The sequence below is a fragment of the Aotus nancymaae genome, unplaced genomic scaffold, assembly GCF_030222135.1.
Source record: "Aotus nancymaae isolate 86718 unplaced genomic scaffold, 86718_ANA_hifiasm-v0.15.2.pri h1tg000067l, whole genome shotgun sequence".
NCBI lineage: Eukaryota > Metazoa > Chordata > Mammalia > Primates > Aotidae > Aotus > Aotus nancymaae.
The window spans coordinates 12714312-12858490 of record NW_026988482.1 but is presented as its reverse complement, the minus strand read 5'-3'; the positions used below and the strand labels follow the sequence as shown (position 1 = coordinate 12858490).

General features: G+C 36.2%; 1 protein-coding gene across 1 annotated transcript; it reads left to right on the top strand.

The window, feature by feature from the left end:
* The first annotated feature begins 140778 nt into the window (after positions 1-140778).
* Positions 140779-141096, top strand: LOC105714849 (large ribosomal subunit protein eL36-like). Its single transcript, XM_064366773.1, has one exon. The coding sequence runs from the start codon at positions 140779-140781 to the stop codon at positions 141094-141096; it is 318 nt and encodes a 105-aa protein (XP_064222843.1).
* The last annotated feature ends 3083 nt before the right edge of the window (positions 141097-144179 follow it).

Here is a 144179-nt window from a genome sequence, read left to right as displayed (position 1 = left end):
CAAAGCTGCCCTGGGCTGCATGTGGCCTGCATGCCGCAGGTTGGAGAAGCCCAAGTGGTTAGGAGGAAACACTAGGTACTATACATACATTTCAATAGAGAAATAGAGACACTAAAGCTTCATAATAATTCACAGAAGATATAAACATTACTGATATGATTCTATCCTTATGAGGTCTTCACTCATACGATTATTGCCTCTGATATAACTGTAAACCAATTAAGCACCAATTATTTCTATCTTCTTTTGTGTTATGAATTTTGGCAAATAAACTTCTAAAAGGAAAATAGCAATGAGATCATACTATCATTGGAGTGTTTACAACAGAGAAACTTTTGAAAACCAAGAAGTCTGGATAGTATGTGTATTATTAGGTTGGTGTGGAAGTAATTGCAGGTTTTACCATTACTTTAAAAAAAAATGGCAAAAACTTCAATTACCTTTGCACCAGCCTAATAGTTCCTTCTCAGGCTTCTATGAAGAAATACTTGAAATTGGGTAATTTATAAAGGAAAAAGGTTTAATTGACTCACAGTTCCACGTGGCTGAGAATGCTTCAGGAAACGTAATCACGGTGGAAGGCGAAGCAGACGAATCCTTCTTCACAAGGTAGCAAGAGAGACAGAAGTGCTGAGAAAAGGAAAAAAAGTCCCTTATAAAACCATCAGATCTCATGAGAACTCACTCACTATCATGAGAATACCATGAAGGTAACTGGCTCCATGATTCAATTAACTCCCACCAGGTGCCTGCTATGACATGTGGGGATTATGAGAACTACAATTCAAGATGAGATTTAGATCGGGATACAGGGCCAAACCATATCATTCCACCCCTGGCACCTCCCAAATCTCAGGTCTTCACATTTCAAAATACAATTATGCCCTTCCAAAAGTACCCCAAAAACTTAACTCATTCTAGCACTAACTCAAAAGTCCAAGTTTAAAATTTTATCTGAAACAAGGCAAGTCCTTTCCACCTATGAGCCTATAAAATCAAAAGCAAGCTAGTTACTTCCTAGATGCTATGGGGGTATAGGCATTGGGCAAATGCACCCATTCCAAATGGGAGAAATTGGCCAAATCAAAGGGGCTACAGGGCCCATGAAAGTCTGAAATCCAACAATTAAATCTTAAAGCTCTGAAAAATCTCCTTTGACTCCATGTCTCACATCCAGGTCACACTGATGCAAGAGGTGGGCTCCCACAGCCTTAGGCAGCTCCACCACTGTGGCTTTGCAGGGTACAGCCCCCCTTCCAACTGCTTTCATAGGCTGGCATTGAGTGCCTGTGGCTTTTCCAGATGCATTAATGAAAGCTGTTGGTGGACCTACCATTCTGGGCTCTGGAGGATAATGGCCCTCTTCTCACAGTTCATCAGGTAACCCCCCAGTGGGGACTCTATGTGGGTGCTCTGACCTCACATTTCCCTTCTGCACTGTCCTAGCAGAGGTTATCCATGAGTGCTTCTCCCCTGCAGCAGACTTCTGCCTGGGCATCCAGGCATTTCCCTACATTCTCTGATATATAGGTGGAGGTTCCCTAACCTCAGTTCTTGAGTTCTGTGCACCCACAGGCTAAACACCATGTAGGAACTGCCAAGGCTTGGGCTTGGAACCTCTGAAGCCATGGCCCAAGCTGTACCTTGACCCCTTTTAGCCACAGCGAGAGTAGCTGGGATGCAGGGCACCAAGTCCATAGGCTGCACACAGCAGAAGGGCCCTGAGACAGACCCACAAAACCGTTTTTTCCTCTTAGGTTTCTGGGTCTGTGACGGGAGGGGCTGACACAAAGGTATCTGACATACCCTAGGGACATCTTCCCATTGTCTTGGTGATTAACACTCAGTTCCTCATTACTTATACAAATTTCTGCAGCAGGCTTGGGCTTGAATTTCTCCCCCCAAAATGGGTTTTTCTTTGCTACCGCATTGTCAGGTCACAAATTTTCCAAACTTTTATGCTCTGCTTCCTCCTGAATGACTTGCCACTCAGAAATTTCTTCCATCAGATATTCTAAATTATCTCTCTCAAGTTCGAAGCTCCACAGGTCTCTAGGACAGGGGCAAAATACTGTCAATCTCTTTGCTAAAGCATAGTATAAATCATCTCTATTCCAGTTCCCAACAAATTCTCCATCTGAGACCCCTTCAACCTGGACCTTATTGTTTATTTCACTACTGGCATTTTTTGTCAAAGCCATTCAACAAGTCTTTAGGAAGTTTCAAACTTTCCCATACCTTCCTGTCTTCTGAGCTCTCCAAATCTCTAGGAAGTTCCAAACTTTCCGACATTTTTCTGTCTTCTTCTGATCTTTCAAAACTATGCCAACCTCTGCTTGTTACCCAGTTCCAAAGTCACTTCCACATTTTCAGGTGTCCTTACAGCAGCACCCTACTACCTCAGTACCAATTTACTGTATTAGTTCCTTTTAACACTGGTATGCAGAAACACCCAAGAGTGGGTAATTTATAAAGAAAAGAGGTTTAATTGATTCACAGTTCCATATGTCTGGGAAGGGCTCAGAAAGCTTCCAATCATGGCAGAAGCAACAGCAAACACATCCTTCTTCACAAGGTGGCAGGAGAGTGCTAAACAAAGAGGGAAAAGTCCCTTATAGAAAACCATCAGATTTCATGAGAACTCATTCACCATCATGAGAATAGCATGGGGATAACTGCTCCCATGAATCATTATCTCCCACCAGGTCCCTCCCATGGGGAGGATTATGTGGCGATTATGGGAACTATCATTCAAGATAACATCTGAGTGGAGAAACAGCCAAACCATATCAATATTCTAAAAGTAAAAAATTATTTTATGAACACATTTAATAATCTAGAATTCAGAATATTTCATAAAAATGGTAAAAGTAACTATGGTCAACCCATAAACAGAAGGAGGACTTGCAAAAAGCAGTAGCTGTGTAGTAGGAGCAGCTGAAAGAGGAGGAAAATCCTCATACTTGGTTTCTAGCTGGTTTATCTCAGTACGTGGGTGCTAGCAAAAAATGAATAGCGACTTCCAAAGGGCAAAGCTGCAAGCAGTGTACCTGCTTATTTACTTCGTATTAAATGAAAATTTAATCTTAGAGTGAGAAAAAAATATATATATGTTCATGGGCATATTGGCCAATGAATGGTCTGGTCATCTGGTTAGAAACCCAGAAGGAAAAGGACTGGGTCAGCGACAAGGAATTCAGAGGTAAAAGCATGTAAGTAGACTTAACAGAGAAAGAAAAGTGAGTAAAATGTTTAGACCACCTGTTAACACCCACCATGAAAGAATCACCAAATAATCAAGTAGACAAAATCACTTGCCAGTTGCCATTAAATCAAAATTGGTCATTAGCCACCGTAGAACTGGTATGGTGGTTACAATGATATAGGAGCCACAGTGGCAGAGACAGAGGCTACACATTGATCTAACAGCATGGACTCATAAGACATACCTAGCTACATCTGCCTCTAAGAATTCAGCATGTCTGCAACAGAGACCAACATTGAACCCCTGATATAACAAAATTCCTCTAGGAGCTCAAGTGGCTATTTGGAAATAAAGCCCAGAAAAATTCAGTAGTTTTCCATTTTAGGGACCCAGTGATCCAAGGCATGTCATGCTATTTCTTCCAAGGTGAAGGACAAATTCCTGTATCTGGCCACTAAGAGAAACATGCAACAACTAATGACCTTTAGATTTTGGAATCACAATGCATCTTGTTTGGAAATGCTCTTTATTCTATGATAAATGACTAATCCAAAAAGCTGCCTGCTTTGAGTAACGCTCAGAACAGGAGAAAGACCTGTAGTAGGTCCAGGTTAATCAAGTCTGAGTCTGCCACAGTATAGATTTAGGTTTTTGGCCACAAGCCACATCATCTTCTATGGACAACTATTCTCCTTTTAAATATAGCTTTAAATAGCTTTTGTCTTACTAGTGGGCTTACCAGAGACAGATACTTACTATGGATCAATTTACTACCATATAATCTGTGATGTGCATCATCTGGGTATTTTTCTGACCTACCAAGTCATAAAGTTGAGTATGCATAGTGGCATTCCATCACCAAACAGAAGTAACCTATAAGATGGGATTAAATAAGTCTCATGGATAAATGGCAGAGATTGCCATTGCTCATACTCAGCTGAGGGCCTGCATAAGTGTGTGACCAATTGCATGGGGAAAGAGGACATGCTGAGTTCTTGATTATAGCTTCTTTCAGACTGGGCATCAAGTCTAGTGTGGAAAGGTACTTTCCCCAATGAGGCCTGCCAGATAAAGTCTTTGTAATTGCTTACAGATATTAGGACTGAAAGCTAACACAGCACTTTGGCCTGGACCTGAAGTCCTCAATGTTCATTTAAAGTTCCTCCACATCTTTTCTTGGCTTTATACTTTATTTCTCTTTTATCATTAAGTAATATTCCACTACATGGATATACCAGGGATTTTTTGAAAATTGTTCATTCACCTTTTAAAGAACATCATGGTTGCTTTCAGTTTTTAGAAACTGCAAATGCAGCTGTTTTAAACATTCATGTGCAGGTTTTTGCACACACAGAAAGACAATTGCTGGATCATGTTAAGATGATGTTTATACAACTGCCAAACTAACTGGGTGCAGTGGCTCATACCTGTAATCCCAGCACTTTGGGAGCCCAAGGCAGGAGGATCACTTGAGATCACTAGCTTAAGACCAATCTGGGGAACATATTGACATCCCATCTCTACATAAAAATAAAATAAAATAATTATCTGGATGTGGTGGTGAGCATGTGTAGTCCTGGCTGTTCAAGAGACCAAGATGAGAGGACTGCTTGAGCCCAGGAGTTTGAAGTTACAGTGATCTGTGATCACATCACTGTGCTCCTACTTGAGCTGGAGCTCATATCTAACAGAGTGAGACCCTGTCCCATAAAAATAAAAATTAATAACCTGCCAAAATCTCTTTCAAAGTGGCTGGGATTCTGCATTCCCACCAACAATGAATGAGTTCTTGTTGCTGCACATCTTTGCAAAGGTGGTGGTCATGTTTTCAATTTTAGCCATTTAAAAAGATGTGCAGCAGTCACTGATTTAATTTGCAGTTCCGTAATGCCACATAATATTTAGCATCTTTTTAATACACTAATTTTTCATATATATAGCCTCTTTAGTGAGATGTCTTCTTAGACCTTTGGCCCATTTTTATCAGTATTTTAAGAATTTTTGCATATTTTGGGTACCAGGCCTTTATCAGATATGTATTTTGCAAGATTTTCTTTCAGGTTGTGGCTTGTCTTTTCTTCTAACAGTGTTTTTTGCAAAATTGAAATCTAACATATCAATTTTTTTTATGGATTGTTCTTTTGGTGTTGTATCTAAAAATATATCTCAAAATTCAAAGTTACCTAGATTTTCATTTGTGTTATCTTCCAGAAGCATTGTAATTTTATAGTTTACATTTGGTTCTGAGATCTACTTTGAATAAATTTTTGTAAAAGGTGTAAGGTTGGGGTCAAGATTCTTTTTCTTCCTTCATTGAAAGTCCAATTGTTTCAGCACTACTTATTGGAAAGACTGTTCTTTCTTCATTAAATTGCCTTTATTAGTTTGTCAAAGATCAGTTGATTATATTCATGTGATCTATATCTGGACTCTGTGGTTTTTCTCCACTGATCTATTTGTCTGTTCTTTCACCAACACCACATTGTCTTGATTAATATAGCTTTATATTTAAGTCTGTAAGTCAGGTGGTAGCAATCCTCTGACTTTGTTTTCCTTCTTTAGTATTGTGTTTTCTATCTGAGTCTTTTGCCTTTAGAATCAGTTTTACAACATCCACAAAATGATATGCTGAGATTTTGAATGCAATTATTTTGAATTCATAGATCAAATTCAGAATAGTAGGCATGATACTGAGCAACAGACATGATTTTGCACTTTGCCCAGAAGCTGGGATACAGATTTACATGGAATAGATAGGTGGTGGCTAATAGTTTGGGGCTGATGGTCAGAAACTCGGAAGAAGTAAAATGGGGAAACTGGTGAAAAGATCTGAGAAAGAAGTATGTAGATGGACCTTTCAAATAGTCACAGATTTTGAAGACATTTGTACCCATGTGTTCTCATCAAAAAACAACTTCTGAAGTAGAAGGTAATAAGATGGATATAATTACCCATTCTGTTGACATCTGTCAACCTCTTTTCTTATCTAACCTGTTTATTATGAGCCCAAGGACTCGTGATAAAATGGCTGTCTTGACAAAGATGAAAGTTTTGCATGGGCTTAGCAATACAGACTTGTACTCATCAAGGCTAATCTAGCTTCAGCCACAACTATGTGTGCCATATGACAACAGTAGAAACCAATTCTTAGCCTCCAATGTGTGACCAGTACCCAGGAAATCAGCCACTCACCTGGTGTCAGATTAATTACATGGGACTACTTCCATCAAGAAATGTGCAAACTTTTGTTCTCACTGGAATACACACTTACTCTGGAATGTGTCTTCCCTGCCCACAATGTTTCTGCCAAAGCTATCATCTGTAGACTCAGGGAATCCCTTATATACAATCATGTTTTTCCATACAGCATTGATTGTAACCAAAAAAGTCACCCAGTAGCAAGTAAAGTGAGACAATCAACCCATGGCCACACAATTTCCTAGTGCTGTTAAATTTCCCTTTATCCTAAAGTGGCTGGCATAATAGAACACTGGAATGACCTTTTGAAGACTCAACTTTGTGTGCCAGATACAGGACACTAGTTTAAAGGCTTGGAGCAAACTTCTCCAAGTTGTAGTATATGGCTTAACTTGGAAACAAATATAGATGTTGTTCTCCCATATCCTGGAATGATGAGTCTAGGGTAGAGATGTGAGTGGGTGTGCTCACCAGTACCTTTGTGAGGCACTAGCAAGATTTGGCTCTCCTGTCACTGCAACTTTCAACTCCACTTGTCTACAAATCAGTTTTCAAAGGAAAGAAGCTTCATCAAAGGACATAGTAATGCTTTGACCAAGACACATGGCAGTGACTTCCATAAAGTGGAAGGAGAGAAAGTCATCTGGCCAATTTATGCTCCTCATCCCAGGGAATCTAGAAGGGAAAAGGGGATTGCTGTATCTTCTGGGGCAATTGATCCTGACTATGAAAGGGGGACTGGGTTGCTGCTACACAGTGAGAGTAAGAAGGAAAATATCTGGAATGCAGACAATCCCCTATATTTCTTCTTATTACTCATATGACCTTGTAACTAAAGTCAACAACCCAATATAGGAGAAAATATTAATGGTCCAGAATTTCTAGGAATGAAGGTTTTGTCATTCCATAAGGCAGGGAACTAAGACTAACCAAGATTCTTGCTAGAGACAAATAGTATATAACATAGATAGTGGGAAAAAGCACCAGCTTATAACTAGCCATGTGATGGGTTGCAGGCCTAGAGACTGTAACAGTTACATGCATCTATTTCTATTAATATGCATACATTTAAGCATATATCAACTAGTTTTTCATTTTCTCCTCTCCCACTTCTCTATCATCTGACATAAATATGTTAATGGTATTTAACTTTCTATTTCAGTATTTAAATTATAAAATATCAAAGGGGGAATATGACTCAGAAGAGGAATAAATACCACTCAAAAATAGATAAAAGGATTTTGCATCCTCTGTTGTGGAGAAGGTTGTCTATTTCAGTATTCAAGAAGAATAACTGCATTATGTTTGGCAAAGGGGTGATTTTTCTGTTGCCTTTATTTGGAAATTAATTTAACAGTATTTGAAAAAATATGTATGTGGATGCCAAATAGGCAAGGAGCGGCCTGTTGCAGATTTGTATCGGGTCATCTTAATTAAGCTGGAGTTATATTTCCCTGATTTTCTCTTCCTATATTGTTCTGGCTCAGTGTGGGCCACAAGAGACTATTTGCATGAGTTTTAGAAAGCAAAAGAGCCATAGAAGCGATATTATTTCATGCTCCAAAGGTCAAGACAATAAAAGTGGACACCGCTGCAGCTCTCACACATTGTTATGGATCTGCAGACTCACTCTGTGGGGTGGGTCAGCAGCCGGTTCACAGCTCCTCTAGCTCCTGGAAGTTGATTGCCCTTCTGCAGACCCCGCCTCTTGGGTCAGGCGACATTCAGCAGCATCAGCTGGAGGTTTAGAGGCAGTGTGAGACTAACACATGTTCTAGTTTGTTCCTTTCTCCAGGTTTCAATATTTCCTTGCACATCTTTACTTAAAAATCTCTTTCCTTCCTGACTGCTTTTCCTTCAGCCCCAGCCCAGATGCGGAAACTGCCACTTTATACAGACTGATTAACCAATTCTTGTAATTGTATGGGGTCAATTTCTTATATATAATAAACATGTTGTTTGATGTCACTCTTAGCAGTTGTTTCTTTGAATGAACCATAAGTTCTACACCTATCTTTGCAAATATCTGCTACTGCTCTCTCTCTCTCTCTCTCTCTCTGTTCCTCTCCCTATCTCATTTGATGTGTATAAAATGATTTATTTATGTTTCAATTTGCATTTCTTGGGTTACTAGTAGACCAAACATCACTGAAGTTCACTGAAGCCCTGTTTTAAAATTTACTTATTCTTATAAAAATTCCTGCCTTTTTCTTCTTTGTATAAAGATCTTTCTTAAATATTTTAGATTCGTATTTCATATTGCTTTACATGTTGAAATCTCTTCTCCTTGATTTTTAGCTTTGCTCCTGATGTCCTATAATGAGAAAATGTTCTTAATTCAAATGTGCTTTTTACCCTTTGGTTAATACTTTTGAGATTTTAAAGATGTTTTATCTCCCATCTGAAAGTCAAAAGTATATTCTCCTATTACTCTTAGAGTTTTGCCTCTAATGTTACCACCTAAACAACTCTTTCTCCCACTGTTTAGAGGTTCCACCCATTTCTAAGTCTTTAATTGTGTCTGATTGGAATCTTTGTCAGTATCCGTGTCAGGGTCACATTGTTTTTATTATGATTACTTATAGATATATAGTAATATCTGACAGGGTAAGTAACGCCTTTTTGAAGAACACTGTAGGTTTTAGTAAATTTATGTTGCATTTTAAAGACTTGCTCTTCTCTTATTCTACTTTGTCTGATATTAAAGCTATAGCTGTAAATTTAGACTTCATAAGTATGCAACATAACTTTTCCATTCATATTTTTTTCAACTTTCTTAGTTAGGTTTATTCATCTGATAATCTCTGTTCATCAGTGGGCTTAACTCATTTACATTTCAGTAAAATTCACTTCTGCCATCTTTTAAAAACATTTCATAGGCACATAGCAGATGTATATATTGATAGGGTACGTGACATTTTTTGATGTAAAATAAACACATCATGGAGAACAGGATATCTAATCCCTGAAAACTTTATACTTTGAGATACAAACAATCCAATTGTACTCAAGTTATTTTAAAAGACACAATTAAGTTATTGTTGACTGTAGTCACCCTATTGTGCTATCAAATAACAGGTCTTAATCATTCTTTCCATTTTCTGTACCCATTAACCATCCCCACCCCCTCCACAGCCCCCCTTGCTACTCTTCCCAGCCTCTAGTAACCATCCTTCTACTCTCTAAGTCCCTGAGTTCAATTGATTTGATTTTTGGTTCCCACAAATATATATAGCCTATATATATACATATAGGCTAAATAGTCCTTCATTGTGTATATGTATCACATCTCTTAAATGCATTCATCTGTTGATCAATGCTTAGGTTGTTTCCAAATCTTAGCTATTATGAAAAGTACTGCAACAAACATAGATATGCAGATACCTTTTCAATATACTGATTTCCTTTCTTTTGGGTATATACTCAGCAGTGGGATTACAGAATCATATGGTAACTCAACATTTAATTTTTTTTTTTTTTTTTTTTTTTTTTTTTTGAGTAAACTCCAAACTGGTCTCCATAGTGGCTGTATTAGTTTACATTTACACCAACGGTTTACAAGGGGTCTTTTTTCTCCACATCCTCACCAGCATTTGGTATTGCCTGTCTTCTGGATATAAGCCATTTTAAGTGGATGCAATGATATCTCATTACAGTTATGATTTGCATTTCTCTGATAGTCAGTGATGTGGAACACCTTTTCATACGTCTGTTTTCCATTTGTATGCCGCCACCGCCTCCTCCTCCTCCTCGTCCTTCTCCTTCTCCTCCTCCTCCTCGTCCTCTTCCTCCCCCTCCTCTTTCTTCTTCTTCTACAAATAGTTTCACTCTTGTTTTCTAGGCTGGAGTGCAACGGTAACATCTCAGCTCACTGCAACCTCTGCCTCCTGGGTTCAAGTGATTCTTCTGCCTCAGCCTCCCAAGTAGCTGGAATTACAAGCATGAGTCACCACGCCTGGCTAATTGTATTTTTAGTAGAGACGGGTTTCACCATGTAGGTCTCAAACTCCTTACCTCAGGTGATCCTCCTGCCTCAGCCTCGCATTGCTGGGATTACAGGAATGAGCCACTACACCCACCACATTTCTATGTCTTCTTTTGAGAAGTTTCTTTTTAAGTCACTTGCACACCTTTTTGTCAGATTATTCGATTTTTTCCTGTACAGTTGTTTGAGCTCCTTATATATTCTGGTCATTAGTACCTTGTTAGGTGATTAGTTTGCAAATATTTTCTCCCATTCTTTGGGTTGTCTCTTCATTTTGTGATTGTATCTTTTGCTGTGCAGAAGATTTTTAACTTTATGTGATCCTATTTGTCCATTCTTCGCTTTGCTTGCCTGTGCTTGTGGGGTATTGCTCATGAAGTCTTTGCCCAAACCAATGTCCTGGATAGTTTCCCCAATGTTTTCTTACAGTAGTTTCATAGTTTTAGATCTTAGATTTAAGTCTTTATGTCATTTTGATGTGATTTTTATATATGATGAGAGATAGGGGTCTAGTTTCATTCTTCTGCATTGGGATATCTAGTTTTCCCGGAACCATTTATTGAGGACTGTCTTTTTTCCAGTGTATGTCCTTGTCACCTTTGTGAAAAATGAGTTCTGTGTTGGTGTATGGATTTGTTTCTGAGTTATCCTTTTTCTATTTCTGTGAAAAATGTCATTGGCATTTTGATAGGAATTGCATTGAATGCATAGATTGTTTTGAGTACTATGGACATTTTAAGAAAACTGATTCTTCTAATTTATGAACATGACCTGTTTTTCTATTTTTTTAGTGTCCTCTTCAATTTCTTTTAGCAATGTTTTGTAGTTTTCAATAGAGAGTTCTTTCTGTTCTTTAGCTAAACTAATTTCTAGGCATTTAATTTCACGTGTGGGTATTATAAATAAGATTACTTTTCTTTTTTTTTTCTTCTTCACATTGTTCACTGTTGGCATATAGAAATGCTAATGATTTTTGTATTTTGATTTTATATCCTGCAACTTTATCAGTTCTGGTTTCTTGCAAAGTCTTTACGTTTTCCAAATGTAAGACTATATCTGCGAAGAAGAATAATTTTAATTATTTCTTTCCAATTTAGATGCTGATATGGTTCGGCTCTGTGTCCCCACACAAATCTCATGTCAAATTGTATTTTTTGATGTTGAAGGAGGTACCCACTGGGAGGTGATTGGATCATGGGGTAGATTTCCCCCTTGCTGTTCTTGTGATAGTGAATGAGTTCTCACAAGATCTCATTGTTTAAAAGTGTGTAGAACTTCACCTTTCACTATCTTCCTCCTGATTTGGCCACGTGAAGACTTGTTTTGCTTCCCCTTCACCTTCCGCAATAATTGTAAGTTTTCTGAGCCCCTCACCTCCAGTTATCTGAGAGTCAGTTAAACTCTTTTCTTTATAAATTACCCAGTCTATAGTAGTTCTTTATAACAGTGCAAGAACAAACTGATACAGATGCTTTTTATATCTTTGTCTTGTATGCTTGCTCTAGCAGGACTTCCAGTACTATGGAGAATAACAGTGCTGACACTGGGATTCCTTTTCATGTTTCAGATCTGAGGGAAAAGGTCTTCCATTTTCCCCCATTCAATATGACACTAGCTGTGAGTCTGTCATATAAGGCCTTTATTATGTTGAGGTATGTATCTTCCATTCCAAGTTTTTTTTAGGGTTTTTACATGAAGGATGTTGAATTATATCAAATGCTTTTTCTGCATCAATTGAAATGATCATATGGTTTTTATCATTCATTCTGTTAATATTATGTATCACACTGTTTGATTTGTGAATGTTAAACAATCCCTGCATCACATGGATAAATTCCACTTGGTCATGATGAATGAACTTTCTAATGTGTTGCTGAACTCAGTTTGCTATATTTTGTTGAGAATTTTTGCATCAATATTCATCAGAGATATTGGCCTGTAGTTTCTTTTTTTGATGTGTCTTTGTCTAGTTTTGTATCAGGATAATACTGGGTAATATGGGCCTTCTGGTGGGAGTTTATAAATATTCCCTCCTATTCTATTTTTCATAATAATTTGAATAGGATTTGTATTAGTTCATCTTTAAATGTTTAGTAGAACTCAGCAGTGAAGCCATCACATCACAGGTTTTTCTTTACAGGGAGATATTTTATTACAGCTTCAATCTCATTACTTATTGTTGGTCTGTTTGGGTATTGGATATCTTCTTGGTACAATTTTGGCAGATTGTATATATCTAGGAATTTGTTCATTTCATCTAGATTTTCCAATGTATTGGCATATAGTTGCTCACAGTAGTCACTAATGATTCCTTGGATTTCTGCAGTATCAGTTGTAATGCCTGTTTTTCATTTCTGACTTATTTACCAGAGCTAAAGAAAGTCCCTCTCTTTAGCTATAATAATATCATCTTTATCATCTTTTTTCCTTAGTGTAACTAAAGATTTCTCAATTTTTTAACTTTTCAGAAAACCAACTTGGAAAGTCTTTATTTATCCTTCATGTTTGGAGGATCTTTTCACTAGATTTATCATTCTAGGGTAAAAGATTTTTCCTCCAGCTTTTTAAATATGTCATGCCACTTTCTCCTGGCCTGTAAGACTTCTACTTAAAAATTGGCTGCCCAACATACTGGAGTTCCAGTGTATGCTATTTGTTTATTTTCTCTTCCTGCTTTTAGGATTCTTTATCCTTTACCTTTGAAAGTTTGACTATTAAATTCCTTGAGATAGTCTTCTTTGGATGTAATCTGCTTGGTGTCTGTAACCTTCTTGTAGGTTGTAGAACAACTTATATATTGATATCTTGCTCTAGACTTGGAAAGTTCTCTGTTATCCCTTTGAATATACTTTATATCCCTATCTCTTTTTCTACCTTCTTGTTAAGGCCAATAATTCATGGATTTGTCCTTTTGAGACTATATTCTAAGTCCTGTAGGCATGCTTTATTGTTTTTTATTCTTTTTCTTTTGAGTCCTCTGTTTATTTTCAAATAGTCTGTCTTCAGGCTCACAAGATTTTTCTGCTGCTTGGTCTGTTCTTCTATTTAAAAACTCTGATGCATTCATCAGTATGCCAATTGCATTTTCAGCTCCAGAATTTCTGCTTGATTCCTTTTTATTATTTCAATCTCTTTCTTAAATTTATCTGAATAGAATTCTGAATTCTTTCTTTGTCTTATCTTTAATTTCATTGAGTTTCCCCAACACATTTATTTTGAATTCTGCATCTGAAAGGTCATATATCTCTGTTTCTCCAAGATTGGTCCCTGGTGGCTTATTTAGTCTATTTGCTGAGGTCATATATTTTTGGATGGTGTTGATGCTAGTAGATATTCTTCAGGGAATGGGCATTGAACGGTTAGGTATTCATTGTAGTCTTCATTCTCTGGGCTTATTAGAAGCTTTCCTTCTTGGGAAGGCGTGCCAGATATTTGAAAGGATTTGAGCATTGTGATCTAAGCTGTTTCTGCTTTAGTGGGTATCCCAAGCCCAGCAACACTGTGGTTCTTGCTGATTTGTAGAGATATCACCATGACTGTATTGGACAAGATCTGGAAGAATTCTCTGGACTACCAGGCAAAGACTCTTGTTCTCTTCCCTTACTTTTTCCAAATGTTCGGAGTCTCTGTCTCTGTCCTGAGCCACCTAAAACTGAGAGTAGAATGACTCAGGCAGCTCTGTAGCTACCACTACTATGACTGTGCTGATTCAGACCTGGGTCTCCCCCAATGCCTGCTGTAACCACGCCCTGGCTACTGCTTTCATTTGCTCAAGGCCCTTGGACCTCTATGATCAGCAGGTGGCAAAGCCATCCAGGCCTGTGTCCTTCCCTTCAGTGAGGCAATGTCCCTCAGGCCCTAGGTGGGTCCAGAAGTATCACTGGAGAATGAAGAGCTAGAGTCAAAAATTTTAAAATTCTAGCTGGTGTTCTATTGTACTGTGGCTAAGCTGGCACTCAAACCACAAGATGCAGTCCTTCCCACTCCTTCCTCCCTTTCCAAAGGCAAAGGAGCCTCAACCCATAGCCACCACCACCTCTGGCCACTAGCAGTACTGCCAGACTACCACCAATGTTCCCTTAAGGCACCAGAACTCTTAAATCAGGTTGTGATGAATGTTGCCTGGGCTAGAATTCACACTTCAGGGCAGTGGGCTTCTCTCTGGCCCAGAGAAGATCTAGAAATGCTGTCCAAGTCTCAAGTCCTGAAATCAGAGACCCCAAGAACTCACTTGGTACTCTGCCCTTCTGTGGCCCTCCTGGCACCTAAGGTGCAAGACAAATCTCCCTTGAAGAGAAAAGGCTACGGTCTCTAAGGAAGAAGCAATTCTGCCTCCAGACTGCCTTCAGACTAGAGCTGCAATAGCAACTCTTCCCTGGGTCCCTAGATCACTGTCCTGCCCTGTAGGTTTTAGACTTAGTAGCCCCATAATTGCATGAGTTAATATCTTAACATAAATTATCCTGTTATAAAGACACATGCACATGTGTGTTTATTACAGCACTTTTTACAATAGCAAAGATTTGGAACCAACCCAAATGCCCATCAGTGATAGACTGGATAAAGTAAATGTGGCATACATAAACCATGGAATACTACACAGCCATGGAAAAATAATAAGTTCATGTCCTTTGCAGGGACGTGGATGAAGCTGGAAGCCATCATTCTCAGCAAACTAACACAGGAACAGAAACCAAATACCGCATGTTCTCACTCATAAACGGGAGTTGAAAATGAGAACACATGGACACAGGGAGAGGAACATTACATACCAGGGCCAGTTGGGGACAAGGGGAAGAAAAGCATTAAGACAAATACCTAATGTATGTGAGGCTTAAAAACTAGACGATGGGGTGATAGGTGTGGCAAACCACCATGGCATATGTATACCTATATAACAAACCTGCACATTCTGCACATGTATACCAGAACTTTTGTGTCATGTATCTCAGAACAATTGTCTCAATGACATTACCAATGACAAAAATGATAAATAATGCTTTATAAAGGTAAAACATAGGTCCAATTATATGAAAGCCATATAAGACTGCCCAATTTCTTGTTGTCTTCTCAAATTTTGGAGAAAAATGTAAAAAAATTATGTGTAAGAAAAATGTAAAATAATTTGTCTTCTCAAATTTTGGGGAAAATGTAAAAAATTTTGGGGAAAAATGTAAAAAAATAAATTAAAACAAAATGTCAAAATGTCAAATTAAAAAAATAGTGTATGAAGTACAAATATAGAGTAATGAGATAGATTATTTAATTCATAAATAGAAGAAACAACTGTGTGGTTCAAAGAGTATGTGAGGAACAGAGATTTTATATAGTCAGTTGGAAAAATTATACTGAAATTACTTTGCTAAGTTAGACTCCTGTAGGGCAGTAAAATCATATTTTTTAAAGTTATCTTTTCTATAGGACAGAACTTATTTGTATCTCTACCTTTAAAAAAAATCACAAAATACAAGTTAGCAGGTAATTTATCCAAATCTTGGTCCTAATAAAAGGGACAGGCCTCTAGATAGATAAACAATTCCTAGAAAGGCTTATTAGACAGTACTCCAGTATTGAAATAAAATGACATGCAATCATCATTTGCCTTCTTTCCAAATTTTGGCTAATGTTTTTCAACAAATATAAAATTTTGTATAGTCATATAAATCAGTCACATTCTCCTTCTCTTTATCATTTCCCATTATTTGACATTTTTATGCACATAATTCAAGCATAGACAGTATGAATCTCAAAACAGTGAATACAGCTACTAGTTTGTACCTTACAAATCTTAGCAGCTCGACAGAGGGCTTTTTTCTAAACTGTATATTCTGATCTCATTAAAAGATGTTTGTGAATTAGGCTACTATGAGCAACTATATGCCAATCAACTAAAAAATCTAGAAGAAATGGAAAAATTCCTAGATACATACACTTTACTAAGATTGAATCAGGAAGATACCCAAAACCTGAACAGATCAATAACAAGTAATGAGATAGAACTTGTAATAAAAAGTCTTCCAGTAAAGAAATGCCCAGGACATGATGGCTTCACTGCTGAATTCTACCAAACATTTAAAGAACACCAATCTTACTCAAACTGTTCCAAAAAATAGAGTAGAAGGAAATATTTCCAAACTTATGCTATGAGACAAGTATTACCCTAATACTAAAACCAGACAAAGACACATCAAAATTAGAAAACTAGGGGCCGATATCTCTGATGAATATTGATACAAAAATCCTCAACAAAATGCTAGCAAACCAAATTCAATAATACATTAGAAAGTTCATTTATAATAACAAAGTGGGATTTATCCATGTGATACAAAGATTGTTCAACATACACAAATCAATCAATGTGATACATTATATCAACAGAATGAAGGATTAAAACCATATGATCATTTCAATAAATGTTGAAAAAGCATTTGATAAAATTAACATATCTTTATGATAACCCTCAAAAAACAGGGGATGGAAGAAACATACCTCAACATAATAAAAGCTTTATATAACAGATTAACAGCTAGTATCATACTGAATTGGAAAAAAATGAAGGCCTTTCTTTTAAGATCTGGAACATGACTAGGATGCCCACTGTCACTACTGTCATTTAACATAGCACTGGAAGTCCTAGTGAGAGCAATCAGACAAGAGAAATATGTAAAGGACATCCAAATTGGAAAGAAATAAGTCAAATTATCTGTGTTTGCTAATGATATAATCTTGTATTTGGAAAAACCTAAAGACTCCACAAGAAAACTATTAGAACTGATAAATTCAGCAAGGGTACAGGATAGAAAATCAATATACAAAAATCAGCTGCATTGTTGCTGATGTGAACAGTGTGAAGAACAAATCAAGAAAGTAACCTCATTTACAGTACACACACATAAAATTAAATACCTAGGAATTAATTATATTTAACCTAAGAGATGAAAGATCTCTATATTGAAAAACTACACAGCATTCATGAAAGGTATTGAAGAGGACACCAAAAAATAGAAACATATCCCATGTTCATGAATTGGAAGATTCAGTATTGTTAAAATGTCCTTACTATCCAAAGCAATCTACAAATTCAATGCAATTATTCCTATCAAAATACTAATGACATTCTTCACAGAAATAGAAGAAACAATGCTAAAATTTATATGGAACCACAAAAGACCCACTATAGCAAAGCTATTCAAAGCAAAAGAAGAAAACTGGAGGAATCTCATTACCTGGTTTCAAATTATACTACAGAATGATAGTAACAAAAACAGCATGGTACTGGCATAAAAACAGACACATAGACCAATGGAGCAGAAGGATAACTCAGAATCAAATCTGCATACCTATAGTGAACTCATTTTTGACACAGTTGCCAATAACATACACTGGGGAAGAGACAGTTTCTTCAATAAATGGTGTTGGGAAACCTGGATATCCATATGCAAAAGATGAAACTAGATTCCTATCTCTAGCCATATATAAAAATCAAATCAAAATGGATTAAAGACTTCAATTTAAGACCTCAAACGATGAAACTATGACAAGAAAATATCAAGGACTCTCCAGGACATTAGTTTTGGCAAAGACTTCTTGAGAAATACTCCTCAAGCACAGGCAACCAAAGCAAAAAATGAACAAGTGAGATTACAAGTTAAAAAGATTGTGCACAGATGAAACAATCCACTAAGTAAACAATGGGAGAAAATATTTGCAAATTACCCATGTGACAAAGGATTAATAACCAGAACATATAAAGAGCTCAAACAACTATATAGGAAAAAAATCTAATAATCTGATCAAAAGTTGGCAAGGATTTGAATAGACGTTATTCAAAAGAAAACATACAAATGGAAAACAGGCATATGAAAAGGTGCTCAATGTCACTGATCATCAGAGAAATGCAAATCGAAACTACAATGGGATATCATCTCACCCCAGTTAAAATGGCTTATATCCAAAAGACAGTAACAAATGTAGCCAGGATGTGGAGAAAAAGGAACCCTTATTAACTGTTGGTGGGAATGAAATTAGTACAATCACTATGGACAATGGTTTGAAGTTTCCTCAAATAACTAAAAATTGAATTACCATAATATCCAGCAATCCTACTGCTGAGTATATACCCAGAAGAAAGGAAATCTGTATATCAAAGAGATATCTGCACCCTTGTGTTTGTTGAAGCACTGTTTACAATAGCTAATATTTGGAAGAAACCTAAGTGTCCATCAAAAGATGAATGCATAAAGAAAATGTAGTACATATACACAATAGAGTACTATTCAGCCATAAAAAAGAATGAAATCCAATCACTTGCGACAAAATGGATGGAATTGGAGGTCATTATGTTAAGTGAAATTAGCCAGGCACAGAAAAACAAACATTACATGTTCTCACTTATTTGTGGGATCTAATAGTTAAATCAATTGAACCCATGGACATAATAGAAGATGGTTACCTGAGGCTGGGAAGGGTAGTGGGGGGATGGGGGGGAGGTGGGGATGGTTAATATATACAAAATAATAGTTAGAAAGAATGAATAAGACATACTATTTGATAGGACAATAGGATGACTATGGTCAGTAATAACTTGATTGTACATTTTAGAATAACGTAAAGAGTATAACTGGATTGTTTGGAACTCAAAGGGAAAATTCTTTAGGGGATGGACACCCCATTCTCCATGATGTGCTTTTTTTCACATTGCATGGTTATATCAAAACATCTCATACCTACTATGTGGGTACATACCTACTATGTGCCCACATAGTATTTGTGTTTATGTACCTACTATGTACCCATAGATTTTTTTAAATTTTGTTTTAAAAATTAAGAAAATAGATATCTGTGGACTAAACATTTTTTTCACTCTCACTCTAATGCTCACTCTTATTTTTTTCCTGAAACTCAGGGCCATAATCCTTGTATAATTTTTGTACTCTTAAGGTAAGTTTTTATTTTTCCCATATTTAGTCAATTTATCTTCTCAAGTATCTTACTAAAAATGTTTTATCTTATTTTCCCTAATATTGCCCCTTTAAAATAAAATGCACAAAAATTTCATTTGCATATTTAATATTTACTTATGATAAGATACAAATCCAATTCTTTTGGATGTCCATTATTATTAAATGAAAAATTGTCCTCTTTTATGCAATGTTAAATAAATGATTATGATAATGATGATGTTGGTGATAATGATGATGATTAACCTCAGCAGGGCACTCAAAGTTTACTGATGCTTTTACTTTCCCTGTTTGATTTAATTCAAATTAGTCTTCCCTAAAATGCTTATAGGTAGACTAGGCAAACAGGCGATCTTCCTTATAAGGAAGTAACACTGGGGCTTACAGAGCAAGTGATTTCATTACGTTTCTAATACACTCTAGAACTACTAATTAAACTCCGATTTCTCTGAATCCAAATTTCCATTATTTTTCCAGTGTGGCATTGTGTGACAGTACTTTTTGAACTGCAAACCTCTATACAAATATACAGGGTTATCACTACTCTGTTTATTATTTCTGTCCCTTTATTCTCCCTCTGTACTACAGTGCACCTTCATTCATCCAGCAGAAAGGAATTAGGTAAGACATATTTGCATGGGTGAAGCCTGTACAAGGTTAAAACTGAAGCTTCTCTTCTAATTGTTAATCAAATGAATTGGACATTCCAATTTGTAAAACCATTACAGAAAATGCAAAGTCTGATGCTTTTCCCAATATTCTGTAGTGTAGGAAGTCAATGTTTTTAGCAGATGACTCAGCAGAATGCTCTCTGGAAAGACCCTTATGAAACAAGGCTGTTTCCACAGAACAGCATATTCCTCTTTAAAAGATTTGTGGTGGATTATATAATTTCTGAGTAATTTAATAGACTATATAAAGGATAAATATAAGTGACTTTTGACTATATATGCATATAACTATATATATAGTTGTATATATAGACTATATACATAGTCTATGTATTAGCTATAGCTTTTGACTATATATATATGTACAATATATATATGTTAAAAACAAGTAAATGAAAAGCAAAGCCATTCTGAATTGCAGTCAGCATGGTAATCATTGCCATCTTTAATTGAGGGAAGAATTTTGACTCTGATCTAACCTGTTTTCCAAACACTGTGTTCTATATCCCATCTTTAGTTTGGCATTTACTGCTGGGATTACCATAGGCAACCAGCTGTTCTCTATTATAAAGAACGAAGCCAAGACTCAATTGGAAACAATCTAAGGCTAAAATTCTGCCCTTTAAGAATAAGTGAGAATCAAAGAATTAAAAAGACTTAAAAGAGTTGCTGTGAATCAATAAAATAGACAGTTTTGAATGAGTAACTGGGTTTTGATCTTCCTTAAGACTGTATTTAAATTACATTTAATAAAAAACTATGCATTTACATTTATAAAAGTTAGTATTGTGTTTAGACATATAAAAAGTATGTGGTTTTTTTAAAGGAAAATTAAATTCCTGATTTTTCAGGTTTTAAAGTATGGTGTGAACACAATCCAGTTATAGCAAACACATTTCTTACTTCCAAATTATGCTTTGGCTGTCTCACATTTTGTTTTTACTCACTTTCTTCTCTCAACCTCAGTATTCTTACTTAACTTTTTATTGTGACACTGACAACTTTGAGCCTATTAGCAAAACTATAATCCCTAACCTTGGGACAAATGGATAAACATATAAAATTATATAATCACTTTATGAGTCCCTGGAATCCTATCTTTTGAGTTCAGCTGAAGAACCTTTACTGCACCTGTAATGTTCTTTTATCCTTTGCCTGTTAAACTCCAATTCAGTTTTCAAGATTTAAGTTGAATATGCCACTCCCTAAATAGTCTTCTCTATTTCTATCCCTCCATATAAGTTGACAATTATTATTCCCTCTAATATGCTTACACCTCCATTAGAACCATTTATTCACTTTCCTTACCTTCCTTCATTCAACATTTGTTAAATAGGCATCATAAAACTAAAATTAATAGAACAATCTCAGCCCTCAAAGAATTCTCACCTCACTAATGAAACTCATAGTTTATCAAACTACGTGTTTGATGTGATCATGTGTGATCATGTGAGGTAAGTGCTAATATATGGTACAGGAAATGCAATGAGAGTACAATGAAAAGGATATTCAACATTTCTCATAAAAATAATAAATCTGATTTATAGATAGTTTTTCAATATACCAAAAACGCTGCAACAACTAATCCTCATTTAATATTCACAATGTTGCCAGTTGTGTTATTAATAACAAATTACACTTTACAGTGGCTAAATTCATCATTAATGAACCTGGGATTCAAAGCAATGTCTTCTAACACCAAAACCAATACTTCTCCCATACTATGCTATTTTTCTAGGCTGCTTTAAGTTGCCTTACTCATGCGCCCCTCTTCCTACTACATTGTAAGTTCCTTAGGTTAGGATACCACATTTAAAAATTTTTGTATTATCTCTCTCTGTCTCTTTCTCAATTCCCACCAAAAAAACTACCATGCATATGGTTGATGCTCAGTAATATTTTTATTGAGGTTCCGTATTGTGTATGTCCCAAAGCACTTGACTAATCCCTAGTTGGGAAAATGGCATGAAATATTTTATGAAGCTCCTGTAATACGGTAGGCACTAAACTAGAAAATTAACATATATTATCTCATTTCACTACAATAACTTGAAAAGTAAAGATTTTGATTTTCATTGTAAATAGGGGACCTAACACTGAAAAAGCTAAGTAAACATGCTTAAAGGCATAACATTTATAAATAGCTATGTTAGGTAATATATTCCAGCTTAAAATCACTTCGTGGATGTTTTCTATGATTCAGTGTTTAACCAGGTTGATTTCTGGTTTTGAGGAATAATGTAAATATTAGCTAATGAATAATAAAGAATTGGGGTTAAATTTATCCAACAAGTCATTCAACATACATATACTGAAAAATACCACGTGCCAGGCACTATTCAAGAAAATGTGGATATAGCAATGAGTAAAATGACATAGTCCTTGCCCTTAAAGTGTTTCCATTCTAATTAAGAGAGCAAATAATAAGCAAACCTATAAGTAAATATGTGTGCCACATGGTGACAATCAATGCAATGCATACAGGGGAAATGGGATGTGAAACCTAGAAAGTGTGGAGGGGAGATGTTATCATGGAACATTCATCATCAGATGAGATTTGAGTGAAACCAAAAGTGAAGAAAATCACCCATATGTTCATACAAAGAAAAGTGTTCCAGGAAGAGGAAACACCTGCTCACACTCTGAATTGCAAAGAGCCCAAGGTTGCTAGAGCAGAAGGAAAAGTAACAGATGATATGGACCAAGGATAGGGCTAAAAACGCCCGAGAACCTTATAGACCATTTTGAGGGCTCTATTTTTCATGTTTTTTTTGTTTGTTTGTTTGTTTTTCAACTTTTCATAGGCTGAAATTAAATATTCTGCTTTTATCCTGAATCAAATGTAAGATACATTGTTGTAATTAAATTCAGAAGTCACGGGTTTTCCTCATTGTTAAACAATGAGAGAATTTAACAAGGTGCTATATATAAACATTAAACTGAGCTGTTTTGTAGACAGCAGAAATTTATTTCTCATAATTTTGGAGGCCAGAAGCCCAAGATCAGGATGCCATATGGTCAGGTCCTCATGAGTACTCTCTTCCTGGCTTGCAGGTGACACTTTCATCCTGTGTCCTCACGTGGCAGAGACGCTGAGGTCTTCAGTATCTCTTATTATAAGAACACTAATGTCATCATGAGAGCCATGCCTGGCCAATGAAAGAAATTGTTTCAAGAAAAGTGTGACCAATTGTTTCAAATGTTTGTATATATCAAATTTTATAAAGATCATTGCATTACTAACAGATGTATTAGCAATGAACATGACAAGAGCAGTTTCACTGTAAGGAAAATGAAAGGCTTATATGAATGGCTTCAAGAGATAACATAAGGAGAGAGAATGGAGATAGTGACTTTATCACATGCAATTTTTGACCTTCAGGCTACTGTAGTGCTAAGTGACTAGAAAGCACATTAAGATATGATAGAGGCTGGGAGCGGTGGCTCACACCTGTAATCCCAGCACTTTGGAAGGCCGAGGCGGGTGGATCACAAGCTCAATAGATCGAGACCATCCTGGTCAACATGGTGAAACCCCGTCTCTACTGAAAATACAAAAAAATTAGCTGGGCATGGTGGCGTGTGCCTGTAATCCCAGCTACTCAGGAGGCTGAGGCAGGAGAATTGCCTGAAGCCAGGAGGCGGAGGTTGCGGTGAGCCGAGATCGCGCCATCTATGACTTAAAATAGAACTCATTGTCATGCCCCCCCCACACACAACTTGATTTGAAACTCATTCTACTTATAATTAAAGGTCGTCAGTTCACTGTAAGTCATTATGTTACATTCTAGACTTACAGACATAAATCAAATAACTGAAAGAAAATAGACACTTAAAAACTAAAGCCAGCTAGAAACTTTTTCACATAGTCCACCTCAAGCGTTTACCAAGATACCATCCTGGACTCTGGAGTAGAAATATTTTATTTTACTTGATACGTAATGCTAAAAGTCTTGAGTATTTGGTTTTCCAGCTCATAAAGGATTAGAAACGGAATATTTGACTGAAGTTTCTAATAACAGAATAAATAAAATGCGATAATTTGATAGTAAAAGCGGCAAGATAATTGAAAAATTAAGTGGTAGATGTAAGGAATCAAACAGTAGGAAAATTAGGCCCATTGGGAAGAGGGAAAAACTAGTCTATATTCCTTAGAGTGGCATGAAATTAATACTACCAAAGTCATCAGCTACTATGCCAACTCTCAAGGAATCAGAGTATAGAAAATGGCATTTTCCATGTTAAATAATTTTATATTCAAATGTATTGGCTGGCATTTTTTTCCTTCTTCTTGCGTTTCTTTTTAATGTCACTTAGATAAACTTAAGCTACCTACAAAATTGTTTGAAACTTATATTCCAACTGCCTTGAATACTTGAAGAATTAGTGTATTGCTCTTAATAATATAATTACTATTTATGATTTTTAAAAGAATTCATTGTCATGTCCCCTCACCCTGCCACACACTACAGTCACATAATGTAGATATTCACTTTTGCTTTTGATCGCTTATTTTTTACTGCAAATTCTAACAGGAGGTAATTTGTTTTCACTAAAGTAAAATATATCAGCAGGAGATGTTTCTTGGAGTTTAAAATAAAGTGAGTCAAAGGGATAGAATCTATTTTTCCTTTTTTTAGTTAATTTTATCAAAACCTTCAATCTCAAAATACCTCTCAAGATGAGTATCCCAGAAATAGTCACTCCAGTGAGGATTCTATGTGCAAGTCATTTGTTAAAGAAGCAATTCTAGAAATCAAAACAGCATGGTACTGGTACCAAAACAGAGATATAGACCAATGGAACAGAACAGAGGCCTCAGAGGCAACACAACAAATCTACAACCATCCGATCTTTGACAAACCTGACAAAAACAAGCAATTGGGAAAGGATTCCCTGTTTAATAAGTGGTGTTGGGAAAACTGGCTAGCCATGTGCAGAAAGCAGAAACTGGACCCCTTCCTGACACCTTACACTAAAATTAACTCCAGATGGATTAAAGACTTAAACATAAGACCTAACACCATAAAAACCCTAGAAGAAAATCTAGACAAAACCATTCAGGACATAGGCGTAGACAAGGACTTCATGACCAAAACACCAAAAGCATTGGCAACAAAAGCCAAAATAGACAAATGGGGCCTAATCAAACTCCACAGCTTCTGCACGGCAAAAGAAACAGTCATTAGAGTGAATCAGCAACCAACAGAATGGGAAAAAATTTTTGCAGCTTACCCATCTGACAAAGGGCTGATATCCAGAATTTACAAAGAACTAAAACAGATTTACAAGAAAAAAACAAACAAGCCCATTCAAAAGTGGGCGAAGGATATGAACAGATACTTTACAAAAGAAGACATACATGAGGCCAACAAACATATGAAAAAATGCTCATCATCACTGGTCATTAGAGAAATGCAAATCAAAACTACATTGAGATACCATCTCATGCCAGTTAGAATGGCGATCATTAAAAAATCTGGAGACAACAGATGCTGGAGAGGATATGGAGAAATAGGAACACTTTTACACTGTTGGTGGGAATGTAAATTAGTGCAACCATTGTGGAAGACAGTGTGGCGATTCCTCAAGGACCTAGAAATTCCATTTGACCCAGCAATCCCATTACTGGGTATATATAGCCAAAGGATTATAAATCGTTCTACTATAAGGACACATGCACACGAATGTTCATTGCAACACAGTTTACAATAGTAAAGACCTGGAACCAACCCAAATGCCCATCGGTGATAGACTGAACAGGGAAAATGTGGCACATATACACCATGGAATATTATGCAGCCATCAAAAATGATGAGTTCGCGTCCTTTGTAGGGACATGGATGAACCTGGAAACCATCATTCTCAGCAAAATGACACAAGAACACAAAATCAAACACCGCATGTTCTCACTCATAGGCAGGTGTTGAACAATGAGAACACATGGACACAGGAGGGGAGCACTACACACTGGGGTCTGTTGGGGGAAACAGGGGAGGGACAGCGGGGGGTGGCGAGTTGGGGAGAGATAGCATGGGGAGAAATGCCACATATAGGTGAAGGGGAGGAAGGCAGCAAATCACACTGCCACATATGCACCTATGCAACAATCTTGCATGTTCTTCATATGTACCCCAAAACCTAAAATGCAATTAAAAAAAAAAGCAGCAGCAATTCCAGAAACAAATGAGTAAGGGAGTTGGGCATGAAATACAAAGAAAAGGTAGGATCCAGCAAGAATGCAATTTTAGCCAAAGTACCTACCTCAACTTCTTCCCACTCAAGATATCAGGAAAATAAATTATCCTCTAATGTTTTTCCCAGTTCAACACCAGGAAGCTAAACTTCTCTACTCTCACACTAGTTATTCTGTATGTCATCTGATATGAACATTCATTTACAGGCATTTAGAGCTTCATGCAAAGAGAAAAGAAAGTACAAAGACATGCAGGTACTGGGGCAAGCATGTATGAACCTGGTAAAAGGACTGGAGCAGGTCTCGGCAGAGCACCAAGTGTCCACTAATGTAAACCACAGATCTATCTTTAGTTGCTCTCATTTTCACTGCTCCAAAATCTTATTGTTCGTAAGATAGTGTCAGTTTTACCTCTGAAATGTCTTTGCTTTTTAAATTCCCACTGCCAGTGTTGTGGTTTGGAATCTTTTTGCCTCTAACCTGAGTAACTACAGCTGTCTATCATTTTTAGAGTAGCCTGTCATTTTAGAGATAGGTCTACCTGTTTCCAAATTGCTCTTTCCCTAATCACTCATCTCTTTTGCATTAACATAGATGAATGATTTCCATAAAGACTAATTACAGTTACTTCTCTCTATAAAACATAGTTTGTGGGATTTATTTAATCAAAAATTTTTATTTCTCACCATAGCTGATAGAATGAAGTCCAACTGCCTTGTGAGTCCATGGAAGGTTTTCTAAAATCTAGACTCAACTTACCTTTCTGGTGCAGCATATCACCCTACCAACTGAGCTGCCTATATGTAAACCATTCCCAAGACTCTTCATTCTCTGAAGAAGCCTATGAACAATTATTATCTCCAAGGCTTTATTCATTCTATTTGGTCTCTTTGGTACATTCCCACTTCTACCTTCATCTCTGTGCATTCAAGTTTCACCTATTTTTCATGGTTCAAATGAAATTCCTCTGTGATCCCTTGGTGAATCTCTAGTCAGGACTAACTACTTCCCTCCCCACTGTTTGTATTCCTACAGTATATTATGTCTACACCTCTAATGATATGTTCTTCTTTAGTTTATAGCATTGTTATATGTAAATCTATTTTACAAACTGAATTCTTTAAGACAGGTATTATGAGTTATTTGCCATAAATCCCTAGCTCCTACAAAGCATTGCCTGACACATAGTGAACTCTAATAAATAAGTGCAGCATTAAATAAATAAAATATGCTTCCAATAGTTTGTGTATATGGATATTATATGCACTCGAAATAAATGATAGTAAGGGAAAAATAAATGTAGGAAACATATCAACTACAGAAAAAGTATATATTTAAATTATGTATATAGACATTACTTCCTTTGGTTAAGATAAATTAATGCACGATTTATGGTTATTTCATATGCATGTTCTCCTAAACTTAACATTATAATATAGATTGTCATATGTTGAATCAGATGTTCTCATAGAAGCAATTTTCCATTTTTGTTGTTATTGTTGTTGTTGTTGTTGGCAAATATCCTGAAAAATCATTCTTTCACTCGGTTTTTTTGTTGGTAAAGATCTCATCTTGGGTTATTTTACTCATGTGAGTAAAGCCTTATTCCAGGAAAAATATGTATTCAGCAATCAGAAATAGAAAAAGAATCAACTCCTTTTGGAAGCTATACACAACTGTTAAATAGGAAGGTGTTTTAGCTTATATTTGATGTTCATTGTTTAAGACCATGGAACCAATGTTTTGAGTATATATTCACTAATTAATGTAAGTAGACAGATATATATATAAACATATTGATACATAGGTTAAATTCCTTATGGATACTATGTGTGATAGAATTTTAATGTCTTTGGATGTCTACTTAGATTGAAAATAGGAAAACAGAAAATTCCACATGCTCTGTCATAAATGTGGCTTCTACCTGAACCATATTCCTTCAGAGCGCCTGCCCCCTGGCCCGCCACCTTCACAAAGTCCTTCTACAGACAGTACTCCACAAGCTGATGGCTTTTCATCTAAAGGGTTCTCTGGCCACGAGAATATGCTCAGATAGATATCTGCTGGAGATTTAATGCCCACAGACTAACCCAAGTCATTGAGAGCTAGAAGTTGGTGAGGGATAGAGTTTAAATATTTGTTCCTGCCAAAATCTCATGTTGAATTGTAATCCCCAGTGTTGGAGGTGGGGCCTTGTGGGGGGTGTTTGGTCATGCAGGTGGATCCCTAATGACTTGGTGCTGTCTTCATGATAGTGAGTTCTTACAAGATCTGGTTGTTTAAAAGTGTGTGGCACCTCCCCTCCCCTCTTTCTTGCTCCTGCTCTGGCCATGTGATGTTTCTGCTTCTACTTTGCCTTCTGCCATGATTGAAGCCTCCTTGAGGCTTCAACCAAAGCTGAGCATATGCCAGCACCATGCCTCCTGTAAAGCCTGAAGAACTGTTATCCAGTGTCAGGTATTTCTTTATAGCAATGCAAGAATGGCCTAATAGAGTGGGCAAATACTGCAGAATATTTGCCCTTCATTGGAAGAGTCCTGACATACGTTTTTACATTCAATATCTTGTGTGTCACTGAGAAAATAAGGCTAGGTCAACCATCATGGTAACTGATGCATGACTGCATTCTTTGTTGTCTTTCCTGCCTTTTTGGACTAATCTCCACTTTCTTTTAGTGCTTCCTGGGATCACTTGCACATAAGCTACTTTTACCCAAATCCTTGTCTCAAAGTCAGCTTTTAAGGGAATCAATACTTAGACAAGTTTCTATAAAATAATACATTTTCTAATGTGGGTAACATATTTTTGAGTTTAGTTTTTGGTCTTAAATATGTTTTCCATATATGTTATTTATTTTTGAAGAGTAGCTATTTTATTCACAAAGTAAATTTCAATGTGTATATAAATTATTATATTTTGCCAAACTGAGCTACACACACACACACACACCCCAAACATACACACATACTCAAGTATACATTATATACTTGAATTTAACTTTGAACTAAATTAATAACTTGTTTTATTGATATTTATCTTTCTTTTCATCTTCAGGCTCATAGAAACAACTTTCTTATATTATATACTTTATTATTTTCTGTTTCTTTCTTTTGGATGAAAACATCAAAGCTCTCCTTATAATCACATTTCTTGCAATTTGCTATATTAGTTATCATTTGTAGCTTGAAAGGCATATTTAAGTAGAAAATGTCTCATAATTTTTTGGCTTCTTGTTGCTCAATTTCATTAAACTCAAACCATATTTTCTATATGCTCTTTTGATATTTAGTATAGCATCCTCACTGAATCAGGTATGTGACATCATTTTATCCAAATATAACTATTGTTATTAGATTATCCTCTAATTGTAATGGTTGACCTTTCCCTAAATCTATTTATACAAAATTTGTAATCACGCACAGAGAGAAAAATGTAGAGGAATATAAAGAAGTGGTTTGAGTCTTAAATGTTTGAATGTTAGACTATTCGATAAAAGTAATTTCTAATAAAAAAACTAATAGATTGTTTTGCAGCTTCTTCTATTTCAGCTTAAACTTTTTTTCTGGTAATTTTAGAATTTCAGATTAAGATTACACTGAGTATTGACAGAATTCATTTACTTTTTTTAAATAAAGGAAAAAAATTGCTGTTAAAAATGCATTCAGTTCTTTTCAGTCTTTCTAAATCATTTCTACAGATCAACTCATTTTTATTTTTCCCTTGAAGTTTTGAAATAGATATAAAATCCAATTGGGAGATTCCTTGAAACACATGTTCTGACACATCCACAACTACCCATGCATTCACTAGTTTCATTCTACATATATTGAGCAAATTTATATACAGCTCCTTTTAGCCATGTAAAGAATAATGAAATGTGATTCCTGCTCCTACATAGGTTATAATCCCTTAATGATAAACTGGCACATGAAAAGTTAGTCTAAGTACTGCTATGTACAAACAAAAGAACCTGAAAATGAAATAAAATACTAATAATTCTTTTTAACTGGGAAAGAGATAAGAACTCACAAAAGAATAGGTGCTTGTGATAGCACTAGAAAATCAACAGAATTTTATAAAGTAGAGTGACTAAGGGGGGCATTCTAAGGAGATAAAAGCAGAAGCCAAGACAGGGAGGTGAAAGGAGACAGCCCGAAAGAAGGGTGAGTAATTTGATGTGGTTTGGGCATGGTTATTTAAATGGAAAGAAGAAATGCAGGAGTAGATATGACCAAGTGTTGTGTGATATAACATTGGAGATCTTAGAGGACTTTAATTTTAGAATCAATCCATCAAAGTCAGACTACTTACTGAACAGCCTAAATACTTTTCCAGAATGTGAGACAGTTGCAGTAATTCTTGAGATTGCTGGAATGATGTGAGATATTACGAATGGGGTGGATGAGATACAGAACGTGGCTGAGCTTGTTTGCTAGCTGAAATTAACTCTTCTATTTTTTGGAGAGAATATGGCAGAACACAGATTTATCCAACATCATTAAAGTTAGTTAAAATCACTTGTTGCAAAATAATTACAGACCTATAGTTGCTCTGTTTGCCTCCTTTGAGTGACCTTTGAGCAACATATATATATACACACACACACACACACACATGTTCATCTCTGCACACATATGCGCAGAGATGAACATATATATATATTTATATGTGTGTGTGTGTGTGTGTGTGTGTGTATATATATATTTGCCAAAATTCATAATATTGGTTACATTTAGACACGGTCTACTTCATCTTATGATAAGTGATGTAAACTGATTTATTCAATAAAGAGATAGAAAATATCTTTTTTTATTTTCAATTTTTAGAAAAGATAATCAAGAAAAAAGATATCCAACAGTTCAGTTAGTTCACAGCAGGTACTTGTTTGATGCTGACTAGGGAACTCAAGTGTGTCCTGCCCCAAATTCTAATATTAGAAAGTATGTCATGACACTCAAAAATGTTGACATCACTCTAGTTAATATCAAGGACTAAAGCATAATTTACTCATTACTTGAGACATCCAACAAAGGTTAAGAGGCAAAGAAAAAAAGGTTCATCAACTAGTATATCACATGTAGTACTGTCATAATTATTTCCCAGTTGTTTTTCCCTACTATATATATTAAAGTATGAGCACTTTACTGAGATTATCTGAGTTCAAATTTCACAAGCATATCCAAATTCTCAGTGGCCTAACACAGGAACAGTGCATTTCTTACTCCAATAATAGTCTAATGCTGGTAGGCAGAGGGTTGGGAAATCTCTTCTCTATCTTTATTTAGGGACTTAGACTCATTTCATTTATTAACTTTTTTCCATCCCTTGGATTTTTGAGTTCTCCACTGAATGCTTTTCAATAAGCCAGGAGATGATGGATGAGATAGAGTACACAAAGTATCTCAAGAGAATAGTTTCAAGAGCTTTAGGCCAGACCTAGAAGTGGATATATGACTTCCACACGTGTTCCAATGGCCAGAAATCCATTGCATAATTCCACCTAACTGCAGATAAATCAGAAATGTAGTCTAGCCATGAGCCAAGGAGAGAAAAAGGTAATGGGATTTGGTTAACTCGTTGTATCATCTTTGTTTTAAGTGAGACGTGGCCGCTGTCATAGAATGCTGAGATCTCGAATATTGCGAATAAGACAAAATTTACTCGATACTGGTCAGAAAGTAGTGTTAAGTTACAGCTAGCCTTCTTTAAGGGAGATGGGATGCTGCAAAGCCAGAAAGATAAACTCAGATTATTGCCTGAGAAAATCTACCAGGGGAGAGAGAAACATACAAAAGCACAACATACACAGTGAAAAGTTGAATAGACTGAAGGGTCTTATTGAAAAAAAAAAAAAAGGCTGGAAAGGCTAGAATGTAAAAAAAAGAATTAGATTTAATATATTGGATTTTCAATATAAAATTATAAACAATGGGAAGATGACTGAATAGGAACAGCTCCGGAGTACAGTTCTCAGTGAGACAGATGCAGAAGGTGAGTGATCCCTGCATTTCCAACTGAGGTACCAGGTTCATGTTAATGGGACTGGCTGGACAGTGGGCGTAGCCCAAGGAGGGCAAACTGAGGCAGGGTGGGGCACTGCCTCACCCAAGAAGGGCAAGGGGCTGGAGGACCCCCCCACACACAAGGAAGGCCACTGGGGACTCTTCTGGACACTCCAGCACTCTGGCTCAGATACTGCACTTTTCCCATGGTCTTTACAGCCCACAGACCAGGAGATTCCCGCCAGTGTCAACAACACCAGCTCTGCAGGTTTCCAGCACAAAACTGGGTGGTCCTTTTAGCCAGTGCCACGAGTGTCCAGCACAAAACTAGGAGGCTGTTTTAGCCCACACAGGGAATACCTACAAGACAGAACCACCCATTCCCCTGAAAAAAAGGGGGGCTGAAGGCAGGGAGCCAAGTGATCTGGCTCAGCAGGTTCCACCACCACAAAGACCAGTAAACTGAAACCCACTGGCTTGAGATTTGCATAGCCGGCACAGCAGTTCGAGCTGAACCTGGGACTGTCAAACTCGGTGGGGGTAGGGGGTGTCCACCATTACTGAGGCAGTTCTAACCTTGCTTGTGTAAACCAAATTGCAAGGAAGTTTACATAGCAGCAGGGTGGAGCCCATGGCAGCTCAGCAACCCCTCTGCAGGCAGACTGTAGCTGGACTCCCTCCTTGCTAAGAAAGGCATCTCTGGAAAATGGCAGCAGCCCATCAAGAACTTATAAATAAAGCCCCACCTTCCCAGGACAGAATACCTGGGAAAAGGGGCGGTTGTGAGTTCCACTGCAGCAGACTTAAATGTCCCTGCCCAGCAGCTCTGAATAGAACAATGGAGCTCCCAGCACAGCACTTGAGCTCTGATAAGGAACAGTGTGCCTTGTCAAGTGGCTCCCTGATCCCATATATCCAAAGAGGCACCTGACACAGGAGAGCCTTGGCTGATATCTGACAGGTACCCTTCTGGGGTGAAGCTACCGTAGGAAGAAACAGGCAGCAATCCTTGCTGTTCTGCAGTCTCTGCAGATGATTCGCAGGCAAGCAGGGTTTGGAGTAGACCTCTAGCAGTCCTGCAGCAGAGGGGCCTGCCTGTTAGAAGGAAAACTAAAAAACAGAAAGAAATAGCTTCGACATCAACAGAAAGGATGTCCACTCAGTGACCCTATCCAAAAGTCACCAACTTCAAAGACCAAAGGTAAATAAATTCATGAAGATGGGAAGAACCCAGTACAAAAAGGATGAAATCACCAAAAACCAGAACACCTCTCCTCCTCCTCCTCCATGGGATCACCACTCCTCACCAGCAAGAGAACAAAACTGGATGAAGAATGAGTCTGATGAATTGACAGAAGCAGGCTTCAGAAGGTGTGTATTACACAACAAATTTCTCTGAGCTAAAGGAACATGTTCTAACACAATGCAAAGAAACTAAGAACCTTGAAAAAAAGGTTAGACGAAATGCTAACTAGAATAAACAGCTTAGAGAAGAACATAAATGACTTGATGGAGCTGAAAAACATGGCACAAGAACTTCGGAAAGCATACACAAGTTTCAATAGCCAAATAGATCAAGCGGAAGAAAGGATATCAGAGATTAAAGATCAATTCAATGAAATAAAATGAGAAGGCAAGATAAGAGAAAAAAGAGTGAAAAGAAATGAACAAAACCTCCAAGAAATATGGGATTATGTGAAAAGACCACACCTATGTTTGATTGGTGTACCTGAATGTGATGGAGAGAATGAATCCAAACTGGAAAACACTCTCCAGGATATTATCCAGGAGAACTTCCCCAACCTAGCAAGGCAGGACAACATTCAAATCCAGGGAATACAGAGAACACCACAAAGATACTCCTCAACAAAAGCAACCCCAAGGCACATAATTGTCAGATTCACCAGGATTGAAATGAAGAAAAAATGCTAAGGGCAACCAGAGAGGAAGGTCGGGTCACCCACAAAGGGAAGCCCCATCAGACTCACAGAGTATCTCTCTGCACAAACTCTATAAGCCAGAAGAGAATGGGGGCCAATCTTCAACATCCTTTAAGAAAATAACTTTCAACCCAACCCAGAATTTCATATCCAGACAAACTAAGCTTCATAAGTGAAGGAGAAATAAAATTATTTACAGACAAGCAATTGCTGAGAGATTTCATCACCACCAGGCCTGCCTTATAAGAGTTTCTGAAGGAAGCACTAAACATGGAAAGGAACAACCAGTACTAGCCACTGCAAAAATATACCAAATGGTAAAGACCATCTACACAATAAAGAAATTGCATCAACTAATGGGCAAAACAACCAGCTAATATCAAAATGGCAGGATCAAATTCACACATAACAATATTAACCTTAAAATTAAATGGGCTAAATGCCCCAATCAAAAGATACAGACTGGCAAATTGGTAAAGAGTCACAATCCATCACTGTGCTATATTCAGGAGACCCATCTCACGTGCAAAGACACACATAGACTCAAAATAAAAGGATGGAGGAAGATTTACCGAGCAAATGAAGAGCAAAAAAAAGCAGGAGTTGCAATCCTAATCTCTGATAAAATGGACTTTAAACCAAAAAAGATCAAAAGAGACAAAGAAGGGCATTACATAATGGTAAAAGGATCAATACAACAAGAAGAGCTAACTATCCTAAATATACATGCACCCAATACAGGCGCACCCAGACACATAAAGCAAGTTCTTAAAGACCTACAAACAGACTTAGACTCCCACACAATGATAGTGGGAGACTTTCAAGAGATTGAGACCATCCTGGTCAACAAGGTGAAACCCCGTCTCTACTAAAAATACAAAAATTAGCTGGGCATGGTGGCGCGTGCCTGTAGTCCCAGCTACTCGGGAGGCTGAGGCAGGAGAATTGCTTGAACCCAGGAGGCAGAGGTTGTGGTGAGCCGAGATCGTGCCATTGCACTCCAGCCTGGATAACAAGAGTGAAACTCGGTCTCAAAAAAAAAAAAAAAAAAAAAATAGTGGGAGACTTTAACACTCTACTGTCAAGATTAGACAGATCAACAAGACAGAAAATTAACAAGGATATCTAGGACTTGAACTCAGATCTGGACCAAGCAGACCTAATAGACATCTACACAACTCTCCACATAAAATCCACAGAATATACATTCTTCTCAGCACCACATCACACTTACTCTAAAATTGACCACATAATTGGAAGTAAATCACTCCTCAGCAAATTCAAAAGAACACGGGTCATAACAACCAGTCTCTAAGACCACAGTGCAATCAAATTAGAAGTCAGGATTAAGAAACTCACTGAAAATCATACAACTACATGGAAACTGAACAACCTGCTCCTGAATGACTACTGGATAGATAATGAAGTGAAGGCAGAAATAAAGATATTCTTTGGAACTGATGAGAATGAAGACACAATGTACCAGAATCTCTGGGACACATTTAAAGCAGTGTCTAGAGGAAATTTATAGCACAAAATACCCACATGAGACGTGAGGAAAGATCTAAAATCAACACCCTATCATCACAATTAAAAGAACTAGAGGAGCAAGATCAAACAAATTCAGAAAACTAAGATCAGAACAGAACTGAAAGAGATAGAGACACAAAAAAAACCTTCAAAATGAGTCTAGGAGCTGTTTTTTTTTTTTTTTAAAGATTAACAAAATAGATAGACTGATAGTCAGACTAATAAAAAAGAAAAGAGAGAAGACTCGAATAGATGTAAAGAAAAATGATAAAGGGGATATCACCTGCAATTCCACAAAAATACAAACTACCATAAGAGAGTTCTTCGAACACCTCTATGCACATAAACCAGTAAATCTAGAAGAAGTGGGTAAATTCCTGGACACTTACACCATCCCAAGTCTAAACCAGGAAGAAGCTGAATTCCTGAATAGACCAATAACAAAGTCTGAAGTTGAGGCAGCAATTAATAGCCTATCAACCAAAAAAAGTCCAGTAGCAGACGGGTTCACAGCTGAATTCTACCAGACGCACAAAGAGGAGCTGATACCATTTCTACTGAATTGAATCCAAACAATACAAAAAGAAGGAATCCTCCCTAACTCATTTTAATGAGACCAGCATCATCCTGATACCAAAATCTGGCAGAAACAAAACTAAAAAAGAAAACTTCAGGCCAAATCCATGATGAACATTGATGTGAAAATCTTCAAGAAAATACTAGAAAACCAAATCCAACAGCACATCAAAAAGCTTATCCATCACAATCAAGTAGGCTTCAACAGGGGGATGCAAGGCTGGTTTGTCATATGCAAATCTATAAACGTAACCCATCACATAAACAGAACCAAAGACAAAAACCACATGATTATCTCAATAAATGCAGAGAAGGCCTTCGACAAAATTCAACAGCCCTTTATGCTAAAAACTCTCAATAAAATAGGTATCGATGGAATGTATCTCAAAATAATAAAAACTATTTATGACAAACCAATATCATACTGAATGGGCAAAAGCTGGAAGCATTCCCTTTGATAACCGGCACAGGACAAGGGTACCCTCTATCACCACTCCTATTGAACATAGTATTAGAAGTTCTGGCCAGAGCAATCAGGCAAGAAAAAGAAAAAGAGAGTATTCAATTAGGAAAAGAGGAAGTCAAATTGTCTCTATTTGCAAACAACATGATTGTGTAATTAGAAGACCCCATCGTCTCAGCCCAAAATCTCCTTAAGCTGATGAGCAACTTCAGCAAAGTCTCACAATACAAAATCAATGTGCAAAATCACAAGCATTCCTATACACCAATAACAGACAGAGAGCCAAATTAGGAGCAAACTCTCATTCACAATTGCTACAAAGAGAATAAAATACCTAGGAATACAACTAACAAAGGATGTAAAGGACGTCTTCAAGGAGAACTACAAACACTGCTCAAGGAAATAAGAGAGGACACAAACAGATGGAAAAACATTCCATGCTCATGGTTAGGAAGAATCAATATCATGAAAATGGCCATACTGCCTGTAAGGCTGGCTGCCTTGTGGAGATTTCGGACACGCCCCCTCCCCTCGCGGGTGTTCGGACACGCCTCCTCCCCTCGCGGGGAGTTCGGACACGTCCCCTTCCCTCGCAGGGAGCTCGGAAACGCCCCCCTCCCTCGCCGGGAGCTCGGACATGCCTCCTTCCCTTGCCGGGAGCTTGGACATGCCTCCTTCCCCCCTCCGGGAGCCCGGGAAAAAAGCCCCATCAGGACCTACCTGATACCATCCAGGCCCCACTCCTTGCCTACTATTTTGCCCTATCTGGGCCCCACTCCCCTCCATCCGGGTCCCACTCCCCTCCATTTTGTTTCATCCGGGTCCCACTCCCCACCATTTTGTCTCACTCACCTTGGGCACAGCCAATCGGACGCCTCCACTCCCTATAAAACCCCGTGCCTGAGAGGCGTCCGTGCGACTTCTCCGGCCCCTCCTGTCGGGCTGCAGAACCTCGTCTGAGAGCCTGAAAAAATTCCCTTGCATTGGATTATTTTCGTGCTGGCCTCAGTTTCTTCGTTTCATCCTCGGCGAGAACAGACCTTACACTGCCCAAAGTAATTTATAGATTCAATGTTATCCCCATCAAGCTACCATTGACCTTCTTCACAGAACTGGAAAAAACCACCTTAAACTTCATATGGAACCAAAAAAGAGTTCACATAGCCAAGACAATCCTAAGCAAAAAGAACAAAGCTGGAGGCATCACACAACCGGACTTCCTATACTATAAGGCTACAGTAATCAAAACAACATGGTACTGGTACCAAAACAGAGATATAGACGAATGGAACAGAACAGAGGCCTTGGAAGTAATAAGACATATCTACAACCATCTGCTCTTTGACAAACCTGACAAAAGCAAGCAATGGGGAAAGGACTCCCTGTTTAACAAATGATGTTGGGAAAACTGGAGAGCCATGTGCAGAAAGCTGAAACTGGACCCCTTCCTTTCACCTTATCCAAAAATTAACTCCAGATGGATTAAAATTTTAAACCTAAGACCTAACACCATAAAAACCCTCGATGAAAACCTAGGCAATACCATTCAGGATATAGCCATAGGCAAGGACTTCATGACTAAAACACCAAAAGCAATGGCAACAAAAGCCAAAATAGACAAATGGGATCTAATTAAACTTCAGAGCTTCTGCACAGCAAAGGAAACAATCATTAGAATGAACCAGCAACCAACAGAATGGGAAAAATATTTTGCAAGATACCCGTCTGACAAAGGGCTAATACCCAGAATCTACGAAGAAATAAAACAAAATTTACAAGAAAAAAACAGCCCCATCGAAAAGTGGGCAAAAGATATGAACACACACTTTTCAAAAGAAGACATTTATGCAGCCAACAAACACATGACAAAATGCTCATCATCACTGGTCATTAGAGAAATGCAAATCAAAACCACATTGAGATACCATCTCACACCAGTTAGAATGGTGATCATTAAAAAATCTGGAGACAACAGATACTGGAGAGGATGTGGAGAAAAAGGAATCCTTATACACTGTTGGCGGGTGTGTAAATTAGTTGAACCATTGTGTAAGACAGTGTGGCGATACCTCAAGGATCTAGAAATAGAAATACCATTTGACCCAACAATCCCATTACTGGGTATATACCCAAAGGATTATAAATAGTGCTAGTATAAAGACACATGCACATGTATGTTCACTGCAGCACAGTTTACAATAGCAAAGACTTGGAACCAACCTAAATGTCCATCAATAATAGACTGGATAAAGAAAATGTGGCACATATACACCATATAATACTATGCAGCCATAAAAAACAATGAGTTAGTGTCCTTTGCAGGGACATGGATGAATCTGGAAACCATCATTCTCAGCAAACTGACACAAGAACAGAAAACCAAACACCACATGTTCTCACTCATAGGCAGGTGTTGAACAATGAGAACACATGGACACAGGGAGAGGAACATCAAACACTGGGGCCTGTTGGGGGGTGGGGGAACTAGGGGAGGGATAGCAGGGGGTAGGGGCATTGGGGAGGGATAGCATCAGGAGAAATACCTAATATAGGTGATGGGGGGATGGATGCAGCAACCACCATTGCATGTGTGTACCTATGTAACAATCCTGCACGACCTGCACATATACCCCAGAACTTAAAGTATAATAAAAAACATAAAATAAATTGTAAACAATGGATAAAAATTCCAAAAAGATTGATTTAATTTAATCTGAAAAAAATACAAGATTCACAAATGGTAAACTACTATTTTGGAGCATACGGAGGTCTAGATTATTACATGTTGAAACTGGCTATCAGTTTATCAGGTTTCTATGGGAAAGATCAGGCAGTAGATGGAAAATTAGACCAGCCATTCTCTTAAGTATTTTATAGCCCTGAAATTCTAGATTCTGTGGCTAATTTTTAAACTGTGCTTGCTCACTATGAATGTTAACCTAAGAATCTTGCTGCAGCTATCTTCTTCCACTCCCTCTTAAATCTGAAAAATATTTAAATGCATAGGATCCCCTATATTATGCCATTTATTTAATCTCACCATAAAAGTTCCAATTTTATTTGAAATAATTTATGGTGATTATTAAATGTCAGCCAAATTGTTGTTCTTTCTTTAATTTTGTATTTGTAATCACAAAAGAAAGAATCTGGCTTCCTATAATAATCTTCCTCTGTTTCATTTAGAAAGGAAATTTACTGATGGGCTGGTGGTCAGTAATCTGCAGCTTTATACTTAATATTTAGCATCTACAGTATTATTGTAGAGGCTGAGAAACCTAGAATGATCTGGCAACACGGGAGGTTATCAGCAGTTTCAGTGAAATTCTCCTTAATCCAGTAGCTGTCTCTAAAAATCTTTCTAGTGGTTTTACTTTTCAAGGTTTGATTCCATATCCCAAAATCTTATACTTTGGAAAGTGTCTGAGAAACCTGTTTTTTTTCTTTCAGTGTATTGCATTATCTTTGTGAAATTGAATATTGATCCCTTTCACTTAGTTTTGTACTCACTGACAATTCTGAGCCCTCAGACCTAGTTTGAAGACACAGCACATAATCCCACATGTTTTCTTAATTAACTCTCTCAGTAGATTTAGTTTTTGCAATTAATATAACTTTTCTGCTGTAAAATATTGAAACTGTGTTACCATACTTGCCATTAGCAAGCAAACTTCTGTGAAACAAATGGTTTCTTAGCAGGCAAATTGTGATGAGTTGGCCTTTTAAACTTTTACTCAGACATTAGAAATTCTTAGACTATGACTGGTTTTCTAATTACAATTAAATATCTTTAGTCCTGTTTGAGAACTTTAAGTCCTCAAAATTAGAACAAACTGGGCTGTACTGGGGGTAGTTTAAGATTACAGTCTTAGTACTACTTTTTGCATTAGTGAACAGAATGCTGTGTTATAAGCTGGTAAGGCACAAGGAGGAAAAATTGCTAAAGTTTACATTGTAATTATGGTTGAGTTGTGATATTTTTCTGAATTTATATAACCATGAAATTATTGATGTGAAGTGGCCTTGGAGAAAAGTTTCATGTACCTATTGTAGAAAGCCTTCCAACCACACAGTCTGTGAAGTAATTTTTCAGTCTATATTCATAACTCTAATAGCAGCAGTCTCACAATGTTCGAGGTAGTTCATTTTCTTCATTACTGTGCCACACAACTAACATTATAGAAGATTATTCTGTATATTAAACTAAATCCTACTTATAATTTTGTATACAACTAATAGATTTCTTAGTAATTAGAACATTGTAATCAATGTAGATTACAATATTTTATTTGAAATGGTTATTATATTATGGATTATGACTACCCTATTTAAGTTTTTTGCAGAAATGGAACTTGAAAACATATTTACATGCTAGATGTTAGGGTTGTACCTTCTATAAACTCTAAAGGTGGCTCATTAAATGCATGGATGATGTGACTCTGCTATATTTACACTGAGGAATTAAATAGCAAAATCTAGGTATGACTGTCTATGTAAGATATGGGTTTTCTTTTGTTTTTGAATACACTTTCTTTATTACTTTACAAATTTGCTGTTCTTTCTCATTTCTCTCTTTCATTCTACTTTATTCTTTCCATTCTTCCTGTTCCCTTCTTTTCTTTTTTCTCTATGTTTAACCAAACTAATGAGAACCAGAAATTTTACCTCTGCTACACTCTACATTCTTAATCAATAAATTTATGGATCTCATGAAAGTTCTAAACATCAGCTTTGTAGCAAGAGTCCTTTTCATTTTTGTTCTTTTCAGTTTTGTCTCAAGATAGTTTGTCTTTTTACCCAAATATAAATGTAGTTATATTGGGTAGTTTAGCAACTCATATACAAAACTTTTATTTCAAGATCACCAACTTATTCTGAATTCCCAGTAACAACAGATCCTCAGTTACTCTAGACATCCCTAATGGAAAATCGCTTGCTGGGAGGCCGTTAGAGCTCTTAACATTTCCAGAATGTTAAAACTTACATTTCTTGGACACTGGGCACATCCCACCTTCAGTTGCAGAATCGACTTTTATAACTGGGTTAGGTCATTGCTTGACCACCTAACTCAAATAAGTACTGATATTTTTTTTTTTGAGGTACTAAATATTGTGTTTGATCTTTGTGATGGAAATCATGAATTTATTGTTTATAAAGCTATTTGAAATATGTGGTAACTCAATTCATCTCAAATCATTTGAATATTATTAATCCTTAGTAAATTTCAAAAGTTAACTAACCATCATGAATCTCCTGCAATATGGTTACTATGCTTTTTTGTATAAAAGGAAAATGACTAAATATGTGAGATTTCTTATAGAATATAAAATCTTCTGTTATAAACTTGTTAACTTTTTTAAAAAAGTATTTTCTGTAAAAAACTTTAGGCAAAAATGTTGACATTAGTGCCAATTTGATAATGTTTAATCTGTGTCTTTTTTGACAGCATTTCACTGATGTATTTATATAAAGTATCTGCTATAACTTTGTATAGCATATTACATGATAATCATATTTGAACCTTCCTTCTGAGGACACTGTCTTTCAAGATGTTTTAGACACCCTGTCAACAAGGTTAGGCATCGACATTTCATATTTATCCTGAAGAGTGATACTTCCAATTCTGCTCATTCTACTTGAGAATTTATTATAGCATACATGGAACATTTGATTGTCATCAAAGATCTTGCAAAATAATTGATGTGAAAGTTACAGAAAAGGACACAGAAAATGATGGATCAATGTGATTGAGAAAGACAGACTATGAAAATAACACCTGTCAAAATACCCAACATCTTCTTTAATATAGAAATTGGAGCTAGTTAAATCTTTTTAGAGCTCTTTTTTACCACTCTTGCAAAAAAAGAAAAAAAAAAGTCTTAAAGACAAGAAATGATTAAAATTCCAGGCCCAGAATCCAATCCTAAGGAATCTTCATCCATTAGTAGCTTAAATTATATAATATTCTTTTTAGCAGCAAATGCTGCAATAGTTGACTCTTAGTATCCCTTGGGAAGATGGGCCTTAGAAGTAAAAAGGTATATTTACATCCAAATACCAGAACCAAGGTAGGTCATTGATCAAGAATATTCCTTAGCAAAAAGATCTGGATGTAGGAATATCTGTTAACTTCTAAGTTTTTAATTGTATATAAGATCTTCTTTATCATTTATGAAATCTGTCAAAGATTAAGTGGCTCTCCCATCTAAAATGCAACTTGAAACTGCTAATAGTCTTTCCATTTTGACAAATAAGCACAGGCATTCTTAAGATTAAATATGTATCACTCATAATAATATCAATGTTCTTTTTGTAGGTTTTATAATAAAAGTTATAAAATTTTTATTATAAAATTAATTTTTTAGCATTTGGTATGGAAAATCTGAGATGTAAAAGTTAGGCAGAATTATATAAGAATTCCATATACTCATAAGCCAGATCATCAATTATCAACTCTTGGCCAATCTTGCTTTATCACTAGCCCATTTTCCAACTGCTCCATTCACAATGGCATCTCACTCTGACAAAAGGAGATACTTTCAGATTATCTTTTTCTTTTGGTTCCTTGGTGGTGGTGGTGGTGGTGGTGGTGGTGGTGGTTTTTTATGTTGTTGTTTTTTATTTTTTTTGGTAAAGGACATGTTGTTATCCTTTAACAAAGGGCACCATGTAAATAAGTCTGATCACTATGGACTTTTAAAATGTGTGTTTCTTAGGTGTGGAAAAGAAAAAAAGAAGAACCTTACATTTTTCTTATAATAATTTAACACCTGTCCTAGATTAAGGCCATAGGCCACACATCTACAACCATTTGATCTTTGACAAACCTGATAAAAACATGCAATGGGCTAAAAAAATTCCCTATTTAACAAATGGTGCTGGGAAAACTGGCTAGCCATATGAAGAATATTGAAACTGGATCCCTTCCTTATACCTTATATAAGAATTACCTCAAGATGGATTAAAGACTTAAATGTAAAACCAAAAACTATAAAGACCATATAAGAAAATCTAGGCAATACCATTCGGGACATAGGCACAGGAAAAGATTTAATGACAAAAACATCAAAAGTAATTGCAACAAAAGCAAACATTGACAAATGAGACCAAATTAAACTAAAGAGTTTCTGTACACAAAAGCAACTATCATCAGAGTGAACAGACAACCTATGGAATGGGAGAAAATATTTGCAATCTATTCGTCTGACAAAGTTCTAATATCCAGAATCTACAAGAAACATAAACAAATTACAAGAAAAGAATAAGACATCAAAGAGTGAGCAAAGGACATGAACAGACACTTCTCAAAAGAAGACATTTATGCAGCCAACAAAAATATGAAAAAAAGCTCAACATCACTGGTCATTAGGGAAATGCAAATCAAAACCACAATGAGATACACTCACATGCCATTCAGAATGGCCATTATTAAAAAGTCAAGAAACAACAGATGCTGGTGAGGCTGTGGAAAAATAGGAATGCTTTTTCACTGTTGGTGGGAATGCAAATTAGTTACACCATCATGGAAGACAGTGTGGTGATTCCCCAAAGACCTAGAACCAGAAATACCATTTGACCCAGCAATTACATTACGGGATATATGCCCAAGGGAATATAAATTATTCTATTATAAAGATACATGCATGTGCATATTCACTGCAGTACTGTTCACAATAGCAAAGACAAGGAATCAATTCAAATGCCCATCAGTGATAGACTGGATAAAGAAAATGTTGTACATAGACACCATGAAATACTATGCAGCCATAAAAAGGAATGAGATTATGTCCTTTGCAGGGACATGGATGGAGCTGGAAGCCATTATTCTCAGCAAACTAATGCAGGAACAGAAAATCAAACACTGCATGTTGTCACTCCTAAGTGAAAGCTGAACAATGAGAACACATGGACACATGGAGGGGAACAACACACACTGGGGCCTGAAGTGGGAGGGGAGGGAGAAAATCAGGATGAATATCTAATGTGTGTAGGGCTTAATACCTAAGTGATGGGTTGATAGGTGCAGCAAAACACCATGGCACATGTTTACCTATGTAACAAACCTGCACCTCCTGCACATGTATCCTGGAACTTAAGATAAAAATTAGTCTTCAAAATAGCCTCTTGCTAAATCAGTAAGTTAATAAACATATGGTGAATGCTAGACATCATTCTCAAACTTGGAGGCCAAATTCATTGACAAATTAATCAGGAGACTTGGATGTTAGGTATAATGAGAGTCAAAATAGTGCAAGTTTAAAAATTAAGATATACTTAGAAAAGTGAGTAAAGGTCCCTAAAATCTCTACACTTAATTATGAGAACATGCAGATAAATTACAATTAAGATGTGACTTGTGTTCTTTTAGTAGTAATTTTGTACAGAAACTGGCTCACGCAGCAATTGGGAATTAATGAACCTAGTGGGAATCATAAGTTATGGAATTCTAACCTGTGGGCTTGGCTGACCTGCTGTTTTATGTCAAGTCAGGAATGGAGCCTACCTGTTCTTCAATCTTCTCTGGAAAAAGAATGATGCTGATTATATATTTATGTACACATAAAATGAATTGTGTTAGTACTTCTGGTAATAATTTTTATTATTCTTTAAAAATTACAAAATATATTTATTTTATATTCAGAAATAATATAACATAAGTTCCCCTTTGTGTCTAAGGTAGCTGAGGCTGAGAGATTATATAATTTTCATAAGGTCGACAAGCACAATGGTTGCAGAGCCAGTGCTTGAATTCGTGTCTTCTGATCCCAGTTCCAGGTTTAGGATAATACACCACTGCTGTCTCTACACTGGAGAGAGCAAAGTGATGATTTTTACTTCTAACCCTGCCCGCTCCAACCCATTTTTGTTCAGTTCCAGAAGACCAACTTGTTATAAATTTGAAAGTTTTATTACGTCAGCCACATGTGCAAGCAGAATCGCTCCAACAAAATGAGAAATTCTTCTCTAAAAGGTAAAAATAGAATCCTGGCAGGAGGGCAACTATAAAGAAAAAGAAAAAACAGTCTTTAGGCTAAAGGCAGGTTGATAAGTTAAGGTGGCATCTAAGAAACATATTGGAATCTCCTGAGACTTGAGTGTGACTGCTTACTGAAGCGTTTAATAGACGCAAGTATTAGATTGCTTAGCCCAGATTACAGATAAAAAAAGATTTTAAAAGGCCATTACATAAGCCTATATCTTCATTCACTTTAAAAAAATCTCCTTAAAATGTATAAAATCCAAGTCTATAAAGAATGCCCAGTTTCTGGGTAAGGGATAAGGGTTGGGAACTTGCAAAAAGAAAAATGTTAACATACCCATATTTCCCATCATATTTTGTTTCTCCTTATCTATCCAAGAAAACTCCATGGTGCTGTGTTCAGCATTTGTATATATAGACACCACATTCTGTTTATGCAGACAAGATAAAGGAGAAGGCACATGAAAGTTTGAGAGACAATAATTACTGAAGAGAAAATGTTGAGCTAAGATTCCTATTTCAGCACTGGTTCTAGGTATTTCTTTCTTTACTAACTGCATGACTTTGAATTACTCAATGTAATTAATCACAATTGCTTAGTAACTTAGCTCTATTAGACACTAAAGGGATTAAAAACTATGAATAACCATTATCAGAAAGGTGTTATAATTTAATAAGAAAATTAAGACTTGTATACAAATTAGTTTATCACAGATAGAATAAGGTAAGTGCACTAGGAGAAGCAGATAGTGGGGCAAGATGACAGAATAAAAAGCTCCCCTGATCCTCCCACTCACTGCCACCCCAAGGACACCAAATTAACAACTATCTACACAGAAAATAAACCGTCAAACCCATTCAAAAGTGGGTGAAGGATACGAACAGACACTTTTCAAAAGAAGACATACATGAGGCCAACAAACTTAGGAAAAAATGCTCATCATCACTGGTCATTAGAGAAATGCAAATTAAAACCACATTCAGATACCATCTCACACCAGTTACAACAGAAATCATTAAAAAATCTGGAGACAACAGATGCTGGAGAGGATGTGGAGAAATAAGAACACTTTTACACTGTTGGTGAGAGTGTAAATTAGTTCAACCATTGTGGAAGACAGTGGGGCAATTCCTCAAGGACCTAGAAATAGAAACACCATTTGACCCAGCAATCCCATTACTGGGTATATATCCAAAAGATTATAAATCATTCTATTATAAAGACACATGCACACATATGTTCATTGCAGCTCTGTTTACAATAGCAAAGACCTGGACCCAACCCAAATGCCCATAGATGATATAGACTGGACAAGGAAAATGTGGCACATATATACCATGGAATACTATGCAGCCATAAAAAATGATGAGTTTGTGTCCTTTGTAGGGACATGGATGAATCTGGAAACCATCATTCTCACCAAACTGACACAAGAACAGAAAAACAAATACCACATGTTCTCACTCACAGGTGGGTATTGAACAATGAGAACACGTGGACACAGGGAAGGGAGCATCACATAGTGTGGTCTGTTGGGGGGGAATAGGGGAGGGACAGCAGAGGGTAGGGAGGTTGGGGAGGGATAACATGTGGAGAAATGCCAGATATAGGTGACGGGAGGATGGAGAAAGCAAACCACCTTGCCATGTATGTACCTGTGCAATAATCCTGCATGTTTTGCACATGTACCCCAGAACCTAAAGTGCAATAAAAAAATATATAAAAAGAAAAAAAATAAAATAGGCCATCATAAGAATAAAAATAAGGTGAGCATTCATAGTACCTGATTTTAACTTTATATCACTGAAAGAAGTGCTGAAGAGATAGGAAAAAGGTCCTGATTCATGGATGCCACCCCTCCTCCATCCAAGGCATTAGCACCTGTGGGGAGTGGCTCTGGGCACTGAGAGAGGGAGAATACAGCAATTGTGGGGCACTGAACTCAATGCTGTCCTGTTAAAACAGAGAGGAAAACTAGCCCCAATTTAGCTGTCACCCACCCATGCCCACAAAGGGGGCATTTAAACTACCCCTAGCCAGAGGGGAACTCCCAATCCTAGTAGTCTAAACTTGAGTGCCTTCAAACCTCATCACCATTGCTACAAACACTGTGTGTCTCCACGTAAACTTGAAAGGCAGCCTGTCTTAGGGACTGCAACTCATAGGTGAGTCCTGTGAGAAAACATCTTAACGGGTCCATTTTCAAGGCATCATAAATCTAAGCACTGGCAGCCAGCCTGCAGACGTAACAAACTGCATGGCTCATGCTCCTAGAAAATCATGATAAATGAACCAAATGTAGAGGAGGGGTCAGCCCATTAAAGGAAGAACGTTTCACTATTGGGAAATCAAAACTTAAGTGGGGAAAGGGACCGAAGTATGACCTTTTAAGGGGTATAGTGAAGCTTAGGCAATGTCTGGGAATATTGTAACCCTGTAACACTCAACCAATGAGGAACTGGGGGAGGAACTTGCACACTAGGAGATAAATCACCTGCTGTAGCTGTCCTGGGTGTGCCTGCCTAGCCAGACAACCGATCTTGCAAGACCACTATTAAAAGTCTCACTTTCACTGTTCTTTGTACCTTTGAGTCCATTCTTTGGGTTTGGATAAGTGAACGTGTTTCTCACAAATGTGAGGGCCCATCTGAGATCTCTGTGTCTGAATGGAGTGGGACTCTGGCTGAGAGGGAAGATACATCCCACCTGATTTAGGTGGCCTGCTCTGTCTCGGTGTCACAGCTCCCTGCATAGCCCATAGACAAACCTGAGACTGTTACTCAGGAGGAAATGGAGACGACACAGGGGAAAAAGCAGGCACCGTAGCAACCAGGCAACCTCATGCATGAGCCAACATAAGAAAAGTGGACTATAAGTACTGCCTTAGTAGTTGGGCATTTTCGGAGATTGACTGTGTGTGATTGAGATATATCCAAAATACAAAGCGAATGCAGAGTCCCAATTCACAGTTCTGTTCTCCCATGAGGGAAACAGCTGGAGACATATGAAGCGATTCTTGAGGTGTGCAAGAAACCTCCAGTAGGGGAGGGTTGAGTACAAAGGGAAAAGCTCAGACACAAAGACTGACCGACAATGGGAAACAGGCATTCTAACCTAGGGGACAAAGGACAGAGGGAGCTAAAGAGACTCCTGACATTCCCCCAGATAGTTCTCTGGGGAGAATGTTGCAGGTTTGAAGGGACAACCCTTGAACCATGGACAAGGAAAAGCCAAAGATGATGAAGTATTGCTGTTTTATCTGGCCCAAAGACCCATTTGTAAGCCTTCAGTCTTTTGGACTAAGTTTGGCTCATATGAGGATTGGGTGTGCCAAGCTTTAATTATCTATGTGAATGATAAAATCATATCCTCACAAGAAGATACAGATTACACTCTCTGCTGGATCAAGGAATTAGTCCCCAGTTCCCTCTCAAAGAAGAACAAAAAAAGCCAAGATCCCTCACCTAGTGAAAAGCCTTGGGACCCCCTATCATGCTCACCTCCACCTACATCTCACAAAACAGGAGACAAGAAGATCAAGGGGCAACAGGAAGGTTAGAGGAAGAAAGTTCTGGAGACCAACAGCTCCTTTAGATTCTCATCCAAATTAAAAAAAAGAATTAGAACAGTGTAAGAGGGATATTGAGAACTTCCCTATCCCTTCCACACAGGAGGCATCTAACATGTTCCCTCTTAGGGAAGTTCCCATGAAACAAGGAGAGATTCGTTTGTAAATATTTCTCTTATAAGTACCGAAGTTAGAAATTTCAAGAAGGAGATAAAACCACTCTTAGAAGATCCCCTCAGTTTAGTAAACCAGCTGGACCAATTTTTAGGACCTAGTTTTTACACTTGGGCTAAGATAATGTCTATCATAAATATCATGTTCACAGGAGAATAAAGGGGAATGATTAGGAGAGCAGCCATGACCATCTGAGAGAAGCAACACCCTCCTGGGCAAGGAGTTTTGCCAGCTGAACAAAAATTGCCAAATGTCAATCTGGAATTGGATAATAATGATCCCAGGGACTCAGCCCAAATGCAGGACTTCATGGAACTAATAATTAAAGGGATCAGAGTCCACTCCTAGGACACAAAATATCTCAAAGGCATTCAAGATTCAACAAGAGAAAGAGGAAACTTCCCCTGCATTTTTGCAGAGACTCAGAGATCAATTGAAAAAATACTCTGGATTAGATCTGGAGGACCCAGTAGGTCAAGGCCTTTTGAAGGTTTACTTCGTAACTAAGAGCTGGTTTTACCGGCCAGGGAGTGCAGCTGCAGCCATGGGGACGGCTGGAGCCACGATGCCAGAACAGACAGCCTAAATAAAGGTTGACAGTGTGAGAGAACTAGCATTCTAAGTAAACCCCTGATAGGAGAACTAATGTCTCTACTATACAAAGGGAGTCACTGGGGACCTCAGGCTCTGTATAATGCAATACTTAGGAATTATGGGTGCATAGGGATTTATCCTCTAGCTAAACAAGTATGTGAAAGTTGTGTAACTTGTCAAAGGATAAACAAAAAAAAAAAAAGATTAGAAAACAGGCCACAGGAAGAAGACCTCCTGGACAAAGACCATTTCAAAGCATTCAAGTAGATTTCACAGAAATGCCCAAAGTAGGAAGACTAAAGTATTTATTGGGTGATCATAGATCACCTTTCTGGCTGGTGAAAGCCTTTCCTCTTCCAATAGCCACCACCAGGAATGTGGCCAAAATAATATTAGAACAGATTGTACCTAAATTTGACCTGGTGGAAAATACTGATTCAGACAATGGGAGCCACTTTACCTCAAGGATGTGAAGGGGAATTATTACAAATTAGATGGTATTATCCTACCCCTTGGCATCCCTCTTCCTCTGGGTAGAAAGAATGAATCAAACTCTCAAAAAACATATTACCAAACTAATCACAGAAACTAAAATGCCTTGGACCAAATGTCTCCCAATTGGACTCCTTAAGATTAGGACAGTTCCAAGAAAAAACTTGAGACCGTCCCTATATGAGTTATTATATGGGCTCCTGTATTTGGGCAGAGCTACAGATCTCCCTATTATAAACCAAAGATTAATTTTTATGAAATTATATACTGGCTATATCCTCCACCCTGTCATCCCTCAGGTTAAAAGGACTACTGACTCAAACTCCACCTCTTGAGTTCACAGTTTACCACTTCCAGTTTGGTGACTTGGTGCTGATTAAGAGTTGGAAAGAAGACAAGCTCCACCCAGGCTGGAAAGGTCTCTGTCAAGTGCTCCTGACCACTGAGATGACCATGCAAACAGCTGAACATGGGTGAACTCACTATACTCAAGTCAAGGGACTGGTTAAAGAGACCCCAGAAGGGAGGAAAAAAGACCAGTAAAAAGTGCATGGTTCACCTGAGGAACTCTTAATGTTAACTCTGAGAAAAATCTAATAAGAAACATGGACTGGCCCCATTTCTGGAAGTTATAAGGCTGAAATGGGCTACTATACAAAGATCCCATACAAAGCTACTATACAAAGGTCAAAATAGAAACTGGCAGGGGACTCCTCCCTATCCAATCAAGTTGATAATTAATGTGACCAAAATGGCAGCAACCTAAACCATAACATTTCATGCCTTCCAGGTCTTACTTTGTGGGAATTTAAAAATCAGAGACAGTTCTTGCAGGAGGAGAAATATCTTTGCCCTGAACCAGATACAGGTTACAGTAGGGCATCACCCTACCCGACCTGTGATAATGTATGGTGGACTACTCAATTTCAGGGTTGGACAGTAAACATGGGGTGGGCAACTCCGAACTGGATACCCTTGAAGGATAAACTACATCTGTCCAAGGGCTCCCCTCCAAATAACTGCCAGAATTTATAATGCAATCCTATACTCATCACCATTGACAATCCAGCTGTTCTACACCAAGAACCAAAGTAGCTCTCAGGTATATGGGTTAGGGGCAGACATCACAGGAAAAGCGTCCCTAAGGCAATTCATTCTCAAACTAATCAAGAACTCAATTCCCATTTGCCTGGGTTGACTCCAAACCCACACCCTAATAAAACACTTTAGTCTTCCAAATAATGACCCTAGAAGGGTAAAAATAATTGAGGTAAAGGATTTAAAGCAAATCTTAGAAACTAAGACAGGGTGTGGGGATGTGAATGCCTAGGTTGAATGGGTCAAATTTTTGGTACAAGCCGTCAAAACAAGAGTAACTGCTACGCATGTACTGTGGGACAACCTCAGGCACAGGTGGTTATGTTTCCCCTAGGATCAGATACTGATCCTGAAGGAATGTGTTGCATTTTGGCTCTATACCAGGACAAGGATACATGGGGAAATCAGGCTTGTAGGAGTCTATCATTGCTCTTTCCTGCCTTGTGGAGGTCAGACCCCAGAGCAATCCCCTCGTTCTCTATAGGGAATATGAACCACTCCTCTTGCCTCTCTAGGCAGTGGGCAGAGTTTAATAAGCCCATGGGAGAATTCTTGACTTGTACCCAAATCCTAAATGTCACTGGTCTGGCAATGGAAATTACTCAGCTCTCCATATACCCCAGGTGGATTACTGGTGGTATTGTGGGAAAAGGAACCTTCGTAACTTGTTACCATCCAATTGGATCAGGACTTGTGGTTTAGTCCAGCTGGTTATTCCCTTCACACTGGTATTCCATAAGATACCCAAAAGTACACATGGCCACCAAAACCAGAGAGATTTAACAAATTCTTTTGAGCTCAACATATATGTTGACTCTATAGGAGTCCCTAAGGGGGGTGCCTAATGAATTTAAGGCCTGAAACCAAATAGCTTCTGAGTTTGAGTCAGCACTCTTCTGGTGGTCAACTATTAATAAGAATGTTGATTGGATTAGCTACATCTATTATAATCAACACAGATTTATCACTTATATTCAGAAACCCTCAGGGGTGGCTAGCCAATTAGATGCCACCAGCTGAATGGCCTGGGAAAATAGGCTTGTGCTCAACTTCATATTAGCAGTAAAATGGGGCATATGTGTTATGCTGGGTGGGAAATTGTGTACCTGTGTTCTCAACAATACTGCCCCAGATGGGACAATCACAAGAAGTTTACAATGATTGACAATTTCAGCCAACAAACTTGCAGAAAATGCTGGAATTAATAACCCATTTACAGGTTGGCTAGGAGGTTGGTTTGGAAAATGGCAAGGCATGGTAGCTTCAATCCTTACATCTCTCATAATTGTGGCAGGAGTCTTAACAGCAGTGGAGTGTTGTATTATGCCTTGTGTAAAGGAACTAGCACAAAGATTAATTGAAATGGCTATTAATAAACAAATGCCCAAGACTTACCAGCAAAATAAGCTGCTACTCTTAGAAACCAAATTAAACCCATTCTCCTATGAGGAAGAAAGTAAATGACTTCTAGAGCAATTCGAGCACCAAAAGGATTTAAATGAAAATGAGACCAAAGGAAGTAAATAGAAAAGAGGAGGTAATTTGTGAGAAAACATTTTAAATGGTACATTTCAAGGCGTGATAAATCTAAGCACTGGTAGCCAGACTGTGAATATAATAAACTGCACATCCCATGCTCCTAGAAAGTCATGATAAGTGAACAGAAGTTAGAGGGTCAGCCCATAAAAGGGGAAAAAGTTTCATTATTGGGAAATCATAACTTAAGCAGAGAAGGGGACCAGGGCATAACCTTATATGCTAGATAATGAAACTTAGGTGCCATCTGGGAAGACTGTAACCCCAAAGTACTTGACTAATGAGGAACTAGGGGAGGGACTTGCATGCTAGGAGATAGATCACCTGCTGTAGCTGCCCTGGGTGTGCCTGCCTACCAGACACCTGATCTTGCAAGGCCACTATTAGAAATCTCACTTTTGCTGTTCTTGGTGCCTCTGAGTCCACTCTCTGGATTTGGATGGGTGAGTGTGCTTCTCACAGTCCTCATGCTGAATTAGGCCCAGAGACAGTAGACTTGGGAGGCATGCAACACACTGAGATGCCAGCAAGGGAGTACTGGCACCACCCTTCCCCTAACCCCAGGCTGCATAGCTCACAGCTCCAAAAGAGACTCCTTCCCTCCACTTAAGAAGAAGAGAGGGAAGAGTGGGGAGGTTTTGTCTTGCCTCCAGGATACCAGCTCAGCCACAGGAGGATAGGGCACTGGTGAGCATTGTGCAGCTTCTGTTTCAGGCACTAGCTCCCAGATAACATTTCTAGACACACCCTGGGCCAGAAGAGAAACTGCCACCTTGAAAAAAAGGACCTAGTTCTGCCAGCATTTATCATCTGCTAACTGAAGAGCCCTTGAGCCCTGAATAACCAGTAGTGATACCCAGGTACTACATTAAGGGCCCTGTTGAGCCTCTGAGACTTGTTGACTTCAGCTGAGACTCAGCACATTAGAGACCAAATTAAACTCACGTAGTTGTGGTGGCTATGAGACAGCCAGGTTGGAAGAGGGCCCTGGACATGGGGTCGAGCCACATCAGAAGTTTGTACCATTTGCCGTGGTGAGAAGCCTGGCCCCTCTTTCTGTGTAAACTGGGATTCAAGCTGCAGGCAGAAGCACTCTAGCAGGGCCTTGCAAGAGTTCCTGTTTCCACTTTTTCTTCCTTTTCACCCAATAAAACCTTGTCCTACTCACCATTCAAATTGTCTGTGAGCCTGAATTTTCATGGCCATAGGACAAAGAACCCCATCTATACTTGAACTAAGAAAAGGTCCTGAAACAGCTAAGGGACAAAACTTCTGCTTGAGAAAAGCAGAGGAGAAAGTAAAGGAAACTTTGTCTTGTACCTTACTTACCAACACAGCCACAGAGGGAAGAGCACCAAGTGGGCTCTTGGGGTCTCCAATTTTAGGACTTGACTCTGGAATGGCATTTTTTGACCTGCCCTGACAGATGAGTCCCAAGCCAGGCAACATTAATGACAAGCTAACTTAAGAACGCTTAGGCCTACAGGCAACATTGGCAATAGTCTGGCAATAAATGCTGGAGGTATCTATCAGATACCCCATTCTCAATGATGTGCTTATTTCACATTGTATGCACGTAACCAAACATTTCATGTACTCCGTAAATACAGACACCTACTTTGTACCCACAACTTTCACTTCTTTTCTTTTTTAAAAAAGAAGTACTAACAGAGAGAGAGGCACTTTCCAATACAGGTGAGCTCACTTTAAATGGTTTTCAAGAAACACTGTATTAGGCAGAAATTTGAACGCCATAACCTTCAGCTCCAATGTTTTACCTGTGAATATGTCACATTACAAGAAATTTTACAGTTATAATTATGGTTACTAATTAAATTAGGGATATTATTTTGGATTATTCAGGTAAACCTAATATAAACACATGAGCTTCTAAAAGCAGAGTTCTCTTAACTGAGAGTAGAAGGGGAAGTCAGAGAGACGCAGCAGAGGAGGAAGTCAAAGAGATTTTAAGTGTAAAGGAGACAACTCACCATTGCTTGAGGGGACTGCTGAAAATCATACACATAGGTGGCCTCTAAGACTAAAGAACAGCACCCAGCTGACAGGCAACCGGAAAACAGAACCTCAGTCCTTACAACTGCAAAAAGATGCATTCTACCAACACGAGCTTGGAAACAAATGCTTCCCCAGACGCTAGTGAAGACCACAACCCTACTGACACGTTGATTGCAGTCTTGTTAAACCTGGAGCTGAAGACTCAGCTGAGCCCACTTAGATTCCTACCCTCCAGAACAGGATTAAAAGTTTGCATTTATTTAAGCATCTAAGTCTGTAGTAACTCTTGTTAAAGAAAAACTTAAGCACATTGAAATTTTAAAGAGGTATTTGAGCATTTAGAAAATCTGAGTAGCACCAGACAACTCAGGGAATAGCACTCCACCAGGCGGGGCAACAGGGGAAACTTTTATAAAGTATTAGCAGCAGCAAGGTAAAACAATTTTATTTATTTATTTTTTTGAGACAGAGTCTTGCTTTGTTGCCAGGTGCCAGGCTGGAGTGCAGTGGTGAGATCTCGGCTCAATGCAACCTTCACCTCCCAGGTTTAAGCAATTCTCCTGCTTCAGCCTCCGGAGTAGCTGGGACCACAGGTGCATGCAACCACACCCAGCTAATTTTTGTGTTTTTTAGTAGAGATGGGGTTTCACCATAGTCTCGATCTCTTGACCTTGTGATCTGCCCGCCTCGGCCTCCCAAAGTGCTGGGATTACAGGCGTGAGCCACCGTGCCCGGCCAACATAAAACAATTTTAACTGGTTAAGGTGAAAAACTTCTAGTTAGAGATTCATTGGTGGTTTCTGATTGATGTGGTTTCTAATTTCAATGTACTGTTACTTTGGGCTTTGATTTGTTCATTTAAGAATTTAAAGTTCCACATCCACCTCAGTGTAATTAATGTACTCTGAATTAAGATTTTTGGTAATACTTGTTATGGCAGCACAAAAAACTAATACAGGCCTCATGAATATAGACATTGACGTATGATTAGGATTATGAAAGGAGCCTACTAAGAGGAGGGCATCCCCGGCAGAGGGTTGAGTATAGGTCACAGCACAAAGGCAGAATAATTCAAGTGTGATGCAAAAGCAATTCAATTGCCCCATAAGACTGAGTCTCAGCCTCAGTTAGCTCATCTGTAAGCGTGTTGTAAGCCGTATTCTTTGGAAGTCTAGTGAGTCAATGAAAGTGCCTCATGGGAAACTGTGAGTGGACCATTAGCAGAAAGAACCTGTTGACTTACCTTGTTCCACTCCCCTCCCAACAACCTCACTCTTACACTGCTTTAACAATTAATGAATGAAGGTAGAGGTGTTAGGCCATTTGAGAAAAAAGTTCTGCTCCTTCAAACATTTAAAAATAACTAAAATTGGTATTTCCTTCCAGATCAACAATCTATTATTATTTCTCAAGCATGTTATGAGCATCAAGTCGGATAACTGTGAAATGCTGGATTTTCAAATTATTCATAGTTTTCCTATGGTGATATGCATTGAAATAATATGACATGAAATTAGCATGAAATAAGGACTACCAGACAGTGCTGGCATTGCCATTAGAGGTAAGCATGCTTAGCAGAAATATAAGGATTTCAACACAAGGGAACATCCCCCTCCTCTTTTGTAACATAGTTCAGGGTGGCTGTTCAGGGTCAAAGAGAAGAGGAAATTTTTCTCTTTATTTATTCAAAACCAAGGTTATCTGAAGTTTTCTGTCTTCACATGTGACTTCTAAGTCCTCTCAAGTAATCATTATTGTCATCCTATCTGAAAACAAGAAAAAAAAAGGAATGAAAGACCACTTGTGGGAGCTTTTATGATCCATGACAGAAAGTGGTACATATAATGTCTGCTCTAATTTCATTAGAAAGTACTGATATATAAGGCTGAGAAATGTAGTAAAAACAGCAGCTAAATAACTGGCCACTATGAAAGAAGAGGTAGGGGTGACGATTTTGACAGATATTAACTGTCTCTGCGCCTCAGGGTAATTGCATATAAAACCCTCCAAGATAAGCAAGAAGTACTTTCATTTTTTATATAGCCAAATTAGAGGTAATTAAAAGCAAGCATGTTCCAGTGAAAGTATAATGAGCTGTTATCTACGGAGCTGTGGGGGAAGTATGTATAGAGGTGGAGGGAGGAGACAGGGTATATCGTTGGTTCAAGGAAGAAGAAAAGAAAATTACAAGAGAAAAGTAGTATGATTTTTCCTCATATTTTATGAAATCTAAGTGTATTCTGTTTGCAATCAGATTTTGTGATATTTTGCAATAACAGAAGTACACAAATATCCAAGTACCCTACATAACCTTCAAGAGCACAGACAGGTACAGACCTCAAAAGAACAGGAAACACTACACCAAAATAAGGCTTTATAAAGTGAGAGAGAATATCAATATAAGCAGTAGGAGGTATATATATATATATACACACACACACACACACATATTGTGTGTACACACACACACACACACACACATATATATATTGCAAAGGCAATAGCGCCCAAACAGTAAGATCTGTCAAATTTGCACCATTATGAAGGAAGTAGAAGACATTGAAAGATAGGGAATTCAATATCAAGGAGCAAACAGTCCTATTAAGATCAATGTACTTTTTAATGTATTCTTACTTTTCTATTAACTTGTAAGTGTAAGTCTGTGCCATGAGTGTTTTCATTATAGATCCCATGCCAGAATAAATTATATAACCCAGGTCTAGGACACCTGCATCTTATATCAAACAGTAGAGAGTCATTGAAATCAATGAAAAACAAAGTTGCCAAAGAGTTAACAAACGTATCAGGTATATAATAAGTTAATGGTAAGTAAAATGGAAGAGAATATGCAAATTGTGTTTTTAAAGAATGTCATCATATAGGAGAGAAATAAAATGTATTATTTTGACTGTAAGGGATAAAGTCAGCAAGGAAAACTAGAAACTTAGAAAAGCTAAATGTTTTGTTTTAAAAACAACTTTCTGTTTATACTTTAAAGGTAGACTGGAAAGCCTTGGGAGAAAACTTGAACTCCTCTTAACTGGAAGATTGCAGGAAAGGGCTAGTTTATCAGTTGGAAGAAATGCTGCAGGGAGGGGAGGTGGATGCTAGGTGATAGTTCTACGTGGTGTTGAGGCTAAGAAGCCAATACCTCAAAATATGGTGTTTTGATACACTGAACTGATAAGCCTCAAAGTCCTTCTGAATTACCCTGCTCCCCTCCACCCAGCCCCTCTCTCCTGTCTCTCAATCCTCTGTCTCTCCTGAAGCACAGGAAGAAGTTGTTTTCTGAACTTCTCTTATCTGCCTAAAGTCTGGACCCAAAACAATTATGTCTGGTAGGGACCTCAGTTTTCATTAACTGAACTAATAATATCACAGGAAGACTGAGGCCCGTCAACACTCATGGACAGACTTTTGTCACAAACCATCGTCTGCTCTTCAGGCCCAAGAGACGCTGTCTTAGACCATTGTATCTTTGTTAGGCCCATTGAATTTCCCTGAAAATCATGTAATACTCCCCCTAAAATCATCCACACTTTCCTATCATCCTTACCACTAAGAAGTAGAATACACAGCATCTCTATCCCATTGGGATTTTGGTAATCACATGGTGATTTTCCCTGTGCATGCTAACAAATTTGTATGCTATTTCTCCTGTTAATCTGCCTTTTGTCAGTTGAGTTTTTCAATGACATGACAGAGGGCAAAGAAGTTTTTGCTTGGCCCCTACAATGGCTTTTATGTTCCTGCCAATTTTAAAAATCGTCACTTCACAACAGAATTGCAGCAAGACAAAATACATCCAGACCTTTAAAATAACATAGGTGTGCTGAGTCATATTTCTTTGCGTGCAACAAGTGTTTTTGTTTTGCTTGATTTTTTCCATGTTTTTGGGAAGTTTGTGCAAAGGTGATAAAACTCAAACCTACTTTGCATTAGACACAATAAATTTATTGCTCATTCTTACTCTCTAAAAAGAAAAAAGGAGCTACTTCCTACAGAGTAGAGATATTCCTATAGTCATTTCTTAGTTCCTAAAACTGCCAAGAAATCAAGATAAGAATATGTTTATTAATATACCTACTTTATTGATGGAGGACATAAGGTGGAAAACTATGCATAAGGCAAGACAGCAAGGCAGAGGAAGAAGCAGAGAATTACCTGTCTTTTGACTTTTACTTCGGCATCCTGGGCCCTCATTGCAGCTGTCTCCTAAATATGTGTCTTTCATACTGACTACTATTATTGTACACTTGTTACTAAGAGTTCAAAATTACTGGCCTGAAGCTTCAAGATAATCAAAACAAACAAGCAAAAATAAAGTCACTTTTCACTCTCCAGTGAGAGAGAAGATTACTAAAGAAAGAAAAAGAGAATGAGACTTGCCAAAAGAGTCTTTAATTTATATATCATATGGATTAAAGACACTATCCTGGTTTGTATTATTCCATCGTACTAAAAAGCTTTTTAAATAAAGTTTTTATTCACATTATTTCAATAGTTCAGAGATCTTGGCTAGGTGTTTTTATTTTTATGCTACCAGATCTGCTTAAGTTAAATTTTCAATTTCAGTTGCTGCTAATTTAGTTTAGGCCCTGATCTATTCCATGGACTATTGCGATGCCTCTCTTAAAGAAACTCATAAAGCCAATCTGTTTAATGTTCAATCCATGAATGCTACTTGGACAAACATTCTAAATTTTAGACTGAGTTATATCACTATTTGCCCAAGAAAGGCCTTCCACTGAATACAAGGTAGATCCAAATTACTTAGCCCAATATTAAGTTCAACAAGTTGACACCGAAATACTTTAAAAAAACTCATTATCCAGTAACTTCTCACATACCTTCTTATATCTTCATAATCTAGTCATATTGGGGCATACTTCGTACCATTTTAAAAAGTCATATGCTTTCTTGGTTTTGAAAGCCATTTTGACCACCTGCTACAAATTTCAGTACCTTCTTATCAAATTTCTTTTCTATGCTTCAAGCCCAACTCAAATGTAAAGACTTCTCATAAGCCTTTTCTGAAATACTAGGTAACCATGAAATCATCTCAATTTCATATATTTCCATTATATCTTAAAATCAAGATTATATAACACCTATCATTGATGGCTTTATATTAGAATTACATATATGATATGGCTCTTTATCAGTCAAGGTCCCATCAAGACAATATAAAATATACCATTTAATTTAACGGAAAAAAAATGTAAGTTATTGGATATATCAATATTAGAAGACTGAAATGCAAATTAGGAAACATTGAGATACCAAAGAAATATTTTCTGCAAGAAACAGCTACCATTTCTGAACATGAGGCTAAAAACAGGGAAGAGGTACGCGTTTTTAATAATTAGTATTTGAAAGTGATTCCCTCAGAGCAGCAGCCAGATCTCTTCAGAAGGAAGGCTGACTAGCTAATGCTGTTAGAGAAGAAACTTATGGAGCTGGGACTTAAACTTTGAGGAGCAGGCACTGTTTGGTGCTGATATTTCTCAGGGAGTACAATGAGATTGGTTCTGGGAGTGAAGATCAAAAACAGAAAACTCATATCAGCCCTACAATGAAAGTACTATTATGGTACTAGCTAAATATTTGGTCCATAAAGGTGCTGTCTTATTTCTTGAATGAATTACACAAATCACTAAAGTCTCATTTTACAGATGAGATTCTGAGCTGCAAAGAAAAAATTATTTAATGTTATTTTACTCAGTGTGTTCTGAGGATTTAGGTTTCATTAAAAAGTCAGTTTTTGAATAAAGCTCTGTTATGATTAAAATAGTTAATATTTAAATTCAAATGTACATTGCTGAAAAGACGTAAACTTTCACTTCATGAGTTAATCTTTTGCACCATGATAGCAATGATATTCAAATTAGGAGTTGCAACATTATAAAATATTCTGTATAGAGAAAGAGCAATCAGAAAACCATTATTTCTTATTTCTTAGTTGATTACACCAACGTGAGTCTATTTCAAGGATGGTCTCAGCTTATCCACAGGAGAAATGAGAGTAATAATAAAAAGCTTGTCTGTCTATGTGTTTGAATATATTAGATCAACCTGAACAATGTTGTTTTTTAACGTCACTTTTCTGACTCACTGTCTACTTTCATTGTTCAGTCTCTTGCTCTAAGGATGTAGTCAAACTCCTAGGTATCGCACAGATCCTGTTCAAATTTTATCTTTCATGAAAACATCCTTGATTCTTCTACATAAAATGGGTATATGTTTTTATTAATGTTCATGGTCTTTTAGTTCTCACTTTTGGGGGACAATATTTCACCAACTGTCTACCATAATAAATAATTGCACTTGAAGTCCAGGTACAAGTCATTTTAATTCTGGAATGTCTTAAACTGTCTTCCAGATATAAAAGTAAATTATACATGGAGGAAGACAACACCATCCAAAGCCTCGAAGAAGCGTTTTAATTTTATTCTCCAGTTTCTGGCATTCTATCAAGAATAAACAGCTATAAATACAAGAATTGACAAAAAAAAATAATAAAGAAAGAAAAGAAAAAACTAGGTGATAAAAAGAGATACATTAAAAATCAATTTTTAAAAATCAGAATTATACTTTAAATTGCTTAATATGTGATAAATGTTTAAAGAATTAAATAATATGAAAAATCATGGGAGGTAAAAGAAAGTATAAAAATAATTATTCAGAAAGTCTGAATTACACCTTAATTAAAATACAGCGATTTAAATTTTATCACATAGTTTTAATAGCATATTAGGCCCAAGTGAAGAAAGAATTTATTAATTGGGAGATAGGTCAGTAGAAAGTGTCTGATCTAAAACATGGAGAGACAATAAAAAAAATAATGGAAAATACAGAACAGATCAAAATATAAGTTGAAAATGGGGAAGAAACTGCATGTCTATGCAATTAGAGTCAAAGAGGAGGAAGAATAAGTTAAAGTGGTGAGAGAGAGGGAAGAGAGAGAGAAAGGTCAGAAGTCAATAATTTTTCAAAACTGACCAAAAAAATGTCAAGCCAAAGATGTAAGTAGAGATAAATAAATTTTAAAAATTCACACCTAGGTATATTTTGGAAAAATTTTTGAAAACTAAATACAAAAAGGAAATCTTGAGGCAACCAGAGAGAAGATACCTACCATCAAAATAACAGCAAAAACATAGCAATGATTTTAAAACAAAAACAATAAAAATCATAAGACAATGAAATGGTATAATTAATGGTTAAAGGAAAATACCCACCAAACTATAATCCTTTGCCTGATGAAAACAGTCTTTAAAAAATGAAGCTGATATCGAAGATATTTCTCAAAAAAGAATTTATCATAAAAAGACTGCACTAAAGAAAATAGGAATGCATTTCATAATTCATTATAAATATAATGGATTAGTCAATAAATGGTGTAATTTGTCATCCAAATAAAAATTGTGCCCTCTACTTCATATCATACAAAGAAATAAATTTCAGATGATTAAAGACCTGATGTGAAAGCAAAACTAATTTTAGCAGAAATATATGGTAGAATATCTTTATGACTGCAAGACAGGGAAAGATATCTTAAGAACAAAGCGTAAAAGAAGGTAAGTCTGTTTACAGTAATATCAAAACTTTCTTTAAATACAAATTCCTCATGAACAAAAGTCTACTGTAAAACACACACTGAAAGAAAATATATTCCAGACAACAGATAAAAGATCATTTTCTCGAATACATAAATTATTTCCACAAAACAAGAGGAAAAAAATACAAACTTCCCCAAAGGTAAATTAAATAGTGAACCTAAATAGCAAAAGTAAACAAGAAAAGAGAAATTAAAAGATGCCCAATCCTATGAAGAATTAAGAAAATTTATTTTAAAACAGTAAAGTACCAAGGACTTCTGTTTCTAGCTAAGTTGGAGTAACAAGGATTGGATTTACTCTTTCCCATGAAACAACTTTTAAAAAAAGAAGACAAAATATATGAAATCAGAGTGTTCAAGACAAAAAATAAAATCAGTGAAAGACCCAGAATTGCAAGAGATGAGAAACACCGGAGAGACTTAAGAAAGTTTCTAGGTCAGTTGTAGTGAGGGAGAACCTAGATGTGGCAGCATAATAATGACCCTCCAAAGATGTACATGTCCTAACCCCCTTTACCTGTGGATATGCCATCTTGCATGGGAAAGGGACTTCGCAGATGCTGATTAAGAATCTCGATATGGGGAGATAATACTGGATATCTAGATTTAATCACATGAGTCTTTAAAATCAAAGAAACTTTCCCAGCTCAGTTTAGAGTTAGAAGGAGATGTGGCTGTTGAAAAATGATTACAGAGATACAACATTGTGGACTTGGAAGATGGAAGAAGGGGACACAAGCCATGGAATTTAGGCATTCTCCCAGTGCTGGATAAGACAAGGAAATGACCTCTCTTCTAGAGCATGCAGAGAGGAACTCTGCCCTGCTGACTCCGTGGTTTTAGCAGAGCGAGAACCATTCTGCACTTCTCACCGATGGAACTGTAAGATTATAAATTTGTGGTGGTTTAAGCCACTATGTTTGAGGTGATTTGCTACATTAGCAATAAGAAACTAATCTACCATCAGGAGATGGGCTTACTGATGTTCTCAGAAGACCAGTGAGACTAGATTTCCTGGAGAGGAGAAAGTTGCACAAACATAGATTTTCAGAGATATGAAGAAGTCTCCCTTACATATTCAGCTAAGAACTGATCAATTCATGTATGTAAGGAAAATACCTGAGGCTAAGGAAAGAAAACCCAAAAAGGATTAGAGGTAGCAATACCCAGCACTCAACATGGCTGTGAATAGGGCCTGCTCTAACCAGCAAGAATGGAAAATCTATGACTCATGGAAACATTAGGTGGAGTACATGTAAGGGTCTTACTTTACTAAATGGAGAATTAATAGCACTAGACTGAGCACTATTTGCAAGGGGTATAATATCACGAGAAGTTAGAGGGTGATGAGCTACAGATGTTGAAGACATAAAGCTAAGTTAAAGATTTACAATCCTTAAAACATCCTCTAATGTAAAAGACAAAAAGTAAATAAAGTGGGGAAGAAAAGTGAAAATACAAACATCCAACTGATTGAAAAGAAGGTGAAAATGAAGAAAAGGGAAATAACGTGGCACAAAAAGAAAACAAATAGCAGTTGACTATTTAAGTGTTATCATACCAATAATCACAATAAATACAAACTGTCTAACTAAAAGGCAAAGACTGTCAGATTAGAACAACAAATTAAACCCCAACTATAAGAAGCAAACTTCATATATAAAGACATAAACAGGTTAAAAAGAGAAAGGACAGAAAAAGATGTAAGTTGCCAGCACTAACTAAGAGAAAGCCGAGGGCCATATTAATATCAGATAAACTAGGTTACACAGAAAATAATATTTCCAAGACTACAGAAAATTATTCAATAATAATAAATGAATAAATTATCAAACTACAATAAGTCTAAACATTTATAATTAACAAATCTTCCAAATAAATGAAGTAACTAATGACAGAACGGCAAGAAAAAAAGAAATCCACAATCATAGTTGGAGATTTCAATACCTCTCTCTCAGTTATTCATAAAACAAATAGACAAAAAATAAGTAACAATATATAAAATTGAAAGAAATACATTACCCAGCTTTACCAAAAATTCTTAACAAATTTAGCAAATCAGGCAGCTTCCCTGGTAGGTATCATTTTGTATGTTTGCCACAACCTATTCCTGAAGGAATTAAACATATTCTCCATTACTCTCATGGTAAAGGACACTAGGAAGCTTATGCCAATTCTCTGAAAATTTATTTACAGAATCAAATCATTCCTAATATATAGGATAAATAAAACCCAACGTGCTATTTCTACTCTCACACATCACTAAACACGACAGTTTTGACATCAGATTCTCTAGCTGACACCAGCAGGATATTCTATAATTCAATTCTGACACTACAGTGAAAGTTGTCAGAATCAGAATAGAGTCACTTGTGCTAAACTCTAACAAAATAGTCAGGAGGCCATAAAGAAAGAGATCTCACACACGTAGTTATGATTAAAATTATCAGAAGGACTCTGGAAACCACAACCTTGCACAAAGGCCCCTCAACCTTTTACAAAGAGTACTTTATAAAGACATCTGCCCAGCAACTAACTATTCAAACTTGGACTGATGCCACTATTGTCATAGATCCTTGTAGCCAAGCATAGTTATTTCAAAACAACTTATGTAACTTTCCTCACATTGCTCCTAAAAAAAACCTTGCCTTTCTTTGCCTTTCTGGGTATGTCAGTGGCCATTTATTGGGTGCCATGGCACAAGTATTCCTGGACTGCAATTCTTCTGCTTATTCCCAAATAAACCCTGGAGAATTTCTCTCTGTTGTTATTTTTGGTTGGCACTACTTAGAGATTGTGTCATATTCCACAGGTTGAGGGCTCAGTCCCAAATGACTTCTCCCCAGTTCAAATGCCAATCAGACTTCCCAAGCTGTGACCTGTACATCTGAGTGACTGGCTATAAACTGGGGTTCCTATGCCCCACTTCTTGGGTTTCATGAATTTGCTGGAGTGAATATCTTTCTTAAGGACTTGGGAGCCCTCCCTTTGAATCATAATCAACAAGGAAGATAGTAGCACTCCTAACACCCAGTCTGGGTGGAAGGGTAGGGAGTAACTTCAGTGGATGCCATGCTTCAATCTGCAAATTACCTTCTGTTATAAGAAATTGAGAAGTTAGTGTTTCCTTCAGATGAAATCAGTTATCAGACATGATGGCCTATGACTTTTCTACTTGCTTACTCCAGCACTTGAAAACCCTCCTGTCCTCTATATCAGTGGAGTTTGGGCTTAGACTTTGATTCTCTTCTATTCTAATAGCCTCAAAGTCCTCCTTCCCTTTTTAACATTGTCTGCTGCAATTTTTTGGTTTGACAATGTCTTTTTAGAGGTTCCAGGATTTCCTTAGATTTTAGGCCAATTGATTGCCCTGCAACCTCAGCTCTCTGATTAGTAAAGAAAAAGTTATTATCTGACCGATTTTCCTGATCTCTGTTGTTGTCATTATGGAAATGAGACTCTTTCCACCTTCCTGCACCTTAAGAGGGAACCAAAAGAAGACATTTTATTTTTATCAAATCCTTTTTTGTTTTCAATTTAACATATGTTCTACAATATAGGCAACGCATTCAAATATTAAAACATATAACGTTTATAAATAAATAACTGTAATTAGATTAGGAATTCATCATCAATTAAGTGCATCCTTAAAAAGGAAGCAAAATCCAAAGTAGTGGAATCACTAGAAAATACATCAGAGAAGTTATATTCAGCCACACTTTGGGAAATGTATCATAAAAGTCTATTTTCATTGTCTTATTGAGATACTGTAATTGCACTCACAGCAGAAACAAATGAAAAACTTGATATGATGTTTGAAATGTTTTCTTTCAGACATTGTGTAACAGGAACGCTGAGAGTAGAAAAGTTGACAATATGAGCCTCCTTATTGTCTTGGATTTCTGCCCAGAAGAATTTAGTAAAACTGTGTAGACAACAGGGAAGTCCAGCTTTGCATGTATCTGAGATAAGAAAAGTAATTAACATTCAGAGAGGATGAAAATAGGCTCAAATTTTTAAAAAATCAACTTAAAAAATAAAAAAATTTAAATGACAAAGAAAAATAAAAATAATTTTAAAATATTGGAAATGGAAGACAGGCAAAGAAGCAATCATTTTCATATTACTGGAGTCCCATGAAGAAGAAAAACAAAACAATGAACCAGAGACCATATTTTAAACTGTGATCCAAACCAGAAGTATATAAAGACATTGAAAAGGCCTTCAAGGTACCAGGGAAAATTAGGCCAGAATAATTATCCCTGAAACATATCCTAGTAATAACTGTGGCAGTTCAAAGACAAAGGCAAAATTCTCAAGACCTCCAGAAAAATAAATTACAAATGCCAAAGAAAACTGACATTACAATTTTCAAAACCAACACAGAAAGCAAGGCAACAATGGAGCAGAACTGTTTAAGCCACTTTTTCACAGCTTTGTGGAGATCTATTTGATGTAAAATACAAGTATTTAAAGTGTACAATTGGATAACTTTTTTGTTTATTTTATTTATTTATTTTCGAAATGGGGTCTTTCTACGTTGCTCAGACTGTCTTGAATTCTGGGGCTTGAGATATCATCCCACCTCAGACTCCTAACTAGCTAGAACCATAGATGTGTGCGGCAGTGCCTACCTCAATTGGATAACTTTTGACATAATAGATACTACTAAATCCATTAAAACAGTCAAGATAATGAACATATTCATAGCTGCCATGGGTATTGTTGTCTCATGCCTTTGCATTTCTACTTCGAGATCTTCTCCTCTCTTCAACAAGGAACCATTGATATGCTATTTGTCAACTATATTTGCATTTTATAGAATTATATATAAATGAGACCATGTAGTATGAACTTCGTCTTCTTTCATTTATTTCTTTCAGTTGCTAAGTTGACTATATTATATAGAAATACTACAATTGTTTATTAGTTAAAAATTGTCTTGATATATAATATTCATACATTTTAATGGGGGTACATGTACTATTTTGTTACATGCATAGAGTAAGTAATAACTAACTTAGGTCTTTAGAGTATCAATCACCTTGAGTATTTATCATTACCGTGTGTTGGGAACACTTCAAGTTCTCTCTTGTAGCTACTTTGAAACAAACATTATTTGCTATAGTCAAACCTACTTTGCTATTGAACGTTTAAATTATTCCCTTCTTCTAATTGTATGTTTGGAACCATTAACGAAACTCTCTTCTTCCCCCTCTCCCACCCATCCTGGCTGCCCCCCCTGGACACACAGAAACACACATTTTTCTCAACCTCTGGAAACTATCATTCTACTCCCTACCTCCATGAGATCAATATTTTAGCTCTCATATATAAATAAGAACATATGATACTTGTCTTTATGTTCCTGAATTATTTCACCTAACATAATGATCTCTAGTTCTACTTGTCTGTTTGTTCTACTTGTGAGTTTTATACTTTTATATATATTAATGATGGCAGATATCATCCATTCACTTCCAGATGTAGGACTTCTTTAAGCATTTCTTATAGGGTTGGTCTAGCAGAAACAAATACCTTCCGTTTTTATTCTCTGAACAAAACTTTTTTCTCCTTCAGTTATGAAAGATAACTTTGTTGGGTATAGTAATTTTTACTAATACTCTTTCTTCTTTCAGTACTTCAAATATATCATCCCATCCTTTCCTACTCTGTAAAGTATCTGCTGAGAATCTTGCTGTGAGTCTGATGTAGTTTCTCTTACATGTGACTAGATATGTCTCTTGCTATTTTCAGAATTATCTCTTTATTTTTGACTTCTTATAATTTGACTATTACAGGCGGGGAGAATCACTTTTTGATTATATGTACTTCGAAATTTCTGAGTTTCTTGTATTTGGATATCTAAATTTTTGTCAGAATTGAGCATTTTAAAGATATTATTTTGCTAAATTATTTGTTAAATTATTTTGCTAAATCATTTTCTATGACTTTGGCCTTCTCTACATTTTTTGGAACCCACATATTCAAATATTTGGTCATCTTATAGTATCTTATATGTTACATATGCTTTGTTCATTCTCTTTTACTTTTGTCTGACTGGGGTATTTCCAAAGACTTGTCTTCAGTTTCGGAAAGTATCTCTTTCATTTGGTCATCTATTGTTGAAGCTCTCAAATGTATCACTATATATACTGAATTCTTCACTTCCAGGATTTCTATCTGGTTCTTTTTTAATATAACTATATCTTTGGTGAATTTCTTATTAATATTCTGATTTTTTTCTGATTTACATGTACTGTTTATTTATGTTCTTTTGTATCTCGTTTTCTTTAATATCTTTATTTTGTATTTTTTTTCCACATTTTATAAATTTATTTTTATTTGAAATCTGTTGCTGGATAATTACTGTGTTACTTTAGAGGGTTCTCTTTTTCAAACTTTTTCATGTTTCTTCTGTTTTTACTTTGATAACTGAACATCTAGTGTAATAGTTGCTTCTTCCAATTTTTCTTTTAATTAGCTTTTGTAGGGGAAGGCTTTTTCCTAAATTTGTATTTTGATTTTGGTTATGGGACTTTTTGGTTATGGGACATTTGGGTATGGCACTTTAGCTTTGATTCTGAGTATATACTGTAATATAGTCTCTGTATACATTTTTTGGGGCTGTAAAAAAACATTGTTTTTGCAATTTTTTTTTTGGGGTGGCTTTTTTGTGGTTATTTGTGGAAGGCTATGTGTGTAGATGCCTGGTGGGGCAGTCCTCAGGCCCCAGTGGTGGCAGTGGTGGACCACACCTGCCTGTTCTTTGGCCACTCAGTGGCATATGTGATCATAGCTATTAACATGTTTAAGTAGGCTGATTCTTATACCTACAGGGACCTTGCTCAGGTATCAGCAGTGTCAGCAGAGGGCCAGGCAAGTGAGTGAGTCATTATGTTCCTGGAAAACATGTGTGGTATAAAGAATGATGTCCTGCAAGCCTTGTGCAGGACAAGGGGAGGACAATCCCTGAAGGGGCATGCACTTGTGTTAGTGGTGGCTGGAGTGAACTGGGCAGGCCAATTCTGAGGACCCTGGGTTGTGCTTGTATCCAGCTGCACCAGCTGTGATGGTAACAGTAGGTTTGGTGGGCCTGTCCTCAGGCTTTCAGTAGGAATGCACAGATATCAGCAGTAGTGGACGAAGTGGAGCAATCCCTAGGTCCCCATTGGCATAGCTGGGCACTGGAGGGACAGCGACAGGTTGGGTAAGCCCATCCTCAGGCCCTTCAATTTTGTGTATGGGTACACGCTATAGTGGACTAGGCAGGGTGATCTCCAGTGCCCCGGTAGAGTGCTTAGGTGACAGCAGCAGTGGTAATGATGATCAGCAGGAGCTCATCCTCCGCACACATGCCAATGTGCTGCAGCCCTGCTGCTGGTGGGGGCAGGGTTGCTGTCTGTGGCAGCTGTCATAGGCAGGCATCTCTTAGGCTCTGGGGAGCATGTGCTTTGGCTCCCACTGGCAGCAGGTGAGAGAGCCAGTCCTCATGGTGTGTGCAAGTGTGTGGTGGGCCTGCTGCTGGGAAGCTTGGGGACACTGCCAGTAACACGTTTTGGTCCCTGGTAGCACCAACAGCTGCTATGGCTATGGGTGGGGAGAGCCTGTGTTTAAGGCTTATACATGCCTTCTACTGGTGGGGTAGGATCACTGTTGGTGGCACAAGTTTTGGCCCCCAGTGATGGCAGCAACTGTGGCCACAGGTGGAAACAGCCTGTGCTCAAGGCTTGTGCAAGTGCTGTCGCACTGCTGCTGGCTGGGTGGAGTCACTGCCACTGGCACATGTTTTGGCCCCAAATGGCAGCAGCAGCTGTGGCTGCAGTCACAGAGACCCTCTGCTCAAGGCTCATGCCAGTGTGGTACAGCAGGGCTAGTGGGGGTGGAGTAGGGTGGGGGTGGGATTGCTGCCAGTGGCAGCAGTCCAAGTCAGACCAGTTTCAGGCCCTGGGAGCATGCTTTGGCTCCCACAGTCCAGGGTGCAACCTCCCCAGTGCACTGCACCACCTGTTCCCTTGGGTGCAGAATACTGTGAGTGCTAGAGTGCCAGAGATTCTGTCTCTCTGCTGGGTCCAACTGACGAGGCACCACTGAAACCCTCTGAGCAGAGGCAGGGGGATATTAGTGTAGAGCCAGGGATATGGAATTGCAGGGGCTGTTGAGCTTCAGGGCAGGATGTAGTCTAGTGGGCCCAGGCTCTCAAAATGGTGCCATGCTGCAGCTGCTTAGGACTTGGGATGTGTGTGGGATCCTGCGTGAGCTTCCTCTAAGAAGCAATGCCATTGCACAGTCTCCAGATAGCTTCCTATGTTGGTATCAGGGCCTGTGAAGGTCAATGGGCCCCCCTGTGGTTAGGTTTGCAAGAGTCTGTAGTGGAAATGTGGAGCGCTACAGATCTCCCACTCATCCTTTCCCTACCCTGAGGATTCTCTCCCAGCTTCTAGCTGATCCTGGCCAAGCCATCTGCCTTGCTTACTTCTGAAGTATTTATATGACGCCTGTTTTTAAATCTTTGCTTGGTAATTCTGTCATTTCTGTCATCTAGAATAACATCTGTTGGCTGTCTTTCTTCCTACAGAGTGAGATCACTTTTATCCTCAGTATGATGAGTGAATTTCAATTGAAACCTGGTTATTTGGAGCATAATGTTATGATATCTCAACGTTTCTCCAAACCTTCTGTTTTCACTGGTCCCTTCTTATACTGATCCAGCAGGGGAAGGGAAGGCCACACTGCCTCATTACTGCCAGGTGGTGGTAGAAGTCTAGGTCACTACTCTGTGATTTTTGACTACCAAAAGGGAAAGGGCTCCTCATTACTGCTAGATGCAGGGGGGATTTTAGATTAACCACTAGGTCTTCACTGATACCTCTATGGCTGGCAGGTGTAGGAATGCCCCACTACGGCTCCCTCCACGGCGTCCACTAACACCACAGGGTGGGGAGCAGCCTCCTTAGTGCTAGGCAGTGAAGAAAGGCCTGACTCTCTACCAAGCTTCCTCCTACATCTCCCCTGTGGGGATGGGGCAGGTGCTCTATTACTGGAAGGTGAGGTGAAATTTCTGGCTTTCCTGCAGGCTTTACCGATACCTAGGGTGGGATGGGACTCTTTGCAGCTTAGCCAGGATGAAAGTTTGAATCCCTACTGGCCTTCATTGTCACCACCTCACTGGAAGGATTGGGATGTAGTATCTCGTAGCCATGTGAGGGCCTGTAGCTAGGCTTCTTACTTGCTCTTTGCTGGTAGGTTAGTGCCACGTGTTTTTCTGAGGTGTTTGGTTAGAGTAGAATACTTACTGTCTAAAACTGTTCTTTCTTGCTAGATTGCCACTTTCCTGGTGCTTTGGCTAAAGTAAGCAGGCTTTTGGCGGGGCACAAAGGAGGGTATTTTACTTTCTGCAAACATTGGAAGTTCTGGCTTGCCAAATTCTGAGAAATATGAGGGAAAAAAAAACAACTCATCATCATGTCATTCCTAAAATTGCAAGGTCACTAGTCATTCTCCTTGTTCCTTTTTACCCTTCAAAGTCTTCATATGTTTGTTTTATAGACAATATCCAGCATTTCCCATTATAATTAGCAGGAAGACTAAGAAAAACGTATCTACTCCATTTTCTCAAAAGCAGAAGTTTTGGAGCAGAATTTTTTTTTTTAATTAATGAAAGAATGTGTGAACCAAAGAATTTCTATCCAACCAAGCATGCTTCAGCCCTTGACTATACATCCTATTAATCTCATTCAATACATTTTTAATCATAGACATTGCAGTTATTTCTAAAATGTTGATTTAGATATTTTATATCTTCCATGTCTTTACTGAAGATGTTCCATTTTTTCTCCTCCTTCTTGAACATATGAAATATAATTATGAGAACTATTTGGTGTCTGCGACTCCCAATTCTTTCATTTGTGTCAGTTTGTGGTCAGTTTTGATTTATCTTTCTCTTCATAATGGGAAGCATTTACATATTTCTTTTCATGGTTAGTAATTTTTCTTGGATTCTAGCAATAGTCAATCATATATTTTAGATGCTGGATGGTTTCATATTTTTACAAGTATTAATTGGTTTTGTTCTAAGTCATTCAAATTTACTTTAAAAACGTTTGATCTTTCAGGGTCTTTTTTTATGTGATCTTTTTTGTTATGTGGCATTAGAGCAGCCTCTGGTCTAGGTTAATTATTTCTTTTCTGAGACAAAAATTATCTTGCATTCTCTAACTCATCTCCTATGAATGATAAGGACTTTTGCTCTGGCTGGTGAGAAGAGGCAATAATCCTAGTCCTTTCTACACTTCAGAGATTTTTAAAATCCTTTTGAGTGATTTTTTCCATGTCTTTAAATACACATACACATGCACTGACTTTAATCCACTCATTTCTCATGGGGAATCCTCTGCAGAACTCCATTAGTTTTCTCTGTGCAACTTTCTCCTTGCCAGTCCTCTACTCCACAAACCATATATCATTACAGGAAGTTGCATGAGGAACATAAGTAAATTTTATGTATAATGTTGCAACTTTTTTAGGACTAAAGCTCCTAAAATAAAAAGTTTAAACATTTTTAAAAGTATGTAAACTTACAAATATATTGAGCAAAGCATGGACCTATACTTACTGAAATTATAAAATATTATAAGACCTATACTTATTGAAATTATAAAATACTGCTAAGAGGAATTTAAAAATGACTTAATCAAAGACATATACTCTGTTTATGGATAAAGAATGTCTGAGTATAACTATGACTGTAATTATTCCAAAGTTTATCAATCAATTCTACAAAAGTTCAATCAAAATCCCAGTGTGGTTTCTAAACTTAATATGGAACATTTAAAAAAAATAATTTTTATTTAAACAGTTCAACTTCAGTAGGCACTGAGTAACATAGAAGCATGTTGCAGTTAGATAACTTGGGTAGAGAAGCCACATCTTACTAGCTACATGAGGATAATTACAAATGAGTAATAATGAACTTAAATTCAGGGGTATTTTATTTCACTGTACATTATAAACTATAATTAGGTATAGTTGTTTCTCTCCTCAAAGAATCTTATTTTTTGGTCTTTCAGAGTAATTGAAATTTATTGCTTCAGATTAAGGCATTATATTTCCAGAAGTTATCAATTTAAAAAAGAAATTGTAGGGAAATATATTCTTACTAGTACCCTAATCTTTTTCAATTGTACAGGTTAAAATTGATTAGGGTTTCCTTCCTTCCTTCCTCCCTTCCTTCCTTTTCTTTCTTTCTTTCTTTTGCTCTTACTTTCTCTCCTTTTTTCCTTCTTTCCTTTCCTTCTTTTCTTCCTTCATTCCCTCTTCCTTTCCCTTCCATTATGTTCCTCTTTCTTTCTTTCCTTTTCTTGTCTTCTCTCTTTCCTTCTTTCTCTCCCTCACTTTCTTTCTTCTTTCCTTTCCTCTTCCTTTCCCTCCTTCATTCCCTCTTCCTTTCCCTTCCACTCCTTTCCCTTTTCTCCTTCTTTCTTTCTTTCTTTCCTTTTCTTCTTTCTCTTGTTCATTCTTTCTTTCCTTTTCTTTCTTTCTTTCCCTTTCTTTCTTTCCTTTTCTTTTCTTTCCCCCATCCCTTTGTCCTTCCTTCCCTCCCTCCTTCCTTCCTTCCTTTCCTTCCTTCCTTCATAGTAAAAACACTTAACATGGGATCTACCCTCTTAACACATTTTTAAGTACAAAATACAGTATTATTAACTATAGGAACACTGTCCTACACCACATTTCTAGAGTTTATTCTCCTTGTATTACTGAAACTTCGTGCTCTTTGAGAAACAACTCCCCATTCTCCTGCCCCCAATTATTATTGTACTCTCCGTTTCTATGGACTTCCCTGTATTAGATACTTCATATAAGTGAAATCATGCAGCAGTTGTCCTTCTGTGACTGGCTTATTTCACTTAGCATAATGTTTCCCAGATTCATCCATGTTGTCACATAAGTCAGGATTTTTTAAAGGCTGAATAAAAATATATTGTGTGTGAATTCCACATTTTTCTTATCCATTTATATGTCAGTGGAAATTGTTTCAATATCTTGACTCTTGTAAATAATGCTGTAATGAACATGGTAGTGCATATATCTCTTCAAGGTAAGCCAAGTAATCTTGAGCAAGAAGGCTGGAGGCATCACATCTCCTGATTTTAAAAATGTATTACAAAGTGATAGTCATTAAAACACTATGGTACTGTTTTAATAGATATAAAAATGAATGGAAAAAAAATAGAGAATCCACACATAAACCCTGATCTTCAACAAGAGTCCCCAGAACATACAATGGGAAAAGAACATTCTCCAGCAAACGGTAATGGGAAAACTGGATAACCACATGCAAAATAATGAAATTGAACCATTATTGTACACTATACACAAAAATCAACCCAACATGGATTGATGGATTGAAGATTTAGACATAAGCCCTGAGCCTGTAAGCTCCTAGGGAAAAATATAAGGGGAAACTTTATGACTTTGAGGTTGGCAAGGATTTTTTGAATATGACACCAAAAGCACAAGCAACAAATAGCAAAATAAGACAAATAGAATGACAAATTAAAAAGCTTCTGCACAAAAAAGAAAACAACAAGCAATGAAAAGTAAACCTACAAAATGGAAGAAAATATTTACAAACCATATATCTAGTAAGAGATTAATATCCAAAATATACAAGGAACGCCTACAAATCAATAGCTAAAGCTCACGCCTGTAATCCCAGCACTTTGGAAGGCTGAGGCAGGCAGATCACCTGAGGTCAGGAGTTCAAGACCAGCCTGGCCAACATGGTGAAACCCTATCTCTACTAAAACAAAATTAGCTGGGCATGGTGGTGGGCGCCTATAATTCTAGCTACTCAGAAAGCTGAGGCAGGAGAACTGCTTGAACCCGGGAGGCAGAGGTTGAAGTTAGCTGAGATTGTCCCATTGCACTCCAGCCTGGGCAAAAAGAGCAAAACTCCATGTCAAAAAAAAAAAGTAAAAGGACATAAACAAACATTTCTCCAAAGAAGACAGACATATAGCCAGCAAGTATATAAAAAGATGCTCAACGTCACTAATCATCAGAGAAATGCAAATCAAAATTACAATGAAATATCACCTTACATCTATTAGGATGGACCACCAAAAAAAAAAGGGTGGAAACAAGTGTTGGTGAGAACCTGGAGAAATGAGAACTCCTGTACATTGTTAATGGGATGTAAAATGGTGCAGCAACTGTGGAAAACAGTATATCAGCTCCTCAAAAATTAAACATAAAATTACTATATTATTTAGGAATTCCATTTCTGGGTATCTATCAAAAAGAATTGGAACCCAACATTATTTTTTATAAACATTGATAACCTCATTCTAAATGTATATGGAAAAGCCAAGGACCTAAATTAGCTATTAAAATTTTAGTATTTTAGTTCTCCATACATTATGGAGAAGACAGAAAAATAAAGGTTAAACACACACACACACACATATATACACATGCACACACACATATATAGATAGATAGACGTGGGTTTTTTTGTTTTTTTTGGTGATGGAGTCTCACTCTATTGGGGTGCAGTGGCACGATCTCAGCTCACTGCAATCGCTGCCTCCCAGGTTCAAGTGGTTTTCCTGCCTCAGCCTCCTGAGTAGCTGGGATTACAGGCACCCACCACTGCACTCGGCTACGTTTTGTATTTTTAGCAGACACAGGTTTCACCATGTTGGTCAGGCTGGCCTCCAACTCCTGACCTCAGGTGATCCGCCCACCTTGGCCTCCCAAAGTGCTGGGATTATAGGCGTGAGCCACTGCGCCTGGCTGTTAAACACATATTTTATCTGAATTTAGTATTTACTTCGAAGCTACAGAAACCAAAACAGTTTGCTATTGGTGTGAGGTAAGATATAGTGATCCATAAACAGAATATTGATCCCAGAAATAATTGGACACATTAATTGATTTTCTTCAAATCAATGTGCCATAAATCAAAGGTACCATAATTCAATAAAGAAAGGAAAATCTTGTGAAAAATTATGCTGGAATACCTATATATCTGTAGGGCTGAGAGCCCCACAGGGTTGTGGGGTGTCTCTTATGCTGTGTTGAGGCGCAGGATCCGAGAAATAAAGAGACAGGACACAGAAGTACAAGGAAAACACAGCTGGGCTTGAGGGGCCACGCCACCTTTGAGCAGAGTCAGGTGAGGCCCTGAATGTCCAGAAGCATGAGTATTTATTGTGTATAGGTTAGGGGGCAGGGCAGTGAGTGAAATCATCTTTAAGGATAGTGATAGGGTCGTGAGCAATAAAACAAGGGGTCCACCCCCATTAGGTCACCTAGGCTAGGAGGTGGACAGTGTGCAGCAAGGGGTCCATTCCCATTAGGTCACTGAGGCAAGGGCCATGTGCAGTAAAGGGTCCACCCCCATTCAGTCACTGAGGCTTGAAGGTGGGTCATGTGGAGTGAAGAGGGTGCAGTGTGCAATACCTCTATCTATGGGCAAACTAATTCTAAGAAGATTTATGGGGGGATGCTTTAAGTCACACAGTAGTGACAAAGCTGTCAGGGTTATCGCCACCTGCTGGTAGCTTCCAATGAGTTCTATAGGGAGATGCTTTTCGAGCAGCACAGTAACAAGAGCTGATAAAGTTCATAGTCACCAAGGTGCGATTGCCGTTCTGAGGGCAGCCTTCCAGAAGAACTGGAGCAAGGTCCTACAACTCCTTTATCAGGAGGAGTGGCTCTTGCCCCAAGCCTGCCATACAGCGGGTATCTTTACGATACTGAACACTGCTGCCTGGGCCATGGATTCTTGTCCTGGTATAACAGTTTTTCCCTTAAATCATGCTCTGCACTTTGTCTGCTCTAAGCATTCCTCTGATTATAAGCTGCTTTTTTCTTAATTCATGCTCTGTACTGTATCTACTCTAGGCATTCCTCCGATTATAAACTGAGATAATCTTCAAGCCCTAATTCTATAAACTAATACATGATTATATAAAGGATTATATAAAAGGAAATAACTGAGTGGTAACACTATAAACTGAAATATTCTTCAGGCCTTAATTGTGCCAGGGTTCTGCTTAGCTCTCCTTCCTCGGTGCCTATATGAGGGGTTACCCACATATATCAATATAAAAATTAAATGAATCACAACCTTAATCTTACATCAAATAAAAATTAACTTGGTAGTCATAAACATAACCAAATTGATAACACTTTCAGGAGAGAAATAGAGAAAATATTATTAATACTAATGCAAGAAAAATGTCTTAGCTAGAACATAATAAGTATGAATTGAACCTCATTAAAATTAAAACTTTTTCTTATAATAGGCATCATTAAGAACATAAAAATCTATGTCACAAACTGGGAAAAAATAATTGGCAATACATGTGTGAAAAAGAGTTTGTATCCACAAGATACAAAGAATTCTTACAATTGAGTAATAATAAGACAAGCAAAATATGAGCAAAATGTTCAAGCAGATTTTTTCTTGGAGATGATGATTTCACTCTGTCACCCAGGTCAGAGTGCAGTGGCGTGATCTTGACTCACTGCACCCTCCGCCTCTCAGACTCTAGTGATCCTCCCAGCTCAGCCTCCCGAGAAGCTAGGACCACAGGCAAGCACCGCCACGCCTGGCTACTTTTTGTATTTTTAGTAGAGACGGGGACTTGTCATGTTCCCTAGGTTGGTCTTGAACACCTGAGCTCAAGTTATCCATGTGCCTCAGCCTCCCAAAGTGCTAGGATTACAGGTGTAAGCCACCACACCGGGCCGCAGATATTTCTCTATAGAAGATACACAAATAGCTAAATGAATGAAAATATGCTAATTTTTTAATTCAAGGTCATGCAAAGTAAATCCATGATGAGTTGATACTATACAACAAGAAGAATGGCTAAATAAAAGACTGAAAACTCCAACTACTCAAATGGAGATGGGACAACTGAAACTCTTGTACATTCCTGGTGGAAATATAAAATGGTATCCTTACTTTAGATAATGTTTAGCAGCTTCTTAAAAAGTTAAACATGCATTTACCATACGACCTAGCAATTCCATGACTGGATAGTTACCCTCAAAAAAATTGAAACCTGTAACTACACAAAATACTAGATATTTTATGAAAGAATTTCATAGTAGCTTTATTCATAACTCTTAAAAATTGGAAACAATCTGAATGTTCATCAACACATGAATACACCATGGGACAATCATACAACAGGATAATTGTCAGAGATAGAGAAGAATAAACTGTGCATGCATGCAATAGCAGAATGAATTACAAAATGTTTGTATGGGGAGAAAGCAGCCTAATCCAAAATGTTCACACTGTTTGATTTCATTTATATAAAACCTTAGACCATGCAAAAGTATTGCATAGTAACAGAAAGAAGACTAGCTTTTGCCTGAAGCAGGAATGGAAGGGATTATTTCCAAAAGATCTAAGGGGATATTCCAGGATTATGTAAATGTTGATTGGGGTGGTGGTTACATGAATAATATATTTATCAAAACTTTTGTAACTATGTGCTTAACATGGAGAGATTTGTTACTGCATGCAAATTATACTGCAATAAAGTTGACTAAAAATCATAGCACCCCGTCTGATTTATGCTGTGGGTATATTAGGGAAAGACTTATATCTATTGAATCCTCCCTCCATGGCCAGAGTAGTGATATCCATATTTGCCAGTGGTAGATACCTGTCATCATTAAAATAAAATTCTCATAACGGTAGAGAATGATAGAGAACTTCATTTTATAAGGTTCATTTTAATCACCAACTTCTGAATGTCATCTTTGATTATCCCACTTGCTTGCACATAAGGATGCTGAAATGGAAAAAAAAGGTAAAAAAAAAAAATCCTAACTTACATGAGTTAGTACTATGCGATACGATACTCCTAACAAAAAGCTGAGAAACACTTTGAGAGTGCATAATCTCTCATAAAAATGTGTTCAAGGGTCATCCAGTCTAGTTTATGTTTCATTGAGATATACTGATAGATGATGGGATACAGCAAGCATTTTAAAGTACCTGTTACATTCTAGCCACTACTAAGCTACAAAGATGAATCAAACAAAAGCTGTACCACAGAAACTGTAAATATAAAGGAGGAAGCAGACATACACAAAAGTAATTCTAACGCAAGTGCCTTCCTGCAAAGACATGGTAATGAAGAAATATCTCAGAAAGCAGCACATTTATGATACCGACAAAATTTTAACAGCCATCCTGAAAAGCCACACTTGGCAGACAAATTAACATGTTAAAAAGACACCATCAATCTAAGCTTTTTTAAAATAAAATAAAGAGCATTCTCTATGTTAGCATTGGCAAATGTATCCCTCCAGTTGAAGCTCAAATAGCTTATGGAATTATCTAAAGCGTTCAGTTTAAAATTAGCACTAAAACAGTCCTGAATGTTCAAATAACCACCCTCATCTGAGCTATGAAAGAGTAATTTAGCCCTGCCTAAGGGGCAATATATTTTATAAAACCCTTATCATGATTTAAGCAACTAGTCTTAAAGGGTTTTGCCTTAAAAGCCTCTTAAAGTCTGCAGCAAAATAACCTAAAATTACCATATCTTCTATTAAACATACTGTGCTGCTACAGGAAGACTGAGCTTCAATACAGTGTTTACCAAGATTACAAAGTCTAAGAGGTGCTAACTACTCCATAAACTGGCTAATCTGATCTCTAAATGAGGACATTAAAAGGGGAATGTAGAGCTCTTTCAATAATGGGAATAATTCTTTACCTGCCAAGTTTTCTGTCTTCCTGGGTTGCAGATTCCACACAATTTAACACCTCCGTTTTCTCACAAGCCAAATTTAGCTCATTTTATTAAGGTTCAGTTTAATCACCAACTTTTGAATGTCGTCTTTGATTACCCCAGGAAAGGAGAAAATCTTCCTTTGAATCTCCATACCATCGTATTCCTCCATTTTTAATTAAATCACTAATACCACACTTGATAGTTACACTGTGTGTCACCTCATTCTGTTGTACTTCAAGTTCTTTGACTCAAGGGTGTGTCTAATACACATTGGTAAATTGGTATCTTCAAGCATCTGATATTGTACCTAATGAAGAATAAATGAAGAAATAATTAAAGTAATATAGCAACTACAAAATAGTCTATTCATGAGAACTAGGTTTGATTTAAAAGTTGTATTCAGCTGGGCAGGGTGGCTCACATCTGTAATCCCAGCACTTTGGGAGGCCAAGGTGGGTGGATCACCTGAGGTCAGGAGTTCGAGACCAGCCTGACCAAAATGGTGAAACCCCCATCTCTACTAAAAACATAAAATTTAGCTGGGTGCGGTGGTGCACGCCTGTAATCCTAAGCTACTCAGGAGGCTGAGGCAGGCGAATCGCTTGAACCCAGGAGTCAGAGGTTGCAGTGAGTGGAGATCACACTACTGCACTCCAGCCTGGGCAACAGAGTGAGACTCTGTCTCAAAAAAAAAAAAAAGTTGTATTTATATAATTTCATTTGAAAGCGAAATTTGTTCCTACTAAAAGGATAAACATATCTCTTGGTATTCCTGAAAACTTCTGTCCTTATATTGTGATTTTACTTCAGGAACACACAAAAATAAGTTTGAAAAAAAAAAGATGAAGGAAGAAAATAGTGAGGAAAAGAGAAGATAAAACCTGAAAAATAAAACACTGGTAACAAGTAGATGACAGAGCATGTTTTAATACATGTAAGGTAACTCAGATGATTGACAGTTACATTATAAACTTGGCAATGTGAATGTGTGTAACTTCTTTTATACAAATGCTCTGTTCTTACTGAATTAGCCATTCACCCAAGATCAGAACTAATAAAGCCACCTCTTTTTTTTGGAATATATGGGAGATTTCCCTTGAACAGTGTGACACTTATTTCCTTCTTTCACTAGGAAGACCAGGCATGTTTCTCAGTCAGATGGTAGGCAAAGGAAAAAGATAGTGATGTAGATTGATTGGGCTGTATATATCTAAGAGGATGATAGAACTTAATTAAAAGTGTGGCCAGAGAGGTGTGTCTCTCAGTTACCTTTAAGAGGAAATGCTCTAAGGAGCATAATTGATTGACACACCCCTGGATCCACCCAGACACAAACGTGAAAGCCATGCTTCCTCAGGTTTCTGCTAGCCAATGATTGGGCACAGCGGTGGTAGTACCTGGACCATTTTTGGCTGAGTAGCTTGAGGATTCCTTTTGGCCCAACTGAGACAGTGCTGTGGGGAAATCGGAGAGGCTAGGAAGAGCTCAAGCCTTCCTTTCCCTTTTGTTTCACTAGTGTCAGATCAGTGTCATTTTCTGAAGCCTCTCACTGCCTATCCCTGCTCCATTCCCCTTTATGATTAGCAGGCATTTCCTTCAATAAAGCTGTCAAATTTCTGATTTCCTGTTTTGGCTTCTGCTTCTTAACAGACCTGAATTGAATGAAAAAGATAGCCCTTTATATTTATTTGCCGCACAAGTAGAGACTCAGATTTAAGCCATTCATGTGATTATACTTGGGATTTTTCCCAGGCCCCATGTTCTAACTTGTGATCCACTGTAAGGTGCTTTCTTCGGTGTAGCGTCTAGAGCACTGAATTTCAAATACCGTTTTGAGGATTATTCTCAAGCATGATGTACCTTTTTAAAAAAATACATGGCCCATCACAAGCTCATGAATTATTTGCAAAGTATAAAAAGCAAACAATTAAAAGTAGACGAGAATATATATTTTAACTTGCTTTTCTAGGTTAATTTGGTAAATAACCATTTGTATGAGGTTTCTATTGCTGCATAACGAATTATCACATAGTAGCCTATAAAAACACATTACCCTGCAGTTTTTCTGGGTCAGGAGTCTATGCACAATTTAACTGAATTTTCTGCTCAGGTTCTTACAGGGATGCACTCAGGGCATTAGTTGTGTTGCACTCATGTCTGAAAGCTCAAATTGAGGAGAATCTGGTTCCAAAATCATTCCGATTGTTGGCAGAATTTATTTCCACGCAGTAGTCTACTGAGATACCCAAGATTTTGCTGACTGCCTGCTAGAGACCATGCTCAGGTCCTTAGCAGCTGCCCACAGTTCTCTAACATGTACCTCTCTTCACAGATAGGTCACAACATAGTGTCTACTTTATCAGGGCCATACAATAATCTTTTTCTAGTCTGACAAGACAGCACCTTATATGACAAAACATAATCACGGGAGTGACATCCCATCACTTTTGCCACATATTATACAAAACAAGTTAGAAGCAAGTCATGTATCCCATCTGCAATCAAGGGGAGGGAATTACATAAAGGCTTGGATGGTTGTGAGCCAGATTAATACGTTTCACTACATGGGGTTTGGGAATCATCAGCCTAGATGATGAGAATATTGTTTAGCTCAACAAGTAGAACTAGCCAGACCTTATTACATCAGGGTATTAAGATCTATGCATCACCCTTCTCTTCACCTTTAAAGTAAGAGGCTATTCTGCCAGATCTAAAGAGGACTGTGAAGCATCTGATTGATATTCAGACAACCTTACTTTTCACTATTTCTGTACCTGATAAGAGTTTTCTTTATAGCCCAATGAGTAAACAAAAAGAAAACATATTTCAGATTTCTAGATGTTTCTATAGAAGAAAGAGGACAGAAGTCAGAGGAAAACTCTTCCTTTGAATGGAATTCACTTAAAAATAGAAAAGAGAAGTTTACAAGGCAGTTAAACCCAGTTGTGAATAACTTTGCTTCTAATGTATGATGAATTAGAATTTGAACACCTGATTCAACAATTACCCATTGTGTGACTTTGAATTTATTAATTTCTCTTACTTTTTCTTTCCTAGTCTTTAATTGGAGTAAGAGGAGCCATGTGAAGTAATGGTTATGAAGATTCAATTTGATAATGCATAAAAAAACACAGCTCATTATTACAGATTAAATATTGGCTATCATACTTAAAATTAATATTTATCATGGTTATGGTGATGAGCAAATTCATGGGAGAAGTGACCGTGCAGAAAACAAAATGGAATGGTTTGGTATAAATTAAAATTCCAGGCAAGAAAAAGTTTTGTCTAACAAGAGAAGCAAGTAATTAGATGTTAGTCTCAAAAAATTCAAAATTCAAAAGAAAAGAGTAAAATTTTAAAAATAAGAAAAATATGAATAATATACATTAAGTATTTAATTAGCTTTTTTTTTATGACAGGGTTTTGTCCTGTTGCCCAGGCTGGAATGCAGTGACACAATCAGCTCACTGTAACCTGGAATTCCTGGGCTCAAGCAATCCTCCCACTTCAGCCTCCCAGTAGCTAGGACAAGAGGTGTGTGCCACCACACCTTGCTAATTTTTAAAAATTTTGAGGGTCTCACTATGTCTTTCACACTGCTCTTTATCTCTTGGGCCCAAGGGGTCCTCCCACTTCAGCCTTCCAAAGTTCTGGAATTACAGGCTTGAGCCACTGCACCCAGCCTACTTATTACCTTTAAAAATAAAAAAAATTTTAAAAGCCCTTAGACTTCTTATTCACAACCTAAATATTAGAGACTATTAATATAATATATAAAACGTATTGCGGGAAAGAGGCCATAACTCAAAATTATCTACTCAATTAACCTGTTGCTCTGAAAGAGTTAAAAAAAATAACTTTTTGTGTATGTAAGGTCTAGAAAGACATATTGTTTAGGTTTATTACTCCTGAAAGAATATTCAAACATGATCCAGATGAGTAAGATGTGGTATCAAATAAATAAGAACAGAAATGTGAAAAATAAAGAAAAGGGAAAGGCTTTTGTGTTTAATTAACCAGGTGAAAGAATAGGGGTATGTTTAAATAAATGCTGAAAATGTCATCACAATAGATGAAGCAATTAGATTATACATACAGACTTATGTTCCTTTTTAATTATAGGAATTAGAACCTTAGATTTTTGACTAAGCAAAGTCAATTGATTTGTGAAATAAATTGTCTCCCTGATATTATAAAAAGGTAACGTACTTATTTTTCTGGTTAAACAATTAGGTCAGCATTAGTTGAAGTGTATGCTGAACAAATCTTTATCTATATATAAGTATATATAATATGTATATATAAACTGGCATGAGAAGAAATAAACACAGCAAATAAGAAACTATATGGAACTGAATCATATTCTACGAAAAGTCATTTTTAAATTTTGTACTACAAAAAACCATAATTTGCTTATGTGGCTTAAAATAGTATGACATTGTAAGGTTAAAAATGAAAGCAGAAACATATCAAATAAAAACAAACAAGTAATAGTGAATATTAATATAAACGTAAAATTCAAAGGAGAAAAGTAAACAAAAAAGACATAAAATTTTATTTTATGGTAAAGAAACAGACAATCGTTTTTTAAAAATAACCGTAATAAGATTTTACAAAACCAGTAAGATGGTATCAGAACAAAGAGAGATATAGTAAAAGAATCACTTTTAAAATAACTGCATTTGTCATCATGGAAAATTTTTTAAAATAATAAAATAAGGACTTATTCAGAGTTTATTTTCTAACTTAAATTGAATAGTACTTGACTAATTTAAATTAAATAAAATTACATAATAATTTAAAAAATGCTTTCAACTGCTTGAATATTCGAAAGTATTATCTTATATAAATCCAGGTGGAATTTCAGCATCCTGTAAGTCAGTATTTAAGATTAAAGACAAACAGAATAAAGTTAATTGAATTTGAAAGATAAGTTCATAAGCCTCATTGTTTTTCTTCTTTAAAAATTGAGAAGAAATGTTAGATAAGCTGCATAAATCAAATAAAAGAATTAAACTAAGCTGGAAAATGCAGTATTCAAAAAATATAGAGGTTATATTTTTAATAAGTAAACAATATTAGAAACTATCTAGAAGACACAGTCAAGAAAAAGTAAAAATGAACTTTCTCAAGAAAAAGAATGGAACTCTAGCAATATAGTGGACTCTGTAAATATATACTATACAAGAAATTAGTATTAACAACAATTGTTTTAAAAAGTAATGGCTTTCAAAAATGTAAATTATTAAAGAAAAAGAAAAGATGAATTTACTTTAAAATAATTAAAATGAAAATGGAAACTTTAACAATGAATATGGAGAAGATGATTTATCTTAAGTAATAAAATATTTCAGCTACTTATTAAAAGTAGTGTGACCCTGTAGATATTAGAGTACAATTGAGAAATAATCTTTAGCCCTTTAAAATGTTCATCAAGACTACATAATGACATTAAAATGCTTATAGAGTCAAGTAAGAAAGTTGAATAAAAGATTTCAAAATTCATATTCTTACTCTAACTATATAAAAATCAAATGTTTATCATGAACCTTAAAGATTAAAAATAATTCCCAAATGTTACCAGCGGCTATACTTGCATGATAGAATTATCAGCAGGTTTGTAAGAAAATCTTTCTAAGTATTTTCTGAATATTCTTTGTTACATTTGTTATGGGTATTATTCTAAGTCCAATGCTTACAGCATTAAAAGCAAAAACAAACAAAACCTCACATTCTTCCAGCTTTTAATCTAATAAGGGTGATAATAAATATGTGTGTATGAACGTGTGTCTTGAGGCACTGACAATGGCTATGATGAAAAAACAAAGCTGAGATACAAAGCGATGGGAAGTGACACAATAGACACATTTTCTCTGAGGATTTGAAATTTAAGCATAAAATTTGAATAACGAAAAATGTTGAGTTGTGTGAATATTTGGGTATGTTCATTAGTATGAGGAATTATCAAATGCAAGGACCCTGAGTGTGCTTGGGGGTTTCAAGAAAAGTAAGAAGGCCACTGAGGGCTGAGTGGATAGAGGGAGAAGAGTTACAGGAGATTAGTTCGAGATCACACGGGATCTTAGAAATTATGTAAGAAACTTTGGATTTTATTCTGCATGTAGTGGGAAGATAATTGGATAGCTTTGAGCAGAGAATGATGTGATGTGATGTAATTTGCTTTAAAATGATTACTTTGGCTGCTAAATAGAGACCCATGGCAAATCGGTTTGGCGAGAAAAGAAGAAAATGATGGTGGTTTAGACTGTTTATCATTCTCACAACAAAAACTTACGATTCAGCAACTAAAAACTGAAAAAGTTACTTGTTGAATTTAGAAGTGACTGAGGTTATCAAATTAGTCTTATAAAACTTCACACAATTTGATGAGATGAGTATTACTAAAACCTCAACAGTTAAATTATTAAACGTTAACACAGAGAGATTATTTTAATTAAATCTGAAGATGTGCATACTCACAAGTGATCACAGTTAAGTGAATAAAAATGTAAGAGTTCCAATTACGTACTGCACAATATTTGAAAACAAAGTTTCAAATTTTTCCTTTTATAGAAATGTCTAATTATGGTTATTTGTCCTTGTGTATACTCTTCTAGCTTGAGTTAGAGAGGTGTCCAGAATAATTAATCATCATAATTCTATATGCATGGTCTCAAAATAGGTAACATATTTTTTTGAAACAATTCTGTATAAATTTAATAAAATACAGTGAAAGAGTATTCCCATACATTGTTATTTTAGTGTATATTAATCCTATATATGTTTATATTCCCTGACCTAGCAATTTTATGTCTTGCATCATATCCTATGGAAATAGTTAACTTAGTTAAAAATTGATTTGTGAGTCAAATTGTGCCAGCAGAATTTATAAAACATGAAACTTAGAAAAATTAATTTAAACAAGGATGGAATACTACAAAACTGTTAAAACTGTTAAAAACAAAACAAAACAAAAAAAACCTGACTGCCTCATGTGAAAAACTACTTACAGTTAAGTGACAGAGGCAGGTGACAAAATTTTATATATAATGTAATTATAATCATGTATTTGAAAGTGCTATGAGCATAAAAACAAACTAGGAAGTAAATCTATATATAGACGTCGGCGATCTCTTGCTCAGGTAAATATGTGCGTTTATTTTTTGCTTTTCTTAATTTTCGATTTATTTTAATGAGGATATATCACTTATATAAGTGTAGATTTTTTGGATTATGCTGTATTGATTGATTGCATTGCTTAGTAGCTATTACTCAAGTGTGCTTTGTAGAACACAAAGATCTTTATAAAAGGGATAGCAGCTGGTTGGTGTGGCACGTAGAGGATGGCTGTCAAAGAGAAGCATCTTGGTGATAGAGTGGATGGATCTGAGATCAGAGTTCAGGGCTCTGAACAGCTCAGAATGACTGTGAAATTGAGGAAAGAAATCTAGGAAAGGAAATCTGTACAAAGTGAAAACATCAAGCTATGCATAAAATGTCCTTCAAATCATAGGCCAACTCCTGAAGTGCACACCTGTGAGTCAAGGTCCCAAGGAAAACAGCTCTTGGATAGCCAAGGAGAGATGTGAGCAGCAATGTGGTTCTATGTAAATAGAATAGTAAATTCTAGCACTAAAAGCATTCGATCTTGGACCAAAAACAAAACCAGAACAGATCCACCCTAATAATGTCAAAAGTCATGTGTTCACATGAGCAACATGATCTGCGAGTAATGTAAATGCCTGTTGGAATAAAACTTATAAAACTCAATGCCTTTCAGAGAATTCAGAGTCATTACGTTGTTTAACTCACAGCATTCAGTAGATAATTGAAAATTACTAGCCAGGTGAAGAAGAAAAACCCGGAGGAATATGGTCAAATAACTTCCAAACTCATCACCTATTATACTTTATTTTTGAAGAATCATAATATATAAAACATACTTAAAGTTTTGTGAGGTTTACAGAAAAGACATCTGTTTAACTTTGTTTAACCACTATTTCCCAAACTGATAATGAAAAATTTTTTCATGAAAACATAAAACTCTTAAAATATGAACACCCTGAAAGCAAAGCTCTCACCCATTGTAATACACAATAGTCATTCTAGTTTGACAATCTAGTTCTAATAAAAGGTGTAAGCTTGTAGTGCCTTTCTAAAAACATTAAAAAATACATCAAGCTGGCAACCTACAATCTCCCAGAATCATCATATGTAAAGGAAGCACCTTATCTTTAGAGTCTCCTATTACAGGCACACCTATACTGGATTACTTCAGTAAGTACAATGATTTTCTACATATTTTATATTTTACCTGTCTACTTACAACCCAAAGTTCTTGTTGTATTTATATGACTGAAATTTATTTAAACCTTCCAAGATGTTAAAAACCATACAGTACTCTATTAGAACATATGTATAATCATATTTAAAACAAAATGGTGTTTAATTTTTAAACATATGCTCCTCAAGAGAGCTCCTGATTGCTCTATTTTGCATTTTTATGCTGAATCTCATTATTATTTTCTCCTACTTTAGACCTTGGAGAACATTACGTTCTTTAGAAACTTTTCTCTTTGCTATTATTTATAAAACTCTTGAGACCATGCATATAGAATTATGATGATTAATTCTTCTGGGCGCCTCTCTAACTCAAACTACTAAAGTATACACAAGGACAAATAACCATAATTAGACACTTCTATAAAAGGAAAAATTTGAAACTTAGTTTTCAAAGATAAGAAATGTGTTTTGATAGTTCTCATTAAGAAAGGGAAAAATAAAATTATTATTAACTCAATAAATTTCAGAGAGATCAAATAACTTTATATCTATTTAATTTCAGAGGATATTAAATAACTTCCTTTCCATTAAATTTCTGAGATTTTTTGGTCTATATTCTTTATGCCGGAATCATGCCTTCCTTCTTCCTGGCATAAAAAACATAGATAAAAAAATTTCAATGCACATAACCAAAAAAAATGGGGAGATATTTTAAAGACAAATCTACCTTAGAGGAAATAATCGAAAGTGCTTTACTTTCAGTCTTATTTTGCACACCTGCAGCCTGCCTGCCTACCTACCTAAAATGGAAGCCTATGTGTCACCATGACCTGCAAACTTACATAGAAATCCTAATTAGTCTTTTTATTCAAGGGAGAAATTATTTTATATATACATATCATTTTGCAGAAGAAGCTATTTACAAATGATATGGATCAGTGACCATGACACATGGAAAACAAACAGTTTGAAAAAGAACTCAAAGAAACAGACGAACATACTTCTCATTCATATCTTAGGAAAGACTTGAAAGACAATTTTGTTAATTGAAAAAGAAAACATTGCTCTAAAAGGACAAGAATCTATTCTAAAATCGATCATCTCTAAAAGTGGTACAACCAGGCATCGTGTTTTCCCTTATGTGACACAGAATGAAGTACGCAGTATCGCTCTGAAGTACACTTGCCAAGAATATTAAACCTGAACATAAGCAGGCCTTTATCTCTAACTTCAAATTCACAAGAAACATGACAGACAAAAAAAGAATTTAAGATACACTATAAAGAGGCAATTAGACAAATCCTAAATGTAGGCCATAGAAGACAAATGATGTGATTTTTTTAAAACAAGTTAATGAAAGACAAAAACAAAAGAGGGACAGTGAACAAGATTAAAAGATATTTTATTTGAAATTTGTTCAGATCAAATATAAAAAGGTACCTTGAGTATAATTTGGAAAAATTGAAAAAGAACTTGGTATTCTAATATACTGATGTGTATTTGTGGATTTTGATGGTAAGATAATAGTGCTATTACTATGTAAGAAAATGTACCTAGATTTTTAGGAATTAAATGAAAGTAGGGTTAGTGTAGTTAAATTCCTAAAATACTTATTAAAATAGAAATGTTTTACAATAATAATTAGATTCAAAAAGATAAATGAGATGACAGTTAAATACAGAAATTATCAAATGTTCATTTTTCTGTTCTCTCCATCTTTATTCAATCTGTGTTATCATGCTAGCCAATGCATCACTTAAGAAGGAAAGAGCTAAAAATTAAAATATGGCACAACACTAATTGTAAATGCATTTTAACTTCAGCAGTATTAACAGCTGAAAAGATACCTATCTGTGCTTAGAATCAATAAAATTTGTTATTTTTGTAACTTTTCATTAAAAAAAGAGGACAAAAGAAATGTGCTTTTGGAAGTTAACAAATGTATGTGAGTTAGAGGTGTAATAAAGGTCAGAAAAGGGAATAACTTCAAATCTTTTTAAAAGAACTCCCCCTGGCAGAAAGGTAACTGTGCCCATTCTTGATGGAGAAGGTAGGTTAAACCAGCCAGTATTATGTTTTGGGTATTAATCTGAGGAACCAAGAGAAAGTGCACCAGGGCCCATGTCTCACTACAGTGCTTGGGAGGCACTTAGGAATTACTATCCTAGTAAAGCATGGTCCAGAGTACCCTAGCTTTTACATTTTTAGGGAGAAAAAGCCCCAGTATAGGAAGTAACTTTCTCTGGAAGGATGCAAAAATTTAGCAGGAGAGGAAGTATATGTAAAAAGGTAATTAAAAACACAAATCCAGCTTTTCCTCTGTACAGTCCCCTCTTTTCTTTCTCCTTTATACCCTTAGAAGCACTCTCTCTTCAAGTCACTCCAAAGCAAAAACAAAGCTTCAAGGAACCAAATTCCTACCCTATATATAAATGCCTATATAACAGTGAAAATCTTGCTTATAGCATATGTATATATATATATATTTCTCCTAACAAGAGCTAGATAAGCCTGGACCTAGGGGGAGAAAGAAGAGAGAAGTAGAGTGTGGCTTTTATGGATAAATGGAAATTAGAGGACGGCCTGAGTGAAGAAGACCAAAGGTGGAAGAAACTCAAAGCTCTTGTTGGATATGGGTTTTCTCCACAAAGACCTTGTACTTTTGACCAACCTGCCATTTGACAGTCCTAGACACTTGTCAGAGGGAGGGAGTTTGGGTTCTCAAATTCTCGGTAGGGCCAGATGATTGTACCTGAGTTAAGTCAGAGAAATCTAAAACAGTATATGAACTGGGCTATGACTTCTTTCTAGGAAATCTTAAGGGCAAGTCTAACTACATACTTTGGTGGCAGAGCTGGGAGAGTGTGATTGGGTAGAGATTGATCTGCACACCCAGAGGTTGCTGGACAAAGAGTGCAGAATCACAGGCTATTCAGAGTTCTGTCCATAGGGATTATCTGGGGTGTCTAGAAGACATAAGCAGAAAGATCTAGAATCATTCCTCGAGGTGTTCCTAGTTGCAGAAGGAACCACTGCAATCTACCAGTGGAAATAAAAAAGCATCAAGGAATTAGAAGCAAAAGAGCTCAGCAAGAAACATGTGAAGAGCTGTTAAAATGCCCCAGTAGAGAAAGAATTGTCTCTAAACATCTGGCATGCCCAAAGAACACACAGCTGGCATATTACAGCACAAGTTCAAGTAAGATCTCACCCCTCTGCCTTTTTTTTATATCAGCCTTGGTGGGAAAAGCTAACAGCAGCCAGTGAGTAGGGCAGGAGATGAGCACAAAGAAAGAAGATGCCAAATTCACCTGATTTCTCCCGACAATCTGCAGTGGCGTAAGTTGAAAAGGAAGGAAGACTGTAAATGAGTGTGGATGTTCGTTGCTTGAGGAGACTGTAGAATTATTTAGTATCTAAAATTAGATAAATTCATAAATTTGCTGGAGTTTTTAATCTAGAGATAGAAGTACATTATCCCTACTCAATGAAGTTTTAACAGAAGAAGCATACAAAAGTAAAATTGTTTTATTTTGTCTAGAATCATGCTTTTCTGTTATATTGCTATATGCGATTACTTTCTTAATCTGGAGAAAGCTCCAGTCAGCCCTTCTCAGGAGCAGGGCCAAATGGATACAGGACAGCCTAGCTCAATCCAACACTAAGGTGATGAGGTGACTTTCTCCCAAGTGAGTTTATGTTCTCAGGTTGCATTTGCTGGACCACTGAAGTCAATTGGTTTCCTGATGGAGCTAAAAATAAGATTTCTTTATCTACTTTCTTTCCTCAGGTAGTGGGTTCTGGGAACATAATTTTCCCTGATAAATCTGTCATGGGGCAGACAAATTTATTCTCTGGAATAGTTGTGGGGTTAATGCCCTGATATTTTGTATCCCATTAACCCTCAGGACTTCTGAAAAGTGAAGCACATCAGAGAGTAAGCATTGAGCTAACACAGACTCTGAGACCCTGAAGCTAGTTCAGGCTGAGAGGCAGCCTAAATGTAGCTGTCATGAGGAAAGTCAATAATCCCCAGGCATCAGGCACTCTTCTAGATGAGACTGAGCAAGATAAAGAATTCAAAAGCACTGAAATTCCTTTAGACATTTAATATAGTAAAAAATAATTTTATATTGGAACTTGAACTGTTTTAGATTTTGGTTTCTTTGTCTTTAACTTCCAGAGAATTTTAATCTTCAGGACTTTATTTTCCCTGGGAATTTCATATGCGATTACAATTGGGAGAATCTTTGCATTATTGTTTTTTATTGTTGGAATGTCTTCATGAATTAAAAAAGTTATATGAGACATTAAAAATTAATATTTTTTTCCACATATAGAAGATGGAGGAGGAAAATATTCTGAGTGTTTAAGCTTAATTCTCTTTATTTTGCAGGTTGCCAAAAGATAGGGAGTATATACGAATTTTAAATTTTTAACTAATTACAATCAGTTTTGAACTTTTAAAAAGTTATCTAGAGAGTGGGCAAGGCATTGAAGACAGCCAAACTAGAAACAGGGAAACTTAGTGAGAAGCCATTGCAGCTGCTGTGAGATGGAAACAGGAACTGGAGTGAATGGCAATGAAGGGCAGATGGAGGGCAGGAAAGGAGAAGAGAGAGAGAGAGACATATTCAGGATTCAGATTTAGTGGTCTTGGTAGTGGGAGATAAAAGATAAGAAAACATAGTGTGATGCTCATATTCCCAGCTTGCAAAGCTGGGTAGATGGTGATGTAATTTACTAAAACAAAGACTATTACACAGATATGAGTTTGGGTGGAGACAGAGGTAATTAGATTATTTTGTGATTTACTGAATTTGAGTTGCCTAAAGTATCTGCAACACTTGGGTGTGAAATTCTTATCTGGTTTTGGATATACAAGACAGGTCCTCAAGAGAGATTTATCTTGAACATACAGATTTGGAAATATAAATAATTGAAACCATAGCAATAGATGAGAATGACTCAGTCTGAAAGTATAAGTGATAAAAGGAAGATAGAATTTTGAGGAGACAAATGTTTAAGGGAAGGGCACTGGAAGCTTGTTAAAGGGAACAGGAGGAATGACCAGAAAGAAACATTTTCCTCACGGTGTGATTAAGTCTTCACCCCAGATTTCTCCCCCATTGTTCCTGCAAAGTCCTGGAGTTATTCCCTAGCCTAAAGAAAAGAATGCTTCAGCTCTCCCATAAAGAATATGAAGCAACCTAAAACATAACTGCTGTGTATTTCATTTGACCTGTTCTCTGACTAATTTATTCACACTTTCTTCTGCCCACCCCAGTTATAGAGCACTGACTCGGTCTTAATCACCATCACTGGACCTTTTCTACCTCACGGTTTAGAGTTTATTACAAAAAGACAGTCTCACTGTCTGATCTGCCATTCCTAAACACCCGAGAGGCAGTCCAAACAGTGATTAAAATTTTGTTAAAGCAAATGTTTGTTTAATATGGTAACATAGGAAGCACTGTGCTAAAACTACTGTGGATGCAGAGGTGACTTCCTAGTCAGCTTTAGAGATACCCAATCCCACTGGGGAGTAAGACATGGACATTAGTGGTTATTTTAAAGCCAAAATTGGAACAGTGCTGTGATGAATAGAGTATTGGCCCCCATTTTATTTTATTTTATTTTTACATATTTATTTTTGAGATGGAATCTTGCTCTGTCACCCAGGCTGGAGGGCAGTGGTGCAATCTTAGCTCACTGCAAACTCTGCCTCCCAGGTTCAAATGATTCTCCTGCCTCAGCCTCCCGAGTAGCTGGGATTACAGGCGTTCTCTACCACACTCGGCTAATTTTTGTATTTTCAATAGAGACGGGGTTTCACCATGTTGGCCAGGCTGCTCTTGAACTCCTGACCTCAGGTAATCCACCCACCTCAGCCTCCCAAGGTGCTGGGATTACAGTCATGAGCCACCTGCCACCCCCAGTTTATATATGAGGAGAGAGGGATTTAGATTCAACAACAGCATCATGTAATGGGCATCTTTCCATATGCATTTCAACTTATGCTCATAATATGCCTGGAAGAAAGCATATTACTATCTTTGGTTTATACAGATGAGAAAATTGAGTAAATGAAATGAGTTCAGGGAAAAAGACTCATTCAAGATGACACAGCTTTAGGAGAGAAATTGCAGTGAACTCATTTTGACTGGCCCCAGATATGCCATATCCTTTCTACTTACACAAAATTCCTACCTTTTCAGATTCTGTGACCTATTCCAACATTCTGAGCATTTAAAAAGCATTTGTTTATTTAAATGTATGCAGTTTTCTGAAATTGAAACAAGAACTCTACTTAAGCATATTTTCTGAACTATGAGCTTTTTCCATTTGACTGTCTCTGAATTAACTGTACATAGTGAGTGGGGTGAATTACTCCAAATAGGCTATTTTCTCGTTACTGATAAGAATATCACTGTTTGAAAAGTACTTGTATTTTGTTATATTATGGTGAGTGGATGAGTAGTGGGCTGGGAAGCAGACATGAAGACTTAAATCTTACAAGGAGCAAAACTTATAAAAGCAAGTCCTAGTAAGCCTTGGAGTAATATTCCATTACAGTTACGTTTCCTGCAACATCTTTGACTCACACACACAAGCATAAATTCAAAAACGTAAATCCAGATTATGTCGGAATTCTTTTAAAAATCTATGAATTAATATAATAAAAATTATAATGATACAATATCCCTATCTTATGGACTGACAATATAGTTTTAAAAGCCTAAACATGTAACACAATGGTATAGTCAAAAACCTCTCTACTTGGTGAACTGTAGTGAAGTGAGTATTGCCCAAGCTAATTTGACCAGGTAGGAATGTGTGCGTCTTGTTTTTTTTATGTGTGTGTGTTTGCTTGCTTTTTATAGGCTGTAGGACAATGCTGCACTGTAACGTATGTCTTCCTTGCTTTATTTTCCTAAACGTCATCAGAGTAGATACAGAAAGGCATATAGAATATTTCCCAATAGATTATTAAATTTCAAATCAAAAACTACCTACAAGACTCATAGGTTTAAGTTGTGCTTATTCTTAAGATATCGAAAACTGCAAGACAATGTTCCATCTTAACAATAAAGAAAGCCTAATAATCTAAGAAAGTATAATTGTTTTAACCCTTCAGAGAGCTTAGGTTACAAGTCAACCAAGTGAAGTGAATTACGAAGAGTTAAAAGACCCTTGAGAAAAAAAGGGACAGTGAAAACTTTCACTTTTGGCAGTAGTGGTAGGAAAACGTTGCCAGCATAGAAGCATGTTAGAATCAGTTTGTGAATTATTAGAGAATTCATAAAGGTGTAGCAGTTCCAGAATCAAAGCTCTTTTCTATAAGCCTCCATTGGGTTTTCAGAAAAAAATATCTAAGGCAGTGTAGGATTCTGGAGAAAGGCCTGTTTATGTCATACGCATGCAGAAGGTAATTGGCTGCTGCTGGAGAATAGGCACAGAATAACACATGCATATTAAGTAAACAAACACACAAAAAAATAAAACATAGGAGAAGGGGCATTCAATGTTCTTTCTCTAAGAACAAGACAAAGTTCTACTGCTTCTTGTGGAAGGATAAAAACAAAATCTGTTGAAGAATAGGGATTCTTCCCATCTACGTTCAGGAAATAGGCAAAGGTCCACTACTTCTGAAGGGATTTGTTGAAACACAAGTGCTCCACTCTAGAGAGGAACAGAAAATCACCTCTTGCAAGAATAATGCACTAGCGCAACGTTGAAATCTGGTACTAGTGATGGAAGAAAAGGAAGCTGTCCCGCCTAAGTCCTGCTGCAAATATAAGGCAGAGTTTGGCTGACAAAGGTGTCAGTTTATCAAGAATATATTATAATCCAGCATAGCTTCAAAGAACATTTTTTTAAATGGTAGAAATGAGAAATAGACAAATTCACAATTACAACTGGAATCTTTAATACTCCTCTGTCAGTACTTGATGGGAAAAGTAAACAGAAAATCTTTCAAACTATTAATGACCTGAAACATATTATGAAGATATTTGACTTAATAGGCAACTATAGGACATTCTACCTATCTACAAGTGCAGCATGGAATAGTCACAAAGATAGATGATATTCTGTGTCACAAAAACAAACCACAACAAAGTTAACATAATGGAAACAAATACAAAATGCCTTTTTTTTTTAACCACAACGTAATTAAACTGACATCAGTTATAAAAAGACATCTGGAAAATATCCAAATATTTGGAAACACGTACCAAAAAAATGCTAACTCTTCAAAAAATTTTCCTGAAGTATTAGATAATCGGTAACTTTTCCAATGAATTTTATGAGGCAAGCATTAGCTTGATTTCCAAACCAGCCAGAGACATTTAAGAAAAGGAAACTGCATACCAATATCCCTCATAAACACGGAAATAGAAACCATAAGAAGATATTAGTAAGTCAAAGTCAGGCATGTACAGACAGAATGATCCATCATGAACAATTAGTGTTATCCAAAAAGTCAAGATTTAATATAGCATTAAAAAATCAGTAGAATTTACCATGTTAACAGACCAAAAAAGAAAAGTTATACGATCATCTCAAGAAATGCAGAAAAAGAAGTTTTTTGTTTTGGTTTGGTTTGGAGGGGGTGGGGTGAAGCAGTTGCTTTCTTTTCTCTCTCTCTCTCTTTTTTTTTTTTCTTTTTTTTTGAGACGGAGTTTCGCTCTTGTTACCCAGGCTGGAGTGCAATGGCGCGATCTCAGCTCACCGCAACCTCCGCCTCCTGGGTTCAGGCAATTCTTCCTGCCTCAGCCTCCTGAGTAGCTGGGATTACAGGCACACGCCACTATGCCCAGCTAATTTTTTGTATTTTTAGTAGAGACGGGGTTTCACCATGTTGACCAGGATGGTCTTGATCTCTTGACCTCGTGATCCACCCGCCTCGGCCTCCCAAAATGTCTTTTTTTTTTTTTTCATTATTATACTTTAAGTTCTGTGGTACATGTGCAGAATGTGCAGGTTTGTTACATAGGTATAAACATGTCTTGGTGGTATTTTATGTCCACTTTTCATTTGTGATTAAAAATCTCAATAAGCTGGCAATAGAAGGGAACATCTTCTATGGCAAGGAGTATCTATGAAAACTCTGCAACTAATATCATACTTAGTGGTGAAACACTGAATACTTTCTCCTAAGAAAGAGGAAAATGCAAGAATGCCTTATCTGGCTGGGCACAAGGCTCAAGCCTGTGCCCTAACACTTTGGGAGGCTGAGGTGGGAGGATCACTTAAGCCTAGGAGTTTGACACCAGCCTGCTCAACATGGAAATACCCCTTTTAACAAACTCTATCTTTGTTAAACAGTAAATTTAAAAAATAGGCCAGGCACAATGGCTCACACCTGTCATCCCAAATTTGGGAGTCCAAGGCAGGAGGACAGCTTGAGCTCAGGAGCTCAAGACTGGCGTGGGCAATATAGAAAACCTGTCTCTACAAAAAAGTTAAAAATCAGTCAGGCATGGTGGTACACTCCTGTGGTTTCAGCTACTTGGGAGGCTTAGGTAGGAGGATTGCTTGAGTCCAGAAAGTCGAGGCTCCCATGAGCTGTGATCACACCAAACGCACTCTAGTCTGGGTGAGTGACAGAGTGAGACTTTGTCTCAAAAAAGGAAATAAATAAATAAAGTATCATCTTTTCCCTCCTATTATCTGGCATCACACTAAAGTCCTATCCAGTGCAATAAGGCAAAAGAAAAGAAAAGAAAACATACACAACTAAACAACAACAAAACATGGTAAGACAAACAAAACTATCTTTATTCATATGTGATATGCCTACGTAGAAAACTCTAAGGAATCTACAAAAGCAGCAAATGAATCCAATGACTGATCTTAGTAATTAACAGAATGCAAAGCCAATATACTAAATTTGGTTGTTTTCTAATTACTGGAAATAAAAAAATTGAAGATTAAATTTAAAAATATAATTTATGGCAGACACAGTGACTCACATCTGTAATTCCAGTGCTTCAGGAAGCTAAAGCAGGAGGATCTCTTGAGGCCAAAAGTTCGAAACAAGACTGGGCAAAACAGTGATACATAATCTTTACAAACAATTTAAAAATTAGCCTGGCATGGTGGCATATGCCTGTAGTTCTAGCTAGTCAGGTGGCTGAGGCAGTGGGATCACTTGAGCCCAGGATTTCAAGGCTGCAGTGAGCTATGATTGTGCCACTGTACTGTAGTTTGGGTGACAGAGTGAAATCCTGTCCCCTCAAATATATGTAGGTATATATACACACACACACACACACACACACACACACATTAGATATAAATATAATTTACAGACATATATAGTATATATACGTACTGCAATTATATATAGATATATATAATGTATATATGAGCTATATACATACTGCAATTATATATAGATATCTATATTGTTTACATATATAGCATATATTGAGAACAATTATATATAATTATATATAATGGCAGTATACTATATATAATCGTATACTATATGTACTGCAATTATATACAGATATATACTATAAATTATATGTATTATATATATATTATCTAGAGATATAGTATATATATCTATATATAATTACAGTATATATAATTTACAGTAGCATCATATCTATAAATATTTAATGATAAATATAAGAAAATATGTGAGGCATTTGTGTGCTGAAAACTACAAAGCATCAATTAAAGAAATGTGAGGAACTTTAAAAGACATAAATTAGTGCAAAGATATGCCATGATCAAAGATCAGAAGGCCCGTTATTGTTAAAATGTCAATTCCTCTCCATTGATCTATAGATTAAAAACAATCCCAATCATGATCTCATCTGTTTTATTTTTGGGAGAAATTGATAAGCTTACTCTAAAATTTATGTGGGAAATCTAATGATCTTGAAAAGGAAAAACCATATTGAAAGAGATGAACACAGTTGGAGAACTCACTCTGCCTAATACCAAAATTAACTGTAGTCAAAGCTATAGTCATCAACATAACATGATCTTACTATGAAAATATTAATATACATCAATGGAACATGATCTTACTGTCAAAATATTAATATACATCAATGGAATATAATAGAGAGTATAAAAATAGACTCATGTATATGTGGTTAATTGGTGTTGATGGAAGAACAAATCAATTCAATGGAAAAAAGATAACCCTCCAACAAGAAACATCCTGGAAATATTTGACAGCATATTCAATATGATAAAATATTGTTGAATAATTTCTCTTACCAAATTAAAAAAATTGAAATAAGTCATTGACCTAAATATAAGAGTTAAAATTATAAAAGTACTAGAAGAAAATAGAAGAGAAAATGCTTGTGACACAAGGTTAAGCAACAATTTTGAGGACACAAAAATCATGAATCATAGAAGAAACAGATGAATTAGGCTTCATCAGAAATATAATCTTATGCCCTACAGAGACACTTAGACATGTAAAGAGAAGCTACATATCAAAAGAAAATCTCTGCAAGACAAGTATATAGTAAAGAGATAAAGACATAATTCAAAAAGGATTCTTACAACTCGATAACATTGTAACCTATCTAATAAACGAGTAAAGGATTATTATTTGAACAAATATTTTAATAAAGATAGATATGAATGACAAGCACATTTGAAGAGATGCTCAACATAATCAGTCATCAGGGAAATGTAAATTCAATTTAAACTAAAATGAGATACCTGATAGAATAAACTGAAAAATAGAAGACAGTACAAAGTGCAGAGCACTTTGACTTTTCATACGTGACTTGTGGAAATTAAACATCTTTGGAAAACAGTTTGGCAGGGTTTTTTTTTTAATTTTTTGAATTATACCTTAAGTGCTGGGGTACAGGTTCAGGATGTGCTGGTTTGTTACATAGGTATACATGTGCCATGGTGGTTTGCTGCATCCATCACCCCATCATCTACATTAGGTATTTATCCTAATGCTATCCCTCCCCTAACTCCCACCCTCTGCTATCCCTCCCCTAGTCCCCCATCCCCTGACAGGTCCTGGTGTGTGATGTTCCTATGCAGTCATAAAAAAAGATGAGTTCCTGTCTTTTGCAGAGACATGGACAAAGCTGGAAACTATCATTCTCAGCAAACTAACACAAAAACAGACAACCAAACACTGCATGTTCTCACTCATAAGTGGGTATTGAACAATAAGAACACATGGTGATTTTTTATAAAGTTAAATCCTAGAATGCAACAATCCCGCTTCTTAGTATGTACTTAGGAGATATGAAAACATATCTTCACACAAAGGGCTGTATAAAATGTTTATAGCAGTTTTATTCAGAATAGCTGAAACTTACAGAAACAAAGCAAAACAAACAGCAAAAACTCAAAAGCTCATCAACTGATCAGTGGATGAATTGAGGTACATGTTTACAATGGAATACTACTTGTTCAAAGGAATTGAATTACTGACACATGCAACACCTTCATTAATACAAAAAAGAATTACACTAAATGAAAGAAACTAGATGTAAAGGGATACATATGTGTGAATCCTGTGGCATTTTAAAGAAGGTAAAACCATAAGCATAAAATCAAGATTAGAGATTGCCTAGGGGGGCAAGAGTGGAGAACAGAGCATTGTGGAACTCTCCATCCAGTGATGTCAATATTCTATATCTTGATTGTGGTAGTGGTTACATGACTGTATATGCTTGTCAAAATTCTGCACTGAGCACTTAACTAAAAAAGAGTGAATGCTAATATATTTAAGATCTACATCAATACACATGACCTATTAAAAAATGGGGATTTAAGTCATTTTATTTTATGTAGCTATCTGACCCTGGGAAATCTATTATTTTTCTTTAAGTCTCTGAATCTTAGATTCAGTAAATAATGGTTTTAAGCTAAGTAAGCCTAAATGATCCATCTGATAATGGCAATTACATTAACTCTTACTCAGTGAATCAGCTGGATTAATTAACCACACTTCACTGCTTTTTAACTTATTGGTTGAATGTTTTTATCCAAAATTTCCATAGCCCTTGTATTTCAGAGACAATATGTAAAGGAAGTATCTTGAGCGTACATCCCCCATTGCTCAATTACTGAGAAAGCCTAGAATAAGAAAAACTCCTATCTTAAAGTCCAGATCCAAAAGCAAACTGGCTTTTCTCTAAAGACTATTGTCAAAGAGATTGAATCACATCCTTATCATAAGAGAAAGTGCTCAGAGCTTGGCTAAGTTCATATCTTTTTAGTTTGGGGATGTTCCATAAAAATATAGTAAGAGAATGAAAAATTATAGATAAAGAAAATAAATAAATTGGTCTTCCTCTGGTTACTAGCAGCAGTGAATTCTATTAACATATAAAATTGTATTTCATGTCACATAAGTGATTCAAAAAATGATAATTGAAAATACTAAAAGTAAGAAAACTTTCAAAGGGGTGCAGACTAATATCTAAGCAATAGCATATTTCTGAGGATGAATTTGTATTTTATGGTTAGATGTGGGTTAAAACATAGCATTTTCTGTGAGGAGGAAAATCACAGCATCTCATAGAAGGTTTTTTTTTAAATATAAGAAATCATCTCTATTTAATCTGTGCAGCAAACCACCATGGCACACGTTCACCTATGTAGCAAATCTGGCACATGTAACCCTGAACTAAAATAAAATAAAATAAATAACTCCTCTTTAAAAATCCATCTTTCAGCTAAAACAACACTTTGTCATCAGGGATTGTGTATTTATTTCTTCTCTGCCTCCTTAGCACATAGCACAGCATCTAACATTGTATATAATGTATGTATATACAGTATAGCTTCATATTAATGTTCTTAAGTAATAAAGTCTGGACTGTTTAAATAACTATTAATCACTTACTAACATCACATTCACCTATCTTAATCATAAAGCAGCTCCTGTATTTAAAGGCAAATGACAGCAATAAGCTACATTTGTGGGTAAAACTAAAAATGAGTTTTCAATATATAAGAGCTTCAGACAGGACTGTGATGCTTAATTCTGATGAAGGTGATAGTTTCTGAACATTAACTTTCTGCTTAATTGCTTAAAAGATCTGAAACTCTGCCCTGACTTTAAGTTGCTCTGTCGTAATTGTCTTGATTTCTGGAGGTACCAAGCCTCTTTTCTCCTGTCTGATGATACCAATTTCTAGTTCGTGTATTCAGTTTGAAGTAAAGCAGATAATTTAGCACAGTCATTCACCTCATCTCCCAAGATGTCAGTAGGGGACTTACCCTTGTCCCTTCCATCTTCAAATCACTATGTAGCTCTGATTTTATTAACTAAATATCATATTCCCCAAATCTATTTCCTCCTCTCAGTTCCCATCACCATTCTCATTGTTGTTCATATGCTTACTGCAGATGTTCTGAAGGCTTTCAGTCTTGTCAATTTATAGCCATTCACCATATCCCTTCCAAAATCATCTGCCCATGGTCCAACCTTTACTATTTGACTCTACCACTGATTGCTCATCAGTGACTCCAAATTGGCTACAAGTTCAATCTTCAACCCATATCTAACCATAAAATACAAAAATGTTGTCATATACATTGTAGGCTCTACCTAATCTTCTTGCCTATTGCTAGCCTTATTCCTACCTGCTCTGTGCCTCGAGTGATACACACCAACAGGTGATTATATGTACAATTCTTTGCACAAATTTTGTTTCTTGCCTCTTTGCCACAGCTTTTACTATTCTTCCTGAAACAGCTTTCATCTCTAATACATAATCTATGAAATAGTTTGAACTTGTTTAAAATTTTCAAGAATTGTCTTCCACAAAATTCTCTTGCTAGCTATAACCTCCAAGTCTGGATGAGCTATTTGACCATTCTACTTCTATAATATTCTGTGCCTATCTTTATCATTACATTTTCCACAGTGTAGTACAATCATCTTTCTATTATTGTTTCCCTCATTCTGTTTAGGTTGATGGAACCTCAAGGTTATACACTGCATTTTACTTCCCTTATATTCACAGTGCCTAGAATAATATTTGGCATATGACAGGTACTCAATAAATGCTTATAGAACAAAGAAATGAATACATGAGTGTTTAAAGTGCCAGTTAACCACTTGGGAAATCAATTTCTTCATATCCTTATAAATTCCTCTTAACTAGGACACATTAAAAAGAGTGACATTTAGTATCTGGAACAACACAATAGAATGTGCTGATTTCTAATTTCTATAATAGCCTCCTACTACAACATAAGGCAGCAATTATATTTAAGTACATATAATAGACTAGAATAACAGCAATAATCTACATTTGCATAAGAAATTTAATTTTTTTAATATACTAGATCATCAGCCAGAATTTTAATGCTTACTTTGGATAAAAATTGTTCATTGACCAAAAATTAACTACCTGCTTAATTACGTAAAAGATATGAAACTTTTCCTTGACTTTAAATCAACTGCTATTGTGATGTATTGTGCTGATTTCAGAAAACGGTTTAGTTTTTTCTTTATTTTTGGCAAAGCAAAAAAAAAAAAAAAAAAACGGAAACTAATTCTGTAGAAATCCAAGATTAAATGTGCTCCTACTCCAGAAGTTTCAGGGCCACTCCCCCAAAATTGTGCTATTCAAGGTTAATTATTTATAAAAAAGAGAATTGTTGCAAGTAATTTTAAAGGTAGAATTAGATATAACATGTACTGTGTTAATTACATCTAAAAATATTCCAAAGATTTTTCCTTTAACACATAAACATCTGTTGGCATATGCAAAGATTATCTTGGATTCCACAATAAACTAAATGTTTTCATTGAAAAAAGATCTGTAATATGACAATAGACTACTAAGATAATTGTTTAAAAAATGTTAATGTCTGTCAGCAAATTGCTTTGGTATTTATCAATGCTTTAGCATTTGTGTTTTTTGTCTTGACATCAATATTCATTATGACCTCTAAATGAAAGAAACAGACTATCGATAAAAATTATTTAAAATCTAACTTTAATATCAACCATCCACACACTGATCAAAATTCTTTTTTGGTGCTAATGCCTGTAGATCAGATTCTTTCATTATCTGTCTTCTTAATTGCTGTGTATTAAATAGTAGTTTACTAAGAAATCATCTATAATATCAGAGCAATAGATGATGGTACAGTCAATCATCACAACATATAATTTACTTGTTCTTCAAACAGCTCCTGTCTACTATTGCCAGGCACTGTGCTAAACAGGAAAGGAAGATAAATAACTGGAATGTGATCTTTGCTCAAAGAAACGCACTTTTGCAGACCAATAAATTTAGAAGAAAGAAGTTTGAAGAACATTAATTTTAATTCAGCCAATACAGCCTAAGCATTCAGACAAATTACAATAATAAAGGTAACCATATAATAGCGGGAGAAAGAAATAAGCATAAAAATCTATACTTCCATTTATTTTTAGAATGTAAAAATATTTCAAAAGTTTATCATTAACCAAATATGTAACAAAAAATGATCAGTGGTATAGTCTATCAGTTTGGTGGGAGCAACCTTACTATTTGTGAGGCAGGCATACTTAAATATAAGTGGAATTGGCATATCTGTGTGGTGCTATTTGAGAAACTCCTAAAAAGGCTTGTCTTCCTTGTGGGTCACACAAAGTCCTGAATTTTAGCCTTAAAGATATATTCCCCTAGGACAAACATTGCTACTTCAACTGAAGTACATACCCAAGAGGGAGAAGGAGAGAAGGAGCATTACAAATTTGTCTTCCAATATATTTTTCTGTTTTATTGAGATGTAAATTTTTCCCTCGTTGCTGAATACAGAGGTTGACCCTACTCCCTGAGAGTAGTTTATTAATGGTAAAAGTAGGAACAGACTACTAGTTTTGTATGTACTGATTATTCTACCTCATAGAGAAGGAATAGTATCTTTGTACCATTTGTCATGTTTCAATTTTAAGAAATTGTTAATTTAGACAACATATTGAAGATCTGACAGAGAATTTTAAGCTCTTACAGCCTAAGCTGGCATCATGCAATCTAAATGTGGGGAAATTGTTTATTTCTTCCTTTCTTGTATTTATATGGAAATATTTGAGGAAACTTTGGAAAAGCTGAATTGAAGTTTACTAGGCAGAAACAGTTTTGAACTGAAGGTAACTGATTTGATGTTGCACACTAACAGTTTTATTTGTTATTCAGTTTATGCATATCCTTATGTCTTTTTGTCTGCAATTGATAGGTGTTGAAAATTCCCATTGATTATTGATAAGTCTATTTCAATTTTATTTCTGTTCATTTTATGAAGCTATCTTTGTAAGTACATGAAATTTTGAACTATTGTATTTTCTTGGGGGATTTAATCTTATATCATGTTGTATCCCTGTTTATCTCTGGTAATGTTTCTTTGTTATAGGCTACATTATATAGTTACACCAGATTTTTAGAGGTCAGTTTTTCTATAATACATCTTTTCTCTTTTCCCTTTCATTTTTGTTTTTGTTTTTGCTTGTAAGAGACATATAGTGGATAGTTTCAAAATTAATCTGACAGTTGTTTTCTTTTAATAGTATGTTCCATTTACATTTAATGCAATTATTGATCTATTTTAATTTATATCTACCATTTTGCTATTTTTTTACCTGACATATTTTCTGTCTTGCCATCTACAGAAATAATCAATTTTTGATTTTGGCCTAATTTGTTATTTATATATTCTTTTACTATATATTTAGTGATTATACAGAGAATACCAATATCATCCTTGACTTATCAATGTCCAATAAAAAATAGTAGTGGTTTATAATATTCTTTGCAAACAATGCTAAGACCAATGGAAAGTTTGGAAAATAAGAGAATAGTGAGCCAAGAAGAAGCAGCTTGAATACTATGGTGGTAAGAATATATCACAAAAGAAAATCAGTTACAATATAGTGAGTTCAATAGACAGTTGCCAAAATAATCAACATCAGCAAATCACTGCTGATGACTGAGGACTTTCAGGAGGAGGAAATCATGGTCTGGATTACTGGTAGTTGCAAGAAGTTCTAAAATAAGCATGGAGACATCACAGGATAAATATAGTGCCAGGGCTCTGACTGCATGTTAGAATAATATTTGCCTTAGTTGAAAGGTAAGAATTTAGGTTTCTTAAATACATCTTCAATTCTAATTATATCTTTTATTAATATAAGATGGTTATCTTTGTCTTGAGAGCTTTTGCTTTGAATCCTATTAACATCATTATCCTTTGCATCCATTACTAGATTTTAAATAATACCAATTTTTTATATTTCTTGTTCATAAAAGATTAATTGTGGCATGTTTCATATAAATAACAAATAATTTTAATCCAATTAGAGTCTTTCAAGGTTAATATAATTTTCATTTACCTTTTGAAATAAAATGTTTAGTTTTCATTTATGCTATCTTGTTCTCTTGCATGTATGTTTACACATTCTTACTATTAGTGCTTTTCTCCTTGTTTCCTCTGATGCTTTGGAATGTATGCATCCTGTTTTATAACTACCAAAATTTGATTTAAATATATCTAAGTGTAAAATTTAAATAATTCTTTTTATAAAACGAGCTAATATATAAAAAGAACATAGAACAATGACTATCAAATAGCATTACATATAAATACTAAATATATTTCTTTTTTCCAAAAAAATTGTATGTTTTTATTTTCTTGAATTTTTATTTTCTTTTTTTTTTTTCAAACATTTATTTTAGGTACAAGGGGTACATGTGCAGGTTTGTAACATGGATGAATTGCATATTGCAAGAGTTTGCTATACAGATAATTCTGTCACTCAGGTAATCAGCATAATACCTAATGGGAAGTTTTTCAGTCCTTCCCCTTCCCCTACTCCCTCAAGTAGGCTCCAGGGTCTATTTTCTCTTCTTTGTGTCCATGCGTACTCAATGTTTAGTTGGGAACTTATAAGTGAGAACATGTGGTATCCTGCACTAATTCATTTATCATACTGATCTCTAGTTCCATCCATATATCTGCAACAGACACGATTTTGTCCTTTTTTTATAGCTGTGTAGTATTCCATGATGCATATGTACCACATCTTATTTATCCAGTCCATCATTGATGGGCATGTAGGTTGATTCTATGTCTTTGCTATTGTGAATAGTGCAGCGATGAACATACAAGCAAAAGTGTCTTTATGGTAGAATAATTTGTATTTTTGGGGGGTATATACTCATTAATGGGATTGTTGGGTCAAACGGTAGTTCTGTTTTAAGTTCTTTAAGATATCTTCAAACAGCTTTTCATAGTAGTTGAACTAACTTACAGTCCTATTAGTAGTGTACAAACATTACCTTTTCTCTATAACCATACCTGCATCTTTTTTTTTTAATTTTTGTTAATAGCCATTCTGACTGGTATCAGATGGTATCTCATTGTGGTTTTGATTTGCATTTTCCTAATGACTAGTGATATTGAACATTATTTTTATATGTTCATTGGCTGCCTATATGTCTTCTTTTGAGCAGTATGTGTTTATGTCCTTTGTCTGTTTTTTAATAGGCTTGTTTTCTTTTTGTTTACTGATTTCTTTAATTAAATTCCCTATAGATTTTGCATATTACTTAGATTTTGGATCTTTGTCGAATGCATCATTTGCAAATATTTTCTCCCATTCTGTAGGTTGTCTATTTACTCTGTAGATAGCTTCTTTTGCCCTTTAATTTAATTAGGTCCCATTTGTCAATTTTTGTTTTTGTCACAATTGCTTTTGGAGTCTTCATCATGAAGTCTTTGCCAGGGCCTATGACCATAATGGCATTTTGTAGGTTTTCTTTTATGGTTTTTATAATTTAGGTTTTACATTTAAGTCTTTAATCCATCTTGAGTTGATTTTTTATATGGTGAAAGGAAGGGATCTAGTGTAAGTCTTCTGAATATGGCTAGCCAGTGATCTCAGCAACATTTATTGAATGGGCAGTACTCTTCCTGTTGCTCACTAGTGTTGACTTTGTTAAAGATCAGATAGTTGCAGGTGTGTGACTGACTTCTGGGTTCTCTAATCTGTTCCATTGTTCTATGTATCTGTTTTTGTATTAGTACCACACTCTTTTGGTTATTGTAACCTTATAGTATAGTTTTGGGTTGGTTTGCTCTTATTTTTCTAGTTCCTCTAGGTATGATGTTAGGTTGTTAATTTGAGATTACTCTAACTTTTTGGTATGGGCATTTAGCACTATAAACATACCTCTTAACAATGCTTTAGTCATGTCCCAGAGATTCTGCTATATTGTATCTTTGCTTTCATTATTTAAAAATATTTCTGGATTACTACCTAATTTCATTATTTACCCAAAAGTCATGTAGGAAGAGACTGTTTAATTTACAAGTAATTGTATGGTTCTGAAAGATCATCTCGGTATGGAGTTCTATTTTTATTATACTGTTTTTGAGAATTGAGAATATCATTGGTAAGATTTCGAATTTTTTTAATTTGTTAAAAATTGCTTTACAGCTTAGTGTGTAGTTAATTTTAAAGCCTGTGCCATGTGCAGATGAGAATATGTATTTTGATGTTATTGGGTGGAGCTTTCTGTAGATGTCTGTTAGGTCCATTTGGACCAACATCAAGTTTAGGTCCCAGATATCTTTGTTAGTATGCTACCTTGATGCTGTGTCCAATAATATCTCCCACTATTGTATGATTATGTAAGTATCTTCGTAAGTCTCTAAGAATTTGTTTTATGAGTGTGGGTGCTACAGTGTTGGGCACATGTATATTTAGGATAGTTAAGTCTTCTTGTTAAATTCAACCATTTGTTATTATGTTATGCCCTTCTTTGTTCTTTTTGGTCATTGTTGGTTTAATGCTTGCTTTGTCTGAAATAAGAATGCCAACTACTGCTTTTTTGTTTTCCCTTTGCTTGACAGATTTTTCTCCATCCCTCTACCTTGAGCCTATGGGCATCCTTGCATGTGAGATGGGTCTCTTGAAGGTAACATACAACTGAGTCTTGTTTCTTTATCCAACTTGCCACTGTGTGTCTTTTAAGTATGGCATTTAGCCCACTTGTATTCAAGGTTAACATTGATATTTGTGGATTTGATCCTCCCATTGTGTTGTTAGCTGGTTGTTATGTACACCTGATTATGTAATTGCTTTATAGTGTAAATGTTCTAGGTACTTAAGTACGTTTTTGTGGTGACTGTTAATGGTCATTAATTTCCGTGTTTAGTACTCATTTAAAGACTTCTTATAAGGAAGATCTAGTGATAATAAATTTCTTTTGCATATCTTTGTCTGAAAATAGTCTTATTTCTCCTTTGCTTCTGAAGCCAGTTTGGCTGTATATGAAATTATTGAAGTTTTTTTTTTTTTTTTCTTTAAGGATGTCGAATATAGGCCCACCATCTCTTCTGGCTTGTAGGGTTTTTCTGTAAGATCTGCAGTTAGCTGCATTTAATATTTTTTCTGTGGCATTGACCTTGAAGAATCTGATGACTATATATCTTGTGGATGGTCATCTTTTATAGTATCTTGCAGGAGTTCTCTGACTTTGCTCAATTTGAATGTCAACACTGATATCTCTAAAGAGGTTGAGAAAATTTTCATGGACAATTGTGTGACTGAGTTAATTCAAATAACTGGTCTTAGCGATCTGAGATGCTTTCTTCAGCTTGATCTAATCTGCTATTAATAGTGCCAATTGTTATGGAATTCCTGTAGTAAATTTTTAGCTCTATCAGATCAGTTCATTTTTTTCTCAAAATGGCTATTGCGTCTTTCATCTCTTGAACCATTTTACTAGACTCCTTAGAATGGGTTTTAACTTTCTCCTGAATCTTGATGATCTTCATTACCATCCAGATTCATTGAAAATTTGTCATTTCAGCCATTTCATTCTGGTTAAGAACCATTACTGGCCAGCTGCGTGGTCATTTGGAGGTAAGGAGATACTCTGGCTTTTAGAGTTGCTGGAGTTCTTGTGCTGGTTATTTTTTACCTGTGTGGGCTGATGTTCCTTTAAATGTGCTGTAATTTGAGTATCACCAGTTGACTTTGTTTCTGGATGCTTTCAGAGGGCTGAGGTTTTGTGCAGGTTGTGACTGAATTCTTGTCCTTGGTTTCATAGGTGGGTATATTAGTAAAGTATTTTAGGGGTTGACATTTGGGCTGTGATACAGTAGATAGTGCTAAAGTGTAATGGCCAGTAGACAGGCTCATACTCAGCCATGTATTTCCTAGCATTTGCAGCAATGCTCCTTTTCAATGCTCTGAGTGTGTGGGTTCCTCTCACACTTGAGTGCTGGCTATAGATCTCAGCTTGGCACTCCTGAACTGTGCACCATAGTCTTGGGGTAATATCAGGCCTTTTATTTCCTCTCTAACTTGAAGGACAGCAGGGCTAGAGACCTTGGGAGTAGCAATGGCAAAGGGCCCTTCATTTGTCTCTTGGGGCTCCACCCCAGAGAAATGCATAGCTGCTGCCAACTGAAACAACCAGCTGGGGATGGTGCAGCTACATTGTGAGCCCAAGCCATAAGGCCCTGCCTAACCAAAAGGGTTGGTGGGTGTGGAGGGCCACTAGGGAAGAAAGTCTGACCTCTTCTCTAGGGTGACTATGGTATGCTGGAGGTGCAAGTAAAGCACTCAGGCTCTTAGTTCCTTCTTTAGGCTGATGGCCGCAAGAGCAGTACCACCCAGTACTGCTGCAGTGTCAGTGGCAGAGGGGCTGTCATTTGCCTCTGAGAACTCCACCCCAGAGTGACAGAGAGGTGCTGCTAATGGGAATGTTCAACTGGGAGTAGAATTGCTGTGCTCTGGGACCAAGGGGCATGGGGCAAGGGCCCTTCTGTTGAAGGGCAGAAGGTGGGGGCTCACAGGGAAGAGAGACTGCTCCTCTCTGTATGGTGACTATAGCATGTTGGAGGTGCCAGGAAAGTGATGAGGATTTTAATCTTTTCCATCCCAAAGGCATTGGGCAGTACCACTGCAGAGGCAATGGCAGAGAGTGTGTGGATTGTCTCTGGAATTGCCTTCCCAAAAAAACACAGAGCCATCACTGACTGAAATGATCAGGTCGGGGCAGGGAAACTGTGCTGGGGACCTAGGTCAGGAGGCCCTGCCTAGTGAGGAGAGCAAAGGCAGGGACCCATGTGGATAACAATTTGGGTGCTTTTCCACAAGGCAGCTGTGATGTGCTGGAGGCCCACAATAGTTCTTGGGCTCTTTGCTCCCTCCCTAGCCTTAGGACAGTAGGGGCATGGACTACAGAAGCAGCAAAAGCTGTGGGCCTGTCAGTTACCTCTGGGGGCTCCATCCCAGAGAAATGCAGAGCTGCATCTGGCCCAAGTGGTCAGTCAGAGAAGGGGTGGCTGCACTGGGGTCCCAGGCTTGTGGGCTTTGCCTGATGAATTGTAGTGGAGGTGAGGCCAGAAGTCTGACCCCTCCTCAGCACCATGGATGGGGCTCCTATTCTAGGGGCATGCAAGAGAGCCTGGCCTCCCTTTGTGGAGCTAAAACAGCTAGTGCCAGTGTGATCAGGAGTCCAAAGCCCTTGGGCTTCATGTGAGCCTGAGTGGCAGCTCTGCTCAGGCCCCATTCAGCTCTCTGTGTTAGTTTGGAGGCCCCAGAGGGATGGATCAGGGGAGACCTCCAGTGCCCAGGATTGCAAAGCTCTGTGGTCAAAGTGTAGGACTGCAAGAGCTCTTGCTCACTCACCATTTCCTTGTGGTGGGCAGCCTCCCTTGCTTTCATGACAATCCTGAGTGGGCAGCTGTCCTGTCTCACTCCTCTCTGCTCTCCATGGGTCATGGTTCTTCCTTGATATACCAACCAACATGTCTTCCTAGATAATCCAGTTGAAGAGCTAGTGTTTACTGCCCACTGTATCTCCTCTCCATGAAAGTAGCACACACTAGCTGCTTCTAGTCAGCCATCTTGGCACATCCTTCTCCTATATATTTATATTATATATATATCTAATGATATTTACTGTGTCTAGTCCAAGTGCAGTTGTCCAAGTGTCTAGTCCAAGTACAAGTGATTAGTCACAACCAGTTACAGATTTCTTTGTTCCTTCTCCACTCTCAAAGCTTCACTTGACATTTTACACATATATATAAATATATACATTTATATATACATACATATACGTATATATATACACATATATGCACACACACACATATATATATAAGGTTTGTCATATATAAAGTCATCACATAATATAATGTTCATCATATATGTTATGTACTATATATATACATATATATGCATATATATATAGTGTGTATATATACACATGTGTGTATATATATATAAAATGCTCATCAAGTCAAGCAGTGAGAGTGGAGATGGAACGAAGAAATATGTAACTTGTTTTAACTAATCAGTTACAAACCCCACTGCACTTGGAGGAGATACAGTAAATATTATTGAAATCAATTATAAACCATTGTATTTTTAATACTCTTTTATTTCAGCCATTAGTTGACTACAGTGTTCATTTCTCCTCTTTCCTCATTCAGTTTTAAATGTTTGTTAAAATAATATGGGATTTTTAAATTCTTTTGTAATTTTTTGGTCTGTAAGTTGTACCTGTACACATCATTGTAATTAGAGATTATGTCATCCTTATTTTGGACTCTTAAATTTGCTTTATTAGTTATTTGGAGTGTGTTTTCTGGTTTAAGAAGGACATGTGAGTGTGTTTTTTTCTGGCAAATACATTTTTTAGTCTTTCTGTTTTCTTAATTCAGAAAAACTACTTAGCAGCATGTGAAAATCTAGGATGGCAATGGTTTTCCTCAAAACTGATTATTTCTCCTAGGTGTTATTAATATTGCTGAAAATCAGAGGATACACTTATACATTTCTAATTTTGTTCTTTTAAAATTATCAATGTATCTAAACATTTGCATGTATTGGCATAAATATCTTTCCCACTGTTTAACCTTTAAGATATTATTATTTTTTGATCTGCATTGTCAGAAATTAGGTCAGAGAAATTATTCTTCTGCTCTTGTTTTCAATTCATCTATTTCAGACTTTCATTCAAAAATAATCCAAATCTGTGCACTAGTTTTCCAACATAAAATTTCTACAGCTGTGATCTTCTTTTTCATAATTTTAATACTACTTTTTCAGTATATTCTGAAACCCCTAAATTGGTACTTCATGCTATTGACACATATATCCTCAGAATAAATTTTGATTTTTCTTACCATGTTCAATGCTAGCTTATTTCTTTTACTCTGTTTACTTTCTTCGCAATCCCTTTCCTTTGTCATCTATTTACCTTTTGTATAACATTGAGTTGCCCTTTTAGTTCAAACCATTTTTTATGTCTGTTTCTAATTCATGGAGTTGTATATCCTCATGCTATATTCTGAAAATCACAATGAGATACCATCTTATGCCAGTCGGAATGGTGATTACTAAAAGTTCAAGAAACAACAGATGCTGGTGAAGCTGTGGAGAGATAGGAACACTTTTACACTGTCAATAGGAATGTAAATTAGCTCAACCATTATGCCAGTCAGTGGAGCAATTCCTCAAAGAACTAGAATAAGAAATACCATTTGACCCAGCAATCACATTACTAGGTATATACCCGAAGGTATATACCCAGTATATACCTTATATATCCCATTACTGGATATACCCTAAGGTATAAGTATAAAAGTATAGGTATATACTTTTATACTTATATAAAGTATATACTTTTATACTTATACCTTAGGGTATATACCTTATATACTTTTATACTTGTACAGATACATGCACATATATGTTCATTGTAGCACTATTCACAATAGCAAAGACATGGAATCAACCCAAATGCCCATCAGTGAGACTGGATTAAAAAAAATGTGGTGCCTATACACCATGGAATACTATGCAGTCATAGAAAGAAATTAGATCACGTCCTTTGCAGGGACTTGGACGGAGTTGGAAGACATTATTCTCAGCAAATTATTTCAGGAACAGAAAAATAAACACTGCATGTTCTCACTCACAAATGGGAGTTGAACATTGAGATCACATGGACACAAGGAGGGGAACAACACACTGGGGCTTGTCAAGGGGACAGGGCAAGTGAGAACATTAGAGAAAAACAGCTCATGCATATTGGGCTTATTACCTAGCTGATGGCTTGACAGGTGCAGCAAACCACCATAGCACATGTTTATCTATGAAACAAACCTGTACATCCTGCACATGTATCCCAAGGCTAAAAAAAAAAATAAATTTTGTTCAGCTTATAAATTAAATTATTTTCAGAAGAATTCTGTAATTGTGAATCGTCCTTTCTCTTGTTCTGTAGTTTTTAATTGGCCCCGTTAAAAAATCTTTATCTATCCTCAGAGAATATGGAATCTGTGCAAACGTTCTATTTTTAAATAAATGGGGAAGTGGATTGCTTTTGTCTCACTCTCAGTCTACTGATATGACTGCTAACTGCGATTTACAGACCTCCAATGGAGAGCAGATTAAAATATACACCTCCAAGTTTCCATCAGCCTTCTATCCAGGTTATGTCTGCTCTTCGTAGTTCTATCTTCCTCTTGTCTTCGCAGCATGACTTTCTGGTACTCTGGAATAGCCCTAATTCCTAGTGGTTATTCCTTCCAGGGCTCTTTCTGTTTCTCCCTTTCCCATAGTGTTTGTTCAATACAATAAATATTCCAAAAATATGTAATTTAATTGCCTACTATATGCCAAGTATTCTGCTTGGTGCCAACATATAGTGGCGATCAAGATAAACACAGAGCAAATCATACCCATCACCCCATGAAGCATATTGATCAAAGAGGGATGCAATCAAATAACCACACATAGAAACATAAACACGATTAATAAGGCTCTGATGAATGTCATTTAATCATTAATTCATTTAGTCAATGAATATTCATTAAATGCCTTCTTAAAGATAACCACTATTCTAGGATTTGCGGATAGATGACTAAAGAAAGACAAGTTCCCTGCTCCCACTATAAATGTTTTCTTCTTAGACTAGCTCATTGTTAAGATAAAATATAAAAAGGGATCTGGTCTACTTCAGTCCTTAGCAAAGGCTTCTCTTAGAATATGACTTTCATACCTAAATATGAAGAATCAAATCAGTCAACCCATCAATCTGTTAAAAGTAAGTAGGGTAAAAGGAAGAATATTCCAGACACAAAAACAACAAATGCAAAGGTCCTGAGGGAGGTTGGAGCAGAAAGCTATGTAGCAATATTTTTTTATTCTGAATTGAAATATTTACTATTTCCTCCCAGATTCAAGAATTAGTTTTCTATCAATCTTTGTTTTTAGTAATGTAAAAATAGTTATTAATAAATTTTTCAGTAAAAACTTGAGAAAAATCTATTAAGGTTCTTCCAGCCAGATGACATTTTAAACCACAGATACTAAGCCCATTTGTCATAGCAATTTTAGTTTCTTCGAACTGCTTCTTATCTCATGTGGTTCTCTCTTTATTTCTGCCTCTCAGCCAGCTGCCTTTTCATCTCAGTCTGTTTTCTCAGATTGTTGTTTTATCTCATTGTTCAACTTGTTTCATAGATTCTACGTTTATTAAATTATACTGACAGAAAAACCAGAAGCTGTGTTAAATTGACTTGTTTCCTAATGTAAATCTACATATAAATGTTCTTGTTTGACCTCCCTTAGTATTGCACGCATCTCATTCTTTTAGATGGTAGAATTTTTTTATAAATAGCCTATCAGTTGTACTAGTTCAATCTCTAACCATTTAGAAAAACAAATAATTCAACCTGGAATTGAATTATTGAGGAGCAGAGAATCAGATTCTTTTGGAATCTAAGTTTTAATCCAGTCCTGGATCGCATACCATGAACTAAAGTAAAACAAGCAAACGAGGGGATCCATATATCCCTTCTGTTGAAGTTGATTGATACACGCACGCACGCGTGCACACACACACACACACATATACATGCACACGGAAAAGATTTAAGTGTATCTGTCAAGTGGTTACGACAACTCTAGGCACTAGAAAGAGAAAAAATTCACTTGATGTTGCATATATTAAGCCATGTCAAACCATTTTTAACAAAAACAAAACAACAAATAATATGTATAAATGCACATAACAAAGTATCTGTGCATAATGTATCTATATGGGAACAAGCTTCAGTCTTCTTAATCTATCAAACCTAGAAGGACAATTTTCAAGTCATCCGAATACTCTGATCAACTCTCAAAAACTGGATATTAAGATGAGTAATCTTATTTTCCAGGTACCTCAAATATCAAATCTTGAATATCAAAATATAACCTTTGAGTCACTGAAAAGTTAATTTTATCATGTGTATTTGGCTTCTTTCAATTTCAAATAATTGAATTATGATTAATTTTTCAAAAATTGATAGCTTCAGAGGGAGCCCGTAGCTAAATCGTCTGCACTGTAAAATTAAAAATAAAACTCTGAGCCATCATGACCTCAGACGATTGCCCCTAAGAGGAAAATCAGACTTGTTCCTTATCATCCCTTTAGCTATAATACCTCTAACCAGAGCCAGCTTAAGCATTGCTAAAATCTGCAGCTTCCAACATACCGACAGCCCTTTAACTCACAAATATCTCTCTCTTTAAAATCACCGTGGTGCTCAAAATGCCACTTTTCAAAGCTAATTGATTTTTCTCCCAAGAATCCTCTATTAAAAAAAAAAAAAGAATAGATCTGGAAACATCTCAGTTAATAACTAGAGCACATCCACTCAGTAATTACAATGAGTAATAAGATGCTTAACTCAAAATAATTGTCACTCATTATAGAATTTTAGGAATGGTGTAGTAATATATTAATATATGTCTAAAAATATTTCTTGAATGAATTTTGGGAGAAGTAGCATTTTGGTTCCAGGCCAAAGATATTCAGGCAGAAGGAACAGAATTGATAATTCTCACCCATAAGCAGCTTTTGTTCAAGTAGATAGAATATACGAACTTCTAAATAATCATATTAATATAGTAAAAACTTACTTTAATAAATTATAATCTGATGGTTCCTACCTTTATATATTGAGTATTAATTTATAGGCGATGAACAAGCCTGTTTGCAATCATAGAAGAAATAACATTAGGAAGGGATCTGATTTCTTATAATTCTCCCATCATTGAATCACATTTCCATGAAAGTTAAAAGTATACTATTTACAGATGTCTGTAAATTTTCATTTTATAGTTTTCACTGTCATATTCCATCCTATGTATTTTTTATGTCTATAACATTCCACTCCACAATGTAACAAACTTGCAATAAAAACATTAAGTAATTATGTTTATTTTACAACTAAAAATACTATAAATTAGATTTCCTTAAAATTTTTCTCTTTTAGGTATTTAAAAATATGAATTTTTTTGCTGTAAGAATGATTAATTTGGTTTGGATGTTTATAAGAATCTTCTTATACACAAAGAAAAGATTTCAGGTTTATATTCATTGTAATCTTTCTTTTGAACATTTACAATAATATAAACTTGGCTTTAGAAATCTTTTAATTAATAGAAGTCTAAATTTCAGCGGGGGGTGGGGAGTTGGGGAGAGATAGCATGGGGAGAAATGCCAGATATAGGTGATGAAGAGGAAGGCAGAAAATCACACTGCCATGTGTGCACCTATGCAACAATCTTGCATGTTTTTCACATGTACCACAAACCTTAAAATGCAATAAAATAAGATAAAAAAGAATTATAAATTTAAAACTGTATACTTTTCATTTTCATAATTGAAATATTTAAAAAAAACAATGTGGTATCTTGTTCTATTTCACAAAGTTTGCAGTAAAAAGGGAAAATATAAGAATGTAGCATCTTATTTTGTTTAACAAGCATGTGATATGTTCAACAAGCATGTGCTATGTTCAACAAACCCTGCTGATACTCTGAGTCACAAACCTGGGAGTGAGGGACTAAAAGAAAGATGAGGGGATTTCATCAGAGGTAAGAATCTCTCTCCATCACAGCTGTCGGCCTACGTAATCTTTTGAATTCTGTTTAGTAATTCCCTTCTGAAACACCATCACTCCAAATCACTTCAGTAATATTTCTCAGCAAGCTGCTTTGCCTTGATGAGATTCTCCTGCAGTGTGAAGGCATCTTGCTGCTACACTACCTGGGGCAGCCACTTCTTTGTCATACTTCAAAGCTGCAGTGAGGAGGGTGTGCTTGGATGGCTGCCCAGGAAACCAAATAGGAATTACGCTTGTTTCTCTCTGATTCACATTACTGCTTGGTCCTTAAAGTTGGGCTGGGTTGTGGGTGGGAGAACTATAAAGTCTAAATTTCTAATTACTTGCACAGACACGTAAGAGATTTTAGTCTTTGGTACATCATCAATAAGATGCAAAAAGTAGCTTTTTTATTAGATTCCATAGGCTATAACTACTGGATTACTGCTCTGTTTCCTAAAGCTTAATAAATAATCAATATGGCCAGCACTTTCATCACTGCTAATCTGCCACTAAAGACTATACAATATTAATACTTACCTCTTCTCATTTTAATGGTATACTCATTTTACTTGGTACTATTATCTTGATTGGGCTTGCTTATCACAATCAGCTTTTGAAAAACAATTAGCCTTAATCCAATAGAATAAACATAGAGTGAAACTTTATTAGAGCATGTAGATGCAAACAGTTAGGACAGAATGGCTAATTAAACAAATGAACAAACAAAACAATAAACTGCATACTGAAATGTTAAAAATATACATTACTGATACATATTCCCCTTATGCTAAACAAATGTACAACCACCATTCCTGGTAGTTAAGAATGCATGCTCAGTGCATCTGTGTGTGTACATGTCAGTATTTCTATACTCCCTAACATTACATCTTAGATGATCAAATGTTTCAGTTCATTACCTTCATAGGCAGAGGAAGACGTGGAGCTTGAACATTTTCACAAAGAACATTGCCAAATGAACTTTTTCAATTATGGCAAAATAATCAGAGGAAGAAAAATAGGACTAGGTTAACTTATTATTATTTTTATTAGCAGTGTATAAGAAAGTTTGTCTGGGTTATTACTACACAAGGTCACCAATGGTGAACCTTTGATGGAACAAAGAAATATTGTATTTGCACTCTCATAATCACTTCAAATAGAAAATGTTTCTGGCTATAAAGGTCTGCCCATCTCTGACAGCTCCAATTCTTCTGGGTAGATATTACTTTTTCTATCATAAGACCCAGAATATTAGCTTCATAAAAAGGAGCAGTGTCCACCAGCCTGACTGGGGATTTATCCACGCTGCCTTGTTGTGCTCTGCCTTGTTAGGAATCTGTTAGTCTTCTGTTAAAAACAAAAAGTCTGTGAAAGTTGACTCAGCTTTCTTAGCAGCAGAAGTACCAGAAATCTTTTGATGAATTTAATTTAATTAATTTAATTTAATGGAACCATAACCTTCAAAGTTTGGCGATTTTCTCCCATTAAATTTAAACTGGAACCAAGATCTCCACAACCCATACTATTTCGTTTATACCTTGGAGCACTGTACAGAAAAACAAAAAACAAAAAACTTTTGAGTTGGGTATAGAGATCTAATACACTGTGATTCTGATAACCATAGATTTAAAATCTTAAATGCTGGGATATTCTAAGAGACAGAAATGCTATCGTATGGTGAAATGAGTCAACCAAAAGTCTGAGCTTCCCACTTATTTATGGCAGATTACTTTATCATTCTCTGAATTTGTTTCCTCACCTATATAATAGAAATTAAAATCTGTGTTTTACAAGCCTCCAGGATTGCTGAAAGGATTAAAGAAAGTAATCACACAAAGAAATTTTGCACATCTATGAAACATTGTCTAAATATGATGAACTGTTGTCTTGTAGGAAACACCGCAAATGATTAATGGCTGTTTTATTAGCATATTTTTTCTCTGCCTAAAAATAAATCATCTTCATGTTTTAAAAAAGAAAAAGTACCTATTGTAAATGAACCTGATGCACTATCCTCCTGTCTAATTCATGATGCTCAAAGGTAATTGTAAACTGATAATACTCTGTTTATCTGCACTGATGTTCTTTTCATTCTACTGTCCTGCAGTACATGTTAATATAGTTAATGTATCAATTAACTTTCGGCCCAAAGCTTATTTTTTTGAAAATGTTACTAAAAAGAAAAGATCCTTTTTGAAGCTTAATCATGAGGAAATGTCTAATGATTCAGTACAGCCATTATAAAGCAACAGCCATATGCAGATCTGGACCATTAGAAGTAACAGAACTGAGAAAGTCCCTGAATGGCCTATAATTGATGTCTGTAATTAAAATAAATTTCTAAAGAACTAGGAAAATAGTTCTCCTATTTTTATGGAAAAAAAAAAAAAAACCTGATGTTTCCCTTATTTCCCGAGATAAATTTTATTATCTATAGAATAAGAAATATCTGTATTTTAGTAGCATTTGTTTCCATGAACAATTTTTAAGTATTTCATCCTTTACTGAAATATAGATATGATATTCTGATATTCAATTTCGGAAGAAAATGAAGACTCTCTAAGAAAAAAGGGTGAATCACGGAAAATGAGCTTACTACCATACTACCAGCTTGCTATGGGACCTTGAGAAATCTCTTATTTATGGATATTAGTTGCCTCATTTGTAAAATGGGCAGCTTAAAATGAATGACCTTAAGTTAAGTGAGTTCTAAAGTGAGTTAAAGTTCTAAGTTTTACCTCACATCTTTTATGATTCTAAAGTATTTGAGGAAAAGTATGCAGAAACCAAAATTATTCTGCATATATTAAGTGCAGAATAAATGCTTTTCCTTCCTCTTTTAAACAACTATCTTGTGGTTTCCATAGTTTCTTTTAGAATTTAGGTATGAAGATTAATAGTTGCATTATTTTTATGTGCAAGAGCTAATAGCAACTTAATTGTTTTTAATGGGACATTTTAGAAGAGCTCTATGTTTTTTACATTGTAGTATATTTTTCACCATAGGACCTCTGATTTAACACAGTGCAGCGTCAGCCAGAAAAAAATTACTTTTAAAATACTGAGCCATTTTAATCAAACGAATGTGTAATTATTTCACCATGTATTAGGTTGGTGCTAATGTAGTGCCAAAAACTACAACTACGTTTGCACCAACCTAACAACTTTGATTCAACTGTGGATAACATTCAGATTGCAGTTGATACACTTGTGTTCCTCCCAAAGGGACAGTTTCATACTAGGACTGGAATAAGACTTCTAAATAGGTAGGCCAAAATATTGCTACCTTATTTTTAGTGAATATCCTGTAATGCAGAAAGAAAGGCACTGAAACCTACTGAAAAGTCAGAGCAGATCAGCAAAAAGATCATTTATTTTATGCATTTCTCAACATAAGTAGCCTCTTTATGAATGAGCCACAGCAGCAATAAAGGCCAGAAAGCATAATGGACAGAACCTGGGAAAGCTTTAGCTACTCATAATTAGGATTGTGCTAGAAATAGTACAGAACTGAAAATTAGGTTGCCTCATTTCCATCCCTTTTTCATTTATACAAAGATTTGTATGGATAATCACCTCCTATATTAAAGCTATTTCCTCAACTGGTAAGAAAAATATTGACTTCCTACATCTTATCCCATAGTCTTACCACGAGAATATACTCTCTAGCAAGCATTTAGCATCTCAGTAAACAACCCAACCGTGTACAATTACCAGGCATTGCAAGCCCCTACGTCCGGCAACTCTCTATCACCTCCTTGCCATCCACCCTGCCTAGGCCTTGCATTTGTTATTCCAACCTCAGCACCACCATTTTCATTTCTTGAACATCCCAATCTTACTCTTATCTCAGCTTTATCACTTGTTCTTTGTGCTTAGAACACTATTCCTTAGTAGAAAACATCACTGCCATCTTCTTCTTATTTTGGTTTTAATTCAAATATCTCTTATTAAAGAAGCTTTTTTAGCCTAATTTAACTACTTCCTCAGGATTAAAAAGTTATATGCAGTCATTTATTTAAAAAATCTATTTAGCGTCTCTCTGCACTCAAAAAGTATAAACCCCATAGGAACTAGAACTCTTCCTATCTTGTTCACTGCCATATCTCAGTATCAAAGAACACCACCCAACACATAGTAGAAAATCAATAAATATTTTTGATTGGCTAAGGAAGATGAGCTGAGTAATCTGTAAGGTTTTATCTGGATCTGATATTTTGTAAGTGCTTGATATTTATATACAAAGGGGAAATTATGTAAATGGCAATGCTTTTTCTACACACATCCACTCCTTGGGGTGTCATTCAGGTCTCCAGTTCTATAATTGTGAAAAACTGAAATTGTTTCTTGGTTGTCTTTTTTATTGTCATCATGCTTTTTCCATTTTATTACTGTTTTAATAGTAAATCCAACAAATACTTTAGTAGAAATTACAGGAATACCAGGAGGAAGAAAGACCATACAAAGATAAAATGAGGATGAGAATCACTTCCTTTCTGATGAAGGGAAGGGCATTGAAAAAGAAAGTAGAATTCCAGACCACATTAAGATAGCAGCCACTGGTGAAAGGACTTTAGAGAGTTGATATTAAGCCTACAATGGATATGCCTTCGAAGACCAGAGGAAGCTAGATATGGCTGCTCGCTTTCACAAGGTACAACTGAATCCAAAAAAAAAGTCCAGGGAAACTAAAAGGCAGAAGTAAAATTGACTATTTGACTGGAATAAAGCTTCAGGATGCATTCTACCTCTCTCCAAGTCACGTCTCAAAACAAAGTGTCCTGAAGAAAATATATAAATCCTAAACCATGAATCTAGTGCGTCTTAGAACGTTATGTGCCATATAAGAAATAAATAAAACGATTTAGGTGAATAGGTTCACAGCCAAAGTTTACCCTGGATCATCACTCTCCATATGCAAACTACACAAAGTTGATGTTTGTGACTATTCTGTTCATCAAAAGTATTATGTAATTAAGTGATCACATTCAGAAGTTTAGAAAAAGGGGACACCACCACCTGGCAATGTCCTAGGGAACAGCTTCCTGGAAGGAATGATGAACTATGACTTAGTAAGGACTTAGTAAGCTACCTTGTTAAATCTTAAACAGAATGCAAGTCACAGGCTGCAGGCAGATCTGCAGACAGATCATCAAACACTAATCATAGAGGGCTTTCCTGAGAAAAGAACAAAAATAACAGTTTACTGAGGAGTGAAAAGAAATATGGGTCACATCTTATCCTTTAGGCTTAAGGTTCCATTTTAAGCTTGAGAGCTTTCATGTTCCCACTCACTGTCAAAATGTTCTGTGCTTTGTATAGAAACAACTTTGTCATCCAGAAGCTTATATCTTCATAACCCATTAGAGGTCCAGAAACAATTATAATGCTGAATGCTTATATATTTCTCGTATGAACTAACGTAGTTAGTTCTGAGAGGCAACTATATATGGATGCTCGTTTAAGTATTATGCACATATTAACCTATTTAATTCCTTAAAAAAACTCTTATATGCAGAAATATTATTTTCCCCACATTGTGGATGAGAACACTTAAGCTCAAATGTGAATTGCCTATTCTTTACACAGCTCTCTAAGGCTTTCCTCTTAACTCTTTAACACTTGTCAGTTTCTAGCTCATTTTTATACAAATGTATGACAATATTTTCCCATAATCCTCATAATATTCCTATAAGGGAACCAAAGTGGGTTTGATGCAGAACAGGCAAGACCTAAGACTGGGGCTTAGTCCGGGAGAGTTCTGGGATTCACCCAGGAAAGAATTCAAGGGCAAGCAGTGGTGCTACATCAGCAACTTTTATTGAGGTGGCAATGTCCAGCAGCAACAGAGGTATCGCTCCTTGTGGAGCAGGACTACCCCACAAGCAGTGTGCCCAGAGTAGCAGCTCAGGGGCAGTCTGTACTCATATTTATATCCACTTTTAATTACATGCAAATTAAGGAGTGGATTATGCAAACATTTTTGAAAAAGGGTGGTAAGCTCTGGATTGTTGCCATGGAAAGGGACAGTAACTTTCAGATGTTGCCATGGCAATGGTAAACTGATATGGCACTGTCAGGTGTACCTAATGGAGAAGTTCTTTTGCTTCTTTCCTGTTTCAGCTAGTCTTCAACGTGGTCCAGAGTCTGAACCCCACCTCTGGAGTTGAGTCTTATCTCTTACCTTCAGTTTATTCCCATTTCACAGCTGAGAAAATTAATTCGTAGATTGGAGAACAATATTACCTCCTCCTCCCCCAGGTAGTTATGGTATAGCTAGAAATCACAAGTTTTAACCTAATAAATTTTCTTTTTTCACTATCTTCAGTTATAATATCTAGAAACCTGCTTTTCCTATTAAGAAAGTCAGCTAGGTCAATGTCATAGAATTCAGTGAGGAAAACTAATAGAGTGTGATTGTAAAATCCCAGAGAATTGCTGAACGATGCAGTCTGCAGTGTTTTCCCTTCCTGGCATGCATTATAGAAATAAATAAATCAGAGAGGCATCCTGTGTTTGTGGAGGGGAGAGGGAGACAGGCAGAAGTGGTGATCCATTATGCATTATTTCCCAGAGTGAGACACGGATCAGCCAGCCGTGCCAGAGCCAGAACGTAAATATTCATGAGGATGTGGGTGGCTACCCAGAATAGGTCGCACTCCAGGGAAAGGCATCCCACATCTTCTTGTCACAAGATGCACTATGCAGTGACAGAGAATATAACACCCTCTAAAGGGGAAAACCCTAGGTCTTCTTAGAACAATCTTTGGTAGCTTCTACTCAGGAATAGTAGCAAAGTCTGAGAGAGATGGTCTGACGGAATCTGCAAAGAAATTTCCTTTGCAGAAAGCTGGAGAAATAACGGAATTAGTGTTTCACATGGGTTTTATGCCTGTGATTATCATCATTTGCTTTGCCTCTAAATCTGATGATACAGCTCTTGCAAAACAGCTTCAGTAATAATGCCAATGTCCATGACAGTTTCCCAACCGTAACAGTAGAAAATACATTCTGTGATTATTGTGATCTTGTTATTTTAAAAAAGAAATTATACCTCTAAAATAATGCAATTGGATCCAAATAACAATATTTATGATTTTGTGGGGAAAAAAATCTTAAAATTATTTTATAGAAACCCAGAGAATTCCAATTTTCTCAAATAAGGTAGATTATTAAATACATATTCTAAACACATATTCTAAATAAACACACATTCTAAGAAATGTGAATAAGATTACAAAATAATCCTGTAATATACTATTATTAATAACAGCCCAAAGGCATATTAAATATCTTACATTTGTTTTTACATTTGGTGTGTAAAACAAATAGTTTTAGAACATTTAAATCTAAACACATGTAGGGTGCCAGAATGTAGGGAATCCATGAGCCCCATACTGGGCACCAGAATTCAGGGAGCCAGCCCTACATTACCCGTGTAATGGCTGCATAGTATTCCATGGCGTATATGTGCCACATTTTCTTTATCCAGTCTATCATTGATGGGTTGGTTCCAAGTTAGTGCTGCAATAAACATATGTGTGCATGTGTTTTAATAGAAGAATGACTTATAATAATCCTTTGGGTATATACCCAGTAATGAGATTGCTGGGTCAAATGGTATTTCTGGTTCTAGATCCTTGAGGAATAGCCACACTGTATTCCACAATGGTTGAACTAATTTAAACTCCCACCAACAGTGAAAAATTGTTCCTATTTCTCTACATCCTCTCCAGCACCTGTTTTTGAACTTTTAATAATTGCCATTGTAACTGGCATGAGATGGTATCTCATTGTGGTTTTGATCGGTTTTTCTCTAATGACCAGTGATGATGAGCTTTTATTCATATGTTTGTTGGCTGCCTGTAGAAAACTGAAACTGGATTCCTTCCTTACACCTTATACAAAAATTAACTCAACATGGATTACAGACTTAAATGTAAGACCTAAAACCATAAAAACCCTAGAAGAAAACCTAGGCAATACCATTCAGGACATAGGCATGGACAAAGACTTCATGACTAAAACACCAAAAGCAATGGCAACGAAGGCCAAAATTGACAAATGGAATCTAATTAAACCAAAGAGCTTCTGCACAGCAAAAGAAGCTATCATCAGAGTGAACAGGCAACCTACAAAATGGGAGAAAAGTTTTGAAATCTATCCATCTGACAAAGGGCTAATATCCAGAATCTACTAGGAACTTAAACAAATTTACAAGAAAAAACCAGACAACCCCATCAAAAAGTGGGCGAAGCATATGCACAGACACTTCTCAAAAGAAGATATTTACACTTTTAACCATACACCTGACTACCCTACATGTGGGGGTCATAAACTCCCTACATAGGTGAAAACAAATGAACAACCAAATAAAATACAGTTGAAATAAACCCAAAAGATCCTCAGATACTTTTTTCCAAATAACATGGAAGATAGAAATAGCTAACTAAAAGTTATATCCAAAGAGACAGGATCCAGAATGCAGCCAGAGAGTGAAAAAATGCATAGAAATTATGATAGATTAAGAGCTATGAAGGTTAGAGTAGGGAGATCTAATGAATATAATCAGAATTTTAGAAAAAAAGATGAATTAAAAAAATGGGAAAGAGGCAAAATTGAAATAATTAATGGCTGATAATTTCCCACTGATGAAAAACACCAGTTCATAGATCCAAGAGCCCCAAGAAAGATATATAAAATGAAATCCACACATAAACACAGCAAAGTAAAATTATACACACATAAAAATATATACATACACATAATGGTAATAATTGATTATATAGAAAATAAATGACTGTATCAAACTATAGTTATATTGTTTAATTTTGAGGAAAATCAGGCTAAAACCAAAATTCTTGGTAATGGCAGAATGTAAATCGGAAAAGGGTAATTGGGCTTGTAGTTTCCTTGGGCATTTAATATATTTACAAGGACTGGTTTTATATTTGCTAAATCTAATAGACATATGGAAAGAACTGAGGTAATCACTAAGATAATAAGCAGGGAGTGAAATTTCTAAAAACAGACAAGGATTCAAGCATTTCAAGTAAGAAAGAAGGTAGAAAAATAATTTAAAGCAAGACATGTATGAATAGTATGTGAAATTTTGGTAAAAATTAATCGAGATATAGGAGAATTATAAATTTAAACAGATTTGTGGTGGATTAAATGTTGCTGCAAATTCTTTATTACTCTCCTTTTGAAAGGTAGCATTTATTTCCTCTCGTATTAAATCTGGGCTGACTCTGAAGCTGCTGAATGAATAGAATGCAACAGAAATGACACTGGGCAAGTTCCCAGCTTAACCTCCAAGAAGACTGTCAGCTTTCACGTCCTCCTCCTTGGAATATTCACAATTGGAATGTTCCTGGGCATAGCCCAGTGCCTGCATGGAGAGGCCCCGTGTAGTCACAGTGGTTGAGAGTCCCAAAAAACTCCTGCCTGACAATCATGTCAGTGAGTCATTTTGGATATTACAGCCCAGTGGTTCCACTAGGTGATCATGTACAGTCAATGCCATGCAAAGCAGAAGAGCTGCCTAGCTGAGCCCAGTAAACATAGGGAATCATAAAAGATGATAAAATGTTGTTAACTCATTAGATTGCAGCATGATTTGTTTCACATCACAGATAATTGAAATAGGACCCAAATCTCCAGTTATTATACCAAGATTATAACACTGGATTAATAAAAGCAACTCCAAAAATCGACTACATTTTAGAAACAAGTTTAAAACTATACACTCTTCTTAACAATTAATTATATGTATCACTCATTCCACATATATAAAGGTATTATTATATAAAGGTATTATATAAAGGTATTATTATCCTGTTTTACAGATGAAGAAAACAAGAACTGAAAATTTGTTTAATTTGCCCAAGATAACCTGGCTCATAGTTTCAGAATCAGATTCCAAACCCAGAGTCTATAATTCTAGATCCTGAGCTTAACCTCTATGCATGCTACATCTTATCACTTATTAAGTGCTTAATATGTGTCAGCCCATGTTCTAAGTTATTTACACTCTTTTTTTGTTTTTTTTTAAAGATGCATTTATTTATTTATTTATTTATTTAAATATTTAAGTTCTGGGATACATGTGCAGAACATGCAGGCTTGTTACATAGGTATACATGTGCCATGGTGGTTTGCTGCACCCATCAACCCATCATCTACATTAGGTATTTCTCCTAATGCTATCCCTCCCCTGGTCCCCCACGCCCCAAAAGGCCCTGGTATGTGATGTTCCCCTCCCTGTGCCCATGTGTTCTCATTGGTCAACTGCCACTTGTGAGCAATAACATGCAGTGTTTGGTGTTCTGTTCCTGTGTTAGTTTGCTGAGAATGATGGCTTCCAGCTTCATCCATATCCCTGCAAAGGACATGAACTCATCCTTTTTAATAGCTGCATGGTATTCCATGGTAGATATGTGCCACATTTTCTTTATCCAGTCTATCATTGATGGGTTGGTTCCAAGTTTGTGCTATTGTGAATAGTGCTGCAATAAACATATGTGTGCATGTGTCTTAATAGAAGAATGACTTATAATCCTTTGGGTATATACCCAGTAATGAGATTGCTGGGTCAAATGGTATTTCTGGTTCTAGATCCTTGAGGAATAGCCACACTGTATTCCACAATGGTTGAACTAATTTAAACTCCCACCAACAGTGAAAAATTGTTCCTATTTCTCTACATCCTCTCCAGCATCTGTTGTTTTTGAACTTTTAATAATCGCCATTGTAATTGGCATGAGATGGTATCTCATTGTGGTTTTGATCGGTTTTTCTCTAATGACCAGTGATGATGAGCTTTTAATTCATATGTTTGTTGGCTGCGTGTAGAAAACTAAAACTGGATTCCTTCCTTACACCTTATAGAAAAATTAACTCAACATGGATTACAGACTTAAATGTAAGACCTAAAACCATAAAAACCCTAGAAGAAAACCTAGGCAATACCATTCACAACGTAGGCATGGACAAAGACTTCATGACTGAAACACCAAAAGCAATGGCAACAAAAGCCAAAATTGACAAATGGAATCTAATTAAACCAAAGAGCTTCTGCACAGCAAAAGAAGCTATCATCAGAGTGAACAGGCAACCTACAAAATGGGAGAAAAGTTTTGAAATCTATCCATCTGACAAAGGGCTAATATCTAGAATCTACTAGGAACTTAAACAAATTTACAAGAAAAAACCAGACAACCCCATCAAAAAGTGGGCGAAGCATATGCACAGACACTTCTCAAAAGAAGATATTTACACTTTTAACCATACACCTGACTACCTTTTTTAAGACGATGTAAATTTAAACATAGAGAAATATATATTATGCCAATACTACTCAAAAGCATCCTGGAGTAGCCTGAATAATGTCTACCAAAACAGACTTTTTAAAAAACAATTAGTAAGGACAAATCAAATCAGTATGAATTGATAAAAGTTTCAATAAATCAGAAAAATATAGTAATTCTAAATATATGATCACCTAATAACACATATTCTAAATTTATGATCACCTAACAACACATAAAATAACAATAATTTATGGATTATATTGAGAAATTTAAAAACCTGGCATTACAGTAGTTTAATGTTATTTATTTCAATAATTTATACCAAACAGAGAGTAATTCAGTAAACGAATTGAAAAAAACAAATTAAATTTTGTATAATTCACATATCTAGAATATTACACTAAAATTAGAAATTATGCATTCTCATCAAGCTTATATTAAATATAATAAAGATTGGTCAAATTTGGTTTTAGCCAGCAAACTCCAAGAAGTTGGTGGATTTCAGATAATCTTTTTTTTTTTTACCACAATGCAATTAAGACAGAAATCAATAGCATAAACATAACTAGAGAAAAACTGCATGCATTTAGCCAGTCTTACTCATAAGCAGGGAAGCAAAATCCTTTATAAAAATGAACAGACTAAACCCAACAATGTACTAAAAAGTTAATACATTAAGACCAGTCTAGATTAATCACAATGCAAACTTGATTGTACACACTATGTCATTACAGTAAGTTAATGTAACCATTATATATATAAGCTTATGAAAATGACAAACTCTCTTAATCATCTGTCTTCTGAGCTGTAAAATGGTGATAATAATTTCTGTTCTGTCTCTATCTAATAAAGATGAGCAAATGAAAATAGGTTCAATGGTTGTAAATATGGTTTGTAATTAAAAATCACTGTAGTATTCATATGTTATTTATTAGGTGCAAAAATTGTTACTAACATTTCCTTTTTACTTTTCAACCCCTGTTATATAGTTAATGAGCTATATAGAACAGCATGACCTATATAAGGAGTTTAGTGTGTTCTTAAGATGAAATTGTTTTGAACGATGCTACATTTACCCTTGCTGTCTGAATGTACATGTCCAAGAGTTTGTCTGGATTTAATACCTAAAATTTAATAATTGTGTTGAAAGTTGCCACATTTAAAATATACTAAGAAATGACCAACTGTTTCCTGAAGTGTTTGTACTTACATATATTCCCATTAGTAATGAGTGAGTGTTCTTGCTATACTACATCATCAAAATTGAAGATATCACCCAACTTCTCAATTGTTACTTTGATGGATTTGAAATGGTTTCTTATTGAGGTTTTATTTTGCATTTTATTTACCAGTAAGTTGAAGTATATTTTTTAATTGTCATTTGTTTTCTCTTTTGTGAAATGCCTCAATGTCTTCTGCTCATTTTATTTGTAATCATCTATTATTAAAGAAGGTACAAAATAATAATTAAACAATATACCTAAGATATGAAGAATGACAATACAATGAGCACCCCATACTTTTAGAAAATTACCTTTCAATTTGTCCTGTGTCCTGTATATCCTTCCTGATTTCATTCTACTTCCTCACCCAGCAATGGAACCTCAACACTAAACTGTGTCCTTTGGTTTTTGTTTTTAGCTTTTTATTCTTCTGTATTTTTAGAATATTGTTTTACTACATATACGTGAGTAATAAAATTTTATCCCCACCTTCATGCTTAATAACACTTTTATTTTCAGTTAGCGTTAGCTGGACTAGTCAGCATTACTCAGGAGAGTGATTAAACAGCATTAAATACAATGCTGCTGCTACTTACCCTTCAGTGAATTACACAGATCTGCAGATGTGAGCAGCTGCTTAATTGCAAATCATTGCCAACAATTCAAAGCACCAGCCCTTTTGACTTTCAATTTGGGGGTTATGTTTGAACTGACTAGGTGTTTTATTCTTTCTCCACTTTGTATTTAATGTGACGTTAATCTTCACATCTATCTTTTGATTAGCATACACTCAGGACTTAGATACAGCTGAACAATCAATATTGAAGCACATATATATTCTCTTCATGTTTTTCTTTCTTCTTTTTTTTTTTTTGAGATGGAGTCTCACTCTGTCGCCAGGTTGGAGTGCAGTGGCACGATCTCCGCTCACTGCAACCCCCACCTCCCAGGTTCAAGCAATTCTCCTGCCTCAGCCTCCCGAGCAGCTGGGACTATGGGCGTGTGCCACCACGCCCAGCTAATTTTTTTTATTTTTAGTAGAGGTGGGGTTTCACCATATTGACCAGGCTGGTCTTGAACTCTTGACCTTGTGATTCACCCGCCTCAGCCTCCCGAAGTGCTGAGATTACAGGTGTGAGCAACCGCTGCCAGCCTCTCTTCATGTTTTTCTAATACTAAGGTTGAATATATGCTCTCCATAAATAACACACAATATTAATTTATATAATTTAATTACAAATTTTCATGAAATACATATTTTATTGTTTATAGAATGTTACTATTTAATAGGTATAAAGGCAGTATATTTATTTTAAATTTTGCTTTCTATTATATTACTACCACAACCTATTAAGTTTTTAGTTAGTGGACACTTTAAAAATGAAGCTATGTTTTTAAAAAGTGATCCACAAGACCTTGAAGGGCATATGACTTAATACAAGGCCTCATACTTTTCATTGTTACTGAATAATTCTCTAAATTGTGCCTTTCATTATGAACTCTTATGCTCTTGTCAAAATTTGATGATATTCTTGTGTATAAATTATTGGATATGTTCTTGTTTGTAATTTATTAGAGATTTCAGGCAAATAGACAGATAGATGGATAGATCAATATATCCCAATCTATAGATATATATATTTATATATCCCAATCTATTCTACATGTCTGTTAACTTTATTTTCATATTTGAATTTTCATCCAATAATTGGAACACATTTGATACAATCAGAAAATAACTTTAATCTTTCCCCCTTCTACTAATCACTTCCACTCTATGGGTTCTAGTATTTCCTCATCCTTTGGTTTCTGTGATCATTCTATGACTGTACTTTCATTATTCTATGATAATTCTGGCTACATTGAGAAAAACTTTAAATTCTCTAAAATTGTTTTCTAGTCATTTCTACAGACAAAATAATCTAAATTATGGAATTCAAATGACGATTTCTAGAAGTTTTAGATCCACTGTGGCAGAATAAGCTTCCTATAGCCCATGCCTCCTGAAAATCACAGCTAACACATCCGGAAAAAAATACAAAATTGACTCATTGAGGATATGCAAAAATAAACAAAAACAGGTTTACCATAGAATAACAAAATTTGAAGAAGTGACTTAATGAGGAAGATTTCCTGTTTTGTTTCATGATTTTTTTCTCTTATGGCTTTGCCCTGAATTTCAGCCCCACTCCCAGAGCTGTGTAGGGGCATTGGAGGCTAAACCTCAAATAGAAACCTGACAACTTCCTGGCCAGAGGAAATAGAGAAAGGAGTTTTCTTAAGCTAGAGAGTGAGGGAAGAATGCCAGAGGAAATATGTGTTTTACTACAATTTAATTTGTAATTGTGTTGTTTTAAAGAGGAATTTCGCGTACTTTTGAGATACGAAAGTCTGAAATTTTAGTAACATACTTATTTTGAAGTTTCATGTGTACTTCTGCTGGGCCCTTAATTATTTCATTCATGCAACAGTAGTGCTCAGTTCTCAGCTTGAGATTTCTGTAACTATGTGCATACCACATATTTAGACTTCACCCTCACGTATACTAGAGGTTGTTGTATGCCACTGGTGATGATGATTATTTTTCCATCCAAGGCTCTCCTCTCTCTCTCTCTCTCTCTCTGTCTCTCTTTTCCTCTCTCCTTCTTCTCATATATTTTTCTTTCCTCCATACTCTTTCCTTGATTCCAAGCTTTATTTGTGTATTTTATGTGATAATTTAGTGCCTACTTCTTGAATGCATATGTTCTCTCTCCTAGTGGGAAGTAAATGATTTGTGTTTTTATTGTTGAGTTGTAATCATTCTTTATATATTCTGGATACCAGTTTCTCATTTGATATAGGATTTACAAATATCTTTTCCTTTTCTACGGACTGTCTTTTCCCTTTTTTGATGGTATCATCTGAAGTACAAATGTTTAAAATTTTGGTGTAGCTCAACTTATCTTTTTCAAAAACTCATTTGTACTTTGGAGTCATTTCTAAGAAATCATTGCCTAATCCAGGGTCACAAAAATTTTACTGCTGTGTTTTCTTCTAAGAATTGTAGCTCTTACATTTAGGTATATGATCCATTTAAAGTTCACTTTTGCATATTGTGTGAGATAAGGGTCTAACTTCATTCTTTTGCAAATAGATGTCCTGTTATCCCAGTACATCATTTGTTGAAAAGACAGTCTTCTCTCCCCATTGAATTGTCTTGGCACCTTGTAAAAAAGTGATTCTGCATAAATGTATGGCTCTATATTTCTGAACTTTGTTTCTGAACTTTAAATTCTATTCCATTGGTCCATATATTTGTCTTTATGTCAGTAACACATAGTGTCAACTACTGTAGCTTTGTAGTAAGTTTTGAAATCAGAAAGTGTAAGTATCTACTTTTATTCTTCAAGATTCAAGATTGTTTTGACTATTCTGAGTCCACTGCATTTCCATATGAGGTGAGAGGTTAGTGCCTTTTAAGGCCTTTCCTGAATAGATGAACAGCTCTGCTCATTAATGTGGCCTTTTAGAGTCTCAAGAATATGGCAGAGATTTTGAAAGCACCCTAAGGATATCTCTTTCCTCAGCTTTTTTTTTTTTTTTTTTTTTTTTTCAAAATATTCAGTCAGCCTCTTGTTAGCCCCAATGAGCAGCACCACCTCAGGCAGCTGCAATATTAAAATCTTGCTACTGATTGTTTTTGAAAAAACTGGGTGGAAATAGGGCTGCTCACTCAGAGTGAGTTCTGAACCAGGTCAAATAAGGAAAAGCTCTGAGAATGAAGCTTTTCAGTGAGCTGCCTGAGAGGTCAAATAATGACATTTCTTTCTCTAGGGACAAGGCTTTTGGGAATCTTCAAATCTGTTCTTCCCCCTCCAGTGGCTGCTTGGCTGCTGGATTCACAGCTACTGTAGTTGTAATGCTGTTTATTTTCAAGGCTGCTGTGGAGCTGGGGAGAGGATAGAGAATTAGGGCAAGTTAAAACGTCACAAAGCTCAATGTTATTACTAAGATCCAGCTGTTTTTCTGAACAACACTCTTTGGATAGTTCCAAGTCTTTGGTTAATTTTCAGAGTTCTAAACAAGTTGATTTGGACAGTTTTTTCCACTGCTTTCATTGCTTTTATGGAGAAGCAGATTTCCTAAGGTCTTCATTCCATCATTTCAGAAATGTTTCTATCCCTGGTAATAGAATTTAAAATCCTCATGCCCAGGTAGCTAGGTCTATATTTAATCTTGATTCCTCATAGGCTCTTTCCCATAGAAAGTAGCACTTATACTTGCTAATCTTATGCTTCTTTATTTAGAGATTTTCTTTCATTATTATTATTATTATACTTTAAGTCCTGGGATACATGGGCGGAACGTGCAGGTTTGTTACATAGGTATACATGTGCTATAATGGTTTACTGCACCCATCAACACATCATCTACATTAGGTATTTCTCCTAATGCTATCCCTCTCCTAGTGCCCTACCCCGCAACAGGCCCCAGTATGTGATGTTCCCCTTCCTGTGTCTATGTGTTCTCATTGTTCAACTACCACTTCTCAATGAGAACATGTGGTGCTTGATGTTCTGTTCCTGTGTTAGTTTGCTGAGAATAATGGCTTCCAGCTTCATTCATGTCCCTGAAAAGGACATGAACTCATTTTTTATGGCTGCATAGTATTCCACGGTATATATGTACCACATTTTCCTTACCCAATCTATCATTGATGGGCATTTGACTTGGTTCCAAGTCTGTGCTATTGTGAATAGTGATGCAGTAAACATGCGTGCATGTGCTTTTATAGTAGAATGATTTATAATCCTTTGGATATGTGCTCAGTAATAGGATTGATGAGTCAAATGGTATTTCTGGTTCTAGATCCTTGAGGAATTGACACACTCTCTTCCACAACAGTTGAACTAATTTACACTCCCACCAACAGTGTAAAATTGTTCCTATTTCTCTGCATCCTCTCCAGCATCTGTTGTTTCCTTTAAAAATCTATTATTTCCTTTAAAAATCTGTTGTTTTAATGATCACCATTCTAACTGTCATGAGATGGTATCTTATTGTGGTTTTGATTTGCATTTCTCTAATGACCAGTGATGATGAGCTTTTATTCATATGTTTGTTGGCTGCCTAAATGTCTTCTTTTGAGAAGTGTCTGTTCATATCCTTCACCCACTTTTTGATGGGGTTATTGGTTTTTTCTGGTAAATTTGTTTAAGTTTCTTGTAGATTGTGGATGTAAGCCTTTTGTCAGATGGATAGATTGAAAAAATCTTTCCCTCATTCTGTAGTTTGCCTGTGTATTCTGATGACAGTTTCTTTTGCTGTGTAGAAGCTCTTTAGAACAGGAATCATAACAAACAGTCTTTCAGACCACAGTGTAATCAAATTAGAACTCAGGATTAAGAAACTCACTCAAAACCATACAACTACATGGTAACTGAACAATATGCTCCTGAATGACTACTGGGTAAATAACGAAATTAAGGCAGAAATAAAGAAGTTCTTTGAAACCAATGAGAACAAAGACACAACATAGCAGAATCTCTGGGACACAGCTAAAGCAGTGCTTAGAGGGAAATTTATAGCCCTACATTTCCATAGGAGAAAGCGGGAAAGATCTGAAATCAACACCCTAACATCACAATTAAAATAACTAGATAAGTAAAAGCAAACAAATTCAAAAGCTAGTAGATTTTCTTTCGTTTGTGTCAAGGTTAAAAATATTTTTTAATGTGTACATCTCTGTGTTTGAGATGGAGTGGGATACATTTTTATGTGATACCTATCCATAATACTAAATAAAATTGTAAAAACACTTTTTTAAGTGATTACCAAGAATCAGGTAAAGTGAGATGATTTAAAGATCAAGAGCAAAAATGTAATGTTTACAAAGTAATGGGAAAGAATGGAATCCATAGTAAAGGTGATAGCATAACTCGTAATCATGTAAAAGGCCAACTCTTCTAAATAGAGAGAAATAATAATACAAATGGTAGAATACCAGAAAGTCAAGTGTTGGTGGGAAAAGCAGTTAAGTAAATTTTTGTCTTATGTTATATTTTCTGTATGAATAAAAGGCAGACATTTTTTCTTCTCACAAAGAGGTTAAAAATGGTAGAATATGTTCTTGCAAAAATGGATATATGTTAAAAGAACAAATGTGGAAGATGGAAGGAGAGACCTAAGGATTCAGAGAATAATTTACGTCAGCTTTGGGAACTTGGTAGATTAGACATTATAAATTGGTAGTGGCAGTAATGTGCAGCATTGTGTGATTTAATATAACACTGGAACTCCAGTAACTGCAGCTCTAGCCATGTGGAATCACTTTCATTTTCATAAATACATCATGTTTTTTCATTCCTTCATTCCTTGTTCAATGCCTCTCTGCAGTTCTTCATAATATAGAGCATCTCATCTCACTTCTTCTTTCATTTGTTTCTCTCCAAGGGAAACATGTGACTTATGTGATTAATGAGTTGAATAATGAGTCACAGCTTATGCATGGCACTACTTCATTCTATCTATGTCTCAGATGACCCTTCATGCACATAACCCTACTCTGATGGGGTACACTAATGTGGAAAGGCTTTCCCTGACATCTATGGAAGAAACAGTTCTGACTGTGATGTGTTTGGATATATCAGTTCATTTAGTATAGGTTGATAGTTAAAAAGTCCATCTTTATATCTGATTCAGGTTTTATTAATAATTTAAATCTTTACCAGTTATGAATAAACAAGTTGACTTCTTTTTATTTTATATGTTACTACCTAGTGACTTCTTTAATATAAGTTCTAACACATTATTGATCATCTCTATGAGCATATCTGTTGTTATAAGCTACATTTGTTTTTTGAGACAGCGTTTTACTCATTTCCCAGGCTGGAGTGCAGTGGTGCATTCTCGGCTTACTGCAACCTCCCCCTCCTTGGTTCAACAGCTTGTCCTGCCTCAGCCCCTCAAGTAGCTGGGATTACAGGCATGTGGAACCACACCTGGCTAATTTTGTATTTTTTAGCAGAGATGGAGTTTCACCATGCTAGTCAGGGTAGTCTCAAACTCCTGACCTCAGGAGATCCACCCACCTCTGCTTCCCAAAGTGCTGGGATTACAGGCATGAGACACCACATCCAATCATAAGCTACATTTTAACCACCTTGAGTGCAACAAACATAATGGTCACTATTGAATACCTAGTAGTTAACTAAGTGACAAAACATAATAGGTTCACCGTAATTGTTGATTGGAGAAGAGGGCTATTTCCTTATGACAAAAGAAAGAGAATGTAGAGATTCTGGAGACAGACATCCCATTTTGTATTTTTTAAAATATGTTCTCTATAAGAAACTGCTGAACAAAGCAGTATACTTTGAAAACAAGCTTAAAGGAAAAAAAAAAAGATACAGCACGGACAACAGATAGCTATAATTTCTTTCCATGACTCTACAGAAAACATAAATGTCTGAGTTTGAAGAGCTCTTAAAAATTATGCATTCTAGTTTCAAAAAGAAATAAGGAGTAACTTTACATACTTATATGCCATGATCTCTAGGATATATTGAAAGTGAATAAATGAAAGTGGAGAAAATTTGTATAATATGCTAATATTTATATAAGAAGTCAGAAATATAAATATACATAGACATATGCTTTTAGTAACAATACATGTAATAAGTACTTAGAAGGTAAACATGTAATAATTAGCCTCCAATTATAACTTATAAAGGTGAGATTTTCCTTACCCTTTATAATAGATATATCCTTTGGGCATTTTTTTCAAGTGCATACTTTTCTTTAAAAAACACTTTAAAAAGTTATCTTTTCTGATCACATTATTATCTGCAATGAATGTGTGATGTTCTCTTCAAAGAGTGCACATGTAAGATATGACACTTCTGTTACTAGGGTGACAGTCTGCTCCTTGGTAACGGAAAACATAATATTAGAGTAAAAAGATGTGCATATAAACCAGCTACAAAGTCCATTTGAAAAAGAAAATAGTTTGTTCCAATATTGAATGAAACACAGGCAAATCAGAAAATGTGAACTCTCGGACACATTTTTCGGCTCATCTCTACATCTGAGGGAGCGTCTCCTATCTCCTTACCCACATTCCTAATGTTCTCTTGCATTTTCCTTCATCCCTCAAATTAAGCTTCCTCCTTCATTTGCTTAAGGTGGAATAATTGTTTACAGCTTCTAAAGTGTAACATTTCCTTAAAAATAATTTACTTCTATTCTAAAAAGGTAAAAGAGAATTCCACTCCTTTTCAATCCAGGACTTTCCAAGAGACACTGACTTGACAGCCCTTAAATGCTCTTTCCTCAAGCCAGACATTTAGTTCATTGGTCCCATGATATTATTGTATGAATATTACTATCTCAAAATCATCCAAATCAAGTTGGGAATATAAATTCTGAAGTCCAGAAAATAAAAATTAAGTCAATAAATAAATCAACTATCCCAGTATTTTATATTTATTATTAATGACTAGTCTAAGGACAAACCAGTACTCTCAAAATTCAGTTCTATCTCTTTAAAATGAGAAAGAACAGTAAGATTTCATCTGAGAGCCAAATCAAGAACAAAATCCCATTTAAAATAGCCACACACAAAAAATAAAATGCCTAGAAATACATCGAATCAAGGAGGTGAAAGTTCTTTCCAAGGAAAACTATAGAACATTGCTGAACAAAGTCATAGATGACACAAACAAATGGGAAAACATTCTATGCTCATCGACTGGAAGAATGAATGTTGTTAATATGGTCACAATGCTCAATCTACAAGTTCAATGCTATTCCTATCAAACTACTGTCATTTTTCACAGAATTAGAAAAAAAACTATTCTAAAATTCATAAGGAACCAGAAAAGAGCACAATTAGCCAAAGCAATCCTAAGCAAAAAGAACAAAGCTGGAGGCATCACATTAACCAACTTCAAAATATACTACAAAGCTACAGTAACTAAAACAGCATAGTACTGGTACAAACAAAGACACATAGAACAACAGGTTTGAGAGTCAAGAAATAAAGCAACACACCTACAGCCATCTGATCTTCAACAAAGTTGACAAAAATAAGCAGTGGGAAAAGGATTTGCTATTCAATAAGTGGTGCTCGAATAGCTGACTAGCTGTGTGTAGAAAAATTAAACTGGACTATTACTTTTCACCATATAAAAAGAGCCAACTCAACATGAATTAAAAATTTACATGTAAGATCACAAACTGTAAGAATTCTAGAAGAAAACTAGGAAGCACCATTGTCCTTTGCAGCAACATGGATTGACCTGGGCATCATCCCAAGCAAACTAACACAGGAACAGAAAACCAAATACTGCATACTTGCTCTTGTAAGTGGGAGCTAAATTTTGACTGTACTTGGACAAAAATAAAGGAACACTAGACACTGGGGCCTAATTGAAAGTGAAGAGTGGCCCTTCTGCCACAGTCGCCATTGGAGAGTAGCAGCCATGGCTCTTCGGTATCCTATGGCCATGGGCCTCAACAAGGGCCACAAGGTAACCAAGAACATGAGCAAGCCCAGGCACAGCTGCCGCCGCGGGCGTCTGACCAAACACACCAAGTTCGTGCGGGACATGATTCGGGAGGTGTGTGGCTTTGCCCCATACGAGCTGCACACCATGGAGTTGCTGAAGGTCTCCAAGGACAAACGGGCCCTTGAGTTCATCAAGAAAAGGGTGGGTTCACACATCCAGGCCAAGAGGAAGCAGAAGGAGCTGAGCAATGTCCTGGCTGCCATGAGGAAAGCTGCTGCCAAGAAACACTGAGCCCCCTCCCCTGCTGTCTCCCTGAAATAAAAAACAGTTGCACCCCAAAAAAAAAAAAAAAAAAAAAGTGAAGATTGGGAGGAGGGTAAGGATCAAAAAAATACATATCAGGTACTATGTTTTTTACCTGGGTAAGGAAATAGTCACTATAATAAACCCCATGACATGCATTTTAAGTATATAACAAACCTGCACATGTAACACTGAAAATGAAATAAAAGTTAAAAAACAAAGAAAGCCAGATAAACTCACTGGCTTTACCACTAATGTTAGATATTCTGTATTTCCCACATTTCATGTCCTATTATAAATACATATTTTCTTTAATATCTTCATTGCAAGGAATCAGTATTCTCACTCCTGACTATTGAGGAATGATTATGATATAATAAAGTTTGACGGTATGACTAATGGGCATAAAAACATGTTGTTTCTCTTGCTCAGCTCTTATAAAAAGCCAATTTAATTACATAAATAAAAACTGGCAAAAATTTAAAAATGTGAAAATGACTGCCAGGTTACCTGTTCTACCATCTGTCAGGAGGTCTAGGTGAAAGATTTGATTTCTTGTCAAGGAAAAGTGCTATTTTTCCATTGATTATAAAGTCTTTTGTAGATAATAGATATTAATTTTTTAAATCAGATGACATACGATTAGAAAATGTGACTTAAAAGCTATGAAGAAAAGGTATAAAGAGCTTAAAAAATGTGTAACGGGGTTTCTACTCCGATGTAAAGATGAATTTGAGAAAATTTTCCCTGAGGAAAGTCTATGTGAAATGAGACCTGGAGCATATAAGAGTAAAGTAAATGAAAAGTGGAGCAAAAAAAATCAAACTTCTAAATGGGAATAATGACATGCATGGAAAACTGGAGATCATAAAGGACTTGGTGTTTACAGGAGTGAGAAGAGGGCTTACGTGGCTGGAACTAGGGGCAGAGGCTTGATCTTGCAAGGCCTTTAGGTGAGATAAAGAATTTGGATTCTATTCCATTCTATGCCAGCTGTAATTAGGAATAGGTTGAAAATCTGGGAAACATTTCAGGCAAAGGGATTGGCCTGTATAAAGATCCAGGGACATCACAAAGCATGACCTAGATGTGAAACTGCACAGTGCAGAAAATTGGAAGAACAGGAGTTAAAAGGGAAAAGATGAAGCTAGATGGTTAAGAGAGAGCCTGATCATGTAGGGCTTTTAGTTCATGTTGAAGAGTCAGGTTTTTAACTCATAGATAATGAAGGGAAAGACTAGTGAATTTCAGCATGATTTGTCACATTAATGTCATCATATCTCATGTATTTGTTACTTGATGCAGTGTGCACTGCACATTACAGAAGGAAGAGAGCTGAGGTAAGTAAGCTGAACAAGTTAGGATAATGCAAGAATCTAGGTACATTTTTAAAAGATAAGAATATTTCTTGAGCATTGTTACATGAAATACAGAAACACTGAAGGATTGACTTTTAATAGGTATATAAGCTTTGTTAAAATATTATATTTGAAATAAAACCAAAAGTTGGTTTTTTGAAAGATAAATAAATTTAATAAACCTTTAACTAGACTAAGAAAAAAAGAGAAGACTCAAATAAAATTGTAATAGAAAGAATAGACACTACGATTGATATGACAGAAATACAAAGGTTCATAAGAGAATACTATTAAAAGGTATAAGCCAACAAATTGGACAACATAGAAGAAATGGATAAATTCTTAGAAATACATAACAAGACTGTAAGATCACAAACTATAGAAATCCAGGTAGAAAACCTAGGAATCACCATTGTTCTTTGCAGCAAAATTGATGGAACTGGCTGGAGGCCATTATCCTAAGCAAATTAACACAGAAACAGAAAACCAAATAAAAAATCTGTACCCTTCTCACCCTTTCCCTGGGAGCCCCCTAAGTCCCTTGTATCATTCTTAGGTCTTTGAATTCTAAAGTAACTAAATTCAATTTCTGCATTGAGATTCTCCTCCATTGAGCCATCAGAACTTTCTCAAACTAAAAGTATTTGATCTTTCAAATATATTTTAATATTGGATAGGACAAATCACATTTTAATGATTTTATTCAAAAAGAAATTATTGCAAAGAGTAACTTACCAAATACTAAAACAGAAAATAACTGGGAAAGAGACCAAGTTCATATTATCTAAATGAAAATTTTGTGAGATGAGTGAGAGAACTTAAACTATCTAAGAAAGGGGATGTGATTACCACATTATGTGACCTTATAATCAGATTTCTCCATCTCCTACATCATTTTATTTTTTAAATAATTGCAACTTTTATTTTATATTCAGGGGGGTACATGTGAAGGTTTTTTACATGAGCATATTGTGTGATGCTGAGGTCTGACCTATAAATGATTCTATCACCCAGGTAGTGAGCATAGTATCCAATCGATAGTTTTTCAACCCTGGTTCCCCAATCCTTCATCCATCTAGTAGTTCCTAGTGTCTATTGTTTCTGTCTTTACGTTGATGAGTACCCAATGTTTAGCACTCACTTGTAAGTGAGAACATGTGATATTTGTTTTTCTGTTCCTGTGTTAATTCTCTTAGGATAATGGCCTCCAGCTCCATCTGTATTGCTGCATAGGACATGATGTTGTTCTATTTTATGGGTGCATAGTATTCTATAGTGTATATGTAGCACATTTTCTTTATCCAGTCTGCTGCTGATGGGCATCTAGGTTGATTCCATGCCTTTGTTATTGTGAACAGAACAGCAATAAACATCCACATGTATATGTCTTTATGGTAGAATGATTTGTTTTCCTTTCTGTATATACCCAATAATGGGATTGCTAGGAAATGATAGTTTTGTTTTAATTGAGAAATCACCAAACTGATTTCCACAGTGACTGGACTAATTTACATTCTCACCAGCAGTGTCTAAGTGTTCCCTTTTCTGTGCAACCTCACCAGCATCTGTTCTTTTTTGACTTTTTAATAATAACTAATCGCACTGGTGTGACATGGTATCTCATAGAGGTTTTAATTTACATTTCTCTGATGATTAGTGATGTTGAGCATTTTTATATGCTTGTTGGTCACATGTATGTCTTCTTTTGAAATG

Excerpts from the sequence above, each read along its gene's own strand:
- LOC105714849 (XM_064366773.1), top strand. The coding sequence starts at position 140,779 with ATGGCTCTTCGGTATCCTATGGCCATGGGCCTCAACAAGGGCCACAAG.